The following is a 144,179-nucleotide window of genomic DNA, read 5'->3' as shown; positions in this document are numbered from 1 at the left end:
AAGCAGAAATTATGGTGTTTGACAATGTGGAGAAAGACAACGCTGATTCGTATTATTCCGAGGTTACGTTTGTGTCATTAAAAGAACTGAATGTATTTCAAAGTACTTCTGTCAGTCATTTATAAAAATTTCACAAAGTTTATCCCCACTGTTCAAAGAGAAATGTGTTTGTAAAAATTTGCACTGTCATGCCTTGCACTTTTGGGTGAACGGTAATGAATAATTCTGAAAAGAGAATCAAAAACTAATATGCTAAACAACAAGTTAAAAGAAGTAAGAATAAGAAGGCAAACTGCCGCGCAGAGATTTATTCCAGCTCATCATTTTTGCACCGCAACAAGAGCAGAATCAAGTTATCGGCTGCAAGGTAAGAATCGTTGTAGGGTCTAAATGAGTATTTTGACAGAATATTAGGAACCGTTTTCAACTAGTTAAAGTTCGTTTAAATTCAGCAGCTATGTAGCATACCAAGAACAAACCGTAAAAGTATTTGACATACCTCCTTTAATACTGTATGTATGTCTGTTTTAAGAGTAAAATTTGGCAAAGTATAATTTTACGGAAATATTTCTCCTACACTTTCACAGTAATATAATAACAATTCAAAATTTGGAAGGCTATTTGTAGAAACCTTACACGCAAGATCCCCTTTTCGTTCCTGAACCCTATGCTCGACACAAAAATCGCCTGACAATTTTTCGTCATAAAACAAGTGACTGCATCACAGTAGTTGTGTTCTTGGATGTTGACACTGTTGGCTTCAGATGGATCATCCATTCGTTCTCTTCCTGAAACTCTAACAAATCTCCTTCTGTGCAACTTTTTTTATTTATTTAGGTTACTGATCTGCAGAAATTTTCCTGTATTTTCTTTATGCTCTGTTTTAGGAAAAACTTCTCTTCTTTGAAGATTTCTCAGCCTTCTAAAAAGATTTTTAGCGAATTTACCAAGTAATTCTTACAGGCGATGAAGTAAGCACTTCTGTAGAACAAACCTAGTGGGTTCTGGTGCTGTAGCTCGGTTCTAAATCCATTTCAGCTACTATTAATTCATCTTTAAAAATTTTCAACTCATAAAATTAATTCCTGTAACTCTAAATCCACTGACTTTGTTTAAAATTACAAATGAACATTGCAAAGAATTCACAAACGTCAATATTAATGATGGACAAGAATTATTTTGCATTCAAAGACAAATTGCTTCGCTTTACTTGGCATTTGGTAGGCTCATCCAATTTCTCTCAGTAGGTTTCACTTCATATGATGCATGAAGCAAAAGATTCTGAATTGCAACGCGATTACTCTTGATATTCATCTTCATGTTACCACGGCGCTTTCACTGATGCATATCAACCCCAGCGTATGTCAACAGAAATTCCATTTCTTCCACTTGATTTCTTCCATATACCTTTCGGCCATTTTCCGATGTATTCAAAGTTCTTCGCTGGTAAACATCAACTCTGGTCCACGTGCGTCAGTGGCTGTATGCTCAGGTGCCAGGTTTAAAAGAACGGCTGAGAGTGCTATAGCTTCACAGACGCATACATACACAAAATGCTAATTTTTAACCAGGACACTGGATAATATTGTCGTAGAAACTAATTAAAATAGTTCCAGCCGCCCAGTCCCAGACGGTTTTTGGGAGGTTTCGCTTGAGAACAACTGAATAACTCAGACTTCTTCTCCCACGCCGCCAGTATCTTGGAATTTTTTGCTTAAAAGGACATAGTCCTCCAGTCTTCACCGTGCTGTCACAAACGGGGAATGAAAGGTGTAAAAACAGATCTATGGGCAATCGCCTAAGACGATCGAAAGTCATATGGTCGAAATAAACCTAAGAAAGAGAAAGAGAGAGAAAGAGGAGAAGAAGAAGAAGAAGAAGAAGAAGAAGAAGAAAACGAAGCACCACGAAGGAATCACCCTAATGGGATGAAAAGCGCTAGATGCGATGTACATTTCCAGACAGACAAATGATTACATTATCGGAAAAAATAGATGATTTATTGAAGAGAAAGAAATTAAGAAAGTGAGGAAGTCAAAAAGTGTTGATCCGTCTATAGCCTTTACGTCTACATCTACATCTACGTGATTACTCTGCTATTCACAATAAAGTGCCTGGTAGAGGGTTCAATGAACCAACTTCATGCATACAGTAATCGGCTTGTTATTGCTTGATAGAGTGGTTACATGTCCTGTAAGTAGGCTGTTTAGGTTTTTTTATTGGTAACGCCACATAGCGCTCTGTATGAAAAATCAATGGCTGTGCTGTGTGCAGTCAGTGGCTGGTTGGCATTGTTGTAATACTCGCCATTGTAGTGTTGGGCAGCTGGGTGTTAACAGCGCGTAGCGTTGCGCAGTTGGAGGTGAGCCGCCAGCAGTGGTGGATGTGGGGAGAGAGATGGCGGAGTTTTGAAATTTGTAAGACTGGATGTCATGAACTGATATATATATTATGACTATTAAGGTAAATACATTGTTTGTTCTCTATTAAAATCTTTCATTCGCTAACTATGCCTATCAGCAGATAGTGCCTTCCGTAGTTTGAATCTTTTATGTAGCTGGCAGTAGTGGCGCTCGCTCTATTGCAGTAGTTCGAGTAACGAAGGTTTTTGGTGAGGTAAGTGATTTGTGAAAGGTATAGGTTAATGTTAGTCAGGGCCATTCTTTCGTAGGGATTTTTAAAAGTCATATTGCGTTGCGCTAAATAATATTGTGTGTCAGTTTAAGCACAGTCTTGTACAATTTTTCTAAGGGGACGTTTCAGTCCTCCTTAGGGATTTCGTGCCAAAGTTTGTCCAGCTGGGGCGTAGATCATCAAAATCTCGATATGGATGGATGGCTCTGCTCATAATGCTCCGAACGTTCTCAGATGGGGAGAGATCCAGTAACTTTGTTGGCCAAGGAAGAGTCTGGAAAGCAGGACGATAAGCAGTAGGAAGTGTTGCCGTGTGCGGACGAACATTATCTTGTTGCAATGTTAGCTCAGGATGGTTTGGCATGAAGGACAACAAAATGGGTAGCTGAGTATTGTCGACGTACCGCCCATGACAACCAGAGTGGTCCTACAGTGAAAAGAAACGGCACCCAGGACCACCACTCCCGGTTGTCGTGCTGTAAGGTAGGTGACAGTCAGGTTGGTACCCATGCGCTGTCCATTCCGTCTCCAGACAGGTCTTCGTTGATCGTCGGGGCTCAGTTCGGAGCGGGACCCATCACTGAAGACAATTCTGCTCCATATGGTGTGATCCCAGGTTGAAAATGCGTCTCGGGAAGCTGTGAAGAGCGGTGAGACCAACGCGTTGTTGACTTTCTTCATTTCTGAAGCTCGTTCTCTTGCACATGTCATCCATTTTCACTCAATCCTAATTACTTGTTTGTCTGTGCATGTACGTCACATCCTCTTATTTACGCCCTATTCGAGTAATTCCTTCAGGCGCATCCTGTGTTTTGTCTTGGAGTGTATTAGTTGAAGAAATTGAATTTTTGCGCCACCACGTTCGAAATCAAATGTGTCATTATCATCTCTTGCCAGCGTCGGAATATATAGGTTTCCTGAATGGCTGGAATGGCGGTTCTAAATCACGAGAAGAGGCGAATGTTGAATAGTCTTGATAAATACTAAAAAGCATGCCTGAGCCATTTTGTGAATATTTTGGTTTGCATTCACCCACATGAATAACAAGCAGCTGCGGTCCACAGAAGAGCTGACCTAAGCAACTAGCATTTTGTGTTCTTCCTTGTAAATGACATAATGGGAGGCAGAAAAATCCCACTTCCATTCATGCAAGTGATCAAAACAAAGAGCGACTCCCCTCTCTTCTGAGCTGGTCGATAAATCTGAGGAACTTTTGACTGAAGTATACGGATGTCAATCTCGTATACGCCGAAAGTTCTTTCTGAAATGGCTCTGATCACTTTGCGACTTCACTTCTGACGTCATCAGTCGCCTAGAACGTAGAACTAATTAAACCTAACTAACCCAAGGACATCACACACATCCATGCCCGAGGCTGGATTCGAACCTTGCGGCCGTAGCGGTCGCTCGGTTCCAGACTGTAGCGCCTAGAACCGCACGGCCACTCCGGTCGGCAAAGTTCTTTCTGAGTCAGAAACATTTTTTCCCATCTTTTCTTCTTAATTACTGAAGAGGGCCTTTCGCGATCTTTTGTGAAGCCAAGCGTCCTATGGTATGAGGTAGTTGCAGGATTCTAGTAGGTTTTTGGAGAATAATTCGAAAATATCTTAAGCTATTTGGCATTGCAGGCTTTCTCGGTGAAATTCGATGATAAAATCTTTTCACGTTATCAGCAGAGTCAACCGTTTTCCTCCGGTAACCTTTTGACAAGTGAAGCGTTTTTCTGCGGCAACGTTTCCACAAGTTTCCTACTAGTCATCTTCAGGCGAAGTCACTTCATTTCTATGCCACAGCATCTTAAACGGGCGAATTAGATGTAACTGGTCGTCCCAAAGTTGTATGAGGCATATTTTGTAATTCTGAAGCATGTAAGTGCCCCATTTTTTTCTCCTCACATCAGCAATTGCTTGACTTGATTTCAATATATCCCTTTGCTTCCTTTATCGAATCATAATTTATCAATAAATAAACAAATGAGCAAATAAAAATAAACTTGCAGAGGGACACAGTTTTCAAAAGTTGAAATATTTAAACGAATCTTTTAGTTCATTTTTATAATGACTGCTAATATTGCCTTGGGATCCTCTTATGGCATATTTGTGTTCTCATCATCTTTGAAATTCAACCTATCGTGCTCCCAAAACAACGAAATTCAACCTTAAAGAGTGTACTTTAAAAATATTTTCAATATGTTTTTACTGATACAACATGTCAGAATACTAAAATAAGTAAGTTACCTTATATCCTTTCAAACCCCACAGACTACTGAAATCAGTGGTCTCGGTTATCTTATCCTTGTACTTAGTTTCTGTTAACATACTCTACGGCGCAGCACTATAATGAGCGTGTAACACGATATGGCATACTATATCTCAACCTTACATTAGTGTAGCTCTCTTTGCACATCAGCTGCAGGCTGCAGACGATGCCACAACATTAGCCCACGTGGAAACTTCACCAGGCGGCAGCTCTTGTGTCGCTAACAACCAAGATCACATTCCCACGCCGCGGCTGTCGATCGCATTAAACTCAAAGAACAAACATAAAATTCCTGGTCCATTTAAACTCAGAATCTAATAATTGTTCATCGAAACACTCGTGTCTGTAAGTTGGGAAATAAAGTTACAGAGCATAAATGTGCTATGTGATCCAGCAAAAGACGGACTTTAGCGGTATTTACCCTTTTCATGAACGGGAACGACCTACTTTCTTTCCCAGCAACTCTTGAATATTCACTGTTCGAAAGACTCTCGATAAACATGAACTTCGAAAAAGACTGATTTCGCCGTGTGTTGAGTGTCAGATATCAATAGAAAGTCTGTCAGACCCCGACTCCTTGTTTACTTCTACCAGTCTTGTTTTTCGATACCATGGCTGTTAATTTCAGTTTTGTACTTCTCTTGTGTGTTCTCCGTTTCTTATTACTAAGCATTCGGCGATATTTCAAAAGCTAATCTTTCTTTTTTCCTGACGACAGCAACTTACAAACTGCCTGTAGCAGATTTCTGTAAGTGAGCTGCTAACGCATTGTTAAGTTACACAGACTACGTGGGAAGCACAGTAACCCTCCTGTAATTTTTTGTAATACTGTGTGTTTTAGAAGGAAAATTAAATATTTAGGAGGTGATAAGAAGGAAAAATGTGGATAAAATATTCCATGTAACATGCATCCGATTGTTATTGGTTGTAAGGATACAGTTGTTACAATGTAAGCCAAACAGCTACCAGAAGAACGTGTTAAGCAGAGACAAATGATGAAGTTCAAAGTTGATTTTCAGATTTCAATGCACTTTCGAATTCTCTTGACAACACCACGTGCAGCTCTTCTACGATCGTTCAAAAAAATGGTTCAAATGGCTGTAAGCACTATGGGACTTGAGATATGAGGTCGTCAGTCCTCTAGGCTTAGAACTACCTAAATCTAACTAACCTAAGGACATCACACACATCCATGCCCGAGGCAGGATTCGAACCTGCGACCGTAGCAGCAGCGCGGTTCCGGACTGAAGCACCTAGAACCGCTAGGTCACCGCGGCCGGCGTCTGCAGTCGTCTTGGCCTTCTTTTATAAGTGCAAACACCATTCGTAATCTCAACTACCAAGTCGTCTTTTGTGTTTATTTCTTCCCTGTAGGGAGCGCCTTTCAACCATCCCCACAAGCAAAAATCTAAACAGGTAATATCAGTCAATATTGATTTTCCATCTTGAGCTTACTGCAGTTTAATTAAGGAGAATTACACCAGACACCATTCGCTTTTATTTGTAAAGCATCTTCCGTGGTTATTATGGAAATTGCATACATAGTTTTCTACATTTGTGGTTGTTTTTGTTTAGAAGTACCGTTTTGTTTATGAAGGTGGAGTGCAAGATACTTACGAGGTTTCTTTACATATTCTCCGAATCACCTCTTCTTCCCTCCTTGTTACCAGCGGTTGACGTCGAAAGACTTCCTTTCACATATGCACTTGGCAGTGTTTGCCATTCTGCAATATTTGAGAAAACTGCCAAGTACATATCTGAAAGGAAGTCTTTCGCCGTCAACCGCTGCTAACAAGGAGGGAAGAAACAGCGGTTTAGAGAGTATTTAAAGAAACACGGTAAGTAAGCTACTCTCCAACTTCATAAAGAAAATGCTGTTTTTAATCTAAAGCGACCAAAAATGTACAAAATTATGTATCCAATTTGCAAATGAACCACGGAAGGTGCTTTATAATAAAAGCGGAACGTATCTGGTGTAATTCTCTGTAATTACATTGCAGTAAGTTCAAGACGAAAAACCAATGATAACTAATTGTAATAGCTGTTGCGAAAGACGGCCATGCAGACAGATGTATTAAAGGGTTAAGGTTCGGTGACATTGGTTGCCGAGAAACGTGACCATTTCTGCCTCTCCATCTTCCGGGGAAAGTTAGTCTGGATGGCATAACCAAAGGAACCTCTTCTAGCATGCTCGGCATTTGTAAATATGTGCGCCATGCTTGAACGATATAGTAGAAATGGCCATGAAATCACTATCGCGAGCACAGCTGAAAAATTCAGTTGTGTAAACTCAAGCAAAACTTCAAGGAGTGAACTTCTAAATAAAAACTGAGCCAGCTGCGGGTACGGACAGCGCTTGGGGGTTCCACAAAAACTTAATTATGGATACAGACAGTTCATCCATTCCGAGAACCTAGGATTTCGACGACCGTTGCCTGTTATCGGCATTGATACTGGCAAAATATCGGTCCCAGGGATTCCAAGACTTTTGAGAACATTTTAATTTCAAGTTCGAAGTCGGATAACAAATGACAAAAGAAATGCGTTTTTCCATGTGATATAATTAGAAATTGACAGTTTTTATTATTCTTTTCCTTTACGTGCTCTGTGAAACCTTTCTTCTTGTCAGATTTAGTCATTCTACCTCAGGGGAAGTAGCCAATAGATTTTAATGAGTGAGTTTGCGAGTGTCAAAATATGTACATAAATGGCCGTATTTTTGAGTGCATTGACTCAGAAACTTAACTTTTTAGACCACCAAAAGTCTGTAGACCTCAGTTATGTCCATAAATTTCAACTTGATTCGTCTACCCGTTCCTGAGAAAAAGGGCTTTTAACAGACGGACGGGCAGAAAGACAGTCTAATAACAAATGACAAAACATTTTGTCGTCTGATAAAAATAGAAATTAACAGTTTTCGGATTTTTTCCCCTTCGATTTTAGTGCAAAATTTTGCTTCTTGGCAAATTTAATGACCCTCGGTTAACGGGAAGTAGCCCGTATATTTTTATGAGTGAGTTCACAAGCATCAAAATATATTACACAAATGGTCGTATCTCTTGATTGCAGAAACTTAGAAGCTTCACTTTTCTATCGCCAAGGACCGAAGGCCTTAATATGTGACATAAATTACAGTTTGATAGCCCAACCCGTTCTTGAGAACATGGGCCTTGACCAGTTGGACAGACATGCAGGCAGACCGACGGTCCGTTTTTACCAACTGAAGTGTTGAACCCTCATGTGTCGATAAATACATCCATAGCAACGTGAGTACCAGCACGTGATGTGTAAACTATTCTCTGTAGTCAGCTGTACATCTCTGTAACAAAACAAAAAACTTGAACACATGTTGTATGGGATGTTTTATTCGAATTAGTCTATTCTACTAACACTTAAAATATTTACACCGTGCATATTTCAGTCTCAGCGATGTTAAGTGTGCTTCCGGGGGCAGATTGCTTATCAAATGGTTGAAATGGCTCTGAGCACTATGCGACTTAACTTCTGAGGTCACCAGTCGCCTAGAACTTAGAACTAATTAAACCTAACTAACCTAAGGACATCACACACATCAATGCCCGAGGCAGGATTCGAACCTGCGACCGTAGCGGTCGCTCGGCTGCTGACTGTGGCGCCTAGAACCGCACGGCTACCCAGACAGATTGCTTATCACTGCTCGCACAGTCACTTCAGGTATAAATGTCCTAACAACATTTCCCAGCAACTCTCAGCCAGTTGTACTAGTGGTATTAATGGAAATTCAAATCTCGTCCACTGAAAACGGGTGGGGATAATTCTCACTCCTCTGCGAGAAGTAAATAACTTATCGGAAATTCGGTAACCCACACCTGCTCCATTGTTTAACATTACTCAGCATTGAAATATCACACTAATAATAGTAGTTACTATTCACGGGTGGACTGCACATTATCTACTGCGTGAAACAACACAAAACCCTGCAAATGTAGAATTAATCTTTATGCGAAATTCACTGACAGTGTCTGCGCGTTGCAAAGGTTGTAACACGATATACTTGAAAAGCGATTACTGAAAAAAGTGGGCGTGTAGCACCAAGGAAAATAGCTGAAACTGGATGAAATAAATAACTCCTGCAGTTTTAAAGACAGACAATAATAATTTCTCTCACGTAAATTTATGAATGCACCAGAAATGGAATCACTTCACAATTTGAAAGGTAGTTGAGTGAGACAATTATTACTTTGCCATGCCAATTTAGGGGCGATATGCCATTTTCAGGCGACTACCCTTGTTATGTAACGACACTAGCTGTTCCGTTCTTGGTACTTACCTGCAATTAATGTACTGCTTCGAGACTTACATATATAAAAATACCCTAATTTGCATGCTACTGCAAACATAATAACTAATGTTCTATTCCTCTTTTGTCCGCATTCGGAGATGAAGCGCGAAATGCTTGAATGTAAGCAAAATGCGTAGACCCTGAAATCGACTGCGGCACGTGAATAAATGATAATATTCTTCATCACAGCCGAAGCTTCATGCATTTACTTTATAAGCAGTACTATTCTTTACAAGCAAAGATTATTCATCAACCAAAGACGTCACACACTTCGTAACAAGCACAATGCTCAACTGCTTCTTGTTTAGTATATAGTATGCGTGTTATGTGCCACAAGACTCAGAGAGAGAGGAGACTTCATACAAACGCAAACAAACTTATTACTTGACGGCTGAAATATGTCTTCAGTTTTTTAAATCGTTTTCAAGAGAGGGGCAGAAACAGTTTCCAGGGACTTTGGGAATGTATTTACACGTTTGTTCATGATGACAATGAAGATATGGTTAACCTAGTGTTGATATTGTTAATATGCTGTCTCACTGAACAACAGTCATGGAATTAACAAGATCCTTTACGTGTAAAATAACAGCCCGCTTACTTTTAACATATAAACCACCAGAGCGACATTCTGCACTCACACATGCATAAACAATTGACGACTAATTGCGGAACAGTCGTGAAAACTGATGGTAAGGGTGAGAAACTCAAGGAAAGAGCTCTGTTTAGTGCAAATCAGGCAGCTGAAGAATACTATAGAATGAGGATAGATGCTGTATAGTCGAAAATAGATTCAGCAGACGTGACTAATCAAGTAAACTGTTTAAGAAGATCACATAGCTCTCAAGAATTCATTAAAATTATTATCACGCGTTTTCTATTTTTTTTCTTTCTTTTATGTGAGTGCTATCCTTTGAGTGAGCAAACCGTTGTTATAGTCTGGAGTAGAGACAGCCAGACCAGCTATCAACAAGTATCAATCCAGAGCTCTGGATTTGCGCAGTGCAAATGTCTTGCCACTTTGAGCCTTTGTAGGTGCAAAATAGAGTGCCGACTTTGTTGTTGATCGTCTCATTTGCTGATTCCTGACCGAACTACATGCACTAACCACCCGGCGCTGACGCAGAAGAGTCAAAATTAAACGGAAGCCATTTATCTTCCCAGAATAACATCAAAGCTTGCTGTTGAGCTGAGTCCAAATTATAAAGTCACGCTAAGCTCAAAGGTGAGCCGCCAAGACGCGCTCCTCGCACGGCCCATCACTATAGGCCAGACACCAGAGACTACAGCCGTGACGCGTTCTGTTAACTGCCTTGTCGCGACCGGCGGCCGAAACACCCACAGAGCACACTCGGTAATCAAATTGCTTCGTGCAACCATAATCTCTCAAGAAGAAAAAGTACGGGTGACGGCTTTTTGGCGTTTCAATGGCAAACATTCCTAGTTTCGATCAGAGACTGACGTTGTGGATCGAGAGATGCGAGTAGCAATGTTCCGGATACAGATTCACTGTCAGAGAGGTCACAGTTCGTAGTAATTGATGGAAAGTCATCGAGTAAAACGGATGTGATTTCTGGCGTTCCTCAAGGTAGTGTTATAGCTCCCTTGCTGTTCCTTATCTGTATAAACGACTTAGAAGACAATATGAGCAGCCGCCTCAGATTGTTTACAGATGATACTGCCGTTTGTCTACTAGTAAAGTCATCGGAAGATCAAAACAAATTGCAAAATGAGTTAGAAAAGATACCAGTTTGGTGCAAAAGGAATCCGTTAAACTTCAGTTACATGACAAATAAGTTAAATCTAAAGGCCGTAAATTCAACTAAATACCTAGGAATTACAATTACGAACAACTTAAATCGGAAGGAATGCATAGGAAATGTTGTGGGTAAGCCTAACCAAAGACTGCGTTTTATTGGCAGGACACTTAGAAAATGTAACAGATGTACTAAAGAGACTGCCTACACTAACTTGTCTGTCCTCTTTTAGAATACTGCTGCGTGGTTTGGGATCCTTACCACGTAGGACTGACGGAGTACATCGACAAACTTCAAAGAAGGGGAGCACGTTTAGTATTACCGCGTAATACGGGAGAGAGTGTCACTGAAATGATACAGGATTTGGGGTGGACATCATTAAAACAAAAGCGTTTTCCGTTGCGGCAGAATCTTCTCACGAAATTTCGATCACCAATTTTCTCCTCGGAATGCGAAAATATTTTATTGACGCCAAGCTACATGTGGGAAACGATCATCAGATCAAAACAAGAGAAATCAGAGCCCGCATAGAAAGATAAAGGTGTTCAGTTTTTCCGCTCGCTGTACGAGATTGGAACAACAGAGCATTACAGTGAAGGTGGTTCAATGAACCCTCTGCCAGGAACTTAAATGTGATCTGCAGAATATCCATTAGATGTAGATGGAGATGTAAAACAATTAACGTTTCTTAAAGTTAGAAATCGCGACGAATCAGTAATAGACATTCGTTAGTAAATGCTTAATTTCTGGGCCTATTTTTTCTTTTTGTCTAAATACGTCAGTGTTAGGAATGTGAATGTGATTAATTTACTATTTATTTTGGCACAGACCAGAAAATGAACTGTGGTTGTAGTGAGGTATCGAAAATTTTCCTTTGTTATATTCGTGAAAACATGTTTGATCTTATGAAACAGTCGTACAAAGAAATACGCATAATCTACAAATGTACAAATACAATATCCAAACTGAAAAATGTGATTCTCGGCAGTTTCTGTACGTTGGGGGGAGCTGCTTCGCGTGGCTACTACGCGGTTTTGTAAACGTCCCCATGGCAACGTATCTTCTTCGCTCTGTAGACGACTATTGTTTTCGGCTACAGCCGTTTGTGCTTCGCATATGAAAGCCGTCAGAAGCGTTACCATTTGTCAAGGATTTCCATAAGTTGACTCGACTGTACGAGCGTCTCTAGTAGTAAACAATAAAAGTTGTATTAAAACTTCATGCATGATGCGGCATTTCTTTCACCTATACCAGTGTTTATGACGTCGTATCTTTTGAACGACGTGCCGCACAATGAAATATTTGTGTAGGGTACATTCAGCGGTAAATGTGGATGCTGTCAGCGGAATACGTTGTGAATAGAATTAGTAGCAGTGAAGTAATACATTTGAACGTCATGCATGACGCGGCAGTTTTCCATGCATCTCAGTGTTTATGACACCATATTTACCAATCTGTCTTGAACAAAGATATAATTTTGCGGGTACATTCAACGGCGTTGTGGATACTGTGTGCAAAATGTGTTGCGAATAGAGTTAGTAGAAAGAAGCAATAAATTTAAACGTCATGCACTATCTGACAGTCTTCATGCATCTCAGTGTCCATCACATCATATCTCTTGAACTACATGTGGTACCATTGACGTTAGCGGCACACATGAATACTGACTGCGAAATTTATTGCGAATATAGTAAGTAGTACAGATGTAATACATTTAAACTTCATGCGCGAGGGGAGAACTTTTTCATGCAGCTCATTGTTTATGATGTCATATCTCCTGAACTGTGATAGGTAGGTGGTTTTTACCCACACAGTGATTGTTTCATGACAGTGAAGGATATGTGTACCAAGTTTGGTAGAAATCGGTCCAGCAGTTTAGGAGGAGCTGTGGAATACACACACAAACAGACACACATACACATACATACATACACACACACACACACACACACACACACACACACACACACACACACACACACACATCTATTTTTATAGTATGTGTGGATTCCGTGAGCTACTTGTATGGTGTATTACGATATTGTGGAACCAACCAATTTTCACGTCCGGTTACTAGTTAGTATTAATTGCGTGTTACGTTGATCATTTACAAATACTTTCATGTAACGGAAAAAAATGTTAATTTTCAATGGCACTAACAATTATGGAGTTGGTTTACAGTGTTCTGGCTACAGATTATGCCATCAAACAGAAGAAATTTCGCAGAAGGAGCTTCTTTAACTCACTTTCAAAATTAACTTTGCCATCTGTCACGCAGCTTAGATCATTAGATAAGTGATTAAAAAGTTTTGGCAGCAACGTTATTCGTCCCTTATGAGCAAGATCCAATTTCAATTAAAGAAAAGACGGGCAATTTTTCTGTTGATTGTGTAACGAAGAAATTCCAGCATGCAGTTATTATACATATTTACTGAGAAACTGGTTTCAAAACATTATAGCTCATTTCTAAACGTAAAAAAAGTCATTTTTGATTATACAAGTAGTGTAAAGACGCTAAGTCAGTGCAGTGTCCCATCAACGAGCAGGAAAACAACAAGAGTGCCAGTGAAAAAAGGCAAAGGATGCCGCTATTGTTTTCATGCTTATCGATAGGACATTGCTCTGACTTGGCTTCTTTACGTTCCTTGCACAATCACAAAAGAATTTTTTTCGTTTAAATATTAACTTCCTTTTTTTGCGATTTCTTGTGACGGGTTGATGCGATCCGCCACGATTTTTTCCTCTTGTAGCAATCTCTTCACCTCTAACAAATACCTACACTCAACATCCTCAGCTACCCCTACGATTTTTATCCTCTGCGCATTCTTCTTGTTTTGTGGAAGTCACTCCCTAATGTCTCAATATATGTCGTAATCCTTTTTGTCTTTTTTTTTTCATTTACATATTCCTTTCGTCGGCGATTTTGTCGACATCGCTTTCATTTCATATCTTATCAATACACTTAAATTCCAGTATCATACTGCACCATCACATATGAAACGCTTTGGCTCTCTTCTTTTTGCAGTTGCCCTACAGCTTGTGTTTGTCAACCATACAATACTGTGCTCCAGGCACACATTCTCAAAAATGTATTTCTCAAATTAAGACCTACGTATGATACTGGTAGACTTCTTTTAGCAGGAATGCTTTCCTTGTCCAGGCTAGTCTGCATTTTTCGTCCTCATACATTCGTTTGCAATGTTTTACTACCGAGTTAAAAGCTTTCGAACCAGTTTGCAAAATAAACACGTCTGTTAACTGCATGGTGGGATTTCCAGTCCTTATACAACGAAGATCGCGGCTCCGAGTACTTGAACTGTTGTGTCATTGTCACCAATGGTTAAACACAAAGTGAGGTACTGGGCAGACGAGGAACGCAAGAATACTGGCTAAATATTCCAATTAGATGATGGTAAAATCATGCTGTCCTTTTTTACTTTGTTATTTACTATTTTATCCATCCTCAGCAACTGTAGTTGTACAAATCTAAAGAATCAGTAACGAACTCCGTAAAAAAAAAAATTATTTCGTGCACTTAGTGTCCTTCTTCAGAATTCTGTCGCATTATTTGCGAGTGCCAACAATAAGATACATACAGCAAAACATCGATGTCATGTGCCATGATGTCTGCACTTGTTTTGCTTCTTTATACCACCTTTGTACAGACACTATGAATCACGTGACCATGGCATTTTGCTATTTGCATCATATTGTTGATACTCGCAAATAATGCGACCTCCTGAAACCAATTATGAAAGAAAATATCTTTTATGCAGCTGGTTCCTAACAGTTTCGATTTATTGTTATTTATGTAACAATATGACAATAGAATGATAATGTATGAAATGAAATATGTTAATACTTGTGTGTCGCCCTGGAAGTGTACCTTGTTGTCCCGCGTGCAACAGTATGTCCGATGTTTGTTATGCGTTAGAGAGCACATTTCAGCTAAACACTTTCACTGCGTGTTGATAATACACAGAGCTGTCATCAAGGCAGAAAATCCTTTATAGGTATTTAGGCTATAGCATTTCAACGTTTTTCTATGAATACCAACAATTCAGTTAACAAGCCGTGGTCAACACAATGATTACAGTGTCACTTAGTACTGCCAATAGTACTATCGGATGGTTGTCATTTTTAACGTATTCGACTACGTTCTTCAGGGGCATCAGGCAGCCTACTCCATCTTTTTTATTATTTTTTAAATTATTTTTCACCCCCGTGTACTGTGTTGGAGTACATTTTGTGAAATATGGGGAGAGTGTCACTGGATTGACACAGGACTCGGGCTAGACATCATTAAAACAAAGGTGTTTTTCGTTTCGATGGAATCTTCTCACGAAATTCCAGTCACTAACTTTCTCCTCCGAATGCGATAATATTTTGTTGACGCCGACCTACATAGGGAGAAAGGATCACAACGATAAAATAAGGGAAATCAAACCTCGTATGGAAATATTTCAATAATAGAGAATTCTGAAGGTGTGTTCGATGAACCTTCTGCCAGCCACTTAAATATGATTTGCAGAGTATCCATGTAGATGTAGTACACTGTCAAAGTCTTTCCTATTGCCAAGGAAGCAGGTAAAAACAGAAGCACAGAACTCCCGCGATTTCTCGATTATTAGTCATATGCAGAGAATCTGTTCACGAGTTCCTTTTCCTTCAACAAAATCCGCTTATTTTGTGGATATGTGAAGTAGAATTTAAGGCTCCAAACGACGATTTAATAAGTACAGCAGAATTTTGCTTCTGCAGGACATAAGAGCAATAATACGGAAGTTTGATCAGTTCTCGACTGACCATTTCTTATGTAGGGGGATGGAGAGAGATTTCTATCAGTCTTGTGACCACTCCCAAGATTGGTATATATTCCTACAAAATGACTGCGGCGTGTCAAGACTTTACTGATTCATTTGTTTGAAAATTAAAGATGCGATTCTTGTTCTTTGTGACCTTAACGCCATACGCAAATCTCTGTCCTTCAAAAAAAAAAAAAAAAAAAAAAAAAAAAAAAAAAAAAAAAAAAAAAATACATTGTCAGTGTATGCTTTGTTTTATTGTAAAATTCTACTTATGAAAGTGGTTTGACAGGTCTGGTGTATTTCCAGGAAAGAAAGGAACATTTTTGTTGCGTCTTCATGGTTATTCCCAGGATCGTATAAAGAATTTCAGCACTGTGAAGCTTACAGCTCATTGCTAACAGTCGTCTGAACTGGTCAGTGTATCGACAGTGACTGGAAATATACAATCGTGGTGCCATTAAGCATTTACATTTGAAAGGTTGGACTGCCGTACAAATCAAAACAATCTCTTTCACCAGGATAATGCACCACCCCACATATCTGCGATAACAAAGGCAAAAGTGCATGGATTGGGCTTTGAATTGGTTCCTCATCCATCCTGTCCACCAGTGTTAGCTCCAAGATACTGCTTTCTGCTCACTAACTTGAAACTTTGCCTTGCTGGGAAGAAACTCTCATCAACTGAAGTGATACCGGTACTTCTAGTCAACGAGGATTTGCCGAGTTTGGCGTAATCTATTTTTCCGATGGAATGAAAATGTTGGAGTATAGCTGGACCAAGTGTATATCCTCAGGGGAGACAATGTCGAGAAGTAAGTTTTTTACGAAACAAATATTTCTTCTTGCTTTTTTACTAGACTTACCAAACGACGACCATTCAGAAGAGGCTTCGTGCATCTCGAAGAGGTTTATAGTTGAAATTCGAAGAATGTATTTTGCGGGAAGAGTGGGGCAACATATTACTTCTTCCTTCATACGTCTCCTGAAATGACCACGATAAGAAAATAAGAGAACTCGCAGCTCATACAGCACTTTACCGAGAGTCATTTTCCTATACGCCGTTCGCGCCTGGAAGAGGGAAAGGGAGAAAATCCTGGTACCAAATTACCCTCCTCATCACATCGCAATTTTTATTACATCGTATAGATGTAGATGTTAATATACAGTATTTTTGTCGTTGTAGCTGTGGCTGTAACAGAAATCCGTTTCATCATGCTAATTTGCATTTGTTGCGTAGTATTAATAATCGATTGCTCTAATTTTTCCGAAAATACTGGGACTTTACTACTGAATAAACAACAGCGTGCTCAGTTTACAGTAAACTAATTATCCGATTTCGGTTTTTATGTTGTGACTCAAATCCACACAAATAAATTTTAGACGTTTAGTCTGACTAGATGTATAAGTTGGATATTTTTTCTGGTATTTATCATTCTCTAAAGCCAACATTACACTACTACAGTATAAATGCATACCTCCAAAAAGACATTTTGTATTAATATAACTTTTGGATTTTCCGTAAGGATGTGTTGTAATCGTTTGCACGATCACTCAAATTTATTGTTAGCATATCTGCAATTCTCATTTTGAGCACATTACACTCGTATTTTAGCTGTAATTACTCCACCAAAATCATATCTGCAATTCTCAATTTGAGCACATTACACTCGTATTTTAGCCGTAATTACTCCACCAAAATGAATATATATATATATATATATATATATATATATATATATATATATATGCTGGTCTGAATGAAAGCAGATGTATGAGAAATTACACATTTAGCAGGTGTTTGTGTTTCCTACTTCAACATTTGGCTAGTGACAACCGTACATAGAAAGTTTAATGCCTATATATATATATATATATATATATATATATATATATATATAGAGAGAGAGAGAGAGAGAGAGAGAGAGAGAGAGAGAGAGACAGGCATTAAACTTTCTATATACGGTTGTCACTAGCCAAATGTTGAAGTAGGAAACACAAACACCTGCTAAGTGTGTAATTTCTCATACATCTGCTTTCTTTCAGACCAGCATCTAGACCGCGAATAATTAAATAATTCTATTGAGTCGTTTTTGCACAACAGTACACATTATTATTACAATAACAGAGCACTTCAGTTTATAGCGAGCAGATAAAACTGAAGGCGCTCCATACACAAGCGACGGCTCGCAGCGATCGGTAGTTCATTGCTCGGAATTCCCATGGAGTCTGATGAATCGCATCCGCTGTGTGACAATATGGCTGCATGGATACGATTCTTTTGTCTATGTATTAAGTGTGGTTATCCAGAATTAGTTCCGTTTCGCTTCGCTTTGCACACGTTAAGTAATAATCTCACGTTAGAATTAGTATTTACTTAGGGAGCATGAACCACTCTTGGCAGTATAGTTGACGCTGCGGTAGCCATTTATGTTAAGATGTAATACAAATATAGAAACAATGACGCCCTCAGATTTTTCAGTGATTACCATTTTGAAGCTTGTGCTACAGAAGCAGAGTTGACAGAAAGTTCAAAGCAATACACGCGACTCCATGTGAAGAATTTGAGTTATTTATGAAATAACCATACTCGTTATAAAAGCTTTTTCTTCTAAATAGAATGACTTTTATTAAGTGACGCTTAAATTGAAATGTTTAGGGCAAATCTATTCTACAGCTACACCCATAGTCCGTAGATATTTCAAATAATGCAACTCTTCCTCATACATTTTATGTAAGATTTATAAAAGTCTGCATTGCTGCTATTGACAACATTTCTACAGACAAGTCGAGACCGCAGAACGTTTGTGTAAATACCTGCAATTAAACTACAAGACTAGAGAATGAGAAAAGCATAGAATTCCAAATGAATTGTATCAGCGCACTGTAAACATGTGCACAATGCACTTTTTTTAATGCACTGTGTAAAATCGTTTCAACAGAACTTCAACAAATTTCAATTCCCACTTTTTGTTTATTTGTTCGCAAGTATACGTGGAAGTACGGAGATTATCTGCGACGGCTGCTTATACAGCAATTGATTTTGCATAGCACAACTTCTCTGCACAGTGCTGTCCGTAGTACTTGTTGAAATCGCTTCGCAAATAGCTCGTGTGTGGCGGGGTCGAAGTAAGCGACCAATCGCAGGCGATATCGCTGGTTATGTCGCCAGCGATCCGTGAGGCCCTTATGCTTCATCAATCTATGTTCCGAGGGCTCAGGAGTGTTGTCTCTGTTAATTCGTCTGATAATCAACAGATGGCACGACCTCTGCGCTAGTCAAGTTCAGTAGCTCCCGTGCTTGGTCGACAGAGTCAGTATCATGAAGGAATTATCATATGCCCTGATTATCTTACTAAAACATAGGTATATAAAAATGCCCTAGAAGTTAACGTGTTCCATTATTGAATGGGAATTGTAACAAGGGTCAGTGCGGAATACCGCAGGTTAACTACGCTACTTTTGCTACATTCTAAAATGGCCGTTACAAGTTCTAATACATTCTTTCTACTTAGTGACAGTGCGCAGTATTTACGACCTTGTACTAATATTCGAGAATAGCGATATCCAAGTTATTTCCGATGAATATCAGAATTTTCCCTCAAATATGAGTGGCTTATTCGCTGCCCCATTCTTGTTCAGTAGACCAAGGGCTACGTCTTTCACCACTTCCATATCGATGGGAAATTGAACTGTCGATCTTACTCATGTTTCCTCAGCTGGTCTCCACATAGGATCATGAATTTACTCCTTTTTTTCTTTTTTTCAGTGCTTCAGTTCTGGGGATAGTGAAGTGAATCTGTTATGGACTCATCGTGTTTGTCATCAGATGACACTGGCGCCGCTCTGTGCGGTCTCTTAGTGACCTTGTAGTGTCCTCGTCCTGTAAACAGCAATTACCCAACCTGTGATTTATTTAAGCGATTTATGGACGTAACCCTAACACAAACATATAACGTATCATTACAATATTTAATGACACAGTGAGTGTTTGTACTACATGTGACGAGTTACCGTAACTAAATTTTAATGATCTGACGATGACTGCGTGAGCAATCGAAACCGGTCGTCATTTTATACATGTGAGATCAAAACAAACAAAATTTTAAATGTAACAAATTCCGTTTTTATACACTTTTCTTTGGTCACTATGTGTGTGTCTAACATTATAAGAGCATTTGTACACCGAACAGCAAATAGAAAAAACAAAACAAAAAAGAAACAAAATCTGATCAAAAAGTAAGAGTTATTTACATGAAAATAATTGTCAAATTTCCTTATTTCTACCGCCTTAAACATCTGCTTGTGATGTGAGAGAGACTCCTACAAATGAGAGTACTTTTTTATGTCTCGGCCTCTGTAAACGAGACCACTTCACTTCCTTTATACAGGGTGATTTAGTTAGTGTTACAGTTCCAAAACGCTATAAAAAAAGAACCACTGCTGATAATGAATTCAAATTTGAACGGAATATTGTCGAAAAAGAGGGAAACGTAATGGAAACAAAAAAGGTAAAAGTTTTGTGGCTAGATGGCGCTGTAAGCGGTAGCTTATGCAAAATGAAAGAAACGGGGTACGCCGCTGAGTTCGCCCCTGAGATGCTTGGCATAACTGTTTCGGAGCAGGATCCCTCGGCGCTAGTAAAGTTCTTTTGCGAGAACGGTGACTGCGCCAGTAGCACCTTTGGAGAAGTTCCGGACACTCAAGGGTCTGAGAAAAAGACGTTGATCCTATGTCTGCCAAGGATCTGGAAAAAAATTATTACTAAATTCGAAAAGGCGGGTTCTTTTGAAATGCAATGTGGTAGAGGAATGAAAACAACTGATCCGTCGTCAGTAGAAGATACGGCCACAGCATTGCAGGAGGGGTCGAACCGTGGTCTGAATTGCACAAACTATGGAGCCCGTGCTACGTATGTTCAGGAGTTGCTTCATGCTCACCTGCCCGTAAGACAAACGTTTGCTCCGAATTTCTTGCTCGTTTGGAACTGAGCAATGAGTAGACATGAAACATTCTGTGAATAGATGAAGTCCATTTCCAGCTCCAAGGATATGTCAAAACACAGAATGGCAGCAAAGGGTCAACGGAAAAACCTCTCGCATATAAACCGGTACTGCTTCGCTCTGCAAAACTAATTGTAATGTGCGGGGCGATGGAATCGTTTATCGCAGGGCGATATTTTTTCGAGGAGACTTTTTCGAATCTCTTGCGCACAAACGTCGTTCGAGCCCTTCAGCACCATGTATATGTAGGTATGACCATTTTTATGTATGCTGGATCACCTCTGCACGTTGCACAGCCTATGAAGCAGATACTGCAGAGGCATTTCGGAAACGCCGTCGTTTCCCTACAGGCTGGCTGTCTAGATCACCTGATATTCATCCATGTGACTTCCGACTGTGACGCTTCCTGAAATAACCTGTGTTCAGTGCACCGATTACAAGTATAGCTGAACTGAAGCCATACATTTTGCAATGGCTTCTGAACGTGACCCCTGAGACACTCTGATCTGCGGTTTACCATGCTCGATTTCAGCTATGGCAGAAAACGGTGTACAGCATACTCAAAATGCCTTGTGCCAGTCTCGCGACATTTAAAAGCTGATATTGCTTTTTATGTGTATTTTCGTCTGACGACAATTAAAAGCAGATTTTGCCCATACGATGCGGTAAGACCCTGCTGTAGTGGATGAACTTACGTAAAAGTACCACATTTTTGAATGTCGACTTGTGCAGTCATGCACATTGACATTACGGATGGTTTTATGTGCATCTTAACAATACAGTCATCGGATTGCGATTGATCTGTCATTTGCAGCCGAACCATTTACGTTATACCGAGCGAGGTGATGCAAACTAGACTCGCATTCGGGAGGACGACAGTTCAAACCCTGTCCAGACATCCTGATTTAGGTTTTCCGTGATTTCTCTAAATCGCTTCAAGCAAATGTTGGGATGGTTCCTTTGGAAGGACACGACCGATTTCCTTCCCCATCCTTCCCTAATCCGATGGGACTTATGACCTCGCTGTTTCGTCCCCTCCTCCATATCAACCAACCAACCAATTTACGTTACGAAGCTTGCAGTGCCATCTAGTAGGAAAATTTTTGTTAGTCTGTTTTCTCGTTTTGTACCTCTGATAATATTCCGTTCGAATTTGACGTCATTTTTAACAGAGATTCTGTATTTTCTATACCCTTTTAAAACGGGAACTCAATTATAAACGCCCCGTAGGTAAGAGAGAAACTTCTACAAAATGCTAGGAAGCATATAAACGCCCAGTAGATAAGAGAGACACTTCTACAAAATGCTAGGAAGCACTAATTCTATCTACACAGTTAAATTTTTCCGGAGTGTTACATACAGATATGTCCATTTTTGTACATGTAGAAATTTAGATATATCGTAAATATCCGGGAATGTGGAATCTTTTATTATTTGTAGATACTATAGGAAACGCAATACATTGTGTATGTATTTACGCTTCGATAAACGTTGTTGTTCTGGATGTTCCCGACACTTCAGCAAAGAAACATGAATTGATTTACAAGCGTCGATCGCTGAAGAGCAGATACGTTGAATTCTCAGGATGTCCAGACGAAATAAACCGTCCGTCCAAAAAGTGCCGAGACTGGTTTTATTCCTGGCTTATAAAAAACGCATTAAGTACTGTGGCAGCCTGAACTAACAACCGTAAACAACAGACGTGAATTCGAGCAGTCATTTGTAAGCAGGCACTGATAAGCAGTGGACATGCAGCCGTAGTGTGTCAACGTTGGTGTCACAAACTGCGCTGCAGCAACATCTCTAAATCAAGTATACGAAACATTCTGCAGCATGTTTTCCGTGAGAGAGAAGCGTGAGTAAAGTTTGTCACGGACATCTTGACTCACAAACGAAAACAGTGACGCTTGGACGCCTGCCGCGATTTGACTGAAATGCTCAATACCAACCTACCACAAAATGAAAAGTGCAGAAAGTCCCATGAAGGATTTACGCTTTGGCTACACATCCCTCATTCAAGCCAGTGTGACGCACTAGTTGAGCAACATCTGTAAGATGTGCATTCTGTGCATTGTACTCATGTGAAGAAAGACCATATAGAACACTTAAAACTTCCAGATCACCTTCTTAACTTTTCTCTGTTTCTATTAATCCGTTTAGAAACTTTTTGGATTAACAGGATAATAAGAGTCCTTTCATTAGGTAAAAAACAGCACTTTTAAGTGCTATTGGTGAACATTACCTAAAATATACTTTTACCTCCTTTCATCGCATCTCTGAGAATCAATTAAAAGTCGGATAATATTTTTTCCACCATTAATTTCTGTATGAGCTCAAGCCGAGCATAAGTAATTGCAGTCACCCTCGTAATTAGTTTCTTTTATTAGGATCTTGATAGATAATTCGATATACCCCTTAACAGAGCAAGGAATAAGAAAGTCATATTTTATTCAAATAACAGTATTTTTGGTCTGGTGTAACGTAGCCTAACCGGATTGTTACTCCAGTCACGTGTCCTCTATGTGCCCCTCAGACAATGCAGAACCTTCACGTAATGTATTCATAGGACTGAGTTACTTTTCTTCTGTTCATGTGACTGTTTCTTTTACAGTACTCTAATGAGAAGCTACTGATTCTGAATGTGTATGTTGGTCGAATTATTGGTTGTGTTCACTTAACTTGTTCATCCGATTGTACTTGGGCAGTCACTTTTCAAACCCTTCAAGGATCCGTAACGCCAGGTCTCTAGTGGAATGTACCGTAGCAGACAGCCTTCTGATTAATAGTGAAATTATGCCAACTGCAGACACGATGGCTTCGCCGACAAGCAGACAGCTGAGAAATTGACTATTGTTTGCGACTACATGCGACATGTTGGCGCCTTTCGAAGGTTGACGGTTTGCTGTTTAAGTAGGAAATTATGCCCTCACCAGTCTCAGCAGCGCCGAAGGTGTTTACAATAACTGTGAGAACTTACGTGGTTTGGTTAAGATGCTTTCAAAAATAATGCGAGTGGTAGGGGAAAATGAGAGCATTTGATCATGTCTCATGGCTTAACATTGATGCAAGGGCTCTCACTGGCCAGTAACACGGGCAGCGAATATTTCTGTGGTTCATAAAACAAGAGAAGGGGAGTGATATGGAAAACTTTCTCTCTTCCGATAGGTCAACAAATAAGCCCGAGTCCTGGTTAGCTGATGCGGGTTTTTGGCGGAATTATTTTCAGTGAGAGGCCAGAGACGAAACGAATGGAGGACTTTCGGTTTCGGAGAGCAACTGGAGGGAACATTCGTATTCGAAGATTGATGGAGAGCAGTTGGCGTTCGTTCAAAATCCACCGCGGCAGCCAGAATGGTGAGTTCTCGCTGTGGTGTTAGGATTTAACTGGGATCAGCATTTTATAAAGCTTAGGAACCTGGCGACCAAATTGGAGTCGTTTCGAAGCCATAGTCATAATTCTTAATTTTTTTATTTCAGTTCATTCGCGATTCGGGACTCATCGTTTTTACAATCAGTCCTGAGTTACCATGACTTGCTCGTTAACTTGCATGGTGAACGTATTAATTCTGATGCATGTCTAACCTCTTCTGTGCTCCATTATTTCTTGCCACATCATTCAAAGTCGATTCAGTCGCTATGTTTGGAAGTAACGTCTTTTTTTTTCTGTGTTTCCCAGTATCTTGCAGACTCACCATAAGCGTATTACTTGTAACTGGGATCGAAGGCGTTTACCGTGTATAGTTTCTCCCATGCGTGAGGTATCTGTAAAATAATTGTGTAGTACTCGAAGTCTTCTTAATATCATTTCGGTTCTTAGATTCCCCACGTCACTTGACTACAAATTAACCAAAGCCATCAGCCGTAGTTACGTGGTGCAAATCTTCTTGTAAATAACAGATACTATCCGATCAACCTAAAGGCCACATGATTATTTTGTATTAATCATTGATTCTGAGGTATACTGCGACCCTTGTGTTAAATCATAGTAGTAACAAACAGCTACACATAGTTAGTTCCTCCCCACAAAGCAAAAGATAGGTTTCATTAAGCTCACCATATCAAGATATCATTCGCTATTAATATACTTTCATTTAGCTCATCCTACCAGAATATTATTCGTTATTAATAGCGTACTTTCAGTAATAACAATTCTTCTCTGTGTGGTACATTTTAAACGTGGAATAAACCACAGTCCAAAGTCGCATAGCCTGCACCAATATCGCGGTTTGCTTTTCATTATCTCATAGCTCATTATTACAAAGTTCCAACAAACAGATCACCATCATCTCATCATCATCATCATCATCATCATCATCATCATAATATCCATTTCAAGGAGACTGGAATTGACTTTTCCATTTCTTCTTTTCTCTTGAAGTATGGATTTGTATATTAATTTAGGTTTTCTTTCAACTGACATCCTTGGAATGTGTTCATTCCATTTCTTTCTATATTGCTCTATTTTCTAAAATGTGCTTTTGACGCCCAGGTCATTTCATATTTCCCCACCCTTTATCCGTTAAATAAGCTTGTAAGCAGCTAGTGGTTTTACGATCTCATCTCTGATGATTCAATCCTGCTAGGTTCACTGAATGTTAGATTCAAATTTTCTGACCTATCCATTACGGCTGGTACTGCCATTACATTATAAAATTTTAGTTCTGTGTTTTTTTAAAGGAAAATACGACCTATAGTACTGTTGAAATTTCTGCAATTTGTATCCTTGATCACTGGACGCAATATATGAGATATCATAGTCAAAGTACTTAAAAGAATTTATTTCCTCTAGCGGTTTATCATCAGTCATTATTTTGCCTCTAAACTGCTTCTTAGCAAGGAGTGCCATTATCTTAAGTTTTATCTTTAGCTATTGTCATACTATAAGCATTTGCTACCTAGTGCAAGGACCAAATTGCTCTCTGTAATTTATCTTCCGAGTCCGCTAAGATTATTTGATGACATGCAAACAGGAATGTATTTACGATTTTCTGCTAAGCTTATAATGGTGCAATACTTTATTCTGCCATGTCCATGATAAAGGAAATCATTGTCTCATTCCTTGAGAGATGGTTCTCGCAAACTGACGTCCTTTTTGTACTTTGATTTCTTTTATGTATACACATACTCTGAGTTACACTTATTAGATGCTGAGATATACCATTCTTATCTAAAATTTCCCGTAATTTAACTCTGTTAAATTTATCAACAGCTTTCTCCTAGTGGATGATGGCTGTGTGTATGGGATAACTGTGTTCTTTGTTTTTCAATAATTTGGCAGACTGGAAAAATGCTGTCTAATAAAGATCTTCCCATCCAAAACCCTTTTGTTCTTACGTAAGAACGGTTTCCCTAAGTTTCTTAATCTTTCTTATTATTTTTGTATACATCTTGTATCCGATATTCAAAAGAACACTAGCGAAGAATGTGTTCTTTACACTTTCGTTGCTTTGACTGACTTGGCATAACGAGAGTGGTTTCACCTAACAGCTGAAATCCAGAAACAAGTGTCCCCTTACCATCTAAACATAGGTTTTATGGAACTACTGCTCAGCACAGAACAACAAGAATCTGCTTATGGTTTCCTATCGTACATCTCTGCACCTACCTACTTTAGTGCCCTGCAAACCATTCCCCTTTTTCTTCTTTGTCTTCTTCTATTTCTTCTTTTTACTTATCCTGCTCCGCCCCCTCTCATCCCCTTTTGTGTTGCTATTCTTCATTTTTTGTCATTTTAATCCCTCTTACGACATACTACTGTTTCTGGAAATTGAAGCCCCTAGAAGGAGACATGGGATTATAATAAAAATTGTTCCACACATTAGGGACGCCACAATACGCAAATGATTAGAATTGCAGAAAGTTACCTGCAGTCTTACCGTGAGAAATCAGTCTGATTTGAAACTGAAACGTGCTCAAACCAAAGCCTCCAGACGTAGCGGCATGGAACAAAGAAGGGTTATATAATTTGCTAAAGACAACACTGCTGTAGGTTTTGCAGGAGCGTCGACAAGCATCAACAGTGCCTGCAGAAGGGCCGGAATGAATAAATAGCAGATCGACCGCATCCCAGATATGTTCGATGGGCGACATGTCAGGCTAACGTGCAAACCCAGGGGTGCTGTGGCATATTTCGTTCTTCGAAGCATTCTAACACATTCTTCGCCACATCTGGCCAGGGAACTGTACTGCTGAAATATGGCTAGTGGAGCTGCCTCAGGAGAGGGCTGTACAACTTCCCTGATGTAGCGGTTGCTGTTCGGATCTCCCTCAGTGCGTAGGAAGCGTAAGCGCATCTTACGAACCATGGCGCCCTAACCATCACACTTGGCGTTTGTCAGCTATACCGCTCAACAACGCAGTCTGCTCAATTGTGTTCACCATGGTAGCGTCAAACAAGTACGCGGCCATCAATGTACGACAGTTTGAAGCGAGACTCGTCCGTAAATACTACATTTTGTCGTACAATACGCCAGTGATAGCGTTCACGCGCCCATGGCAGTCTGAAGCTTTGCTGGTTCCACGTCAACGGAATCCAACGCAATGGCATGTGTGCGTCATCGGCAGATGTCGAACAATCACCGTGTGCCTCTTGCTCTCTCTTACAGCTAATATCTCGTACCTTCGTTCCTAGTGCTGCTGTCTCTTCTCATTGTCCCTATCTCCCTCTTCCTCGTTGTCGTTCTCATAAACACTGTCTCCCATTATCATTGGATCCCACCCACTTCCACTTTTTCTTTTTCGTTATTCATCCCACCATGGCACTGTCTCTTTCACTCTTTTCATAGCACTGTTCTGTCACTGTCAACCATGTTCCAGTGCTACTGTGTCTCTCCCTTTCTCTCACACTGCCGTTGTGTCCTTCGCTCTTTCTATAATACCACACAGTCTACTATCTTCCAGTATTTATTACTTCTCCATCTCTTTGCCAGTGCCACTGTCTTCTGCTCTCTCAGCATAAAAAGCTCGAAAACGTTCGCAAAATTCTTAGAGATGCTGAAAAAGGTAGAATGAGACAGCTGGCGCCCCACTTTTCAGAATTTTTTTGAATAAAGAGGAGTATACTCGAACGTTTTGTGTTGCGATAGGAGCATTTTTCCGCTGATTCCCTTCTTTTTCCTGCTGCAACAGGGCACGTAACCCACATGAAAAGAAATGTATTGGTCAATAAAATTTAGACAGTTTACTTATGTGCTACTGAAATAACGCAAAAGTAATTTTACACCTTAGAACGGATCTTACGTGCAACAAAAAAAAAAAAAAAAAAAAAAAAAAAAATACATGTGCTTCAGTACTATAGCATGGGGTTTCCAGATGATAACGGAGATACTTTACAGCATATTTCTCCGTGGTATATCACTTCATAAATTATATTTTTGCCTCACACCTGATTTTACGCGCGTATATTACGTGCACAAGTAGTGTAACTTCGACCAACTGTATCTCGGAAGACATTAAAGATGTAGATAGAATTTTGTTTTTCTCAAAATCGGGATCATAGGAATATATAGCAAAAATTTCTGTTATTTGCTGTGCACAGCTGTTTTGGGATTCACGGCTTGGTATTGGTACCCAAAAAAACAATTTTTGGCTGTTCTAGTTAATGGATAAAGATTTTTGAAAAAGCGGACAGTTCTAGATAAATGGATAGAGAATATACTGTGAAAATTTGAACAATTTTCTGCGTTTTTTGTTATTTAAATTTAGCCTCATACCGGATTTTACGCGCGTATTTTACGTGTACAATTAGAGTAGCTTCGGCCGTCCCTATCTCGGAAGCGGCTAGAAATAAAAACAAAATTTTCAATGTTATTCGAGATCGAAACCTTAGGAATATATCGTAAAAATTTCAGCTGTTTGCTGTGCATAGAAGTCTCGGAGCCGGCCGAAGTGGCCGTGCGGTTCTAGGCGCTGCAGTCTGGAACCGCGAGACCGCTATGATCGCAGGTTCGAATCCTGCCTCGGGCATGGATGTGTGTGATGTCCTTAGGTTAGTTAGGTTTAACTAGTTCTAAGTTCTAGGGGATAATGACCTCAAAAGTTGAGTCCCATAGTGCTCAGAGCCATTGGAACCATTTTTTTTTTTAAGTCTCGGAATCCGCAGCTGGGTTTTGGAACCCAAAAAAAGTTTTTGGGCTGTTTCTCGCTAACGGTTGAATATTTTTGAAAACGAGAAGATGGCTCTTCTAGATAAATGCCTAGAGAATATATCACTGAAATTTCAGCAATTTGCTGCGGTTATTTATTGCTTACGTTTCGCCTCATATCGGATTTTACGTGTAGAAGTAGGGCAACTTTGAACCTGTGTATCTTGGAAATGGATATGAAAGGAAGATTCAAGGTTGTTCGAGATCGGCATCTTAGGAATATACTGTAAAACTTGTCAACCATTTGCTGTACACAGCCGTTTTGGAATCCACGTCTGTGTTTTGTTCCGCTGGTGACGACAAAAATTAATTAAAAATCCTTTTCTCGGGTTTTCTCAAGGAACTAATGGTGCCCCCACAATTCCCATCGAGTCTACCGTAGATCTCATCAAATGCGATAAGAAACAACTGATTCTTCCCATTTGCCTAAGCAAGAGCAAGTGTGAAATATTCATACGCTGATCGTTACTGTAGGGCAGTGACAGTAAGGTGATCCTTCTCTTTGGTACACAAATGGTCTCTAGACCAAGGACTATCTAAAGCACTATCTCTTTATTACCAACAGCATCCGAGTTACGAGCACCGGGAAATCCTGTTTTATGCGCGCCGTTTTGGAAAATATTAAGTAGGCGTGCTGTCGCATGCATACCGGTAAGATGATGTACAGTAGTGTGAAGATGAAGCCGCCAACAGTGAGCGCTTCATAGATGGATACCGCCTGAAAGACACTGAAGGCACTGGACCTGCCTAGGTCATTTATTTTTATTTGTTTATTCTTCATAGTTGCAGCCTATTATCTGAAAGTTAAACTAAGTCATACAAATGACATTTCTTTGCATAGTTACAAATTTATGTAGCAGCTATTTATTTCTGATACTTCTTTAAATACTACAAGTACCTCTACTATTACAAAACTACAACGAAACCCTTAACCATTTACTAAAATATTAATACTGCTATAAGCCCTACAGAATTTGTTCATTTATTTTGTTGCATCTAACTTGTGGGTGGTTGTTTCTTTTACTGGGTCAGCCCTACTACTGCCGCTCTCATTAGCCATTGTCTGCTGGATTCTTTGGGCGTCGGGCAGCATGTCAGAAGCATTTCTACTGTAGCAACCAATTTCATCCATCACATTTACGTCTTAAATTCCACGCTTCCATGATGACTTTCACAAAAGTATTGTCGATTGTGGAAAAACTATTTCATTCGATGGTCGCCGAACTCAGTTATCTTGTCTTGATTTGCAGAGTATGTTGTTTAGCGTGGATGGCAGCATGTTCAGTTATGGCTGAATGCCTCGTAAAGCTTTCCTTGGCAGCCGCAGTACTGTCCAAGATGCGCCAGGTCGACTCGCCCCTTAGTGCTGCTTTGAGATCCAACATCCTTAATACCTGACGTCCATTAGCCGCCGCGCCTTCATAGGGCACGCAGTCACATGTTGTGTGTTCTGGTGTGCCCACACGGCGGCGGGGGCAGCTGTCATTCACCTGTCTCTTAATTTTGTATAGGAACGTAGCATACGGGTCATGGTCAGTCAGGCAATGTATCAGTCCACTCGACGGGGTAATAAATCTCACTTTTAACATCTCCCTGATGTTAGGGAGAAATTCATATTTTCTTGTCCCTGTGCCTGAAGTGTCCCACTCATTTTGCCACAGCTGTAATGTGCAGCCTCTTATTACCTTTTTCGATTAGGCCTCAGTTCCAAGCACCCGTCGTATTTCCATTTCCATTTGATAGCTTTTCTTGACTTAGTAGAAGGCTCGCCTTAAGTTCAATGGGTATATTCCTAGAATCACAAAGTGTCTTCAGGGGCAGTGCAGTAGGCGCCCGTTAGTCTTCGTAGCACTCCTCGTTGAGCTCCTCTCACCAATCTGCGACCTATGAGCCCAAACGCTCGCACCATATCCTACGACAAATGCTAATGTACAGGGTGATTATAATTAAACTTTGAAAACGCTGTACAAATAACACCACTGGTCATAATGACTTCAAATTGCAACGGAATATTATCGGTGAAGGGGGAAAACGTATGGCAGTAGAAAAATAAATAGTTAGAAAATGTATCAATAGGTTGCGTTGTAAGCATCATAATTTAATAGTGGTCGACTACAAGTGACAAATGAATCATATAACACTCAGTGTGCATGGATGTAGAGGTGTCAAACCGTTCGTTACGTAAGCCCATACACCACGGCAAGGTCGTTCAAAAATGGTTCAAATGGCTCTGAGCACTATGGGACTCAACTGCTGTGGTCATTAGTCCCCTAGAACTTAGAACTACTTAAACCTAACTAACCTAAGGACATCACACACATCCATGCCCGAGGCAGGATTCGAACCTGCGACCGTAGCAGTCGCACGGTTCCGGACTGCGCGCCTAGAACAGCGAGACCAACGCGGCCGGCGGCAAGGCCGTATCATATGGGTTGGAAAAATTGGTTTTTAATTGTCCCGAGGTCAAAAACCGCATAAAAAGGATCACTGACATCGTATTTGAATCGTCCTGAAGCCAAAAACCACATAAAAGCATCAAACAAAATCAAACCGGATTATTAATTTCCCATGTGACTGGCGCAAAACATGTTCAATATGCTATCCACCGTTTTCTGCAACAAGCTGAAATCGAGAAACAGCATTTTCCACAAATGATCTAAGTGTTTCCGGGGTCACGCTCAGGATGTGTTGCGCAATGCGTTCCTTCAGTACAGCTAAGTTTTCAATTGGAACACTGAAAACAGCCACAAGTCACACGGACTAACACCAGATGATCGGGAGAGCCAGCCTGTAGGGAAATGGCGGCTGATAATTCTAGCATTTCAGAAATGGCGCTTTAGCAGATGCTTAACTAGATTTGCAGTGTGCGGAGATGCGCCATCTTGCATACAAATGAACCCATCCCCATGTCCACGCTGTTGGAGAGCTGGAATGACGTGGTTGCGCAAAAGACACTCGTAGCGTTTACCAGTTACGGTACAGGTAACATGACCGGAAGCACCCGTCTCTTCGAGAAAGATGGCCCTATTATAAATAATGCCATAAGTCCGCACCACACAGTGACCTTTTGACGATGAAGTTGTACTGGTTGATTTGCCTGTGGATTTTCCGTTGCCCATATTCGACAATTCTGCGTGTTGACATATCCTGTCAGATGGAAGTGGGCTTCGTCTGTCCACAAAATCTTCCACGGCCAGTCATTGTCCACCTCCATGCGAGCAAGGAATTCTAAAGGAAAGGCCTCTCTTGCTGGCAGGTCAACAGGAAGCAACGCGTGCACTTGGGTAATTTTGAATCGATAGCAAAGAAGGATGGTTGGTTGGTTTGTGGGGGTTAAAGGGACTAGACTGCTACGGTCATCGGTCCCGAAGGATGTTTCGTAGGATTTTACGCTCCGTGCTCACCAGTATGTCCAATGTTCGGACAGTTCTCTGTGCATCACGCGTTTGCACACCGCAACTCGTCTCCTCCTGCATTGCTGTAGCCACTGCTTCCACTGACGTCGAATCAATTCGTTTCCTGCCTCTTCCAGGTTTCACACCAAAAGAACCCGTCTTTTCGAATTTCCGAACCATTTTCTCCAGACCCACGGCAGTCATCGGACCAACACTTTTTTTCAAACCCTTCAGTGTCCGGAACATCTGCACAGCGACGTGTGCCCAGTCATCATTCTTGTAATACAGCAGAGTGCGGTCCTGCATTGAGACAGTCATGGCACACGTATTCGTCGTAAGCATGTACAAACTGAGTTCTGTGTGGACAACACTAACGCAAGAAACTGGTACCTCGATACCCTAGACGATCTGCTGCAAGAGCTCAACTTATTATTTTTATCATATCTGTTGCAGCAAAATCAAAATTTGAGGAACGTTCCTCTTTCATAATCACTATGCACAATCTGCCTTTTTTTGCCGCAGCAAAACTCTTTATAAATTTCAAGAAAGACTTGTGCTGAATGTAACAAAATATCATTACTTAAACTGACTTAAGTTAGTAAAATGTTAATGACACATAAATATTTATGTTAGTATTTTTCCAGTATTATGCCTCATCCGTAACTAGCAGTAGGTCCACCATGGCAGACTGTGCCGGATTTTGAGGCTAAGTTCAAAAATATGTGTTGTGTATTGACTGACTTTTTCGTATTCACTCAAGCCAAGCACTTCTTCTACCACTACCCATTTAACTATATTGTCTTTGGATTTGCCAGCTTTATTTCTCATTGTGTTTAGTATGCTACAAGTAGCCCTACTACATCGATGGTATGGAGTAATTCAGTCACTTTTTAACCCTCTCGCTCGCATAGCTCATAGTAGTTCTCCGTTAGCCCATGCGACCTTTTTCTGTTGTGGGCCCCTCTTCATAGCACTATTCTGCCTTACGTCCTTCAAACACTTAGTAATTCCACATTTATACATGTTTTTCTTCCGCTGTGAGGAAACATCTGTCCAACTGCATGTATTTAAGTAAAAACAGCGGCGTCAAATTCCTTTATATAGGGCTATCGAGCGCACCTGAGAAACTAGTGAGTTGTCTGACAGCGAAGAGCAACACCTTACCTCCACACTATTATTGCGCTTGCCCCAAGTGAAGAACAGAGGAAGTTGCGCATTAAACTGTTTCTGCTTCAAACACTCACATCGATATTTTAAAATCTGAAGGGATTATCGAGGGTGATACCAAAGTAGAGTGGTGAGTTCTTGTTTTGTAATGTGGAATCACTTCATGTGGTTGTCACCATATTTACAGCTTGTCTATTTCAAATGTGGAATTCCATCATATGTGATCTCGATGGGTTGAAGATCAACTAATTTTTTGTAATAAATCGTTGGCACTTGGCAAAGGTATCTTCCTGATTTTTTTCTACATCATCATGTTTCTCAAACTGTACCTATTTAACAGGATCGTCAGCATAAAAGAATTGGCCTTTAGGGATGAGCTTGGCAATTACTGAGTATATAGAACACCAAAAATCGTTAGGCAGGGTGGTATGAAATATATCTTATTCTACATTTTACCTAAGCATCAAACGGAACGCATGTTACATTTAAAGTAAACTATGAAAGGCATATAATTAACGAAAGGAGGAAAAGCCGTGCACCCGGCATGTTTATACCAACTTCAGTGGGTCGTGCGCATGACATGTGTTTTCGTTTACGTATTCTGACACATACAGCACCATCTATTGATCAATTTTCACACTATTTTTTTTCTTATCTCATACATTTCCCTCCTTCTCCGGTAATATTCAGTTGCAATTTGACGTCATTCTGACGAGTGGCGTTATTTCCACAGCGCTTTGAAAGTTTAACTACCGGGTGATCAAAAAGTCAGAATAAATTGGAAAACTTAATAAACCTCGGAATCATGTAGACAGAGAGGTAAAAATTGACACACATGCTTGGAATGACTTAGGGTTTATTAGACAAAAAAAAGTTCGCAAAATGTCCGACAGATGGCGCTGGACAGTAAAACGTCAGTAACTGCTACTGTGAAAGGTGAGAGGTACGCCGATATGTTACAGAATCGCATCATCCCCAGCCTGGCTGATATAGACCTGCTGGAAGGTACGATGTTTATGCAGGATGGCGCTCCACGCCATAATGCTAGACGCGTGAAAAATCTCTTGCGCTCGTCGTTTGGTGATGATCGTGTACTCAGCCGCCACTTTCGTCATGCTTGGCCTCCCAGGTCCCCAGACCTCAGTCCGTGCGATTATTGGCTTTGGGGTTACCTGAAGTCGCAAGTGTATCGCGATCGACCGACATCTCTAGGGATGCCGAAAGACAAACATCCGACGCCAATGCCTCACCATAACTCCGGACATGCTGTTCACAACATCATTCCTCGACTAGAGCTATCGTTGAAGAACGGCGGTGGACATATTGAGCATTTCCTGTAAAGAACATCATCTTTGCTGTGTCTTACTTTGTTATGCTAATTATTGCTATTCTGATCAGATGAAGCACCGTCTGTCGGACATTTTTTGAACTTTTGTATTTTTTTTTTTTTTTGGTTCTAATAAAACCCCATGTCATTCCAAGCATGTGTGTCAATTTGTACCTCTTTATCTACATTATTCTGTGACTTGCTCAGTTTTCAAATTTATACTGACTTTTTGATCACCCGGTATAATCACCCTGTAGTTTGGCGGTTAGCCTAATCGCTTTCAAGGGAAGCCGGAACATCACATTTGCAGTGCTTATAAACTTGTTCATCACATTTGTACTACCTCGCCTGCTTGCTCTGTACGGTGTGGCCAGGTCACACCCCACAGACGGCTGAATGAGGCAGACGGCCGCCGAAGGCCAGCCCCGCGTCGTGAGCGCGGAGACGCGGGCTGCGGGCATTCCTGTCCGCGCTCCGGAATGCAGCCGCTGCGTTCACACGCTTCTTGCGGGCCCGCGCCGCAGCCGCAGCAGCAGCCGCCATTATTCACGGGGATCGCCATTGGTCACGACGCGGCCGCATCGCACTCCGCCCCGCGGACGCCGAACAAAGCGGCCAAACGGAAACTCCCAAAAAACAAACAAATGGACAAATAACCGCGGCGGCCCCTCCCACGCAGCGCGGGACACTGCCGCCGCCGCACCGACGCTGCCGCACTCCGTACCGGGCTCGGCAATCCGCCCCCCGCTGCTGCTGCCGCTCCGAGGAACACCCCCAGGCCTCCGTGTAGCGCACCGGGCGGTTCCTGGCAACTAGCTGCATAGCTGCAGTTTCGGGGCTGGCTCCGATCGGCTGCAACCGTGCACCGCTCGGGGTGGCAGTTTTTGGGTGCGGTAAAATCTCAAGTTTTAATATGGTTCCAATAGGACGAATCAAACGAGACAATGAAAGCTTTTTGTAAATGAGGAAGTGCGAGAATAAGTTGTAAATACAAATCATTCATAAAATCTAGTGTCTTACTGGAAATTGTCTAGGGCAGTGGTTCCAACAGGTGGTCCGCGAGCTATGCCAGTTGGGTCCGCAAGGTGATACTAGAATAAAAAAATATATTAAATATACTTCGTATGATAATTTTTTGGTTTTGTCGCTCGATATTTTTTCAATAATGAATATGTCAATGTTTTTTCTAAGTACCAAAAATAGTAAACATGTAAAAAAACTCTTAATTTGGCTTTTTTAGTACTTGATATGGCAAGATACCAAGTTAGGGGAAGCTATTGACGATGTTGACTGGAATATTCTCTTTCAAATTCTAAAGGTGGTAGGGGTAAAATACAGGAAGCGAAAGGCTATTTACAATTTGTACAGAAACCAGATGTCAGTTATAAGAGTCGAGGGGTATGAAAGGGAAGCAGTGGTTGGGAAGGGAGTGAGACAGGGTTGTAGCCTCTCCCCGATGCTATTCAATCTGTATATTGAGCAAGCAGTAAAGGAAACAAAAGAAAAATTCGGAGTAGGTATTAAAATCCGTGAAGAAGAAACAAAAATTTGAGGTTCGCCGATGACACTGTAATTCTATCAGAGACAGCAAAGGACTTGGAAGAGCAGTTGAACGGAATGGATAGTGTCCTGAAAGGAGGATATAAGATGAACATCAACAAAAGCAAAACGAGGATAATGGAATGTAGTCGAATTAAGTCTGGTGATGCTGAGGGAATTAGATTAGGAAATCAGACACTTAAAGTAGTAAAGGAGTTTTGCTATTTGGGGAGCAAAATAACTGATGATGGTCGAAGTAGAGAGAATATAAAATGTAGACTGGCAATGGCAAGAAAAGCGTTTCTGAAGAAGAGAAATTTGTTAACATCGGTTATAGATTTGAATGTCAGGAAGTCGTTTCTGAAAGTATTTGTATGGAGTGTATCCATGTATGGAAGTGAAACATGGACGATAAATAGTTTGGACAAGAAGAGAATAGTAGCTTTCGAAATGTGGTGCTACAGAAGAATAGAGGAGATTAGATGGGTAAATCACATAACTAATGAGGAGGTACTGAATGGAATTGGGGAGAAGAGGAGTTTGTGGCACTACTTGACAAGAAGAAGAGACCGGTTCGTAGGACACGTTCTGAGGCATCAGGGGATCACAAATTTAGCATTGGGGGGCAGCGTGGAGGGTAAAAATCGTAGAGGGAGACCAAGAGATGAATACAGTAAGCAGATTCAGTAGGATGTAGGTTGCTGTAAGTACTGGGAGATGAAGAAGGCTGCACAGGTTAGAGTAGCATCGGGAGCTGCATCAAACCAGTCTCAGGACAGGAGACCACCACAACAACAACAACAACAACAACAGCAACCAATCATGCTCGATAATGGGGTCCTTGTGAAAATATTGTTGGGAACCCCTGGTCTAGGGTATTGTGAAACACAGCACAAAGTAAAAGCTGGAGTTGATAAGCTTGGCTGCGTCTCTCGAAATAGCAAAGAACTGCAACTCACAGTTGTGGCAACTCTTTTTCTACCATGCACTTACACATGCTTGAAATACACCTACATCAACTTGAAAGCCTCTACAGAATAGGGATGGGGAAAATCGACCGGTTGAAACCGACTTCGGTATTTTAATTCTGAATAACCGGTATTTTTTTTAATATTGGTTTGGTCTCGGTTACATCTTTGTTCTTTAAAAAAATCTAATAACCGAGTAATAAAATCGAAATATCAATTAGTCATATCAGCAATGTCAATATTATTCGTTCTTAAACAAGTCTCTTTTAAAAAAAGGAGTAATTTTTATTCGTAAAATTTACATTTGTTTGAAATATTACGGTAATATAGAAAATGAAAAAAGCTATCAGTGCTATTTTAATAGCAATGCTGACAGAAACGAGCAGCAAGCACATGGCATGAGAACTCATACAGCATTGCTGAGACAATAATGTCTCTCTTACCGTTTGTCGTGACGTAAGGTACGCGTTGGCGTCCAGTGTGCAAGACTCGCCCCCAGCATGGTATATACGGTAGTTTCTCGCAGTCGTCACCGGACATCCGTTGCATTGCTGATTGGCACCATCCATAGTCTGGAAATATTTTTTCGAAGTGATCTAGTGATGAAGTACAATACTTTACTTGCTTTGAAATATTAAAGATTTGTCTGCCATTCCTATAAAATAATAAAACAGGAAGGAAATTGTGGTAAAGTAATAATTTAAAAACTTAGCAAATATTTCACAGTTTACGATAAAAATAGGAAGTAGCTGATCTGCTGTCTGTGTCTACGTAATACGCCTTTATCTGCCTGGAGACGTTGACAACAGACAAATTGACGTGAAAAATACAGTCCTCCAGTCTCAGTTTTCACCCTGTAGCGCTGACTATCAGTTATGCTCAAATAGTGGTATCATCCCCGATTAGAACATGATTTTAGCAGAGTTTAAAATAATTAGAATCAGAGGAGAATACTGGCGATTTTTTTGTAGTATTCAACCACTTATCAGTTTTCGAGAAAAGCAGCGAACGATGTACGGACTAAGTTTTCTTTTATTTGCCTATTGAATGTAATATTTCGATTCTGTGAATCTTGAGCCTGAGTTTGTCAAAGAAGTTTAGTCTCTATTCGATTTCTACGCATATTATATGAAATAATAGGAATCAAAAATAGAAAGTCAATTATTTCAGGAATCGATCATTTTGAGAGGTTTTAACAGTCAGGTTAAACTGGCGTGGGAAAAAATCTATATAACCGAAAACCAGTTACTTCAGCGATAACCGCCATCCCTCCTACAAAAGAGAGAAACTTCATAATAACAAAATAAAGAAAAATGTCAGCATATGCTGGCCTAACAATACCTTAAACACCTACATGTCCTATATCGCTGAGAAAAAGACTTTGTAATAAAAAGAGAACAACTAAGCACAGCCCGTCACATGCCATAGTCTTTTGAAAGCAGACGTTTTGATTAAGGGGCGTTTACCCATGGAAAGACGTACGGAACTCTCCTTCCTTCTCCCACCTCTCCCAGTGCCGTGACCTTTGGATCTGCCATTAATACCATTCACATTGTTGTTGTTGTTTTTCTTCTTCTTCTTCTTCTTCTTCTTCTTCTTCTTCTCACAGTCCTCTACATTAATTTTTTCTGTTTTCTCTGTAACTTCTTTTAAGTTTTCCTCGTTCCCTTTTTTTCTCGGTCTTCATGCCATAATCAGTAGATATTAATATTTGAAATTATATGGAAAAAACCTGTCAAATCTTATTTTGGAACTGAAACAACTAAAACGCCTGAAGTGTTTATCCAATTTGATCTTGTTTCATATTGTTTGCAATCCAACAACTTTATTTTGCATGTAACTGTTACTTTTCGCTACAATGAATGAAAGTACTTTCAAAACTGCTCGTTTTGAGTCAAAAATCATGGTCGTGGCATGTCAGAAAGCACGCGTTCTCGATGTTCGACCACAACCGTTGTTCCACTACATAGGCACCGGCGATTCCTACACTTTTTTTGCAACAGATTCAACATTTAAATGTAAGTCACTTGCTGTCCTCTTACCTTCCACTTTGTACAGCAGAAGTGGCATTGACAGTGCCGACAATGGAGTACTGAGCTTTGCTGTTTGCTACAAGTCTCGCAGGGCATGTTTCCCTCTGCTCGGGAAACGAGAAATGGTGAACAAATTTTAGTTATGTACTCTGCCAGTGACATAAATCAATTCTTACTGCGTAATTAATTTTGGAGTTATGACTCAAAGTGTATTAGACTAACGTTTTACTTCTATTTCACTGACTGATGAACCATATCTGGCAACGTCTTAAAGACGTATTGACCTCAAAAAGATGAGTCAGTAAGTGGAGCATGTGAAAATTAGACGTCATAGAAGACTGAAATGGTGAAAATGGTTGACTGTGTCCCAAAATGCAAGGATGGGGCAGGTCAGGGCAGGGGGGGGGGGGGGGGGGGGGACAAAACATCTGCACCTAAGGACTTGAAAGTTGCACAAGTCATATCAACGGAAATGTGTACTGTGTGGACGCAATCCGCTGGCTTATAGACCCATATGACTGACATCAGTTTACACTAACATTTTGGAACCTTGTATATCGTATTCGAACATTACGAAATACTTGGAAGGAAACAGTCTATTGACATATATGCAGCAGAAATTCAGAAAATATCGTTCTAGTGAAATACAACTGACACTTTTTTCACACTAAGTAATGAGTGCTACCGACAGCGGATCTCAAGTTGATCCCATATTTCTAGGTTTCCAGAAGGCTTTTGAATCCGTTCCTCACAAGTGTCTTCCAATCAGATTGCCTGCCTATAGAGTATCATTTCAGTTGGGCGACTGGCTTAGTGGTTTCCTGGTTTCCTGTCGGAAAGGTTAAGGTCGTAATAATTGGCGGGGAGTCACGGAGTGAAAAAAGTAATATCTAGGATTCTGTAAGGAAGTGTTATAGACCCTCTGCTGTTCCTAATCGCTATAAACGATTTAGGAGACGATCTGAGCAGCTCTCTTAGATGGTGTACTGTCCTTTACCTTCTAGTAAACTTCTCGAAAGATCGATACGAATTACAAAATAATTTACAGACGGTATCAGCATGGTAAAAAAAGTGGCATTTGATCGTGAACAATAAAAAAAAATTATGTTACTCGTTAAACTTGATTACTCTTTAAAACAAACAAATTTAAAGGTTATCACGTCAACTATATACGTATGGGTTATTGTTACGAACAACTTAAATAGGAATCATCAGGCAGAAAATGTTGTGGGGAAGGCAAATCAAAGACAGTGTTCTGCTTATAGAAGATTTCAAAGATGCAACAAACCTACAAAGTGGCAGCTCGTTTTGAATCTTCGAAGCATAGGGGAGTGTCAGAGATGCCAAAAGCAAATAAGCTCGCATTCATTAAAACAAAGGTTTCGGCGAGATCTTTTCAAGGAATTTCTGTCATTAGCTTTCTCCTTCGAATGCGAAATTATTTTGCTGAATCTCACCTATGTGGTGAGAAACGACCAACAAGCTGCAGTAAGAGAAATCGGAGGTCACAGGGGAATATTTAGGTGTTAACTCTTCCCACGAGCTATTAGTGAGTTGAACTGTAGAGAAATAGTCTCAAAGTCGTTCTGTGAGCTGTCTGCCAAGTAAGAGGTGCAGTTGAGCTGTTTAGCAGACCCCTAGGATGCTAAGAATCCTATCCCTGGTGACATACAGACAAGGATGCCTCCTATAAATCATGCAAATTTAAGAGAAACAGTGTTGCTCAATGGATAAAATGTTATTAAATGAGAATTACTAGGGACGCCCAAATTAAACATAAAAAGTAGGGATGTCACATCTCACACGGATATATTAATGAAGGGACTCATCAACCTACAAAGATAAACTAGAGATCACTATGACAATTTGGTTCATTAACATACGACATCAAACAAAATGGTTTACCCACTGAATCAAGTATATAACATTTAATAAGCGCACAAGAGATTGCAAGTACGAACTACAGTCTTGGCACACGTGGGTGGACACATTAAAGCACAATATCGAACCATATTACAGATACGGCTAATGTCTACCAAAGAGGTAAGTCGTTTGAAGAAAGATCCCCGGAAAAGAAAGAATAAAAACCAATACTTTTCACCAAAGGGCACATGGCTGTGAAAATGAGATGAAAGCCTCATGCAAAATAACTAGCTCAGCGTCCCCCTCGTTTTCTGATTGATATAATGCGGCCCACCACGAATTCCTCTTCTTCGCTAACCTCTTTGTCCCGAAGTAGCACTTGCACCCTATGTGCTCACTAAGTCAGAGAATGTATTCCAATGCCTGTCTACCTCTACAGCTTTTATCTTCCATGTCTCCCTACAGTACCATGGAAAATATTGCCTGACGTATTGATACAGGTCCTATCATCCTTTTCCTTCTCCTTGTCAATGTTTCCAAAATATTTCTTTCCTCGTCGATTCTGGCGAAAACCTTCTCATTCTCTACCTTAGCAGTCCACCTAACTTTCAATATTCTCCTGTAGAAGTGCAACTCAAACTCTTGATTGTCTATTATATCGGTTTTCCCACTCTTCATGATGCACTACCATACAATTGTGTTCCAAATGTGCATTCTCAGAAATTTCTTCCTCAAATTAAAGCCTATGTTTGATTTCAGTAAACTTCTCTTGGCCAGGAATGCCTCTTTTGTCTGTGGTACTCTGCTTTTTATGTCCTTCTTACTATAGCTTACTGCCCTACTTCTCAGAATTTCGAAACATCTTTTATCATTTTACATTGTCAAAAGCTTTTTCTAGGTAGACAAATTTAATAGTACATCTTGATTATTCTTTAGCGTTGGTTCCACTATCAAAAGCAATTTTAGGTCTTCCTCTCTAGTGCCTTTATCTATATTAAAGCCAAACTGATCACTATCTAATAGAGCTTCAATTTTCTTTCCCATTCTTTTACATTCTTGTCAGCAGGTTGGACGCACGACCTGTGAAACTGGTTGTCCAATAGTTCTACATTTATCTTTCCTTGCTATCATCGGATTTAAGTGGATGATATTTTTCTGAATGTGTTCAAATGGCTCAAATGGCTCTGAGCACTATGGGACTTAACATCTGAGGTCATTAGTCACCTAGAACTTAGAACTACTTAAACCTAACTAACCTAAGGACATCACACACATCCATGCCCGAGGCAGGATTCGAACCTGCGCCCGTAGCCATCGCACGGTTCCGGACTGAAGCGCCTAGAACCGCTCGGCCACCGCGGCCGGCTTTGTCTTCAAAATAACATTTTAAGCACCTTATACTAGTGCCTGTAATGGGCTACTGCAGCTTGATTATGACTACTTCAAACATTTGATATAATTCCCACTTTGTTCTACATGGTATCCTCATCCCACTAGTCAGCCACCCAGGCTGCCTTTTGCTGCGAGTACCCTGTTTAGAACGTTCTAATGGAAAGGAACTCTCAAAGAGCATGAGAAATGTGGTAAGGAAACCGTTATATTTGTCATGTGTTATCGCCACTATAAACATCCTGCCACTCTTGTACCGCCGGCCGCGGTGGCCGTGCGGTTCTGGCGCTGCAGTCCGGAACCGCGGGGCTGCTACGGTCGCAGGTTCGAATCCTGCCTCGGGCATGGGTGTGTGTGATGTCCTTAGGTTAGTTAGGTTTAAGTAGTTCTAAGTTTTAGGGGACTTATGACCTAAGATGTCGAGTCCCACAGTGCTCAGAGCCATTTGAACCACTCTTGTACATTGACGAGGTTTAAAAAATTCTCTATTGCTGTTGGATTAACTTCCCTACATAGTTTGTAATTATATGTGACATTTCTTTGCGTACAAAAGCCTTTTAGTGATAAAATCAGTGCATAATTGTCTGAAAGGCCATTCACCGTTTTACTAACAGAGCGCCCACCTACAACCTCGTAATCAGATTTTATAGGGTTAATACTCTTTTTTGGAAAGAGTACGTTACAGTAATCAGCATTTAAATAAAGCTGCCGTTCACTGCACCAAGTAGAAAGTACGTCAGTGTCTCTCCGTATTTGCTTCCAGTCGTCCAACGGCGGTCCTTTCTTGTAAACAGTAGCATTATCAGCGAACAGTCTTAGTGTTATGATGATTTTGGAGAACGAAAATCTCCTGTATAAAAATCGACATGGATACCGCAAACAGAGATCTTGCGGAACTCAACCCGTTCTGTTCCTCCACGAGATCCATAGTGCTGTAGAGAACCGCGCTCAGGTTGATGCCGTGTTCCTGAATTTCACGTAGGTATTTGGCACCTTCCCGCGCTGACATTTAGCGAAAAAAATATGAATTTACTGAATATCAGACCAGATTTGCCTCTGGATTCAAGACGTTCCTGAAGATAGACCTTCCGGAGTACCTTAATGAAGTGTGGCAGGATCTTTACTGTTTACAATGAATATAAATGAACTATTAGAAAGCGTCAGATGCTCTTTAAGGATGTTAGCACATGTTGCAGTTGTCTATAATAAAGGAGCAACGCCAGAATACAATATTGATTTCGAGAATGACGTGCAGAGGACTGATGAATGGTGCAGGTTCTTACAGTTGATCATGAATGTAAATAAATGCAACATACTGCGCGTACATAGGAAAAGCAATACACTACTGTACAACTACACTATTGATGACAAATTGCACTGCTAACGACAAATACAATAAAACATCTAGGAGTAGATGGCGAGCCGCGCGGAGTGGCCGTGCGGTTTGAGGCGTCATGTCAAGGACTGCGCGGCCCTCCCGCCGGAGGGTCGAAACCTCCCTCGGGCATGGGTGTGTGTGTGTTGTTCTTAGCATAAGTTAGTGTAAGTAGTGTGTAAATCCAGGGACCGATGATCTAAGCAGTTTGGTCCCTTAAGAATTCACACACATTTGAACATTTGAGTAGCTGGCGAGAGCGACCTCAAATTAACTGACCACATTAAAGAAATAGTAGGGAACGTGGCACCCAGACTGAGACAGGAAATGTAACTTACGCACCAAAGAAGTGCCTTACGACGCGCCTGCTCGGCCAATTATTTAGTAATGTACGTTAGTCTGGCACTCTTCCCAGGTAGCACTAATAGAAGACAAAGAAAAGATCCCATGCAGAGCGACGCGTTTCGTCAGGAGGTGGTTTAGCTAGCACGACAGTGTTACGGAGATTCTCAACAAATTGAAGTGAGAACGCTATGAGGCAGGCGTTGTGGATCACAGGGAAATCTGCTATTGAAATTTCGAGAACTTACTTTCCGGGAAGAGTCGGTCAACATAATACCTTTTCCCAACGACATCTCGCGAAATGACCACGGCGAGAAAATTCGAGAAATTAGAGTCAATACAGCGGCATACCAACAGTCATTCTTCCCACGCGCCATTCAGAGTCGGACCAGGGAAGGGCGTGTGTGTTAATGGTACCAACAGTGCCCTCCGCCACACACCGTCAGGTGGCTTGCGGAGTACTGATGTAGATTTAGATGTATATATTGTGATGCTGATGGTATCTGATAGGGGAACTTTCATTTTTCCCTGCGCCACACCCGATGGCAATTTAGTTTCTGTGAAACATTAGGTGTCCAGTACAACGTACTAGGATTCTATTAGACAACTATTCCTCCAGCCAGTCGGATATTTGCGAAGATGGTATGGTGGTATCTTGGATAGTAGCCCACAACTTGTTATGGTGTGACACGCCTTACGAAAATCTAGGGAGACAGAATCTACGTGTTTACCTAGATCTATGGTTTGCACTAAGCAACTTGTTCTCTTATAAATGCCTTATTTCAAAGAAACCAAGTAGCTGCTTCAATTCTTTTCTCCATGCAGCATCAGATACATACTGCAAATAAGGTGTCTAAATAACAAAAGCTGGTCACATTAGAATATCTTCATAATACCAGAAGGCAAAGCAGTTGTGAACCTTAGCCACGAAGTAAAATATTCGTTTCTTTGTGTTCCATGTGTTGTGCATTTAGCAGCCAGCGCCTGCCACCCAGGCCACCCGCCACACAGAGCACGGGCAATAAGAAGCAGGTCTGCGCAGTGACGACAGCTGCCGACGACAGGTTGCTTTATGGCATGCCACGCACAGGTGCAACTAGCCTAGGACAGGACAGGGTCCCACGGTGACAGTCGTTCCTTGGCGTTACAGTGAAATAAAGGAAGAAAGATATAAAAAGAAACTATTGAAGTGGAAACGGAGCACACTGATTTAGGAAATTCTTGAAAAACCTCATCCAGATGGCCAGACGGGCATTTAAACCAACGTCTTCCCAAATTCAAGTCCAGAGTGTTGTTACCGCTGTATGTATTTGCAACAAAAATATTTATTTCCAGCAACATGATAAGAAATATTTGAACTATTTGGCAGTGAGCAGTTTCAACGAAGGGTATTCAGCAATTCTGAAGACCATGACAACAATGGACGTCACCCTGGGACTCTATTCGATGCAGTTCGCCAAGCATTCGGACCACCGGATTCAAGCGGCCGAAAACCCCTTGCGACTGGCCGTACGAGCGGCTCTGGAGCAGCGCAGAATGGCCCAGATCGAGCAGAATGCCCTCTATGAGGAAGAGGAAGGACTAGTTTATGGACCCGGAATAGCAGATTGAACGTAAGGTGCGTAATATTGCATTTATATGTAGTCCAAACTTCAAACGCGTTTTGCTCGAAATGAGTTTTTTTAACGCGCTGTATGGCAACTTCAGATCTAATGAACCGATTGGTATGATTCTTTCTTTCCGACGAAGTTAACTAAATCGTCTAGGAGTTGGACCACTTTTATTCCTATCCATCAACTATAAATATTTTTACTTGGCCAACAAAGAAGAAAAATCGATTGAAAATCCCTATTTTTTTAATGGCCGCCATTTTGTTCTCTATGCTCCAAATAACTTAAGCGAGATACAACTCCTAAAGAATCTGATATACTTCGCTAACGTCAACTCAATTTTGATTTCAGACTAGCTGGCTGTCCTGTGACATACCGTGCGTGGAGGTCTACATCGAAATTTTGTTTCGTTCCGAAGGCACTCCCAACTTTTCTCTTGAACATTTCCGGTCGAAAAAGTTCCAGTTTGTAAAGGAAATATCAATAAACATTTTGACCAAATTTGATATTGATATCTATAACACATCCCGAGAAAAAGATTCTAAAAGAACATGCCTTTTCGGTCCAAAGATGTTATACCTCCCCTTAATGGACAGAAGAAACCGGTTCCAAAACAAATTTTTAAAGCTTCATGTCTTTTTTTCCCCGAGTGTTACACGTCATGTGTAGATCAACTGACACGACTGCTAAACATAGAAGTTTATTTTCCGTAAAGGAACTTCCTGATACAGAGATGTTCGAAATGCTGATTGAATTACTTGGTAAATCGCGAGCGTCTGACGGGGTTCGACAGGAGTGGCCCATTGTAGGCATTATTGTTGCCGAGATTGCCAGCGAAATATTACTCGTGTAAGGGGCACCCAAAGAACTCGTCGTCAACGGGAATACTTGATGTGCCAGACCAAAGTGAACATAAGGACTCGTGGGTGATGTACAAATGATGCTTACAGCCATAAACTACTTATTATCGAAATGAAACATAGCATGAAGCAATAAAGGCTATAGAGTCAGACCTATTGCGCACATTATCTTTTGACCGCTATTGTTGGCAGAGACAGAAATCAAAATATTAGTAGCTCGAAACTCAGACAACTCTACCGATTTAGTGTTAGTGTTAAATAGATGTAAAGACAAGCATACAAGCTGCATTGGCACAAGATCATAAGAGTCTTATTTCATTATACCTCAGCACAGACAACAGTTTCAAATTACATTTCACTCCGTTGTTATTAACAGCTTTCAAGGTTCCTATAATTTAAATGTCGAATTATTTTTCTAGTTAAAAAGGTATGAAAACCCTCTGTAATTCGTTATAATTGTTTAAAGAATGTATTACTTGTTATGATTCACGTATGAGAAACGTATGTTTAAAGAAATTGCGAATTCCCCCCCCCCCCCCTCCTACACTCACCCACGCTATTAAACAGAATGAGAAATGATGGCAATTAGTTATCTATCTCTCCCTCTTGGAACCGCACCTGTTAAAATGTATGCAAAGTAGTTAATAATTGCTAATTTTCGACACAGTAATGGATTAAGCAATGGGAGTAATCACATAGTTGATTTAATTATGTAAGGGATGGCTAGCTGAGAAATGAAACTGAAAGATATTGTAAATCCTTGAGTTTGTTAGCACAAGCTGCTTTAATTAAATACGTTGTCAAGTAATTCGCTAAATTACTCCGGATGTAAAAACAATAGTATTAAACATAGTGAAGTGACATGGTTGGCAAAGTACAGGAATGGAAGCACGTGATGGTGACTTCATCTACATTTACATCTACATGGATACTCTGCAAATCACATTTAAGTGCCTGGTAGAGGGTTCATTGAACCACCTTCACCATTCTCTATTATTCCAATCTCGTATAGCGCGCGGAAAGAGTGAACACCTATATCTTTCCGTCCGAGCTCTGATTTCCCTTATTTTATCATGGAGATCGTTCCGCCCTATGTAAGTCGGTGTCAACAAAATATTTTCGCATTCGGTGGATAAAGTTGGTGATTGGAATTTCGTGAGAAGATTCCGTCGCAACGAAAAACGCCTTTCTTTTAATGATTTCCAGCCCAAATCCTGTATCATTTCTGTGACACTCTCTCCCATATTTCGCGATAATACAAAACGTGCTGCCTTTCTTTGAACTTTTTCGATGTACGCCGTCAGTCCTATCTGTTAAGGATCCCACACCGCACAGCAGGATTCTAAAATAGGACGGGCAAGCGTAGTGTAGGCAGTCTCCTTAGTAGGTCTGTTACATTTTCTAAGTGTTCTGCCAATAAAACGCAGCCTTTGGTTAGCCTTCCCCACAATATTTTCTATGTATTCTTTCCAATTTAAGTTGTTCGTAATTGTAATACCTAGGTATTTAGTTGAATTTACGGCTTTTATATTAGACTGATTTATCGTGTAACCGAAGTTTAACGAGTTCCTTTTAGCAATCATATGGATGACCTCACACTTTTCGTTATTTAGGGTCAACTTCCACTTTTCGCACAGTTCAGATATTTTTCTAAATCTTTTTGCAGTTTGTTTTATACTTCTGATGCCTTTATTAGTCGATAAACGACAGCGTCATTTGCAAACAACCGAAGACGGCTGCTCAGATTGTCTCCCAAATCTGGTTTCCCCCTTCAAGCTAGACGAGTTTCGTTCTTTGTAGTTTTTTCGTTTGATGTTTATTTCGATAGATATTTGGCCCTGTCACTATCAATGGACCACACTGTATAGTTTGTGCATTCCAGTAATTGAGAATCTCGACAATTTTCTCGTGTTATCGACAGTGATACTGGCAAGATATCGGTCCCAATAATTACTAGACTTTCGGGAATGTTTTAACTTCAAGTTTGAAGTCGGATGACAAATTTTAAAAAGGCGTGTTTTTGTTGTGATACAATTAAAAATTAAGTTTTTCTTTACTTGTACTGTGAGACTTTGCTTCTTGCCAAATTACACGATTCTCCATCGACAGGAAGTCCCTTTAGATTTTAAGGAGTGAGTTTGCATCTGTCAAAATCTGTGACATAAATGGTCATATCTTTCGATTGCACTCACTGTCAATTTTTTACATCAACAAAGGACTATAGACCTATGAATTTGACATAAATTTCCACTTGACTATGTACTCGTTCTTGAGAAAAAGGGTTTTCAACTGTCGGACAAACAGGCAGGCAGATAGACAGACGGAGAACTGAGTGGTCCTATAAGGGTTCCGTTTTTACCAGTTGAGATACGGAGCCGAAAATAAGCAGCCGCCACAGTACGCCCACGACTGGAGGAAAACTGGGCCAGACCCAATCAAGTGTACTAAAACCTCTCTTCCAGGGACTTGCGCCTAAAAGTTTTATATCACGGTACTCCAGCCTGTGCCGGTGTAAGCTGTCGCCAGCAAACCGGCTGGTAAAGAGTTTGCAGGAAGATCGATAGTAGGCGCAAACAAACCGCCTATCAGGAGAGAGGCCAAATAGTGACTCGCAAGCAACGTGCCGCCAACGCCCTCTCGACTGCTAGTATTTAGATCGCCGCCGCGGACTGACAGACTCAGTCAAGTCAGTCCTCCAGTGAGTCAACGAGTCAAGGCACCAGTCGCAGGCCAGTGGGAGTCGCAGTCGCAGTTAGCTCAGCCTCTAGCTCAGATTCAGCCAGTACCTATCGAAAAGAGTAGTGTACATAGCGGGACTTATACTTCACCAACAGTGGGGCTAACGAGGACTATTATAGTAGAACTTGTACCACATGGACTAGCTTAAGATAAGTAACTTCTTGTTAATAAAAAAACTCTGTTAATACATGCGTGCAGTTGTGTCATAGAGAGAGGATACTGGCCTTGCCTCCCATGGTATAAGCCTACAGTGACAAAGAGATGACACAAAACGGCGAATCCAGATGACTTACTTTTGGTGACTTTTTTGTATCGTTTCTGGCGAGGGAACATAAAATAGAAAAAGAATAATTCTAACAATAATAATCTAACTGTCTAACAGGTGGCCAAAGCGTGTGACCGTCGTTTCCAGGGAGTGACCATATCTTTTAGAAAGCTTTCGAGATCGGTATCTACCCTAGAAAGTTTTCTTAAGAATGGCTTGAAAACTGGCTGTATAATTTACCAAATTCTCCTTCCACAAAGGAAAATTGTCGCAGACGTCCTTGGCAGAAAAATGTTACAAAGTGCGCCTGGCCGACAATGTCTCTCTAAGAAGGGAGCAGAGCACGTCGGCCGGATATCTCCAGCATTCATCCTCCACTACAAGCACCTGTAGCAGATACTTTCCATGCCTACTGAACCAGTGGGGGTTGGGACGTTTCTTGCGTTGAACTGTAGCTGGTGCAGGACATAGAAACCGTCTTAGCCCAAACCCACCACATGCCACGGACTAACCACAAGTGGGAAGAAAATGAAGAAATGACCTATACAATCAGCTGCAATTCGAAATATACATTCGTACATGCTGTATCCCTGATTTTGACTGCATTTAATCGAAATGCAGCTAATCTGACTCTAATTTGCATATAGAAATGTGACTAGTTTGCGTAAAGACATATCGTGGCATGAAAATAGACGAGGCCGCCTGCTTCAACGGTTTTCAAGAGTGTGGCGATACAGTTGACCTGAGAGAACATTATCTGTACCATCTGAAACTTCAGAAGAAAATGGATAATGTACAATATTCTGATTTTGCTGTTGTAGTAAAATTTATAACATACAAGCTTCTCCAACACAAGCTGCTTAATACAAGCAGTGATGATATACAGTCATGATGATTCGACTATAAATTCGAATTACATTGAACATAACAATTTCCGTATCCGTTATTTTTATATGCCTCTGAGAATTTACACTATGCGTCCGCAGAAAATGTGCACTCGATTAAACGCCTGTGTTTCGTGTGTGCGGCGAATTAACAGAAATCGTGTGTTTGTCGATGACTTACCTTCTGGCTCCTATCGTTGCTCCGTGATTTTCCTCCATTTCACGGTGTCCTTTAGACCTTGCTGACCGGGGACGGACACATTCAGGTCGCTTCCAACCGTCTCGTCTCAAACTGATGCTCAGCAACGGTGTGGGCTGCTGCAGACACCATTCTATTGTTGCGAGCTGCTCCATGTCACGATATGCTGTTTACTCCAAGAGGATACACTGAAAATTTTGTCGGTCACTTCTTTTGTCCTCCTTAAATTACGGAGTCACCTGCGTCTTTCTATAGTCGCTTGGGACCTTGCGCTGGGCGAGATATTTGCAGTGAATGCGAACTACGTGAAGAACCAATGCCGAAAAGTAAAGTCTGTAAAACCGAATTGGGATTTCATTTAGACTTGGTGGCTTACTTGTTTACAGCTCTTTCAGCTGACTTTAAACTCCAAGGATGGCTATTTCTATGTTCTTCATACGGTAGTCTGTAATGCGGTCAAACTATGGTATGTCTGTGCAACCCACCGGTCTGGCAGGCGATACCATCAATAAGAGAATGGCGCTGCGTATCGTCACCTGATTGCTTAAGTAGAGAGGGAGTGCAACAGAAATGTTGAGAACTCTTAACTGGCAGAACTCCAAGCAAGAAGTCGCACATCTCGCAAAAACGAACCCAGAAGACTATAAGACCCGTCTTTCAGCGCAAAAGCCATTGATATTCTTCAGCCACCTACCGATCCATCCGGTGGAAATCATGCAGGTAAAATTAGGCGAACAACATCCCTCACAGAGTACAGTCAGTCATTCTCCCCAGGCGCCATCTGTGCATGGAACAAGAACAGACGTTAACGTGTGGTACAATAAACAGTATCCTCTGACATTCACTTTACAGTGATCGGTGGGATGTGGATGAAAGTGTGGATAGAACCGAATAAGACGAAAACGCACAAAATATTTATTTCCCTAAAAGTAGTGGACCGATTTGCATACACAACGATGGAGAAAAACTCATTTAAGGAAGACAAGAACTTACGTCACTAAGCATATAAGTTCCACTAGCACTTTAAATTTTTACCTGGGTATTGATACCTCTGTACTTCTTAGAAACTATCTGACAATTCCCCTTATGTCTTGAAAATCTGTATAAGATATTTTTTTCATTTTCGTGAGATTGTTCTGTACCCTGATTATTCAGCTGTTAACGTTTCTATTTTGAATATCATACATACAGACTCCAATAAGGAAAATGTTGATTTTACATCCAATTAAAATTTAGCTCTGGTAATACGCAGTATTTCTCATGCTAAGTTATAAAGGTGGTTTCTAAAACACTTTTACAGACTTTGGAGACAGGTTCCCTACATCGAAACAAGGAAAAAAGTGCATACAAACACATGGTTGAAAATCTTTCTTTTTCAAGTTATTAATGAAAGCTCACAGTTTAGGTGATAGAGATCATCAACGTATGAACTCATAATAATTGCCTCCTCTTGCTTCTAAACACGCATGCACTCGTCGAATCATGGACAGTCACACCCATTCAAACACTCCTTGACGGTTTAGAATGATTTTCCAGGTTCCCATGACATGTCGATAAGGAGCTTTTGCATCCAGGTAGTCTGCTGCATAGACCAATTGGAGACAGAAGAACACTTCGGGAGTCACAAGAGAGGATAATTCTCGGACAGTTATTAACCTGTCAGACAAAGTCTTGACTGTAGATGAAGTTTCAGCACTTGCTAAGGGTGGAAATTTTGCAGTGACGCTCCGAATAATTCCCACGGAAGACATTGTGGCTAATGTTGAGGCAGGTATCCGTCAGTTTTCACAGCAGTCCGCTGATGTTATAAGAACGGAAACAGCGAGAATTCTGCGCACATGTAAGCCACCTATTGTAATAAATCACAGGCACGAAGGAAGGCACTGAGGGACATCAACTCAGATGAAAACATCGTCGTGCTTTCTGCAGATAACGCTACTGTTGTAATGAAGACTAAAGATTATCAGGAAAAAGTCATGTACATTTTGGATCACAAAACAATTACAAACAACTTTAGAAGGATCCGACATCGAAGATTTTAAAAACGACCAATCAATTGGTGAAAGCTTCTTCCCTCTCCTCAGTCGACAAGAAGCAACTCTTTAAATCAGGAGCTTACTCGCGCAGACTCTATGAGTTACCTAAGGTCCATAAACCGCTGGTACCTTTGAGACTTACAGTCAGCGCAATAGGGTCTCCCCCCATGAATTAGCCTGACACCTGGCCTCGCTGCTGAAACCTCATGTTGATGGAACTGACAGTCGTGTTAAAAATTCATATCACTTCATCGATATTATTAAGGAAATTAGTGTGGGCCGTAATGTTATTCTGGTCAGTTTTGATGTGGTGTCGTTGTTTTCCATTATCCCGGTGAACGAAGCGATCACATGTATAGCGGCCATTGTTCCTAGCGATATTTTGGCCATATTCAGACATTGAATTACAACAACTTATTTTCAATATAATAATCTTGTTTATGAACAGATTGACGGGGTGGCTGTGGGAGGTCCTCTTAGTCCAGTTGTGGCTAACTTGTTCATGGAGAACTTTGAACAACGGGAGGTGCAAACAACTAGAAAAAGACCAGCCAGATGGTATCGTTATGTAGACAATACATTTGTCATATGGACCCATGGGGAAGAGGAACTGGATACCTTCCTGTTACAACTGAATACAATTAATCCAAGAATTCAATTCACTATGGAAAAGGAAATCAATTGTCACCTGAACTTCCTAGATGTGACTTTAATCAAACGAGAGGACGGATCACTGGGTCAACGTTTTCAGAAAAGACACACACACTGATTGTTATCTGCAGAAAGATTCTAACCACCATCAAAGACATAAAATAGGGGTGATTAAAACACTAATAGACAGGGCGCATAAAATATGTGAATCAGCTCACTTAGATGATGAGATTGAACACCCTACAGTGACCTTCAAGAAGAATGGGTATTCCAGCAGAGAGATCGATCGCGGACTACGGCCTAGACTGGCAACAAGGACGGACGAGGATCAACACCAACCCAAGGGGGAAGTGTTCTTACCATTTACTAGTAAGGTCACTGATCGCATTGCAAAAATTTTAAGCAATTACGATGTGGAAACTGTTTTCAGATCCACCACGAAAATAAAAGAATATTAAGATCCGCAAAAGATAAACGACATCCTCTAACAACACCAGGTGTCTATAAAATTCAGTGCAGTTGTGGAAAGGTCTATACAGGGTGTTACAAAAAGGTACGGCTAAACTTTTAGGAAACATTCCTCACACACAAAGAAAGAAAATATGTTATGTGGACATGTGTCCGGAAACGCTTACTTTCCATGTTAGAGCTCATTTTATTACTTCTCTTCAAATCACATTAATCATGGAATGGAAACAAACAGCAACAGAACGTACCAGCGTGACTTGAAACACTTCGTTACAGGAAATGTTCGAAATGTCCTCCGTTAGCGAGGATACATGCATCCACCCTCCGTCGCATGGAATCCCTGATGCGCTGATGCAGCCCTGGAGAATGGCGTAATGTATCACAGCCTTCCACAATATGAGCACGAAGAGTCTCTACATTTGGTACCGGGGTTGCATAGACTAGAGCTTTCAAATGCCCCCATGAATGAAAGTCAAGAGGGTTGAGGTCAGGAGAGTGTGGAGGCCATGGAATTGGTCCGCATCTACCAATCCATCGGTCACCAAATCTGTTGTTAAGAGGAGTACGAACACTTCGACTGAAATGTGCAGGAGCTCCATCGTGCATGAACCACATGTTGTGTCGTACTTGTAAAGGCACATGTTCTAGCAGCACAGGTAGAGTACCCCGTATGAAATCATTATAACGTGCTCCACTGAGCGTAGGTGGAAGAACATTGGGCCAAATCAAGACATCACCAACAATGCCTGCCCGAACGTTCACAGAAAATCTGTGTTGATGACGTGATTACACAATTGCGTGCGTATTCTCGTCAGCCGACACATGTTGATTGTGAAAATTTACAATTTGATCCCGTTGGAATGAAGCCTCATCCGTAACGAGAACATTTGCACTGAAATGAGGATTGACACATTGTTGGATCAACCATTTGCAGAAGTGTACCCGTGTAGGGCAATCAGCTGCTGATAGTGCCTGCACACGCTGTACATGGTACGGAAACAACTGGTTCTCCCGTAGCACTCTCCATACAGAGACGTGGTCAACGTTACCTTGTACAGCAGCAACTCCTCTGACGCTGACATTAGGGTTATCGTCAACTGCACGAAGAATTGCCTCGTCCATTGCAGGTGTCCTCGTCGTTCTAGGTCTTCTCCAGTCGCGAGTCATAGGCTGGAATGATCTGTGCTCCCTAAGACGCCGATCACTTGCTTCGAACGTCTTCCTGTCGGGACACCTTCGTTCTGGAAATCTGTCTCGATACAAACGTACCGCACCACGGCTATTACCCCGTGCTAATCCACACATCAAATGGGCATCTGCCAACTCCTCATTTGTAAACATTGCACTGACTGCAAAATCACGTTCGTGATGAACACTAACCTGTTGATGCTACATACTGATGTGGATGATGCTAGTACTGTAGAGCAATGAGTCTCATGTCAACACCAGCACCGCAGTCAACGTTACCTTCCTTCAATTGCGCCAACTGGCAGTGAATCGAGGAAGTACAGTTCATACTGAAGGAACTAAAATGAGCTGTAACATGGAAATTAAGCGTTTCCGGACACATGTCCACATAACATCTTTTCTTTATTTGTGTGTGAGGAATGTTTCCTGAAAGTTTGGACGTACCTTTTTGTAACACCCTGTATAGGTACAACAAAAAGAAACGTCAACACCCGTCTGGATTAACGTAAAAGGACGCCTCGGACATATTGATAAATCAGCTGTAGCGGATCATGTGTTTCAGGAAGTTGATCATGAAATAAAGTTTAGTGAGCTGACCGTCATAGCAAAGACGTCGCATTATTATGCGCGAATGCACAGAGAGGCTATTGAGATTGCCAAACACTGCAATAATTTTAATAGAAAATATGAAGGCATTAAGCTGAATAAGATATGGATGTCAACATTGCAGCAACAGCGTGACAATCGATCAATTTAATTGAGAAAGTTGGCAATATCAGAGATGATAGCACAGCCGACGTCACGTGATTAACAGCGGCGCCTTTTGGATGGCTTATATATGTGGCGCTCACTCGCGCTCTCCCAAAACCCAGCCGATCATTGTAGGCAAAACCACCCCTTCCTTCCGCCTCCTCTATTTCTATCTAACAATCTATGACCGTCCTATCGTCCTCACCCCCACACTTAAGTACCTTGGCGTCACCCTCGACCGTCGCGTCTCCTGGACCCCCCATCTCCAGACAATCCAAGCCAAGGCACGCTCCCGACTCCGTCTCCTCCAGCTCCTTTCCGTCTGTACGTGGGGCCTGGACCCCTCCACCATACTCCACACCTATAAATCCCTCATCCGCCCTGTCCTTTGCTACGCCCATCCAGCCTGGATCCCTGCCCCCACTACCTTTTATGAATCCCTTCAGATCCTTGAACGCCATGCTCTCCACCTCGCCTAACGCATCCATCTCCACTCCTCCACGCGGATCTTGTATGACCTCATTCCATTTCGCACCTCCTCCTTTTCCTTGAAAGGATACAGATCCTGTACACCTCCTGTAAACTAGATCCTCCTCACCCGCTTGTCTCACCCACCCTCTCCCACCCCCGCCCGCTGCCGCGCCTGTATTCCCACGTCCCACCCGGTCTCCATCTTTCCACCCTCCTTACCCTCTCCCAAGGTGGCTTCTGTCAGCTACCCCTCCCAGATGATGTCCTCCTCCCTTCCATCTACCCCTCCTATCAACTTTGATCCTCCCCTCCCACTTCCTGTGTCTTTTCCTTTAGGCACCCTCCCTCCCTCTCTCTCCTTTCCCCCCCCCCCATCCCCCTTCCTCCACCCCTCTTCCCCCAGGCCTCCCCTCCTGCTTCCTCTGTTCCCCCTATCTCCCCTGCCCATGGCATCTCTGCTCTCCCCTCTCCCTCTCCCCCCCCCCCCTCCTCCTCTCTTGGCAGGTCCCTGGACTCGTACACGCTCAGTGAACATTCGGGTGCCAGAGATCAGGGTCTCATGTGTGTGCCTTCGTTTTGTGTTTAGTGTTCTTTCACCGTCACGCCACCACTGTTCACCTGTGCCGTCGCAGTCGTCCGTGTTTTGGGCGCCGTGTCAACTGGTGTTAGAGTGAACGCCTCCATGTTTATTGTTTTTGGTGTCTACAGTTTTTGCCCGCCGTTTTTATTGTATTATCTGTGCCATCTATATGTCAAATTTATTGTACCACTCGCGGCTGAAGAGGAGCATAATATGCTGCTGACAGCCCGCTTTTGTATAGGGTGATTAAAATAATAACAAAGGGATAAAATTACGCTCTCGTTGCAGTTCGTCGCTTGTCCTCGGCGGATGCCTTCCGCAGTCGAAGGCGAAACGTCAGGGAGAGTTTTATTTATGGACCACGGCATCTCAGCCCGGAAGTATTAAGTGATGACAACACCTGCCGTAAAAGCCTTCATTATATGATCTGGTATAATAGTTTAAGTATAGGTTAAGCCTAGATTGTTGACGTAGCGTTTATTCTGTAAGATCACCTGATAGTGGTCTGAGGCTCTAAACGTGCAGCTACCTATGTTTAAAATGCACGTAACTTAAAATAAAGCTTCATTTGCAACTAGTATCAGAATTGTACGAAGTTTAATGGTTCATAGTAAGCAAAATCAGAAATTACTGAACGCGCTGCCGCACGCTTTCGTTAGTTAATACCACTACGTCTTTATTTGAACGCCGAATACCGAGAGCCTTTATAACTCAAAGTTCGATTATATGCAAACGGCTTGGGATATTGAAGCAGTCTTTTCACAGACGCCGTCCTTCGTTTATGTCTTATAATACTTCATTCCTTCGGGTACCGTTGCACTTTCTACCGAAAATTACTTGTTTACTTTCTTTACGCACATACATTACATTGACGTGACAAAAGTCGTGGTATACCTGAAGAAGAGAATAGCTTCAAGAAGAGGATACCTTCAAGAAAGGAATAGGAGCTTTTGAACTGTGGTGCTACAGAAGAATGTTGAAGTTTAGATGGGTAGATCACATAACTAATGAGGAGGTATTGAATAGAATTGGGGAGAAGAGGAGTTTGTGGCACAACTTGACTAGAAGAAGGGATCGGTTGGTAGGACATGTTCTGATGCATCAAGGGATCACCAATTTAGTATTGGAGGGCAGTTTGGAGGGTAAAAATCGTAGAGAGAGATCAAGAGATGTATAGACCAAGCAGATCCAGAAGGATGTAGGATGCAGTAGGTACTGGGAGATGAAACAGCTTGAACAGGATAGAGTCACATGGAGAGCTGCATCAAACCAGTCTCAGGACTGAAGACCACAACAACAACCTTGTACGGTCGTGTCTGACCTCCTTGTGCCCGGCGTAGTGCAGCAGCTCGACGTGGCATAGACTCAACAAGTCGTTGGACGTCTCCTGCGAAAAAATTGAGCCATGCTGCCATCACAGCCGTAACTAAGAAATTTCTACCAGTGCAAGATGTTGTGGACGAACTGACTTCTCGATGTCACACAAATATGCGATGGTAACGTCGGGCGCCCAGGATGGCCAAATCAATAGCTCTAAATGTCCAGAATATTCTTCAAACCACTCGCAAAGAACTGTGGCCCAGTGACATGGCATCTTTGTTTGAGAACCTGAAGTCCATGAATGGCTGCTAGTGATCTCCAAGTCGTCGAACAAATCAATTTCCAGTCAATGATCGCTTCAGTCTGACCAGAGGACACAGTCCACTCCATGTAAACACAGGCCACACCATTATGGAGCCACCACCAACTTGCACCCTGCCTTGTAGATAACTGTCGTCGATTGTTCCGTGGGGTCCGCGCTACACTCGAACCCTACCATGAGCTTTTACCAACTGAAACCGGGCCTCATGTGACTAGGCCACGATTCTCCAATCGACTAGCGCCCATCCGATAAGGTCATGACCCCAGGAGAGGGGCAGCAGGCGATGTCGTGCTGTTAGCAAAGGCGCTCGCGTCGGTCGTTACTGCCATAGCCCATTAACATCAAATTTCGCAGCACTGTCCTAACGGACACGTCCGTCGTACGTTCCACGTTGATTTCTGCAGTTATTTCACGCAGCGTTTCTTGTCTGTCAGCACTGAATGCTCTACTGAATTGCCTCTGCTCTCGGTCGTTGAGCGAATGCGTTGTCTGTGGTGAAACATAGTACTTGAAACTTGGTATTCTCGGTACATTGCTCACACCGTGGATCTTAGAGTATTGAATTCTCTAACGAGTTTCGAAATGTAATGTCCAATGTGTCTAGCTACAACCACCATTCCGCGTTCAGAGTCTGTTAATCCCTGTCGTGAGGCCATAATCCCGTCGTAAATCTTTCCACATGAATCATCTGGATACAAATGACAGCTTTGCCAATTTGCAGCACTTTTCTACCTCGTGTACGCCATACTACCGCTATCTGTGTATGAGCATATCGCTATCTTATGACTTCCGTTACCTTAGTGTGTAACTGTGTTGCTGCGTTTGTGGATCTGGACCTCGTAACACTGAAGCGAAATATCATATACTGTAGTGAATGAATTTAGGCGAATCGGTAAAAAATTCTGTTAACTTACATTCTTTTGCTTCGTCCAGTTATTGGTTCAAAATGGTTAAAATGGCTCGGAGCACTATGGGACTTAACATCTGAGGTCATCAGTCCCCTAGACTTAGAACTACTTAAACCTAACTAACCTAAGGACATCACACACATCCATGCCCGAGCCAGGCATCCATGCCTGCGACCGTAGCAGACGCGCGGTTCCGGACTGAAGCACCTAGAACCGCCCGGTCACAACGGTCGGCTCGTCCAGTTATTCATATTCTTAATATAGAAGTTCTCAACTACTCAGTACTGCGTCGAACTTCCTTCTACCCTGACTTCTAAACCATAGATAGAAAGATTCTGTTTTTACATTGCCTTCACATGTCCTCTTCTCCCTCCTTTGATGACAAATGAAAGTGAGGCAGCAACAGAGATATAATTGCTCATGTAGGCTCCTAATCGGCAACGGAATAAGTGAACACGAATACAGAGAGAGAGAGAGAGAGAGAGAGAGAGAGAGAGAGAGAGAGAGAGGGAGGGAGGGAGAGAGAGAAAACATTACTGTAAATCCGAAACCAAATGGATCAATTTACCTCTTAGCCGGTAGAAGAATAACGTTACAATATTAGCAAATTTGATGCTAGTGCAGAGAAAAATGAAGCCTTCCATTCTGTCACGAAAACAAGATTTTATTGCGTTTATTTAAATGATTTGACGCTGTTACTGTCTGGGTGACTGGGCTTCACAGTAGGTAGTTAGACATGTCCAATTAAAAATCTTTGAATCCTGGAAGGTAACGTCCACGAATTAGCCACACTTTTGTCTCGCTTTCGCAGTTGTGGTTACAAACGCAGAGTTCTTCTAATAAAGCACAAGTAGCACGAAAATTATGTACCCCGGGAAGCGCGAAAACGTTGTAAATTTACGTAATGCGGCACCTAAGTGGATACTGTCGTCATAGGGTCGCGCCATGTCCTTGTTGTAGTTGGCGGCAGCTTTATTTGTAAATTATCATGGACGGTCACGCAGTTTAAGGAAAATGAAATGCCGAGTTTTTTCGACACTGTCTTCAGCGTCTTCACGATAAAAAGCCACCAGCTGCACTGCGGTACTTCATCTCACACTGCACTCAGTTCGTACGTTAGTATGCCAGCATAGCATGATGACGTTCACTATTCTATAAATAATGGTGACTCTGTTGTATGTTCAATGTATAGAGCAACAAGTCCACTAATACAATTTTTAGAAAGTCATGCAACTGAACTGACTACAGCTGATTAGTTCCGGAGGACGCCAACCGATTGCAGCTTAGCTCGAGGTTAAGGGTAACAGACAGTTATTGTGAGATCAAAAGTCAGCTGAAATCGATTTTCTGGAACCTAATCACCAGCGGTCCGCCCACGGTAGCAGGGTTAGCTGTCTCTGCATTAAAAAAAAAACTGAGCTAATCGATCAACAACGAACTTAAACGGATGTCTTACTACGTCCGCCCCGAGCAGATGAAACGAACGAAAGCGAACAAAAATGAGATTAAAAAGAAAAAAAAGGGAAGCTGAGTGGTCATTTCATTTCACATTTTACATCACCAGAGGGCGACTGCACATACTTCCGTCTTTTTACGGCTCGTATGCTAACCAAGGGTTCTGGATGTGCACTGTTGCACTGCATCCTTAAATAAGGGTCAATTAATTAAGTGACCAACCTATGGAACAGTCAGTAAATACCATGAAAAAATCACCTAAATGAATATTAAAATATTTAAATATAGGAAATAAGGAATTATTTTTAATATAGTAGTATAGCCTAACGACAGGATTATATTTCACTCTTGATTTATTTAGATCAAACACAAGTCACTTTTAATAGCGGTCTTGCAAAGGATTTTATTATACACAGTGAAATAACTGAAATATTGAACAACTGACCTAGAAGACCAGGCTCAATATTAGCAGGCCGTGACTACCGTTACCGCCAAAGACCGTTAAACTCATCAAATTTCCTATGTTAAACAGGTTCGTCGAAGTCTATATGCAATAACCATTTCACCATATCAAAGTTGAGTCACTGTTGTCTGTAATTGCTCTCACTATTCAAATCTTCTCAAAATCCCAAACTCATAACCTGGAAAAATGAATAAGTCACGGACAGATGCACACGGAATTATTCCTATGACCGAGCACACTTCAACACGTGGGACTCTCGGGCCGCTCCGTCTTACCCAGTCTTCTTGGAACGTGAAATACCTCGGATCTCGCCTATTTATCAATTACTATAGTCGCGTTAGCCTTTAAGCTCTAGACCAACATTTGAACAAGCAAATTTTTAACATATATTCATTTTAAACATATAGGATATATCTCTACAATTCGTTTCATACTGATACTACTTTTTTTTAGATTTATAAGTAGCTAAAATTATGTTTTAGTTAAATACAGTACGCTGCAAATGTGAACTGCTATCAAGTTCATGTATTTACTCATCATTGCGCTGTGAAACCACTCTACGCAAACAACCATCTTACAACATTATATTATCAAAACACCTTATTAAATGTCCATGGAAAACTGAGATAATAGGACACTCGTTCATGCTCGCGATAATCTTTTGGGTATCTGTGGAGAACTCTTTGTTTTCGTACCGTATTTGTAGGCATTAACTAATTTATTTCCCGTGCAAGGTGGCAGACAGTCAAGGGATATTTTAGGGAACTGGTTTAAAAAAATTAATTTCAAAGTCCGCAGTGACATCTTTACAAGTTTTCTCCCAGAGCAACTTCAGCTGTACCTACGTGACACATGTTGTCTGCCTTTCAGAAACGAGGCAGATCTGTCCAATTGAAGCTGCAGGCAGGAGACGCTTTGAGCCCCCTGCTGAAATTGCTACCGAATTCACGCCATCGGTTTTAGCCAATAGCGTGCGTGGGATACAGGTGGCGTGTGTGGACGCTGGAGGGTTCTGCAGTGCAGAAGACAGTCGTCTCGCCCTCTTGTTATCCGGACCTCTACTGGTAGAGATGTCTTTCCCGGGAGGCAGAGCCTCTTGCTCTGCGTCCCATCACCTGTCACCGACGTAACTTAACATGAAACGCTCCCCCTTCCCTGTCCACGTACACTGGTGTCTCAAACTACTGCGAAATCCCATGGTAAAAAAGGGACGAATTAAGGAATTCACTGCTCGATACGAGGGCCCCTTCCCTCTACTGCGCTTCACCTCCCCGGCTAGTGCAGAAATTCAGCTACCTGATCGTACTACAATAGTACACTTCGATCAGCTGAAGCCATATCATGGCTCAGCTGTGCCGTTTCAAGCAGCACCGCCTGCTTCTACCCTTAAAGTCGCTCCGACGGGTAGAGGAGTCACCACAACAAAGCAAAATGCAACAACCTTTTTCCCTCGTTTTTGCCCATGTACATTCCAACAGTTTAGATGCTTTTTAAACAATTGCATAAACATAGTTCTTCATAGCTCATATCACCATCTTTCCATCTGTGAGTTGTAAGCACACTATATTTTCAGTTTTTTTTACTGTTTGTATGAAGAATTCCACTCCTAAATGCTTATCACTCTTATAATATTTGGTGCCTAAATATGGTACTGATTTTATTGAACTCGTCTCTTTATAACTATTTCAACGCTGTCTTCAGAGTTTCAGTAGTTTGTATGGAAGAGTATTTGCGTTTGTGGTGGATATCTGAAAGCTTGATTTTGAAACAGTCAGGATCCCGCCATAATGCTTACTGTCCGCAGCCAAGCTACTGGGGAGATTTCCAGACGGCTTCCGCTCTTCACCACACGGCTTCTCCTGATTTTTGCAGCGACTAGGGTCTCACCCCAGTGCTTCTGTGAGTACGTTATTTAGTCGCCTGGCATCAAACCCTTAGCTATATCACGCTGAAACAAGCCTCCACTTCTTTGATTAATTTATATACGTGGAGCGTTCAATAAGTAATGCTGCATTTTTTTCCAGTTGAAAAATGCGGAATTTGCTGTAGGCCCTTGTGATACATTCCCACTATGCCCCCTATAGTTCAACGAAGGTCCGATAAGAGGAGGCGCTATACGTAGCCTTCAAAATGGCGTCTATAACGTAAATGTGTTGCAAATAGAGAGTTTTCATTGAGTTTCCGATTTTACTTTGGCAGAAAAGCAGAGCATCGTAGAAATTCACAGGCGCTCGCGGAATGTCCCGGGCGACCTGGCAGTGGACAAAAGCACGGTGCGTCGTTGGGTGAGGCGTCTGTCATCATCGCAACAAGGTCGCGCAAAACCTGTTCGATCTCCCGCGTGTCGACCGGCCACACACGGCTATAAGCTCCTGCAATGTTGGAGCGTGCAGACCCATTAGAGATGATCGATAAATAACAATAAAACACCTTGCTGCACAAGTTGACGTCTCTGTTGGTAGTGCTAACACACTCGTCCACCAGTTGGGCTACTCAAAGGTGTGTTGCTGCTGTTTAAGTGCGAAACAGTCAATCACTTATTTTTCAGTTATTTTTAAATGAATGACATTTTTTGTCACGTAATCAAGAGAGCGATCACCTGCTTATAACTCAAATTGCATTTCGTAATAATTTACAAAGTGAAGTCTTTAAATAATCTCATGTGGTAGGATAAGCAAAACCGAAGTTTCAAAGTAAAGTTCTGATCTCAAGGCCGCAAAAGTTTTCTTTCCTCTTTTTTAACGAAAATGATAACCATATTTAACAGAAAATTTTTACCTTTTCTTATTTGATTATTTTCTGAAAAATGAGTGCAGCGTATTGAACAGTTCACTAAATGTCTTTCAAAATTAAGCCACGAGCAAAAGTATCAAGACGTCTAATAATGGACAATAATACGGGGTGTGCGTTTATGACGTCTTGAACTCTGCTGAGGACACTTTCAATTACGTGTCTGGATGTCTATGGGGTAGCGACAGCCCATTCTTCCTCAACAGCCGAGTGTTGGACGCTGGGGTCTCATCTCACAGATATTCCACTGGGCTCAGGTCGGACTCTCCGCAGGCCTGTCCATCTCAGTAACGTTAATGCTAATGTCATGCGATTTTTTTACAACCACCCTACGTAATGTTCGTCGACCCCTGTTCGTCAGTATGTGAAGTCTGCCTCGTCTTGGTTTAGCTGCGGTTATTTCTTCGCGTCTCCACTTCACAATCACCCACTTTTACATGGGGCTCCCAAAACCAAATTACGTAAACCGATTTCCCGACACCGCTTCTGGAGCCGCGCGGGACTAGCCGCGCGGTCTCAGGCGCCTTGCCACGGTTCGCGAAGCTCCCCCCTCGGGCATGGGGGTGTTTGTTGTCCTTAGCATAAGTTAGTTTAAGTTAGATTAAGTAGTGTGTAAGCCTAGGGACCGATGACTTCAGCTGTTTGGTCCCATAGGAACTTACCACCACAACCGCCACCACCGCTTCTGGAAGGTCATGTAAACACCTCAAAATCTATTTTGGAAATCCGCTTCTAGTGGCCGGTTTTGCAATTCAACTATCATTTTTCGCTCCCATGTGCACGCACCCGGTTTTGAAATGTGTTTGGGTTGTCAATTTACGTCTTGTTCTCAGAGTACTCGGTTAATATGTACTTGTTGTGCAGTGAAGGAGAAGCAGAAATATTAGACTGAGCATGAAGCTGTTTTTGTAATATTTAAGTGAAGAGAAATAACGATAGTGTTGACCTAATCAGAAACTGGATCAGCTGTTTCCCAGACGCCGTATTCAACTAGGCTAGCAAATCCGCTTTTTTTTTTCATACTTCACCATGTAAACAGGACAGCGAAGAACGGTTTCCGAAATTCGTTTTCGTCTGTAGGAAGATGTGTCGCATGCAAACATAGTCGATGACGTCACTAATAGTCGACTTCGGCAGTTTTAGACCGGTTGGAATAACCCTGATGGATCTGTTACCCAGGTGACATCTAGTGACTAGTCTACGTTAGAAATCTTAAGCTTCCCTGACCGACCGATTCTGTTGTTTGTGCTTCTCTACTTAGAATAGGTTACTTCCCGCTTCCTTTTATACTTGCGGGTCCACATCTCGTGACATCTAGCCGTTAGTTCCACTTTGTACAGGCGTATCCGGATATTTTTGATCACACAGTGTGTTACAAGAAACAAATTTTCCAATAATCATTTAACTTAGAATTATTCTAAACCATGGTGCAGTACTTCCATATTCCAGATGGCGCAACGTCGGATGGAGAGCACCATGAAATTCCACAACCAGAAGCGAAAATAACTGAGCAGCTGTTTTCTTTATGAAAAGAAAATAGTCAATTAGTGACTGGATACCTTTAAGCTACGGCTCACTTTAAAGTAGTAGGCCCGGATTTTACACGTTGACAATTGTGCGTTACAGCAGTGCTGAAAGTTGTACAATATTCGCAAATGAAGTCCCGGTTTTAGGCAGGTCTGTTTCCAGACCGAAATACAGCACATTGTCTTTTAAAACAATATTCACAGCAAAGCAGGAGTACTATTCACTGTTATTAAAAAATAAAAATAAAAAAGCTGTGTCTGGCTTATTCTATCGCATGTCTTACTACTATCGTCTGGTAATCGTAAGCATGGGTAGCGACAGAGCGACAGATATAGGAGAAATTTGTATGTATCACGTCTGACAAGAGCAAGACAGAGAATAATGTGTAGAGAAAAATAAATACAATTAGAAATGAGCAATATGAACAATGTACGTCAACAAGAATACAGCCTACACCACTTTTTGATGTCCTGTTACATTGTAGAACACCTATTTTGAGACACCTTCTATACAGCGAGTTTGACGTACGATGTTTTCCTCTGCGAGTTACAAAATAAAAAGTCACAGAAATACTTATTTAGGTACCTAAAGATGGCGAAGTTTACTGTCTCTGTGGAATTATGGACGTAGTATATTTAGTTATTTTCCACGGAGTTACGTCAATGAACAACATTTCCTTTACGACAGAACACTATTTTTATCTGTAATGCAGCTGATGTGTCTAAGTCAACAAGTTACAAAACAATTTAAACCCAATTTCCGTCTATTTTAGTTTGGGACCCAGTATTATTCAAATCGTTGGATGCAACATGCTGTTCATAATGGGCTGTGTTCGGTCGGGTGTTTTCACTGCAGAATGTTCAAGCTAGGTGTTGAAACGAGCGTCCATTTTCTTGAATGAACAGCTCAGTGCACCTTCTAAACAATTTTCGAACGAGACATGACGTTGTTGGTGTCACGGTACGACTAGCTGATGACGAAAATATGTTTTGGGCACGTGATAGCAAGGTCGTTAGTGCTCATACTAAAATTTAATGAGATTAGTGTTTATAATGCAAAAAACAAACAATTATACTTCAGCTATAACTAAAAAACTATGAAAAACCTAAAAAGTGCAAAAGTGCACACACATACACACACACACACAACAGAGAGAGAGAGAGAGAGAGAGAGAGAGAGAGAGAGAGAGAGAGAGAGAGAGAGAGAGAGAAAGAGAGAGAGAGAAGTATGGGAACCACGTATTGTGTCTCAGTCCTACAACCTGTAACAAAATATGAAAATGCAGTGGAAAGGATTAAATTAGCATAGCAGATATCTGTGGGTAGTTGATCATTGAAATAAAAAGGATGAATCAGCCACTCTGCTGCACAATGAAATCTCTAATCTAAAAGCTTATGCTTGGGTTCAGAAGCCAGAGAAAATTTTAAAAGCTACACCATACTCATCTCATCAGCAGCTAAAAGAGGGGGCAAGTCCTCACCAAAATTTCGTTTCGTTCTTTCATCAGAACGTAGGCATACAGTTATTTGTACGCCACAAGCATCACACTCCGTTGAGTCCTCTAGAGGAAGTATGAAGTCATGCTTAAAGAACAGTTTCCTACTCGGAAGGTGTTGTTCTCAATGGAGAGGCGTCTAAAGACGTTAAAGTAACCTCTGGCGTGCCACAGGGAGTGTTATGGGACCATTGCTTTTCACAATATATATAAATGACCCAGTAGATAGTGCGGCTTTTCGCGGATGATGCTGTAGTATACAGAGAAGTTGCAGCATTAGAAAATTGTAGCGAAATGCAGGAAGATCTGCAGCGGACAGGCACTTGGTGCAGGGAGTAGCAACTGACCCTTAACACAGACAAATGTAATGTATTGCGAATACATAGAAAGAAGGATCCTTTATTATATGATTATACGATAGCGGAACAAACACTGGCAGCAGTTGCTTCTGTAAAATATCTGGGAGTATGCGTGCGGAACGATTTGAAGTGGAATGACCATATAAAATTAATTGTTGGTAAGGCGGGTGCCAGGTTGAGATTCATTAGGAGAGTCCATAGAAAATGTAGTCCATCAAAAGAGGAGGTGGCTTACAGAACACTGGTTCGACCTATACTTGAGTATTGCTCATCAGTGTGGGATCCGTACCAGGTCGGATTGACGGAGGAGATAGAGAAGATCCAAAGAAGAGCGGCCCGTTTCGTCACAGGGTTATTTGGTAAGCGTGATAGCGTTACGGAGATGTTTAGCAAACTCGAGTGGCAGACTGTGCAAGAGAGGCGCTGTGCTTCGCAGTTAGCTTGCCGTCCAGGTTTCGAGAGGGTGCGTTTCTGGGTGAGGTATTGTTTCCCCCTACTTATACCTCCCGAGGAAATCATGAATGAAAATTCAGAGAGATTCGAGCACGGACAGAGGCTTTCCGGCAGTCGTTCTTTCCGCGAAGCATACGCGACTGGAACAGGACAGGGAGGTAATGACAGTGGCACGTAAAGTGTCCTCCGCCACGCACCGTTGGGTGGCTTGCGGAGTGTAAATGTAGATGTAGATGTTGAAGGGGAGTCAGGATCACTTTATCCCGTCGGAGTGACTGAGCATATCCGGTATTGAGGGTTCGGTGACATAAAACGAATTCTTTAGATATCTATGTAAAAAGATATGTACTGGTGTAGAATCAGACGACCGTGCGCATCATCCCTGAGGACCACCGTCCAAATCACCTTCCAGGAAATCTGTTAATCGGCTCTTGCACAACATCGCGCACAGAATGCGCTGGGTGACCACTGTGCTGCATCCATATAGGGTCACCAATATCTAGACTTACATTCGAAGAAGAGCACTTAAAATAGCGTCGACAGAAACGCGATACATCTCACCTGACAGAGAAACAGCGGAGTAGTGTGAACCGATGATTTCATTCATCTCTAAGGCTTCCAAACCACACATTAATAGACCACTTCCTTTGACGACCGACATGACCTACTCACCTATGATTTTCTGTAGCTGCACCTTAACGTGGATTCATCAGACAAAATAGTCGTAACTCTTTGTAAGGCGTCGAGAGTGAAGTTAATCGCCGAATATTCGCTGAAAGTAACTCGCCGATTAAAATCGTTCCCACACAGCTCCCGCATCAGCGGCATGTGGCACGGGTGAAACGAGTGATCGTGTACTGTTCGCCACACATATGTAAGGTTGATACCAGTGACTACATAAGTTTTTCAAAAACTAGCAGGTCCGTCTCTTTGTATTGTTTACTAAACCAAAACTTTCGTATCCTCACTTCTTGCTGGTCTTCGTCTGTTATTACCACTGCTTTTCTGTGCATTCTGACGTGCCTCGTCCGCGGCAGTGTAAGGACGCATTCTATTATCTAACTGAACACGACTTCAAGCAGTGCATCGAGGAACATTGTCGCACCGTGGCATCTCATTCGCAGGTCGTTTGGAAATTGTCCTGGGCTGCGCATTCAGGAAAATAGACATTCGTTTGAACACCTCATTTAAATAAACATTCTGGCACTAGAACATCCATCTGAGCTCAGGCAGTTACGTACAAGATTTTTTTTTCCTTTATTGGTATTGTAAACCTGTTTACAGGCAGGCCTGCAGCAGCATACTACGCCGCTCTTCGGCCGCAGAGATACATACAAGACAGAAATGATGACAATGTGAGATAAATAGATGGTGGACATATAAACGGAGACAAACACTTTTTAAAATACATAGAGCCCTTCACAGGTGTAGAGTCCAAGATAAAAGTTGTTCAGACGCTTGGACACAGACATAGACGAAAAATAGTCACACGTGAACGTAGGTGCACAATACGAACAACACTGAACCACTTAATCAAAAAACGACGGCACACACAGAAACACGAGGCGTCGATCTCCGGCGCGCGAATGTTCACTGAGCGTATGTGAGTCCGGGGACCTGCCAAGGGAGGGGGAGGAGGAAGGGGAGTGGGACAGGGAGAGGGAAGGGCATATGCCATGGGCAAGGGAGATAGGGGGAGGAGAGGAAAAAAGGGGTGAGCCCGGGGGAAGAGGGGTGGAGAAAGGGGTCGGGGAAAAGGAAAGAGAAGGGAGGGAGGGTGCCAAGAGGAGAGGACACAGGAGTGGGGGTGGGGAGGATCAAAGTTGATAGGAGGAGTAGATGGAGGGGAGGAGGACATCATCAGGGAGGGGGAGCTGGCGGAAGCCACCTTGGGAGAGGGTAAGGAGGGTGGAGAGATGGAGACCGGGTGGGACGTGGGAATACAGGTGCGGCAGCGGGCAGGAGTGGGAGAGAATGAGCGAGACAAGCAGGTGAGGTGGGTCGAGTTTGCGGAAGGTGTACAGAATCCGTATCCTTTCAAGGAAAAGGAGGAGGGGGTGGGGGATAGGAATGAGATTGTACAGGATCCGCGTGGGGGAGGGGAGACGGATGCGATAGGCGAGGTGGAGAGCATGGCGTTCAAGGATTTGAAGGGATTTATAAAAGGTAGTGGGGGGCGGACATCCAGGCCGGATGGGCATAGCAAAGAATAGGGCAGATGAGGGATTTATAGGTGTGGAGGATGGTAGAGGGGTCCAGACCCCACGTACGGCCCGAAAGGAGCTTGAGGAGATGGAGTCGGGAGTGTGCATTGGCTTGGATTGTCCAGAGATGGGGGTCCAGTAGAGGCGACGGTCTAGGGTGACGCCAAGGTACTTGAGGGTGGGAGTGAGGGCGATAGGACGGCCATAGACGGTGAGATAGAAATCAAGGAGGTGGAAGGAAGGGGTGGTTTTGCCTACAATGATCGCCTGGGTTTTTGAGGTATTGACCTTGAGCAACCACGGGTTGCACCAAGTTGTGAATCGGTCAAGATGGGATTGGGGAAGATGTTGGGAGCGCTGCAGGGTGGGGGCAAGGGCAAGGAAGGCGGTGTCATCGGCAAACTGGAGAAGGTGGACGGGTGGTGACGGCGACGGCATGGCCGCCGTATGTAAAAGGTACAGAAGGGGAGATAGGACGGAGCCTTGGGGCACACCAGCGGAGGGAAAAAAGGTGTACGAATCTGTGTTATGGATGGTGACGTAGCAAGGACGGCGGGAGAGAAAGGAACCGATCAGACGGACGTAATTAATGGGAAGGGCAAAGGTTTCGAGCTTGAAGAGGAGACCGGAATGCCATACACAGTCATAAGCACGTTCGAGGTCCAGGGAGAGGAAGATTGCAGAGCGACGGGAATTAAGCTGTTCGGAAAGGAGATGAGTGAGGTGAAGGAGAAGGTCGTGGGAAGAGAAGGATGGCTGAAAGCCACACTGGGTAAAGGGAAGGAGGCGGTGCTGGCGGAGATGCTGGTGGAAGCGGCGGGTGAGGATAGATTCCAGGACCTTGCTGAAGACCGAGGTAAGGCTGATGGGACGGTAGGAGGAGACGGCTGACGGCGGTTTACCAGGTTTAAGGAACATCAGGATATGGGAGATTTTCCACAGGTCGGGGTAGTAACCGGAGGATAGGACTACGTTGTAGAGCCTGGCCAGGGTGGAGAGGAAAGAGACAGGACCTTCACGAAGGTGACGGTAGGTGACACGATCGTGACCAGGAGCGGTGTTGCGTTTCGTGCGGAGTGTAGCAATGAGATCCTGTGTAGTGATAGGGGCATTGAGTTCCATGTGTGCAGTGTTGTCCAAGTATTGGAAACCAGGTGCGAGTGGAGGGACAGAGGTGTCAGTTCAATTGCGGACATCCGGGAAGAGAGAGTAATCGAACTGGGGATCATCAGGGATGGAAAAGACATCGGAGAGGTAAGAGGCAAAGTGATTGGCCTTACTAAGGGTGTCAGAGAATGGGTGATCATCATGGAGAAGAGGATAGTAGGAGGAGGGTTTAGTTCTGGTAAGGCCACGGAAGGCTGACCAAAACTTGGACGAGTTTATAGGCAGGGTAGCATTTAAACAGGTGCATGTCTGTCGCTAGTCCCGGCGTTTCTTAGCCGCCAGCAAATTTCGAACGTGTCGCTGGAGTCGCCGGCGGCGTCGGACTGTGTCGAGGTCACGCGTGTGGAGGAAGGCACGGTAGAGATGGCGGGATTCACGGAGGAGGAGGACAGCCTGTGGGGGTAAGGCAGGAAGGTAGGGGTGGATGGTGACAGTAGGGACGTGGGCCTCTACGGCCTCAGACAAGGCCTGCTGGAGAAAGGAGGCGGCATGGGTTACATCATCAGGGTAGTGGTAGGTGAAGGGGTGGCTATCGACCTGGGTAGAAAGGTTATCCCGGTAGGCATTCCAGTCTGCATGGGAATAATCATAGACATACTTTGGGGGAGGGTCATTACGAGGGTCAGGGCGGGGGCGACGACCGTCTGAAACGGTGAGGAGGACAGGGGGATGGTCGCTACCAATAGGCTCCAGGACATCCACCATTATGCGGCCAAGGAGGTTAGGGAGGAAGGATAACATCGGGAGTGGAGTTGGATTCGGGACGGGTTGCTGTGGGATGGGAATGACGTCGCCTTGACGGGAGGAGAGGAACCGATGCCACCCCTATAACTGGGCGGCGGAACGACTATGGATGTTGAGGTCGGCGGCGATCACGTAGGAGGAGAAGGTACGGTCAACGTGGGAGAGGAAATCGAAGGGAATAGGGGCGTTAGGGCGGACATAGATGGTGGCGCAGGTAACGGTAAGGCCGGGGAAGAAGAGACTAAGGATCAGGTGTTCGGTGGGGTCGGGAAGGAGAGGTTGGAGCCGAACAGGGATCCGGCGGTGGTGACCAATAGCAACTCCGCCACGCGCAATCGGGAGGGGATTATCAGAACGGTGAAGGAGGTATGGCGAAGTGTGGACGGTGTGGTGGGGTTGGAGGAAGGTTTCATTGAGGAGGAAAGCGTCCACGCGGTGGGTGGCAAGGGTGTGCAGGAAGAGGTTCTTGTTGGCGGGAAGGGAGCGGATGTTGTTGAAAAGGATACGGTGCTGTCGCGCCATGACAGGGATTTAGACAAGGGTGTCAAGGCGGGAGAAGGTGAAATGTGCCTGGTTGTTGGAGTAGGTGGCATACATTTTCAAGTGGAAAATGGAACGGGCGGCGAGGGAGACCTGTTGGAGGGTGTGAGGGCGCTGGAAAGGCTGGATGTTTTGTAGGACAATGGTGAGGAATTACGTACAAGATGATGCATCCACTCCTAAAACGTTAAACGCTTCTAGATCCCTAATTAAAATTGAGATAAATTTTATTTAAATTGATTTGTGCACAGCTTGCTTAAATGAATAAGCTACCTGATAGAAAGAGTGGCTAAGTGCGAGTAGAGTTCGCACACTCAACGTTCCGTACCAACTTAATTAGACAGGGTGGACCATTGATCGTGACCGGGCCAAATATCTCACGAAATAAGCGTTGAACGATAAAATTACAAAGAACGAAACTTGTCTAGCCTGAAGAGGGAAATGAGATGGCGCTATGGTTGGCCCGCTAGATGGCGCTGCCATAGGTCAAACGGACATAAAATAGGAACCCCCATTTTATATTACATATTCGTGTAGTACGTAAATAAATGTGAATGTTTTAGTTGGACCACTTTTTTCGCTTTGTGACAGATGGCGCTGTAATAGTCACAAAGATATGGCTCACAATTTTAGACGAACAGCTGGTAACAAGTAGGTTTTTTTAAATTAAAATACAGAACGTAGGTACGTTTGAACATTTCATTTCGGTTGTTCCAATATGAACATGTACCTTTGTGAACTTATCATTTCTGAGTAAGCATGCTGTTACAGCGTGGTTACCTGTAAATACCACATTAATGTAATAAATGCTCAAAATGATGTCCGCCAACCTCAATGCATTTGGCAATACGAGTAACGCCATTCCTCTCAACAGCGAGGAGTTCGCCTTCCGTAATGTTCGCACATGCAAAGACAATACGCTGACGCATGTTGTCAGGCGTTGTCGGTGGATCACGATAGCAAACATCCTTCAACTTTCCTCACAGAAAGAAATCCGGGGGCGTCAGATCCGGTGAACGTACGGGCCATGGTGATTCGACGACCAATCCACTTGTCATAAAATATGCTATTGAATACCGCTTCAACCGCAAGCGAGCTATGTGCCGGACATCCATCTTGTTGGAAGTACATCGCCATTCTGTCATGCAGTGAAACATCTTGTAGTAACATCGGTAGAACACTACGTAGGAAATCAGCATACATTGCACCATTTAGATTGCCATTGATAAAATGGGGGCCAATTATCCTTCCTCCCATAATGCCGCACCATAGATTAACCGCCCAAGGTCGCTGATGTTCCACTTGTCGCAGCCATCGTGGATTTTCCGTTGCTCAATAGTGTATACTATGCCGGTTTACGTTACCGCTGTTGGTGAACGACGCTTCGTCGCTAAATAGAACGCGTGCGAAAAATCTGTCATCGTCCCGTAATTTCTCTTGTCCCCCGTGGCACAAGTGTACACGACATTCAGAGTCGTCGCCATGCAATTCCTGGTGCATAGAAATATAATACAGGTGCAATCGATGTTGATGTAGCGTTCTCAACACCGACGTTTTTGAGATTCCCGATTCTCGAGCAATTTCTTTGTTACTGATGTGTGGATTAGCCGCGACAGCACCTAAAACACCTACTTGGGCACCATCATTTGTTGCAGGTCGTGGCTGAATACTTCCTGTTTCCTTAAATAACGTTACTATCCGGCGAACGGTCCGGACATTTGGATGATGTCGTCCAGGATACCGAGCAGCATACATAGCACACGCCCGTTGGGCATTTTGATCACAACAGCCATGCATCAACTCTATATCGACCTTTTCCGCAATTGGTAAACGGTTCATTTTAACACGGGTAATGTACCACGATGCAAATACCTTCCGCACTGGCGGAATGTTACGTGACACCACGTACTTATACGTTTGTCATTATTACAGCGCCATCTATCACAAAGCGAAAAAAGTGGTCCAACTAAAACATTCATATTTCTGTACGTACTAAAGGAATATGGGGGTTCCTGTTTAAGAAAAAACACTGTTAATATCCGTTTGATCTATGGCAGCGCCACCTAGCCGGCCAACAAAAGCGCCATCTGGTTTCCCCCTTCAAGCTAGACGAGTTTCGTTCTTTGTAGTTTTTTCGTTTGATGCTTATTTCGTGAGATATTTGCCCCGGCCACTATGTAAGACGTGTATATTTCTATTGTCTATTGTCAAATCACAATTTATGAAAGATGTTTATATTTTATTAATAGGATTAAGTAGGAATAATTAATATTTGTCGTGCTGGAAATAGTTGTGGTAGCAGGGAATGTCTGCACCAAAGTATTGTTGACAAGAGAGACAGCAAATTGATATAATTTTAAAAAGGGCGGGAGAGACCCCGTATGGATACATTTTAAGAAAAGCGCGGGAAAGACCACGCAATGATACATGTTGTAATGGTAGCAGGGATTGTCTGCACCAGAAAACATTGTTGGCAGGAGAGACCGCACTTTAGCGTTCGTAGGAAGTCAGTAGTAAGCGAGAAGTGAAGCGAGTCGGTAACAGGTCTGATTTGGTTAGGTTAGGTTAGTGGTGTTTAACGTCCCGTCGACAACGAGGTCATTAGAGACGGAGCACAAGCTCGGGTTAGGGAAGGAAATCGGCCGTGCCCTTTCAAAGGAACCATCCCGGCATTTGCCTGAAACGATTTAGGGAAATCACCGAAAACCTTAATCAGGATGGCCGGAGACGGAATTGAATCGTCGTCCTCCCGAATGCGAGTCCAGTGTGCTAACCACTACGCCACCTCGCTCGGTAACAGGTCTGAGGCGAGAGGTTGAGAGGAGCGGTGTGCCAGCCAGCCACTAGCTATGATTTACAAGGGATTATAAACGGATGTACAGAGACATCGGCTAACTATTATAATAAGAGGAACTAATATTATTGAATTAATTTTTTGAGAAACTCAAGACTACTGAGGGTATGTTTGCGCATTGGTAGTTGTAAGATTATTGTATAAAGTAAGTCCCATTTGAACGTCTGTAAAATCGTTTCATTCAGAATATAATTAACTTTTGCCGGAAACATTGCATTTATAATTTTAATACATCCCAAAAACGATCAACGTAAAACTTTGCAAAATTTTATTGTTGTCAAGAAAAAGTTTAACTATGAATTACGTAACTTCAGTCAAATTAAATAAAGAATAACGTCAGCTTTGCTATTAAAGAATAACGTCAGCTTTGGTAATAAAAACAGCCACTTATTATGACACCCCACCAGCAGTTTATAGAGTATAGAAAACTAGAGTAAGTATAATCATGTCGCAGTTCGATGTAGCAGTCAGATGGCGATCCAGTAACAGTAAAAAAAAGGTAAGGAACAGTTTTGGGTTATTGCAGATAACGACTGAGGGCCACGACGACGACACATTCTATGTTTCGTCGAAATAATTTTAATAAGCAGCAATTAAATTTGTATGCGAAGACTGAGAAAGAGAATAAATTTCAAAGGGAAGATTTCATTTGTTATTATTAAGCTAGAGATAGAAATCCGAAGGGAAGGTAGCGTGACAAAAGAGGTTTCAGCTATCAATGGACCACCCTGTATGTATGCATGGTTAATCCATCCCTGGAAACGAGGAACTCGTCGTTTTTTTCGTATTATCGATATCGATACTGGCAAGATAACGATCCTGGGTATTCCGTATCAGAATCTCTACAGGAGTTCCTGAGTCTAGCCCGGGCGTACTAGAGGAAGCGAGTAAGAAACTTCAGTTTATTACATAAGTAGAGAAAGAAGAGTAAATAAAATATTTTTCATTTAGTTACTAAAACTTGACTATCACTTTAATTTTATGCTGGTATACATTAGTATTTTTCTATAGTGTTTAGACGTTTGATGAATGCAGTGCAAGTTCTTACGACAAAAAGATGGTTTTTATGATGTAATTAGAGTTAAACAATTTTCAGATTTTCCTCCTTAACTTGTACAGTGAAACCTTGCTTCGTACCACATTTCATAATTCTATGTCCAAGGGGTGTACCCAATAGGATTTGTTTACCTACTTGGCGAGTATCAAAATGAACTAATATTAAAAAAAAAACAGATCTCCTTGAATGACTAGAGATAGGACGTTCATGTTCACAGAACATGTACCTTAGTATGTTCTGCAGAAAATCAGGCACGTAGGTTCAGCATGTGGCCTGTTACCTAACAGACAATGGGTCCACCAAGGACCCTGTTAGCTTGTACCATGTGGGGTGGCATCGACGCGTATAAGGCGCAAATGGTGTCCTGTGGTGTAGGCATCTACGCTGCATTCATCTGCTTCCAAAGTTCATATGCATGGGGTCACAGCCCTGCACCCGTCTTTTCACCACATCCCACACATTTTCGACTGGCGACAAGTCTGGTGATTCGGGGGGTCAGGGCAAAAGGCTCACATCCTGTGACGCCAAGAAGACATGTGTTCGTGCAGCAAAATGTGGTCGTGCATTGCCTTGCTGAAAAATGGCGTCTGCGGTATTGTGCGGAAAGGGTATGGCTATGGCTCGTAGGATGTTATTCACGTAGGTCACATTGGTCACAGGGCCCTGGACACACACCAACTGTGATTTGTGGTTGTATCCAATAGGTCCTCACACCATTGGGCCTCGAGGTGGCGATGAATGTCTTGTCCGAATGCAGTCAGTAGGATGCTGTTACCCCTGTCTGCGGCGAATCAAAATGCGTCTATCATTTTCAAACAAAGACAACCTGGAGTCATCCCCAGTGACGGCCTTCCACACTCCACTGCCTTCTAGCACGTTTCTGCACAGTCTTCAAAAGTAGGCGGAGAAGTGGACGACGAGCACGTAACGCAGGGCGTTAAAAAAATTGTTCAAATGGCTCTGAGCACTATGGGACTTAACTTCTGAGGCCATCAGTCCCCTAGAACTTAGAACTACTTAAACCTAACTAACCTAAGGACATCACACACATCCAGGCAGGATTCGAACCTGCGACCGTAGCGGCCGCGCGGTTCCAGACTGAAACGCCTAGAACCGCTCGGCCATCAGCGACAGTCTAACGCAGGGCGTAATAAACGGTCAGCGATTGTCATTCCTGATAGTGTACGATGTGTTACACTGTTTCGCAGTTGCGCAAGAGCCGAGGAGGACACAGATTTGTCCTGTAATGCCATTCGTATGAGGTGTCGATCTTCTCGGTGAATGATACGGGTGGTGCGGCCTGACCCATCTCGTCGTTTCCTGCAGCCTTCCGTGAACCATTCTGCACACACCCGTTACACTGCCAAGACACTTCGTCCTACACGAGCACCAATTTCCAGGATGTACTCATCACATTCTCACATTCCAGTTACGCGCCCTCTTTCAGACTCACTGATCTGCGGGTAAGGTTCGTGCATACGTCTGCAAGGCATCCTGCACTGTGCTGAAGTCACACCGATCCATTACCTTCCGTTCATAGTGACAATGAGAGCCTCAGGGAAATTTTACCAGTAGGTAGTGTTGCACCGTGATATCGATGTCACCTTGAAACTGAGGGCCGACATGGTTCACAACATGTTCTTCAGAACATACTAATGTATATGTCCTGTGAATATGAACATCCTGTCTCTAAGTGTTCGAAGCGTTCTATTTTTTTTCTGAATATGGGTGTACCAGCTGTTGTGGCCGAGCGGTCCTAGGCACTTCAGTCCGAAACCGCGCTGCTGCTACGGCCGCAGGTTCGAATCCTCCCTTAGGCATGGATGTGTGTGAAGTCCTTAGGTTAGTTTAGGTTAGTTAGGTTTAAGTAGTTCTAAATCTAGGGGACTGATGACCTCAGATGTTAAGTCCCATAGTGCTCAGAGCCATTTAAACCATTTTTGAATGTGGGTGTATGTGATACAAATGGCCGTATGATATGATTACACTGACGTAGAAGCTCAAATTTCTCACACCTCCAAGGGATTACAGACCTTAGAATGTGACATAAAGTTTAGCCTGAACATTTTTATGCAACGGCAGCAACTGTTGTTGTTTATATAAGAATATACAGCCTACAGTTGCAGGTTAACTTTATCGTTTACCTAGGTTTCAACGTTAGTAATAACGTCTTCCTCAGAACATAAATTATTATTTAAATGTTTCCCTAAAACAGGCCATGTCCTAAGTTAACTTCATAAAACTTGATACATAACCAAAAGGTTTTATCACTTTTATTATACCAACTTTAGAAATTCACTTTAAGCCCGTTGTATGGGCCTCGTCGTGTGACTAGAAATTCACTTTAAGCCCGTGTGACTAGACACACGACGAGGCCCATACAACGGGCATAAAGTGAATTTCTAAAGTTGGTATAATAAAAGTGATAAAACCTTTTGGTTATGTATCAAGTTTTATGAAGTTAACTTAGGACATGGCCTGTTTTAGGGAAACATTTAAATAATAATTTATGTTCTGAGGAAGACGTTATTACTAACGTTGAAACCTAGGTAAACGATAAAGTTAACCTGCAACTGTAGGCTGTATATTCTTATGTCAGCCTGAAACGTCTACCAGTTCCTGGGGAAAAGGGTTCTTACTAGTCGGAGAGTCAGACAGACGGACAACAGAGCGACCTTATAAGGCTTCGGTTTTTACGGACTGAGGTACGGAACTCTAAAAGGCAAACTTTTGGCTGTAATTATCTGGAACATCACTAAACAAACTATGTTCACAACTCTGCAAAAAAGCAACGCTTCTTAGCTAAGTATCCCTTTTGCTAATTATTTTGTAAGTTATAGTGAAAAACACCTTATCTGAAGCATGCTATGGATGCTCCATTGGACCGCCGTGCGTCATATAGTGTTTCTAAATATACAACAATTATCACCAGTGCATTCTCTGTGTTTCTACAACACGCAGTCACAACCCTCACGGAAATACATACAGGGTGTTACAAAAAGGTACGGCCAAAGGTTCAGGAAACATTCCTCAGACACAAAGAAAGAAAATATGCTATGTGGACCTCTGTCCGGAAACGCTTACTTTCCATGTTAGAGCCCATTTTACTACTTCACTTCAAATCACATTAATCATGGAATGGAAACACACAGAAACAGAACGTACCAGCGTGACTTCAAACACTTCGTTACAGGAAATGTTCAAAATGTCCTCCGTTAGCGAGGATACATGCATCCACCCTCCGTCGCATGGAATACCTGATGCTCTGATGCAGCCCTGGAGAATGGCGTATTGTATCACAGCCGTCCACAATATGAGCACAAAGAGTCTCTACATTTGGTACCGGGGTTGCGTAGACAAGAGCTTTCAAAAACGCGCATAAATGAAAGTCAAGAGGGTTGAGGTCAGCAGAGCCTGGAGGCCATGGAATTGGTCCGTCTCTACCAATCCATCGGTCACCGATCTGTTGTTGAGAAGCGTACGAACACTTCGACTGAAATGTGCAGGAGTTCCATCGTGCATGAACCAGATGTTGTGTCGTACTTGTAAAGGCACATGTTCTAGCATCACAGGTAGAGTATCCCGTATAAAATCATGATAACGTGCTCCATTGAGCGTAGGTGGAAGAACATGGGGCCCAATCAAGACATCACCAACGATGCCTGCCCAAACTTTCACAGAAAATATGTGTTGATGACGTGATTGCACAATTGCGTGCATATTCTCGTCAGCCCACACATGTTGATTGTGAAAATTTACAATTTGATCATGTTGGAATGAAGCCTCATCCGTAAAGAGAACATTAGCACTGAAATGACGATTGACACATTGTTGGATGAACCATTCGCAGAAGTGTACCCATGGAAGCCAATCAGCTGCTGATAGTGCCTGCACATGCTGTACATGGTACGTAAACAACTGGTTCTCCCGCAGCACTCTCCATACAGTGACGTGGTCAACGCTACCTTGTACAGCAGCAACTTCTGTAACGCTGACATTAGGGTTATCGTCCATTGCAGGTGTCCTCGTCGTTCTAGGTCTTCCCCAGCCGCGAGTCATAGGCTGGAATGTTCCGTGCTCCCTAAGACGCCGATCAATTGCTTCGAACGTCTTCCTGTCGGGACACCTTCGTTCTGGAAATCTATCTTGATACAAACGTACCGCGACTCGGCTATTGCCCCGTGCTAATCCATACATCAAATGGGCATCTACCAACTTCGCATTTGTAAACATTGCACTGACTGCAAAATCACGTTCGTGATGAACACTAACCTGTTGATACTACGTACTGATGTGCTTGATGCTAGCACTGTAGAGCAATGAGTCGCATGTCAACACAAGCACCGAAGTCAACATTACCTTCCTTCAATTGGGCCAACTGGCAGTGAATCGAGGAAGTACAGTACATACTGACGAAACTAAAATGAGCTCTATCATGGAAATTAAGCGTTTCCGGACACATGTCCACATAACATCTTTTCTTTCTTTTTGTGTGAGGGATGTTTCCTGAAAGTTTGGCCGTGCCTTTTTGTAACACTCTGTATATTTCTGGTCCCTAGACGAGTCCAAAACTGCCCGTCAGGCTACGTTTATGTTTCAGAAAGATAAATTGGTCGTGGAAAGAGGTAGATCGTCCGAGACATGCATGCCGACGTTCATGCACGAGAAACTGCACCACTACCGATACCCGGCACGTAATTGGCCGTAACCTGGTGACACAGCCAAGAAGATATGTCTTCAGCACGAGCCTCGTGTGTGTGTGTGTCTGTGTGTGTGTGTGTGTGTGTGTGTGTGTGTGTGTGTGTGTGTGTGTATGTGTGTGTGTGTGTCGGAGGCCTGGACTGACGAGCCGGAACTGGCGATTGGGCGGGACGCGGCATCTCACGGCTGGCCGCAGCGTCAGCGAGCCATGGAGAGCCCGTTGCCAGGCAACGCTAGCGGCCGCCGCCGCCGACTCCCGCTTAATGGACGGCCATCCTGACAGCGCACAAGACCCAGCCCTGACCACGGTAACGGACGGACGCTACCTGTTTTCTGCTGTCTGTAGGGCTGCGGTCACAGCGGCACCGACGCTGGTGGATCCAGCCGACGACCAGCATCGGCCGAAGACGGACGATCTTTTCAAATCACAGTCACAACGTGCGGTCACAATGCAGCCGCTCTCATCACCCAAACTTGCAGACTTTGGACGACACTCAGTGAAATACAGATCAGTTTGTTTTCTTTTCGTCGAATCGGCCGACGTTCGTACACACGTAATGTGGCCTTTGAGAAAATGATAAATTTAATCCAAGAGAAGATGAAAGATATCATAATTGGTACAGGGTGGCGCAGGGAAACGGGAAATTTCGAAATAACGTCATTTCCATGAATAAATTCATAAAACTAGTAATTTATTAACAAAAGTGAATGTATTTAGTAAGCCATTATTCAGTATGTCTTTACAATCAAAATGTACAAAACTGTCTCTTTACTTTTAAAGATGACATCTGAAAGATGTGCTCCCATTCGGCGTTCACACTCTAACAGCCTGTTATGAAAACTTTGGAATGCGCGGTGAAGCAAATCTTGGGGAATGGCAGTGATTTCGTTTTCAATGTTCTTCTTCAGTTCATGGATTGTTGCAGGACGTGTACGGTACACCTTGCCTTTAAGATAACCCCACAGGAAGAAGTCGCACACACTAAGATCGGGGATGTCACAGGCCATGCAAAGTCACCGTTACGTGAAATAATGCGTCTTCCAAACAATTGACGTACTGCTGCCATCGTTTGTGGAGCAGTGTGTGACGGGGCTCCGTCCTGCTGAAACCACATGTTTTCGACGTTAAGATTAAGCTCGTACAGTCTCATTTCAACATACCGAGCGGATGTTACTGTCACTGCACTACCATCCTCACGTTCAAAAAAAATAAGGGTCGATAACACCGTGACATGATACAGCACACCATATTGTGTCCTTGGCGCTTTGTAGTGGTCGCTGACGAAACTCACAATGATTGTCCTGTGCCCAATAACGAAAATTCTGTTTGTTCACGAATCCGTTCAGGTGGTAATACGCTTCGTCTGATATCCATAAGTTACCAAGGAAATTCGCGTCCTCGTTGATTTTAGCCAATATCTGGCTACTAAACTCGATACGTGACGCTGGGCCTCGTTCATGTAAGTGTTGCACAATCTGCAACTTATAGGGATGGAAGTCTAATTCGTGCAGTATTCTTTGTAAGCTTCGTCGCTTAATCCCTAGCGAAGATGCATGCTGTCGAACGGAGCGGCGAGGACTTCTCTCGATTGCAGCTCTAGCAGCTACAATATTCTCTGGGGTACGTACCGTTGGAATGCCACCTGGTGGCTTCTTTTTCAAGGCAGATCCCGTTTCTTCAAAATTACACACCCTCGTTGTAATCGCATGCGCAGATGAGACACGTCCATGACGTCCAAGCTGCTAATGCTGTCGGAATGTTCTCTGCGCGGCAGTCGCACTATCACCATTTTTGTAAGACGCTCTCACAGCTACTGCACGTTCCGCACCAGTCCAATTCTCAATGATTACTAAATGGCAATACGTTCACATCAATTGTGCAAAGTTTCGAACATCTGCCGGCGCTACAGTGCTGCCAACTGTAACGTTAAAAATTTCCCGTTCCCGTGCGCTACCCTATATATAGCTCGCAATCAATGGACTGAAGTCACAGCTTTATTGGAAACCACAAGTAGGCAATGTATCTGTGGGAAATGTGAGGCGTAAATTATAACCTCAAAAAATAATTTGTTCAACTGAGGAGGGTGGTGCGTCTTGTGCTTAAAGTTACTACACAGGATTTTTTTTTGGTGGTAGGTTGCTATTTTAGCTGTCCACGAATTGTTACTGCTGTTTACTGATGATTATATGCGAGTAGGTTCGTGATTCTGCTATAAGAAGTTTTTAACATATGTGAAGTACCTCTGTGCTTCTACTTTCCAACGCTTTATGTGTTCAAGAGTATTTTATTGTAAAAGTTATGCATGTCTGACACACATATGCCGAACGACAGTCACTCCAAGTTAACTGACATTTGTCTGTTTTGCTGGATATATTAAAAGGTTTGCACAGTGTTCGTAATCTCGCTTTTCAGCGTCAGCATGCGTCATCGCTAGTACGAAAACAACATTTTTCTCTTCATCTCATATATTCGTAAAACTCGTCTGGTTATTCCAGTAACTGAGAAAGGGATGTACGCCACCAGCCATGTTCTTTTCGGGAAAGATATAGCTCATCCACATACATTCGACACTTTTTCATAACAAAAGCTGCAATGCAGCACTCGCCTCCAAACACAAAGCCGTCGCGGCATCCATCACGTGCAAGGGGGTTAAAGCAGTTTCTGACCTTATTCACAAAATACGTTCTAACCTAACCTAACTTCCTTGATCCTGCCAAAAACTAAAGAAGGAGATCGGACGCTCTCTGATAAAGCTGTTGGCTGATGTTTTCTGGTGATCTCTGTTTACAGCGTCTTCCGACCACTGTCGGTGAATCTTTGAACGCAGCCTAATACTTCTGTGCTGTTTATTAAGCACTACAATATTTCTAGTAAGGAGTCTGATCGCTCACGCATCGGAATTTCTCAAGACAGAATTACAAACAGCCACCGCGTGCGTATAGCGTGAGTACATCACCGTTACATATTGTATAGAAAAATGAAAAAGGTAATTGGAGATTTGTTAGATGTTTATCATTCTTTGTTCTTATGGTCTTCAGTCCGAAGACTTATAGAATTCACAAAATACGTTCTAACCTAACCTAACTTCCTTGATCCTGCCAAAAACTAAAGAAGGAGATCGGACGCTCTCTGATAAAGCTGTTGGCTGATGTTTTCTGGTGATCTCTGTTTACAGCGTCTTCCGACCACTGTCGGTGAATCTTTGAACGCAGCCTAATACTTCTGTGCTGTTTATTAAGCACTACAATATTTCTAGTAAGGAGTCTGATCGCTCACGCATCGGAATTTCTCAAGACAGAATTACAAACAGCCACCGCGTGCGTATAGCGTGAGTACATCACCGTTACATGTTGTATAGAAAAATGAAAAAGGTAATTGGAGATTTGTTAGATGTTTATCATTCTTTGTTCTTATGGTCTTCAGTCCGAAGACTTATAGAATACAGCTCTTCATCCAAGTCCGAACTGTGCAGGACTCCTCTTCTTTGCACAAATACTGCAACCTGCTTCGATTTAAATCTGATTACTGTATTCAAGCTTTCGTCTTGCTCTAGAGTTATTACTTCCCCACACTTCCTTATACACTAAAGAGCAAAAGAAACTGGCACAACTGCCTAATATGGTGTAGGACCCCCGTGAAAATGCACGAGTACCGCAACACTACGTAGCATGGACTCTACTAATGTCTGAAGCAGTGCTACAGGGAACTGATACCATGAAACCTGCAGTGCTGTCCATACATCAGTAGGAGTACGAGGGGTTGGAGAGCTCTTCTGAACACCACGTTGCAAAGCATCTCAGATACTCTCAATAATGTTAATATCTGAGGAGTTCAGTGGCCATATGAAGTGTTTATATAAACTCAAAAGTGTGACTCTCGAGTCACACTGTAGCGATTCTGGATTGATGGGGTGTCGCATTGTCCTGCTGGAACTGCCGAAGTCCATCAGAATGCACAATGGACATGAATGGACGCAAGTGACCAAACAGGATGCTTACGTACGTGTCATCTGTCAGAGTCGTATTTAGACGTACCAGGGGGTCCCACATCACTCCAACAACACACGCCCCACACCATTACAGAGCCTTCATCAGCTTGAAAAGACCCCTGCTGATATATAAGGTCTATGGATTCATGAGGTTGTCTCCATACCCATACAAGTCCATCTGCTCGATACAATTTGAAACGACAATCGTCCGACCAGGCAACATGTTTCCAGTTATCAACAGTCCAATGTCAAAGTTGCCAGGCCCAGGCGAGGCGCAAAGCTTTGTGTCGTGCGGTCATCTATGGTACACGTGTGGGCCTTCGGCTCCGAAAGCCCATATCGATGATGTTTCGTTGAATGGTTCGCATGCTGACACTTGTTGATAGCCTAGCACTGAAATCTGCAGCAATTTGCAGAATGGTTGCACTTCTGTTACGTTGAACGATTCTCTTCAGTCGGCGATGGTTCCGTCCTTGCAGGATCTCTTTCCGGGAGCAGCGATGCAGGAGATTTCTGGTTTTACCGGATTCGTGATACTCACGGTAAACTCGTGAAATGGTCATTTGGGAAAATCCCCACTTCATCACTACCTCGGAGAAGTTGTGTCCCATAGTTCGTCCACTTACTATAACACCCCGTCCAAACTCCCTTAAATCTCGATAACCTGCCATTGTAGCAACACTTACCCACCTAATAACGGCGGCAGACACGTGGTGTCTTATATAGGCGTTGACAACCGCAGCGCCGTGTTCTGCCTGTTTACATATCTAAGTATTTGAATACGCATGCCTATACCAGTTTATTTAGCGATTCATACCTCATAATGTGTCCTATCAACATTTCACTTATTTGAGTCAAGCCATGTTAAAACTTCATTTTTCCTCATTTCGAGTCCTCGCTGACAGCCTGCGTAGCGTGACTGACTGCCATGTGGCGGACCGAGTTCGATTCCCTGTACTGCCAAAGATTCTTCCTCGGTGGCAGCACTGGAATGGGGTTCACTTAACCTCGTGGTGTCAGCTGAGTAGCTACTAGAGCGAGTAGCAGCGGCTCCAGGTCACAAAACTTAATAATGGCTGGAGGAGCGGTGTGGCGTGCTGACACCATGCCCCTTCACACCGCATGCAATGATGTCACTAGGATGACACTGCTGTCTGTCGGTACCGATGGGTCTGTCAACGCCCTTGGACGGAGTTAGCTTTATACAAACCTTCTCATTAGTTGTTCGATCTACTCATCTACTTTGCATGCAACATTCTTCTGTAGCGCCGCACTTTGAAAGCATCTATCCTATTCTTGTTTCAACCGCGTATCACCCACGCTCACTTCCATACGAGTCTATAGTCCTTGCAAATACCTTCAGAAACGAATTCCTGCACCCCAAATTTATGTTCGATACTAACAAAATCCACTTTTTCAGAGACACTTTTATTGTTATTACCAGTCTACATCTGACATTCTCTTTCCATCGACAGTTTCTGCCCAAATAGCAGATTTCAACTATTACTTTCCGTGTGTCATTTTCTAATGAAATTCTATTTGCATCACCTGATTTATTTCGATTACATTCCATGAACTCTCCAAATTTCTGATTGGTTTATTTTATTGCTTGCCCAACGTACAGATCGAATAACATCTGAGGTAGGCTACACTCACGTGTCATTGCCTTCTCAACCATTGCTTCACTTTCATACACCTCGGTTCTTATAGCTGCAGTCTGGATTCTGTACAAGTTTTACATACGTTTTAACTTGCTGCGTTTTATCCTTGCTACCCCCAGAATTTTAATCAGTGTTTTCCTGTCAACATTGTCTAAAGCTTTGTCTGACTCTACAAATACCATGAACATAGGTTTGCTTTCCTACATTCTATTTTCTAAGATAACTCGTAGGTCAGTACCGCGTCGGTGTTGCGCAATTTTCCAGAACACAAACCGACATTCGCCGAGGTCGACGTACCTATTTTTCCACTCTTCTGCACGTAATTCGTGCCAGTATATTCCAACCACTCCCTATTAAATTAATTGTTTGATAATATTCACACGTGTCAGCACCAGTCTTCTTTGTAACAAAAATTATTACACACCTTTTGGCGCTGAGAACTTGTCGTCTGTCTGAATTGTTTTGTTTACAGCATGAAATAGTTAGGTCGTAGATGTCAATAAGTCTGAGGGAGTGTCGTGTACTCGCAGGGACCTGTTTCCTATTAGGTCCTTCAGAACTCTTCCAAACTGTTCACGCAGTATCGCATCTCCTAACTCATCTTGATTAACTCGTACTTTCTTTTCGTTTTCTGTAATAGGCATATTGCCTTCAAGTTTGTTTCCCTTATTCAGAACCTCAATGAACTCTTTTTCCATCTTTCAGCATTCCTTTCTCTGCTTAGTAGAGACTTGCTGTCTGTTCTCTTAATATTCGTGCAGCTGCTTGTCTTTCCTCCAATGGTCTCTCTCATTTTCTTACATTTTGCATCCATCTTTTCCCTAGTCATGCACGCTTCCATAACCTTGCCTTTTTCTAGCCATTCCTGTTATGGCAGTTTGCGCTTCAAATCAATCTCGTTTTCAGACATCAGTTTGCTAACATAAGAGTTGTACAGAAGTGGAATTAAAATTCAAAGTGGAAGCATATCGATAACAAGATTCATTGCTGTTCTCTGTGAAAGTGAATAAGAAGTACAGGACCTATAGACTGGGACGAACAGTCTGCTGGGCACAGAATATGCGCTGAGAGTAAACCAGAGAAAGATGAAAGACTTAAGGAGCTCCAGAAATGAGACTAGCGGCGAACGTACTAATCAATTCTGCTATCTTGGAAGTGAAATACACGTTACGGAGGACGAAAGGAGGACATAAATAGTAACCAGCAAAGGCAAAGAAAGGATTTGTCGCCAAACCAAGTCTACCGATATCAAACTTCATCCTTATTTTGAGAATCAACGTGTGGCTGTAGCGTTGAACGGAACTGAATCGTGGAGTCTGTGAAAACCAGAAAAACCAGTGAATCGAAGTATCTGAGATGTGGTGTTACAGAGAGATGCTGAAAATTAAGCAGACTGATAATAAAAGGAACGACGAGTTTCTCCACAGAATCAATAAGGAAATGAATATGTGGAAAACACTGATGACAAGAACTGAGAGAACGGCAGAACAAGTTTTGGGGCAAGCATTATAGAGGATGAGAGAGACTGGCAAACACGTAACAAATCACTGAGGATGTTGGGCGTAAGTCGTATACTGAGCTGAATATATTGGCCACAGCAAGGAAAATTATGGCGGACTGCATCAAATCAGTCAGTACACCCAAGAAAATGCAGCAATGCACGGCGTCAAGGCTGTGTATCTGCTCAAGTACTAACTTACGATATGAACACTGAACTGACAAAAGTCGTCGATAGCGTTTCAGATAGTTCAAATGGCTCTAAGCACTATGGGACTTAACATCTGAGGTCGTCAGTCCCATAGATTTAGAACTACTTAAAGCTAACTAACCTAAGGACATCAGACTCATCCATTCCCGAGGCAGGATTCGAATCTGAGACCGTAACAGCAGCGCAGTTCCGGACAGAAGGGCCTATAGCCGCTCGGCCACAGTGGTCGGCTCGTGATAGCAGTCTGCACATGTACAGATGGCAGTTGTATCTCGTACACAAGGTATAAAAGGGCAGTCCATCGGCGAAGCTGTCATTTGGACTCAGATGATTCATGTGAAAAGATTTCCGACGAGATTATGGCCGTACGACAGAAATTAAAAGACTTTGAGCGCGGATTGATAGTTGGAGATAGACGTTTGTGACATTCCATTTCGGGAATCGTTAGAGAATTCAATATTCCAAGAACCAAAGCGTCAAGAGTGTGCTGAGAACGCCACATTTCAGGCATTGACTACACAGTGGCCGACGGCCTTCGATTGACGACCGAGAGCGGCGGCATTTGTGTAGGATTGTCACTTCCAACACACAAACAACATCGCGTGAAATAACACAGAAATCAACGTGGAACGTACGACGAATGTATCCGTTACGACAGTGTGGCGAAATTTGACGTTAATGGTCTATGGGAACAGACAACGACGCGCGTGTCTCTGCTTATAGGAGGACACCATATGCAGTACCTCTGCTGGGCTCGTGACCATATTCCTTGAACCGTAGACGACAGGAAAATCGTGGCCTTGTCAGATGAGTCACGATTTTAGGTCGTAAGAGTTGATGGCAGGGCAGAACCCACGAAGACATGGACCAAACTAGTCACTATGCAAGCAGGTGGTGGTTCCGTATGGTGTGTCCTGTGTTTACATGGAATGGACTGCGTCCTGTGGTCCAACTGAACCGATCATTGACAGGAAATGTTTATGTTCGCCTACTATGACACCATTTGCAGCAATTCAAAGATGGAATTTTTATGGATGACATTGTGCCATGTCACCGGGCCACAATTGTTCACAGTTGGTTTGAAGAACATCCTGGATAGTTCGCGCGAATGATTTGCCCACCCAGATTTCCCTACATGAATCCCATTGTTCATTTACGGGATGTAATCTGGCAGTCAGTTCGTGCACAAAATTTTGCACCGGCAGCACCTTCACAATTATGGACGGCTATAGAGGCTGCATGGCTCCGTATTTCTTCAGTGGACTTCCGGCGACTTTCTGAGTCAATTCCACGTGGAGTTGTTGCACTACGCCGAGCAAAAGGAGACCGGACACGATATTAAGAGAAATCCCATGAATTCTGTCGTCTCAGTGTAGACGCTATGTTGCTGGTTGTCAGAGCATTGACGTAGCATTACTCTAAGGAGTTCCTTGTGAAGCGCTACGTATAGCAGGTGTAACGCATTATGTGGTCATTGGAATAACAACTAGAACACGATGGAACGGGTCAAACGAACCTTTACATGGTGGCCGTCTCGTTATTCCCAATAATAGCCAGCATAAACCCGCAAAATTAGATAATCAACACGAACATCAGTACTTTAGAGCAGTTTTCTTGAGATACGAACCAAAGGATTGACGTGTGCAGCGTCATTCAAATGGCAAAGGACAGTACGGCCCAGGCTCTGTGCGAAATTTGTCGGTGTATTGCTGGTATAACTTTTCGTCCAGCATGTTTCAGGTCATCAGGGGTATTGCAACGATGGTTGAAACAGTACCCATTATGAACCTCCATAACAAATGTCACATATATTGAGGTCTGAGCTTCGTGGTGACCTGACCTGGCCACACCTCACCATATGTGCTATTCTTTATCTCATGGAGGTTCGTAGAGGGTATCGTTTCGCTACATCGATATGATACCACTGACGACCTGAAAGATTCTGAGGGATAAACTTTCACCCAATTTACACCAACGGTGCTCCGACAGTTGTCGCACAGAACCTGGCGGCGTTCTATCTTTTCCATATGAATTACGTTGCACAGACTAATCCTTTAGACAAGTAATGGTTCATATCTCAAGAAAACTCCACTAAAGTACTGCTGTTCATATTGTTTATTAAAGTTTAGGGATTCATGTTGCTTTTTAAAGGGGATAACTGGACTTAGTTAGTTACTTAGTTAGATATAGCCATTGTACAGTATTCCATACGAGTTGTGGTCACCCTATACATATTCGCACATACACTGAGAGACTCCACAAGAGAACATAAAAACAAGTCAAAACAGAGAGCACGTAATAAGAACAGTCCACTTGTTAAAACTTTATGTATTTACATGCTTCGGGCATAGCTCACAGTCAGTATTACAGATAAAAGGACGTAATACAGGGTGTCGTGTTATATGATTCCAAAATTAACACTGGTGCTCAACAACACCTTAAGACTGAAATTATATCACATGATACTCCGTATTCAGTTCTTTTATCAGAGATTTTTATGATGGGCTATACCCGAAACTCGTAAATAAATGAAATCTTGTCAACAGTGCATTCATGTTACTAAACGGTAAAACAACATGTTCAGTTTTCACATATCAAAATACACATTGTAGATGAAACTATACGATAGAGTTGACATACAATAACAAACGTATACATTTCGTGAGTCGCTTACAGATAGGAAAAGAAACATGCAATGAAAATAAACACAAATTTGAACTATGAATTCCCACTAGAAACGATAGAATTCTAACCACAAACCCAAATGCCTTTGAAAATGCCAGGTCGTTAATAGGGTCGTTATAGGTGGTGAGTGTGCATTGCTGATTTAGCAAGATTTAAGTTCTGCATTTCACTGAACATTAAGTAAAGGCCGGCCGCGGTGGCCGTGCGGTTCTGGCGCTGCAGTCCGGAACCGCGGGACTGCTACGGTCGCAGGTTCGAATCCTGCCTCGGGCATGGGTGTGTGTGATGTCCTTAGGTTAGTTAGGTTTAAGTAGTTCTAAGTTGTAGGGGACTTATGACCTAAGATGTTGAGTCCCATTGTGCTCAGAGCCATTTGAGCCATTAAGTAAAGGCAAAAGATCTCTCTTCACAGGCACTCTGCACCAGTATATCACTTTAATAACAAATGAATGGCGACGTTTTATTGAAAGAGGTGTTACTGCTTCATGTTCCTGTTTCCCATACTGGAAACGTGCAAACTTGTTGTTCAGCCACGTCGAACGTAAACATCTATTAATGAAAAATACTTAGACCTAGCCACTGCAACAGTATTTCATACGAGCTGTGAAATTGCACCCACTCATTGATGTTGTTGTTTTGGTTTTCACATCGAAAACTGGTTCGATGTAGCTCTGCATACTAGTCTAGAGCAAGCCTTCAAATCCATGCTTATTGCAACCCAAATCCACAGCAGCCTGCTTCATACATCCAAAGCTTCGGTCTCCGTCAACAATTTTTACTGCAAGCACGTCTTTCCACAAATTAAATAGAGGATTTCTTGATAGCTCAGGTTGTGCTCTTTCAATCGACCCCATCTTTTATTCAAGTTACGGCACACATTTCTTTCTCCCCAAATTTGATTCAATACCTCATTAGTTATTCTGTCTATCTATCTAACTTCCAACACTACGATTCAAAACCCTCAGTTCTCTTCTTGTCGGAACTAGCGCGTTTCACCTTGTGCAGGGCTATGTCTCATTTCTTAATCTACACTCACGTTGAGAAAAAACAGAACACCTTGAACGACTAGAGGTAGGACGTTCATATTGACAGGATATGTATATTAGTATACTTGCCGAAATGATTAGCTTTTGAACAATGTATATACAAACAATTTAGGAGGCAATGTGAGCAGCCGTCTTAGCTTGCCTGCAGATGATGCTGTAGTTTATTGTCTAGTAACCTCATCACAAGATAAAAACAAATGGCAGAAAGATTTGGAAAACATATCTGAATGGTAGTAAAATTGACCTAATTAATGAAAAGTGTTAAGTCATCCAAAATGAGTGCAAAAAAGAATACTTTAAACTTCGGTTACACTATAAAACAGTCCAACATAAAGGACGTAAATTCAACAAAATACCTAGGAATTACAAATACGAACAATTAAAATTGAGAAGAACACATATAAAATGTTGTGGGGATGGCAAAGCAAAGACTACGTTTTATTGGTGGGACACACAGAAAACGTAGCACATCTACTAAAGAGACTACCGACACTACGCCTGTCCGTCCTCTTTTGGAGTACTGCTGTGCGGTCTGGAATCCTTACCAGATATGATTAAACAAGTACATTGAGGAAGTTCAGAGAAGAGCTGCATGTTTTCTGTTATCGCGAAATAAGGGAGAGAGTTTCAAGGACATGATACAGGATTAGGACAAATGCGTTTCTCATTGCACCGGAATCTTCTCACGAAATTTCAATCACCAACTTTCTCCTCCGAATACGAAAATATTTTTTCGACGTCGACCTACGTATGGAGAAACGATAGTTATAATAAAATAAGGGAAATCAGAGCTCGCACGGAAAAGCATAGGTTTCCGTTTTTTCCGCGCGAGAGTGGAATAACAGAATTATTGTGAAGGTGGTTGGATGAACCCTCTGCGAGGCACTTAAATGTGATTTGTAGATTATCCATATAAATGTAGATGAATGTCGAACCGCGGATTCAAGGACAAAATCTATATCGTGAAGCAACGCCAACTACCGGTAAGACGTGCCTCTTGCCCTCATTATCGTTATAAAACAAAGGTAATGGATCGGTGTGACTTAAGCAGACGTGCAGGATGCCTCGCAGATGTATGCAAGAGGCTTACCGTTGAATCAGTCAGAATGTGAATCAACCATCATGGAAACTGGTGCTCTTGTGGGATGAAGAGTTTCGGCAGTATAATGGGTGTGTGTAGAATGGGTCACGGAAGGCCGTAGAAAGTGACGAGATGAGTCAGATCGCACCACCCACACCAGCCCCTGAGAAGAGGGTGGTAAAGGATACATTCGTCGTACGTCCCACATTGATATCTACGGTTATATAACACAATGTTGCTTCTCTGTTAGCACTTACACAAACGCCGCTGCTCTCGGCCGTTAAGGGAAGGCCGTCGGCCACTGCGTTGTCAGTGGTGGATGGTAATGCCTGATGTTCGGTATTCTTGACACTGTGGATATCGGAATATTGAATTCTACATGGAATGTCCCATGGATCTAGCTCCAACTATCATTCCGCGTTCAAAATATGTTAACGTTTCTCCGCATCGGGTACAAAGCCCAGGAAAAGAGCGTTTTATCAGGAATGCAGTTATAACTCACGAGAATACGTTAATTAAAACTGTAATATTTAACATACACTTAAGTACCTGTGATACGTTATTGAAGAGATAGACCACAGCTATTCTCGATTTTGGAAAAGATATTCGTAATTTTTTTTCAATAAAATAACAAAGTACAAAACTGACTCTAGAAAATTATTGTTTATCTTTAATATTGCATTAAGTATTATTTAAATCAAAAAACGTTCACCCAGTGGACACTACATGACACTGACGAAATTCCATCGTGGAGTGCGAGAGCGGTTGGTCGGTGCACTGAACGCCACCCTTTTCAACCTAGAATAAAATTTCAAAAACTGCTTTGAAACTGATGATATTGTGTAACGTAGGAGGTTTGGATAATTAAAAAATATTTTTTAACAAAATGGCGGAATTCTGAAATGAAAACGAATTTTTTCAACAGGTAAGTCGTTGTAAAAACGTGCACAAAAAATCTAACTTAAAATATATCGCTGAAAACTACCACAGTAAAAAAAACGCCGACTTGCAAGTTACAAAAAGGTGTAATGTAATTGCATGTATATTTCATGAGTTATAGCCTCTGACAACTTGAAAAATGTTTTGAAAACAAGAAATACAAGCATTTATAGTTTCAACTTGTGTTTTTTACTATTGAAGCTGAACAAACCTTTAATTGGCAATGCCAGCACCGTACAGTTGGCCGTTTTTTCACTGATGTTGAAATACTTTCATTTTAACGAAATTATATCGATTAACTGGCTTCCGCTTACCAATCGAAGCGTTTTCTGCTCGTCTGGGGTTAATTCTCGAACCTTTCTGTCCTTATAAATACGTTTGTTTGTCATTTTAAGGCACTCACGTTTTACTTCATATAGAAAACAAGCGAAATGACAAGCAATCACGAGACAAGCATGTGCTCTGAGACTGTTTACCACAATATTAAGGAGAGAAACCTTGCTGAGAACAGTATTTTACTTCACACTAATGCGTAGTACTATCCGGAACGAAAGGGACCCCTATTCCGTCAGTAACCATTATAATACTACACCGGATGCACCAAAGGAGGAAATCGTGGCTTTAACATGTTTTAACATTTACGGTGCTCTTTCTATGAGTGGATCTTGAAAATAGTCTCCCTAAGGAACATTTGAAGCCAATAAAATAGGCTAGAATGAAAAAAACATCTACCCTGGTCTATCCCCTTAAAAATGTTTTGAATCATAAAGACGATCACCTTTCATTGTCGTCGACAATCTTGTTCTTGCCACACTAAGATCAGTAAAAAGCAACATTAGGCGCCTCTACAGACATCCGAGGGTGTAAGGCTTGCAAATGTGCAATAAACAACTAATTGCACCATATAATTTAGGAGTGTTTATCACTGTTAATAATAATTAAATTCCCATCAATGTACCTGGTACCGGTAGCTTACAATAATAACAAAATTATTTAGAAAAGTGTTAAAAATAGTACAAGTTTAGTACGCAGAACATCAGTTTCAGTTCCGGAGAAACATAGGAACAGGCGGTGCAATACTGACAATATGCCTTATATTATAAATTAGATCGAAGAAAGGCAGATTAGTGGAAGCATGTGTCAGTGTTGACTGGAATACACTCTTTCAAATTGTGAAAGTAGGAGGGGTAAAATATAGGGAGCGGAACGTTATTCACAACTTCTACAGAAACCAGACTGTAGTTAGAAGAATCGAAGGACAAGGAAGTGAAGCAGTAGTTGAAAAGGAACTGTGACATGAATGCAACATGTCCCGATTTCATTCAAACTGGACAATGAGCAAGGTGTAAAGGAAACCAGAGAGAAATTTGGAAAGGGGACTTAAGCTCAGTGAGACGAAATAAATAAAAAAAACTGCGGTTTGCCGATGACATTGTGATTCTGTAAGAGAATGCAATGGAACTGTAAAAGTCGTTGAACCGACTGGATAGCGTCTTGAAAGTAAATTATACGATGAACATCTAGGAAAGTTAAAGAAGGCGAGCGTAAAGCAGTCGAATTATATCAGGCGATGCTGATGGAATTACACATATATTTAGGAAAAAAAAAAACAGAATATCTTGAACGTTTAGAGATAAGACGTTCATAAAAAAATGGCTCTGAGCACTATGGGACTCAACTGTTGTGGTCATCAGTCCCCTAGAACTAAGAACTACTTAAACCTAACTAACCTAAGAACATCACACACATCCATGCCCGAGGCAGGATTCGAACCTGCGACCGTAGCAGTAACGTGGTTTCGGACTGAGCGCCTTAACCGCGAGACCACCGCGGCCGGGCTTCCTGTCCCCAGTGACGTCGTTCCATACTCCATCGCCATCTAGCATGTCTAACATTCTGCGTGGTGTCTGTTTGTTCTATATCGTGTCTCCCTACCACTTTCGCCCAACGACGCTCTGAGCGTGTTTTTTAGGGAACTGACTAGTTTGAACCTGGGACCTGTTGCTGGTAAGGAGATGCCAGACCACACATGACATGTAGAATTCAGAAGAGTTCAGTGAGACTAGCGATGATTTAACCAAATACTTAATGATTTCAGCGTCAGCTCCACTGCGCTCCCTGTAAAAGAATCTTAATACTTACTAAATTTAGTGGAAGGGGTTCAAGGCGTTCCTATTTTTAGTTAGCTGGTAAAATAACGTCGAAAAAGCAGTTAAGTTTACCATTGGAAATTTTATTCAACTCACAAAACATTTTTTTATAAATTGCATTAATGATAAAAGGAAATGTTTTAATACAGGATGGTAAAAGCCAACTGTGTTCAACAAAAATGTGAACGAATATTCCCTGAATGGGTTTCCAAGTCCTACAATGGTTCGAAGGAAGACCTATGCCATATCACATCTAAAATCTAGGTTTAAATTAAGTTTCACAAAACAGAAAACTATCAAAATGGTCTATAGTGACCCTCAATTATCTTTAATTACTTATCTAACTTGTAAATTACAGTGGCTGATGTGGCTTCTCAATAACTATACAGCAGAAAATCATCGCGTTTCAGATTTTTACTTAAAGTGGCAAATTTGAACACCATGAGCTTTAATTGACGATTGACACTAGTATTACGCAAAAAGGGGTGTAACAGATGAGACTTCTGCAGTTCTGAGTGAAGCTTTATGCGCTGTTATGCAGCATCGCGTGCGTTCATTACCTTGTCGGTGTTCGTCAGGAGGCGGCGGCAGGCGCAGATCCGTCCAGCTCGCCCTCTCGGAAGCAATTCCCTCCTAACTTCTCCTTACTACAATTTACCGAAGTTGGTTTAAAAAAAACTATCTGGCTGTGTTTTCATCTGACCAGTCAGGGTCTCAATGTTAACCTTAAGCTCCGCCTACAAAAATTCTACGCTATCCAATGAGAAACGTTATACTTTTCGTGGTGGGGCAATGTTTTTAATGTTTGCAACGTAACAGAGACGCGAAAAAGTCTCACGCTAAAACTTGCGGGTGGTGTGGCCCTTTTTGTGTTATCGGAAGATCTATACTGTTCTTCAGGAGGGCTCTAGCTTTTAACATGGGCTGTGGGGTGGACCTAGCGGTTAGCTGACGACGTGGGTGTCCGTCCCTTATCGTAGGGCCTTTAGCTTAACACGGTTCTGCTCTCGGCTCCTGTTCTGGTATCTCCCCTCGGAACTGCGTCTGTCTCACGGTGGGCATTTAGCTATTCTTGTGTTAGTCTGTGGTATTCCATTTGCTCACTCGTTACTCGTATTCCTTTGGTTAATTTAATGTCACGATTTATTCGGAGCTATGTGACACACTACTGGATTTGCTTATTATGTCAGGGTTTTCATGGAATGTGTTGGATTTGCCTGAAACCTTACACATGTTTCTGCACATTCGACAAAGGTAGGCGGAGAAGTGGAAGATGTGCAGGTAACCCAAGCCATAATAAACGATGACAAACTTTCACCCCCGATACTGTACGATGTGTTACACTGTTCCATAGTTGCACCAAAGCCGAGGAGGACACAGATTTGTCCTGCAATGCCATTCGGATATGATGCTGAATGGCATTGCAGGGGTTTACATGAAATGGACTGGGTCCTCTGGTACAACTGAACCGATCATAGACTGGAAATGGTTATGTTCGCCTACTATGAGACAATTTGCAGCAATTCATCGATGGAATTTTTATGGATGACAATGTGCCATCTCACTGGGCCACATTTGTTCGCGATTGGTTTGAAGAATATTCTGGACAATTCGAGCGAATGATTTGACCACCCCTATTGCCCGACATCAATTCCATCAAACATTTATGTGATATGAAGGTCACTTCATAAACAAAAACCTGTATCAACAACACTTTCACAGTTATGGACGGCTATAGAGGCAGCAGGGCTCAATATTTCTGCAGGGGACTTCCAACGACATATTTAGTCCACGCCACGACAAGTTATCGCACTGCTCCGGGCAGAAGAAAATCCGACACTACATTAGGAGGTATCTCATTACTTCTGTCACTTGAGTGTAGAGCGGCCTCTGATATGAGACCTGCCAAGTTAGTTTAACGCAGAGCATGCAGGTGAGCTAGCCGCGGGTCGAACAAGTGCGACGAATTAACGACCGTTTGTCTGCTACACCGGAAGTGTGATTTTAGGTGGTGTTTCCTGCTCATTTATGCAAAATCTGGGCTGGTTCTCAGTCTCCGAATCAGACAATACGATAAACCAGAAGCTAAATTACCGAAACACCTAAAAAAATTTACATGTAATTCTCATACAGATGGCGCATAGTGCTTCCTTCTTTTAAGCTGACTACTGTGGCATCCACCCACAATAAATAAGACAAAAAAATAAATTTGCCAAATTAGTACAAACAGTGGAACCTATAGATGGAATAAACCCCTACGAAAGAGGGAAGTCTCGGCCACTGACACGCCTTTGGCTACAGAATATTGAATATATGTTACACGTAATTACAACGCATTTATCTGTTGTCATGTTATTGTTCTATTGACCTTCAGTCAGAAGGCTGGTTTGATACAGCTCTCCATGCTACACTATCCTGTGCTAGCCTCTTCATCTCCGAGTAACTACCGCAAACTACATCCTTCTGAATGTGCTTACTGTATTCATCTCTTCGTCTCCGTCTACGATTTTTACCGTCCACCCTTCCTTCCAGTGCTAAATTAGCGATCCCTTGAAGTCTGAAAAACTGTCCTGTCGCCCTATCCCTTCTTTTAGTCATGTTGTGCTACAAATTTTGAAACTTCTTAAGAAATTTTTTACTTAAACTGATAAAACTGAGAAGGTGTAATTTCTATGTTTTTACTTAAACGTCTGAATGCAGCTGTACCATCTTCTACTGCTGAATGATTTACTTGTTTCTATCATTTCAACACTGACATACAGAACTTTCGCTGACAAATACAAGTCAAACTTATCCTATTCATTTATTAACCATAATATTCAAACGCAACGCAATCTGACTGCAAATAATTGAAACAAAAGAATGGCCCTGAATGAAAAAAATACTAACATTAACCCATACACTTCATAAGTCACTTACCTCACAGAAAATCTTCATGACACGAACTACAGCAAATGCAGCAAGCAGCAACTACGTCAGCTAAATAAAAAGATTCTAACTACTGTAGGCTCTAACTACTAATAAGCATGTGGTTAGCAAAGGAAAGATTTTGTTGCATTGCAAACAATGTATTTAGCAGATTTTACATTATTCGTGTGACATCAAGTTCCAAAAGTTATATAGTCGTCAATAATTCCATTTTCCAAACATTAGCAGATAACATCAATCATCATTTTACAATCCATGTTCAACCAATATTAAATCTCCATGACGGACAAACGTCCAAATCGTCCACTCGCGCTAACACTTCTAACCTGCATCACTGCTAAAGCGGTCGGCACATGGACCGTGCTGTCGAACGTTAACGTTGTGTGTGCCAAGTTCAACGTGCTGCTGAACGCTCAGGAACGATGTCACTTGTGCATACGGTACGTCGGTCCCAACGTGGTATACGCGATCGCAACGCACTCCAGTGGCAGTTGAGGGATGTTTCTAGTTCGTAAATCACTCAACGGGCGTACGTAAAATTCCCACGTTAGGTCTATTAAAACGCACATTTGCTCCATCGTCCACGGAAAGGAAAATACCATGTCCAATCAATAAGGACACAAGTTTATAAAAGAAACATTACAAGCAGTGCGGTACAAATTTGGAATACTTCTCCGAATAAGATAAACATTATTTCATCATTCCCACATTTTAGTAAAACCCCAATGTCAGTATTACTTGATCACTGTTCCTATCCAGTAGCAGAATCTTTGCAGCATACGAATTACGAAGCGTAAAAGAAAAAGGAGCAAAATATCTTTATACAACTAGCGCAAGCTGTCCTGTAGATTAAGCCAATCAAACAAAGCCACCCCTCACAAACAGGTGGACTTATATTTAAATAACATCAAATATCTTAGCATATGTTCATATTAAACTAATAATAAAGTATCAGAACCTGAAAAAAACGCGAATGTTAGTAAAAAAAATTTTGGACGTGTTAAGACGCGATCCACCGCCCCCAGCAAAAACTATCTTTAGGAGGGCGACTCTACATATTACGCTTTTTTTTATTATCAGATTGACTTGGTATATTTCACGAGAATTCTGACAACTATAGTCAAATCATCATTTAATATTAGCTGCAAACAGAAAATCAACAAATTAGTTGAAACACAAATAAAACATTACTTCTGAAGGGGAAGACCAACCCGTTATCCCACCCGTATGAATTTTGGGTGTATATATATATACATGCAAAAGAGAAAAAAAATACGAAAAAATACAACAAGGGAGGGGACTCAAGCTCAGGGAAGAAACAGGAATCACAGGGGAACTTAACCAACACCTTGACGGTTAAACACAAGAAAAAGCATATTCGCAAAAGCGTTCGGTATTGTGGTAACCGCTGCCATTTCCAATGCGCAGTTGACAAGTAACGGTGAAAAACGCGGGGATCTGGGTCATTACCGCCTTCAATAACGTAGTGGACATAGTAACCCAAGAGCCAGACAATCGTGTTCGTTTTCGTCTGAGGAAAATAAGAGATGTCCGGATGTAAGAAGATGTCGTCTGGGAATGCGGTTTCAGGCCCTCTAGTAAGAAAAGCTAATTGACGGCGGACCCAGAGCCAATGATCCCGTCCACAAGCAACTAGCCTGTGAAGTAAGGTGTCAGTTTGATGACATTCCTCACACTGATCAGTCGGACGAAGGCCAATACGAAAAAGACGATCACCAGTAGGTATCAGACGGTAAATGACCTTATACCACGTTGAAACAATCTCCATCGGCAAAATGGGAAGACTAAGATGAGACCAGACCGTTTTCCATGACGTTGACGGGGAAGCAAGTTCAACAGAAGAAGGGAAACATGCTGTACCCCAACGGATTTGTAGCATGTTGGTAGTAATATGCGTCATAGAAAGTATATCAGCACCCAGAATACCGACAAGTACAAAGTATTCACGAATGTGCCGCAATTTAGGATTAATCCGTCCAACATCAACAGGAGGGGTCAGACTGGCCGGCCGGAGGCGGGGAAGTAAACGAGAGGTGACTGAATGCGGAGCCCGCGTACAGGTTAAAACATTGCGGCGGGCAAATAAGATGGACGTCTTCACTTTGATATCTGAAAGACCCAATCCTCCAAGCTTCCGTGGCCTGGCCACAACTTCATATCGGACACGGAAGACATGGCGGCGCCACAGAAATCGACTAGACAGCTGTTTCAGCCTGCGGGCCATCATCGCGGGAAGCGGGAAGACCTGCGCAACGTAGTATATTTTACTGAAGACATAGGTCTCTAAAACCCGTGCCTTGTGAAGGAGGCTAAGGGAACGGCGGTCATGTTCAAGGATCGCCCCGTGAACACGACTCGTAACCTCACGCCAATTTAGTGCCGCCATTTTGATCGGGTTACGATCCACTATGATCCCCAAGGTCTTATGGCGATCGACAACCGTCGCCCAAGGAATGACGACATGATCAAAGCCTCTCAACGGCAGGAACGTGCATTTGCGGTCATTAATGCGAGCACCAGCAAGGCCACAAAATGAATCCAAGGTATCCTTAAGCCGCGGTATGTCCTCGGCATGTCGTACTAAAACCATGACGTCATCGGCGTATGCACGGACTGCAAAAATTTCCCCCAATATATTCCAGCCACGTAATTGCATGGTGAGATGGCGAAGTAAGGTCTCTAAGGATAGAACAAAAAGTGACATGGATAAGGGGCTTCCCTGGGGTAACCCCCGTCTGATCGATATCCGGGGGGTAGGGTGACCGTTCACAATCACCGAGACACTGATACCGGTAAAAAGATTAGTTAAGACTTGTCGAGCATCATTATTAAAGCCGACAGCGGTGAGCACTCTCGATAAAAAATCATGGCTGACGCGATCGAGAAAAAGCAAAGCCCCTGGGATATTAGCGGCAGCCGCCACCGAGATTACATCGCGACATTCGAGAACGGAAGTCAGTATCGTGCGTCCAGGCACACAGCTTTGGTGGGCGGCAATAATGGTATCGAGCAGCTTAGAGAGACGGATATTAATTGCTCGAGCGACAAGTTTATAATCAAAGTTAAGGAGAGTAATAGGACGGAGGGAATCAATTGCAGGTCGACCTGTGGATTTCGGGAGGAGGACCATTCTGCCTTCCTGAAAAGGAGCAGGAAGTGAGACTCCCCGCATCACTTCATTTACCATTGACGTTAAGGTGTCGCCAATGAGCGGCCAAAATTGAACACAGAACTCCTTAGGAATACCATCTAATCCAGGCGACTTGCGGGACTGCGATCCTGCAACAACATCATATATGTCATCCTTCTGAAAGGGACGCAGAAAGGCGTCGTTTAATTGAGGAGTGACGACGCGAGGCAGCAAGGAGGTAAAGTCGTCAAGAGAGGTTTCCGCCGGGACATAAGTATCGTACAGATCAGTAAAATAGGTGTAAACGAAGTCAGAAATGTCACGGTGAGAGGTGAACACGCGGCCGTCAGCGGTTGTGAGGGAGGCAAGGCACCCACGTTTCCGGCGCGACCGTAAACGGACTAGATGGTAGAGTGACGTCAGTTCCTCTTGTAGAAGGGAACGTGGTTGAGACCTCGTCCGCAGGCCCTCCATTTGAATGCGTTTGAGCTGCAGCAATTTGGCTTTGATGCGCTGTATATCAGTAATCCATAGGGGAGCATGCGTAGCACTATCGTACAGTTGACGTAAGACAGAATAGTAAAATTCTTGCGTTCGTCGATCTTCTGCCACCTTCGCAGCCCCAAAACGCATGAGAGCCCTACGGATGTGTGGTTTTGCATACAGTGTCCACCATGCCACGATAGACGGGTACCGGTCCATAGTACGAGAACAACGAGTCCAAATGTCCTCCAGGACGATACCAAGGGAGGTATCTTGCAAATACGCGATATTGAGCATCCAAGGAGGACGAAACAATTTTACCGGTTGTCGCTCGTAATTAAACGTAACGGCTACAGCGCAATGATCAGTAAAACAGGCTGGTATCACATCAACAGCCAGAAGTTGCCCACACAAGGAATCTGAAAGGTAAAAGCGATCGAGGCGACTGCTAGACGTGGGAGTAAAGTAGGTATGTCGCACAAGTGTAGGATAGCGAGAAACCCACACGTCACGCAGGTGCAAGGAGCGCACAAGGTCGTCGAGTTCTTTACTGAAATTAAAATTAGGAGACTGATCTACCGGCCGTAGAACACAATTGAAGTCCCCACCTAAAATTATCTTTGTCGGGGATTTACGAAGCAGGTAAATGACTTCTTTATAGAAACTCGAACGTGCGGTAGTACAACCCGAACCAGAAGGGGCATAAAGAAGGAGTAAACTGAGATCATAAAACGTGCACCCGATCCCCCTTCCACTGTCGAGTACTTCGAAATTCATCAACGGAATGCCTTCTCTATAAAACAAGGCAGTGCCCGTAGAAAGTTCGGAAGAGACATTAAAAAACGTCGAGAACCCAGGAATGGAAAACTGGTCGAATAGGACTTCCTGTAAAAAAACATCTGCCCCAGACTGATAGATAAACTGTCGCAAAGCGGCGAGCCGAAGCTCAGAACATATTCTGTTAATATTCAGAGTAAGAAATGTATATGCTTGCATGGAACTTCAACCCAGAAAGTAGAACAAAGATCGGTGGAGAGCCGTCAGCTGACGGAGCAACATACAAGTAATCATACCAGAAACAAGCGCTGAACCACAGAGAGAAAAACTACGAAACAGAACCCTCATCTTCCCACTGCTTTTTCTTCGGCTGTGACGCGGCTCTCTCTGGCTGTTTACGGATTCGACTGCGGCTCCGCGGTGCCGACGCTGCAGCGTTCGGCTGCGTGGGAGCATCATGTAGACATTCCGTGTCAGATTGCGGGAGAGAGGCCTCTACATCACACTTGACCGCAGACATGGGTTCACGGTGGGACAGTTGGTGAATAACAACGGGATCCACTGGCTCTGGAGAATCAATCAGTTGTTTGATGGGAGGAGGCTGTGACCCAGAGGGGGCGACAGAAATTCCAGAAGGGGGATGCGAAACAGAGGCAATAGGAGAAGTGTCAGAGAGAACCGGAGAAGACACGCGGCAACCAGAAGCAGGTTCCGTCACGGGCGTCTCCGAAGAGGCTGCCGCGGCAGCAGGAACAACGTCAGATAAGGTGTCAGGGAGCTTCTGCAAAGGCGTGATAGCACCTGTGGCGTCCTCATCCACGATTTCCGACTGAGAAAGAGAGTCCTTTACCGGAGGCCCATCGGAAGGGCGAGCCAATAAGGAAGATTCATCAGCCGCATCATCCTGTGTTCGCCGACGCTTGTTGTGAGAAATCAGCGCGGGCACATCGGATTTAAGGGCAGCAACATCCCTACGCAAGGACAACGGGGGAAAATCACGGCCGTTGTCGGGCAACGGATCACTGCGTCCCTCAGTAACAGTGAGCGATTCAGTCCGAGATCCTTGCGGGAGAAGATCAGCTAAAGTCAATTTCTTACGCTGTTCGTATGTAGGTTTTAATACCACCACACGCCGCGGACAATTAGTACGGAAATGACCAGTTTCATTACAATAATAACATGTTCCTTCCTGGCCACTGTACGTGATATGGACCCTATAACCACATACCTGTAGGTGAGAAGGGATAGGTTTTTTGACCACCATTTCCACCGACCGAATACCACTATATACCTGTAAGCGGTGCTGAGCAGACCAGCGTTCCTTTCGAATATGGCGTACGTCCCCATAAGTAAGCAAAACGGACTTCAGAAAACAGTCGTCAACCTCGGGCGGAAGGTTAAATACCCGAACATTCGTATATATCACTTCTGCATTTGCCAAGAGAACCATACTAGTGGAACCATCACGGTGCGTAAAGGGTACCTGAGAACCATGACGAGAAAGTAGCCTATCAACCTGGAGCGGGTCAAGAAACTTGACAAAAAACACATATAATTCGCTGTCGAAATATGCGGTATGCACCTGATCAGTAGTGACCTTAACTGTATCGACTAACCAGTCATGTATCTCCAAAGAACCGGGCTGGACGTGACGCGTGGATTTGTCAAAGGTAAAACTGACTGTACCTGTACGCGGAACTTTCGTGGGAACCATGGTGGACATCACGGCGAGAGACGATGCCGCGACAGGAAGGGCCGCACGAACACCAAACACCAGCCGACAACCAGCGATGCGACGCGCACGGAGACCAACACGGCACTAAACTGACAGGAGGAAAACACGCTGCGCTACGGTAGAGGCGGAACTAAGAGCACAACCTAGTCGCCCGACGCGCGAAGCGAGAATTTAAACTAAACCAATAACGCGCTGCGCGAACGTAATAATATTGTGTTACCTTCTGTTAAAAACGTTAATCGTAGCTAATTATGTTACTAATTGAAATTTCATTATAACAAATTGTACCAAGAACAATGAGTTTTGGGTGGATCTTCAGTGTGTCGCTGCCTTCAAATAGCCTACTCTCATAATATGCAAGTTACAATAATTCTTTTGCCACGAATATGATGTTTCTCATTATTTTATTGGAACGAATCACACAACTAACAACGGGTTTTCCAGTGATTCTCAATTTGTTGGTGCTCAGAAACGGCATATATACGTATAGGCTTGAAATGAATGCCAATATGGCGCCTCACAACTCTGTACTGAAGGGAGACGACGTGCGTGTGACGTAGGTGGCAGTGTGCTGTCTCATTGGTCAACGCTCAGACGCACGCTCAGAATATCTGACATGCCAGATGTTGCTCTGCACGTTTGGAAAGACTCCAAAACGTGCTATTCCACGCTATGACGTCAGAAACTCGGCACGCTCAACGCTCAACGTTCGGATGCACGGTCCGTGTGCCGACGGCTTAACTATTAACTCTGAACTGCGAGTCCAATCTCCATCACTGCGAACTATTAACTCTCAACTGCGAGTCCGACCAGCCACAGAGCCTCTTAGCTAGGGCGCAGAGCGCTGGTAGAGATATTAATGCAGTCTTTAGCGCTGCCAACATAGAAACATGTAAACAGGCCACTTACAATTTTTTCTCCCTTCAGTTCCGTTGAGTACTTTCTCATTAGTTACGTGATCTGCGTGTCTAATCTTGAGCATATTACTGTAGCACCATATTTCAAAAGCTTCTATTCTCTTCTTGTCTAAACTGTTTATCGTCCATGTTTTACTTCCGTTCATCGCTACACTCCAGACAAATACCTTCAGAAAGAAACCTCCTAACACTCCAGTCTGTATTCGAAGAAATTCTTCGTCTGCAAAATGCATTTCTTGCCATTGTTAGTCTAAATTTTATATCTTCTCTACTTCGACCATCATCAGTTATTTTGCTGCCCAAATAGCGAAGCTCATATACTGATCTAAGTGTCTCGTTTCCTAATCTAATTCCCTCATGATCACCTGATTTAATCCCACTACGTTCTATTATCTTTGTTTTGCTTTCGTTGATGTTCATCTAACATCATCCTTTCAAGACACTGTCCATTCCGTTCAGTTGCTTTTGGAAGTTCCTTTTTGTGTATGGTAGAATTACAATGTCATGGGCAAACCTCAAAGCTTTTTATCTTCTCCATGAACTTTAATTCCTACACCAAATTTTTATGGTTCCCTTTACTGGATGCTAAGTATAGAGATTGAATAACATAACATTGAGGATAGGCTACAACACTGACACACTCCCTTCTGAACGACTGCGCTTCGCTTTCATGCCACCCCCCCCCTCCCCCCCCTCCCCCCACCCTCCGCCCCTCGGCTCTTATGGCTCTTATAATTGCAGTCTAGTTTCTGTACAATTTCTGCATAGGAATACGCTACATAGAAATATGGGTGATATACATTAGGTTCAAGAACCAAATAAGAACAATAAGAACAATAATAACAGAAGACCAAGAACGAAGTGCTCGGATCAAAATTGATGCAAGACAGGTATGCGGTTCTTCATCCCTACTGTACTATTCATACAGGAAGCAATGGCGGAAAGAAGAGGGAGATTCAGGAGTTGGATTAAAATTCAAGTTGAGAGGAATCAATTACATTCCCTGATGACATTGGTTTCCTCAGTGAAAGTGATGAAGAATTTCAGGACCCGTTGAATTTAATGATCTGTGGAGCACATACTAAGGACGGAGATTACTGAAGAAAGATGAAAGTAATGAGGGGTAGCAGAAATGAGATAAGAGATATGCTTAAGATCAGAATTGGGATCACGAAGTAGACGAAGTAAAGGAAGTCTGCTACCTTAGAAGCAACATCGCACAAGACGGACGAAGCAAGGAAAAGGCGACGAGGACATTTCTGGCCAAATCGGTCTAACATTACCCTTAATTTTAGGAATAAATTTCTGAGAATCTACGATGGAACACAGTAGAGGAGAGCCTCGTACCTTGGTACATTTTCAGACATTTAACTGAAGCCCGCTGTAAAACAGAACTTTAATATATTTTCACATTCCGTTTTTCAATGACGACTTCACTGTTTAAGTGCCCCAACCTTATCTGAAATTACGATAAATACTTTCTTGAGGGAAGTCATTGTCGTGAATAGGCTGTTTTTATTTTTGAAAGAACTTTATGTCACGCTCTTTTGCTATTAGATAATTTCATCCTCTTGGGCATTTTCAAGCTACCTCCGGCACAATGAAAACCTGTAATCAGGTGTCTTATGTTCCATACATCAGTGTGGAGGAAGCTCCATCTAACGGTACCTCTAATAACGTGATGGTAACGGACGCAACACAGATGTGAATACTGCATGCAAAATAGTAAAATGCAGCCCTTCTTCGGATTTTAATGTTGTTTACGCTGGCACAGCGACAAATACCCGGATAAGAGCTGTATTTTAGCATTTTACATTCGTAGTTCATACCTATATTGTGCCATTTACCACCACGTTCATAAGGAGCCGATATTAGAGATACGATAAGACACATGTAAAAAGATAAGATATAAGCTTACAGTTTTGTATTAAGCCGTAGATAATTTTAAATCACTCAAGGAAGTAAAACCAACTGATAGTCAAAATCAGAAGTAAAAATAAAAAAGCCTACGCAGGACAATGACTTCCCTTAAAACACACAAAACACATATATACAAAATTTTACTGATATTAAAACTACCCTCTAGAATTATGGTATTTCCAAATGTGAAAGCGAGTTCCAAGGTAAAACATTGTCATGTATTTAAAACGAGTATTCTGTTGAAATTCAAAAGCATTGGAGTTGATAAAATTTTGTTAATTCTGTATTTAATCATCTGTCTACTACATTACTATCTGACAATCAGTAACTGAGATTAAGTTCAGCAAAAGTTTTATCACAAACCAGTTACAAGTTAAATACATTTTGAAACTGAAGCTATGGAAACTAACAAAATTTCTGTTAGCAAGTCCAGTGAAAGACATGAAAGAAACTCAGTTTATTTGCAAATATCCTTTGCTCAATGGTAAAATACCTTCTTCTGCTTCAAGTTACAAGACTGCGCACGACCGGCGAAGTATGGTTTAACTTCACACGTGTCACTTAAATAGTTCTAAAAGTAGTGTACATAAGATTTTACTCGCCATAAAATTCTATAGCTGAAGAATTAGCAATATATTCTAAACAGCATAAATACATTGTACAGTACTTAAATGTGTAGTACATGATATATTTGCAAATGCTGCACAAAACACAACCTGACGTCTAACAGCAGCAACTCTAGAAAATTGCGGAAATTGCTTATTGCGAACTCTAGTCCGTATTGCTTCACCTGGCCAGCCGTCGTGACCGAGCGGTTCTAGGCGCTTAAGTTTGGAATCGCGTGACCTCGACCTCTCCGGTCGCATGTTCGAATCCTGCCTCGGGCGTAGATGTGTGTGTGAAGTCCTTAGGTTAGTTAGATTTAAGTAGTTCTAAGATCTAGGGCACTGATGACCTCAGATGTTAAGCCCCATGGTGCTCAGAGCCATTTGAAACATTTTTTTCGTCTGGTTCAAAAATCAGTCACTACATTGAAGTATAAATCAGAAAAAAAGATGTGTTCCTAGATACACTATCTTCTAAGTACGGCAGTCTCCCCTACAGTACGAAAGTGAATCATAGACTGTGGAGAAACAAAAAAAAAAGAAAATAGCAATGTCTGCTATTTTTTGGTACAGAAAGATGTTTCAAATAAAAATGGACTTATAACAGATGAAGTTCTTCACACAATCGACGAGGAAATCAACACATGAAAAGTATTGACCACGAAGAAATGGCAGGATAATAAGACATGTTCTAACGCATTAAGAATAACGGCCATGATATTTGAGGCAACTCTAGACGCTTAAAACTGTAGGGGAAGACAAAGAGCAGGACATACCCAACAAATGGTTCAAATGGCTCTGAGTACTATGGGACTTAACATCTGAGATCATCGGTCCCCTAGAACTTAGAACTACTTAAACCTAACTAACCTAAGGACTTCACACACATAAAAAATGGTTCAAATGGCTCTGAACACTATGGGACTTAACTGCTAAGGTCATCAGTCCCCTAGAACTTAGAACTACTTAAACCTAACTAACCTAAGGACTTCACACACATAAAAAATGGTTCAAATGGCTCTGAACACTATGGGACTTAACTGCTAAGGTCATCAGTCCCCTAGAACTTAGAACTACTTAAACCTAACTAACCTAAGGACATCACACACATCCATGCCCGAGGCAGGATTCGAACTTGCCACCGTAGCGGTCGCGCGGTTCCAGACTGTAGCACCTAGAACCGCTCGGCCACTCCGGCCGGCTCACACACGTCCATGACCGAGGTAGGATTCGAACCTGCGACCGTAGCAGTCGCGCGGTTCCGGACTGACGCGCCTAGAACCACTCGGCCACATCGGCCGGCACCCAACAAATAATTGAGGTCGTTGGACGAAGTGCTGCTCTGAGATGAAGAGGTTGTCACAGGGGAGGAATTCAAGCCACTCACAAGACATGACACAAAAACAGCTGTTTCCTGCACAAGCCCACAACCTATCTTTCCCCACAGAGCACTCGCTCTTCCTGTTCTATTCTCCCCTACACATTCCTCCTCATAGCCCTGGATTGGACTGCATGCTAACTACATTTATCCCATTTACAATATTTCTCAACCATCCAAATTTCTACATTCCACCTGTTCCCAAATATTACCCTTGTTGCTCCACTGATATCTCACACCCCACCCAACCAGAACCATCCAGTCTCTCCTTTTTCACATTTCCCTCTCCTAGAGCAGGTGTGTCCCAGTTATAGTACCGTGAAGTGCTTCATAGATTTATCTTAAATACTCTCTATGTTTGTGTGTCGCCATGGTTGGAGTATACAATGCGTGGCAAAATGGTGCCATACAAAACTGGTGCTGAGACAGCTATAGTGCATCACAGGCCTATTCCCAAAAATGATCCTCCTTGCTCCAATGATATCCCACACCCTTCATAACCAGAACCATTCAACCCCTCCTTTTCACATCTCCCTTTCCTAGAGCAGGTTGTGTGTGTTGTCCTTAGCATAAGTCAGTTTAAGTTAGATAAAGTGGTGTGTAAGCCTAGGGACCGATGTCCTCAGCAGTTTGGTCCCATAGAACTTACCACAAACTTCCAATTTTTTTTTTCCGAAACATGGCATCGCAGCTGATCAGCCAAACACGTCCGACTTCACCTACGACTACTCTTTCTCTGTATAAGGGCACTCTAGTAATTGTGAACTTGAGCAAAGCGCTCTCATTTTCAGATATTAAGTTGCATGGCATCATGCATGGAAAAGAAGAACGAAAATGATCTGGTGTGCCAGTGCACTATTTGTTGATCCCCTGACTTCAGGCCCATGTATCGATCGTAAAAAGTAGGCACCATTCGGAACACTTCGTGTCAACTATTGTCTGTTTCGGAGTGCTGTCATCCTCGTCGAACCCAAAGTGATGAGAATACAATTGCCTGACGAACTGGTGTGTTGTCTGAGTGACTGAATGATTCATCAATACCAGGAATTGTGCCTGCATTCGGTAATGCGTGTAAACATGAGACACGATCAAAAATGTTTCCTAAATGTTCTGATCGTCACTTTTCTTCCAATCACGGCATTTTATTAGAGCAGCCTTAATTTAATTTCATATTCCTTGCTACAAATATGAAAGGCGCTTGAAGCTGACAGTCTCTATAAGGCGCGCATTCGCGAATCTATGTTCCTTCCATTTGAAATTTATACTGTAGCAGCTGATCGATACGAGGCACGCACACCCGTGAGTTTTCAGCACTGGAAGACAAACAACAAAACATTCCGCCTGTCACATCCTCTAATCTCGTAGTGGCCACGATAGTTACCCTTCTGCCCTTGAAGTAAGAGGTCGATTTTACTGAACTCACAGTCGAATTCGCCACTGTAAGTTAAAATTAAGATCGTCTGAAAATGTCCCTATCTCTGTAAGTATTTTCGTTGGTTACCAAGCATCTTAAAAGCTGATGACGTTAGCCGACGCATTTGGATTCATTAAATCCATTCGCTGTTGCTAATACGGACAACCATCACCAGTAGAATGGAATGGTTCAGATGACTCTAAGCACTACGGGACTTAAAATGTGAGGTTATCAGTCCCCTAGACTTAGACCTACTTTAACCTAACTAACCTAAGGACATCACACACGTCCACGCCCGAGGCAGGATTCGAACCTGCGACCGTAGCAGCAGGGCGGTGCCCTACTGAAGTGCCTAGAACCGCTCGGTCCCAGCGGCCGGCTAAAATGAAATGACGATAGTGCAAATTGGTCCCGGACCCACATTCCCCGCTTATCACGAACGGTCCCCTTGCCATTTGGCTATCTGTACATGACTCAGGGCCCCGGTCAAACTTCCATATGTCTTCAACCACGCTTCAACTAAGCGTACTCGTCGTCCAAATATACAAATACATAATGGATGTACGAGTACAGTTAGAAGACGCATGGACAGCCGGAAGTTTACGTCTAGCCGTCAGCAGTGAACGGATAGGCAAATGGTATGGCGAGCGCTCGCTATAGGCGGAAAATGTGGGTTCGTGTCCCGGTCCGGGACCAATTTCCACTGTCGTCATTCCTTTATACCGTTGATGTTTGTCCACATTCGCAATAGCGAATACATTTAACACATTTCACAAGGGCAGTAGTCGCTGCAGTACCTCCTCTTTTGGACATGCATCGTAATTAAAGCACTGCAGTATCGTATTTTTTGATTTGGCTGTTAGTTGACAGATGCATATTATTACAAAATACGGTTGAGAATAGCGGGCCGCGTGAAGAATACATTCGGGTCGCATTGCCGTTTGATGACCACCGGTCTACACCATAAAGAAAAGGAGAGATCTTGTCTTCCTCTCCCGGCACGCGTTACTGATGCGGCTACGCTGGAGCTGAAACGAATCTTCATTTTCAGTCGCACTTGCCACAATCTGTTACAATGTGCGTGTTTGACGGCCTACAAATAAGAAGTTGTGGCTCAAGGGAAAAAAGGGAATCTTGGATTTGCTGGAGGAAACGGGGTAGGTGGGCTCTGTACGCAAGATGCCAATTCCAGGAATGTACTCCATAGTTTCGAGTATTTTTCAGATACGCTTGAGAGCAGACAACGAAGTGATTCCAAGATGTGCTCGCTAGGATCATCACGGATTCTTACAGCCCTTACATAACTGTAAATAAAATGCTGAGGGAACGTAAATGGGAATCTTTGGAAAAAGAGACACCATTCTCGCAAAATCTTCCTTGGTAAAGATAGAAAAGTAATACATGAGGTAGAGTACAGAACAGTTCATCTTTTTCCATCCTGCAGTGATCATGTGAATAAGAGGAGAGAGATTAGAGCACATACGGAAGCAAACATTTTCCCACTCGTAGAGGAATGGAATAGAAAAGGCAGTGGCTACAAACACTCGAAAATAAAATTTAGTTAGTCTTGCAGTGTATATCTGTAGACGTCGATCAATTGCTCTTACAGTACGATGCAGTTTGAAAAGCGAAACGTCGGTTTACGGGCTACACCACAAACAGTAGGGCTAGTTACAGAAGTTTGTAAGCCACCTACTGTTTTTTGTAATGATCTGAGTACATGAAAATATATATTCAGAAAAATGCCTTGAATATGTTCCCTTTACACAAAGCTTCGACCCGAGAAACAATTTTCAACCCTATCTGAGCACATTTCACAAACATATTCGGGAGTAGGGAGTGACTACTTTGCACAACAACAGAAATGGGGCATAAATGAATGTTTGAATGAAATTCAAGTTCACGGTTACTTCCATAAAATTTCACAACTGACTCAGAAAACTGATCATCCTTGTCGATAGATCACAAACAATGAGCATGTGCGACTCCGTTTGATATCCTAACACCTTTCCAAACAAAACGTGAAACTTAAAGATGTATAACATTAACACTGAATTTAACCTGATAAGCAGCAAGCTGCCTCTGAGTCTCCATACTTCCACTCACCTTCTAAGCTGCAAAGCGCACAAAGAACAGAAAAAATATTTCTGCTGACTGTGGTTTTGAAAAATGTTATGCCGTTTGCAGTTTTGCTGACAAACGTTCCCGCGGAAGGCAGAATTGTGACTAAAGTTCGTGCTTGAAATTAAGTGCAGATTGGAAAATTAATGCAAAAGTTGGTAGGCACTAACATTTCTTGATGTGAATTTCGTAAGTGTCGTGAGAATTAAAATAAATTGTAGAAGCTTTAGATTTATAATTATTAAGACACAATCCATAATTCTTAATACACGAAAAATAATAGTGTTCTGGCCGTGGACCCTGTGACGTGCAGGACATCCATGTAAGAAAGAGATGAACAAAGAAAAATTCTAGAGATGACAAAAAGTTCTACATTTCAATAAACGTGAGTGCGATGTGGTCAATGCGGTGCAGTAAGGATCAACACGTCAATCAGACAGCGAAGACTCGTTTTATACTTAAAACTACATTAACGTGGCTAAGAGTTGTGTAAAATGGTGTTTTGTGGTGTATAATTATGTGAGTCTAAGGCCGTATGGTAAAGTGAACTAACTACATGAGGATTTGCTATGCCGGTATCTAGAAAATATCATATGAATTATGTCATGTTTGTAATCGATTGTTACAGTCGTTGGATGCTGTGAACCTCAGGATCGTTGCTGCATCACTTTTGTATATGAAATGTACGAAACACCATCGTATGGAATGTACAACTGTTGTCAAACATTATTTAATTTCTTTGTATGTTGTGTTCGTTTCGTGAAGATGCAAATGGAGAATACTGTAGATTTACATAAGGAAAACTTCAATCTTCTGAAGAACCCAGTGAAAATATGAGTGTAAATCAGAAGAAAGACAATCAAAACAGGCAGAGTCAGAAAACAGATGTTCGATGTGGCGGAAATGAAAAGTGACAACTTCTTCAGCTCTAACACTTTAACGTCAGTTTTTAGAAACAAGAAAAAAGTTTATGGACTAACTGTAGTTTGAGTACCAAAAAAGAGGCCAAATTTAATACAGTTTTATGTATACTCGCAATGACTATGTATAATACTGTGACATGAGCCTCTCTAAACGAGTTAGAGTTCTGTCAGCTGAACTTCACAACATTGCCCTGAACCTCATGTATCCTAGAGGACAACCACTTAAGATTCCAAGGAAGGAAAACCTAGAGTTAATGCTGTGCTTTAACCCCTATTAACCACAGTTTTTACAAGAAGTTGCCAGCTGCTACATACCTAGCTGGAAATTCCAGTGAAGATGTGTTGTCCAGAGATGAATGAGATTTCCTAAAACTCAATTTCAGTTGTATAAGGCATTGTCTCTTAACAGCATATAACATTTTGCTTAAATCAGTGAAACAAGACTATTGTACAGGTAACGCCTGCGACGAGAGAATAAGTTGTTGAATTTTTATTGTAGTTGTTTGTAATGACCATGCATTCATGAGTTAGGTTTCTTGAAGAATCCAACAAAAAACATTTAACATATGTTAGGAATCTGTTGAATGTCATTTGCTTCTTGCAGTATATCAAATGATTTTTTTCCCCATCGTTGAACTTCACAGTTGAATTTCTCAAAACATGCAGTTTTACATTGGTTCACTCTTGCATAGGACGTTCCTGTTATCGTCACTTTTATTTCACTCATATTATTTTATTTATGCAATTTATATTCTTTTTGTGTTTATACGTTATGCAAAATGTCGAAATTTTTCACGAAAAAGGCATTGTTTCCTGAACTCAGGCATTTTTAATCATTATTCTACATTTTATAATTGCCATGATTACTCTTTATCTTCATCTTCTTTTTTCTACCTATTTTGACTGTAGATTTTTACTTGTCATGTTGATTTTATTTCCAACCTGTACTGAGTTTTACCGAATTGCCGTGGTATCCATCGCATTCTCTTGTTTTTTCCTTGAGTGATGAGCAAAGGAATTGTTTTGAGTTAGTCATTATTTCTTCCTTTCATTTGCTGTAATCGCTGGTAGCCTCAACAGGCTTAACAGCTTACTTCTTTAGAAAATCGCACTCTTCGTCAGTCAACCAGCCGTCGACGGTTTGTTAGATAATTCGTCACTTCTACAGAGAATTTACACTTACTGATTTTTAAATTCTATAGTCTCGTAAAGATGCATTTAAAATGTTGACAACACACGGTATTGGTAACGGCATGCATCTGTGTCATTTTACGCTGTCTGCTTACGATTCACTAACAACAAACACTACAGAGGTTTTGTTTTACTCCTCTGTTAATTATAAAATCTTTCAGAAGTACAGGATTTTACATTTCAAACAACGCTTAATTTCTTAAGACAGGCATCTACTTTGTCCCTTTAAGTTGTTTATTTAAGTGCTTATCGCTGTGTGAACAGTGTTTTTACACTGTAGTAGTTGCCGTTATTGAGTTCACTTTGGTTCGCCATCAGTAATAGACCACAATGATACTCATCTGTTGAACGTCATCTACTTCTCTCAGTACATCAAATTATTATTTTTTTCCCCCATGGTTGAACTTCACAGTTGAATATCTCAAAACATGCAATTTTACATTGGTTCACTCTTGCATAGGACTTTCCTGTTGTCGTCACTTTTATTTCACTCACATTGTTTTATTTTCGCAATTTATGTTATTTTTGTGTTTATACGTTGTCCAAAATGTCGATATTTTTCACGAAGAAGGCATTGTTTCCAAAACTCAGGCATTTTTAATCATTATTCTACATTTTATAATTGTCATGATTACTATTTATCTTCATCTTCTTTTTTTAACCTATTTTGACTGTAGATTTTTACTTGTCGTGCTTCAGTTCTAGGAACGCATTGCTGCTAACACACAATTTGTGACTATACGTAGTGTTTTATGCTCTGTCGTGTTCGGATGGTTCATAAACGACATAGTAACAAAGGACCGGAACTGACTAAAATATCACGACTGAATAATACAAACGGTGATAACTGGAATCATGTCTACTACTTCTGTGTGACTCGATCAGACACCGAATGACTGGAACACTGTAGGAAAAGAAAGAGCATTCGTCTCTCTGGTACAGTAAGTAACAGATGAATGAGAAGTGTAAACGAAGTAGTGCAGGCGACCTTTGTACAAGGTGGTATAGTTAAACTTTCGCTACTTGGGAGGGCACTCATAAAAAAATGAACAAAGTGAACGTAGAACAATGAAACTTTGTGGAAACATTTGAAAGGACATGCAGAAGAGAAATAACGACCAAACCATAGAAAGAAACACGTTTTAACTGTCACATGAGAGGAAAATTTGTTAACTGCGTAGCAGGTTTACGTTCCAAGCTGCAACTGATGATCATTTGGACGACAGTGTCTGCATCCACGACAGCCTGGAACCGCACTAGAGATTGCTCTACTGCTGCCCGAAGCAAAGATGGACGATGAAATGTTTAACTGTCGTGGCATAACTCGTGCACTGCTTGAAGATCGCGCATTCCGTCCATCATTCTCAGCAGTGATGACAGTAACTTCTTCAACCATTTGTGGCACAATTGACAGTCGGCCTCTCCCAAGAGCAATTCGCGAACCGCCACTTAATCCCAACTTCCGAATCATGTTCTTCAACCGCTGTGCGGAAAGAGATTCTCTGCATGTTCCTTTAAGGCGTCGATACTCCGGAAGAGAATCAGTACTATTGCTGTTTTTTTGTTTTTTTTAACAAATACAAAAAAAGAAACAGCTTCACGAGTAAAACTCTACTCTCCTTGGTCAGACTCATGTTGACTGTCTGCACATGTAACGCTCACTGAAGCTTCTGTTTCATTCCTAGGTCGCCGTACCAGTGCCGGCGTCTAACGGCAAGTCATGACACTAACACTATTAACAACGAAAATCGTGCAGTGCGCAGTCTGAACATCATTCCTAATAAGTTGGGTACCCATATGGTGAATAGTTTTCTATGTACACAGGCTCAGATAGCGAAAACATAATTGTAACCACCCTCTAGAATATAGATAAACACGGCCGCCCTAAAACATTCACCCTGCGCAAAACGTCAGCACATATGGTTCAGCAGACGAGTCGGGCTTCTCTTCCTACGCTAATATTTGAAAAATTAACCCAAGGGAGATACAAACCACCATTTGCGTTTCAAATTACATCCCAGAAAGACCAAAACCATAAATTCGAAGTGTCAGTAAGTCAGGAGTCATCGATTTAGAAGAATACCTACTGCCAATTATCTGTCCGTATCGGTGGCGCCAGGCATAAAAAATTATCCTGCAGCCGGAGTGGTACGGTTGTAGTACAAATGTCAACGTTTCAAGTCAATGACGAAAACTGTTTGTTGAGGTTTTTATAACACTACCCAACAGCCATTTTGAATCTGGAACGTGTTATAGCAATTAGTATGTAGTTTGTTGTGTAGGATCCGAATATAAGTTTGAAAAAGTTGTAGGACGTAAGTTTGAGTTTTAAAGGGATTTTGTTGTTTATTTTCAATATTTCAATGTTTACTGTTTTTTGTTTAGCTGTCATGTTCTTCATTTTTCTGTTCTTTCGCTACTGGGATGATAGATGATATCCGAATATTCATTATATAAGAAGTGTGTTAAAGAATCGGCAAACAAAAGACGAGCATCAGTGTCAAATTTTTCGAATACGAAAGCAGATCAAAGTTGGAAATAAGTTGTGAAATAATTTGGACTTCTATTGGCGTCATATATAAGAAACATACAAAATAGTGTTGAGTTCTAGAGTATTTCTCACTTCTTGTAATTCTTTTAACGTCCGCCAGAACTGTTTTTGATTCTGCTGTGGGTCTAGGAAATATGACGTAATAGAAAAAGCTGATTTTACCAGTGAATTCAGCACCACAAAATTATGTTTGTTCAGTCATGTACAAACCATATGCAGAAAAAAAGTTTAAATTTGTTGAGTGCTGATATCTTTTGAAAAGCGCCTAGTGGGTAATAAAAAAGTAAACGAAGTCATCTCGAGAGTATTCTAGAAGTCGAGTTATGAAATTGCACCGACCCCGGTGGCCGACCGGTTCTAGGCGCTTCAGTCCGGAACCGCGCGACTGCTACGGTCGCAGATTCGAATCCTGCCTCGGGCATGGATGTGTGTGATTTCCTTAGGTTAGTTAGGTTTAAGTAGTTCTAAGTTCTAGGGGACTGATGACCTCAGATGTTACGTCTCATAGTGCTCAGAGCCATTTTTTTTTATGAAACTGCAGTCTCGGGAAACGCAGACGTAAAGTAAGATCCAAGCGATTATTTCTTAAGGCCATTCGTTCCTTCAAATACAGCGCTCAGAGCTGGTGAACACTCGTATATTAAGACATTGCTTACGACTTTAATGTCAGTGCACTACAACATGTAAAGGTGGTAAACGAATTGACACATGTCGGTCTTCAAGATGACAAGTATGGTTTTAAGTCATGAAAAAAAGTCAACATGTCGCTAGGCGTCTCATCCTTATCGCTCAAGTCTTTTAAAGCGTAGACTGTAGACCTGGTGCCGTCATTGGTCATGAATATAGAGCAGTCAGTAGTGAAATAGTGTATAAAAATTAGACCTAGAAGTACCCTGCGTCTCGAAAAAGTATTAGTGGAATTTGTCAGTAGAAGAGAAAATGCAGACTAGTGTGCAAACTACCAGTTAACCAAGTCAAATTGTATCGCTTATGATCTCATCATCTCAAAGCCACCTTGTTCGGTAATGCTTCGCTGCGCGTTACTTACAATGTTAGCCTCGCCTTTCCAGCCGAGTTTTACAGCCTGACAACTATGCCGCCTGGCAAGTGAATCTCTCGCTCAGCGCCTAACTGGAGGCCGTGTATCTTAACGAACTGTGAACTACTTCAATCTCAGATTCACGCTCTCTATTAGCATGTACAATTTTTGTTTGTTTTCAATGCGCTTACTACTGGTCTTCTACTAAGCCACATACTTGAATTTACAGTGACATTACTCGTTGATTTCTTCTTGTTGGGCAGTAGAGTCTCCATGAGTCTCCATAAATTCATTGAAAGACAGAACCATTTCACTCAATCTGTTCAGTTGAAATAAACGCATTCATTCTCTAACATTTGATCTTTGAAAAGTGCAGCTACAGCATAAATACAACAACCAAAGTACTACAGTAGTCAGAATAACAAACTGTATACAAAACGTACTGGCATTCCACAAGTAAGTGTTATGGGCCCACTGGTGTTCCTGATCCATATAAACGACATAGGAGATAAAATTTGCACCCCTGTTCGATTGTTTGGAGATGATGCTGTCATTTATCGCTTGTAAAGTCATCATATGATCAAATCCAACTGCAGAATTATTTAGACAAGATATTTGTATCTTGCGAAAAGTGGCAAATGATTCCAAATAACGAAATGTGTGAAGTTACCAACATGAGAACCAAAAGAAATTCGCTAAACTTCGGGTACGCGGTAAATCAAACAAATCTAAAAGCTGTAAATTCAGCTAAATACTTAGGGACTACAGTTACGAATAACTTAAACTGCAACGATCATAAAGGTAATGTTGTGGGTAAAGCTAACCAAAGACTGCCATTTACTGGCAGAATGCTTAGAAAATGCAATAGGTCTATTAAGGAGACTGTCTGCACTACGCTTTGCGTCCTCTTCGAGAGCACTGCTGTGCGGTGTGGGATCCGCATCAGATGGGATTGACGGTGGACATCGAAAACGTCCAAAGAAGGGCAGCTCTTTTTGTATTACTGCGGATTAAGGGATAGAGTGCTGTGAAAATGATACGTTAGTTGAGGCGGTAATGACTAAAACAAAGGTGTTTTTCGTCGTGGAGGGATCTTCTCATGAAATTTCAATCATATACTTTCTCTTCAAAGTGTGAAAATATTTTGTGGGCGTGGAGAGAAATGATCATCACAACAAAACAAGAGAAATCTGAGCTCGCACTAAACGATTTAAGTGCTCGTTTCTTCCGCGCTCCGTTCGAGAGTGGAATGGTAAAGAAATAGCTTGAAGATGTTTCGTTGAACCCTCTGCAAGACACTTAATTGTGAATTGCTGAGTTATCATGTAGGTGTAGATGAACGCGATATTGTGAATACAGTGAGATACTATAATCTACCTATTGTGCAAGAAAAAAATAACATCCCAATTTAAATTCAAATATAACACTTTGATTTAAAGATGTCTAGAACTCAGAGCGTAAAACGAAGGTGTATGGGCATTGGTAAAGCATTGACTGTTAATAATGGGATCACATCCGCATTCACTTCGATATGTTTCTGTAGTTACTTTTAGCTGTGTTTGTAATTAGTGTTGTGTTTGTAATTACTTAGAATTTTGTACTTTTTATGTACTGTATTGTGTTTACTTATACGCATGTTTGAACGTATTCTGTTGTTGTTGTTGTTGGTGGTGGTGGTGATGGGATTGTAGTGATCTGTACGAAGAGTCGATTGATACAGCTCTCCACACTAGTCTATTCTTTTCAACTCTCTCCAGTTCCACATAATTACTTGCATCTGCGTCCATTTGAAATGGGCTATTGTAACCAAGACTTAGTCTCACTTTACAGTTCCAACTTCCGTCCATTACCAAACTGACTGTTGCTTAATGCCTTTAGATGGTGTCCTATCCATCGATCTCTTGTTGTAGTCAGGTTGTGTCATAAATTTCTTTTAACCTCATTTAGAGTTAGAACCTTTGTTGGTTGTTTGCCCGATCTATCCATCTGGTCTTCAGCATTCTTCTGTAGTATAATATTTCAAAAGCTTCTATTCTCTTTGAGTCTGAACTGTTTATCGCCCGCGTTTTACACTCGTACAATGCTACAGACAAATACGCTCAGTAAAAACATCATAAAATTTAAATTTGTGCTCGATATTAACAACTCCTCTTTTCCAGAAACGTTTTTCTCCCTAATGGCAGTCTGCATTTTACATCCTCTCTACGTCAACCATCAACATTTATACTGTAGCCCAAACAGCGGAATTCTTCTCCTACTTTAATGTATTATTTTCTAATCTAATTCCCTCAGCAGCACCAGATCTAATTGGACTACATTCCATTACCCTTGTTCAATTTTTTTATGTTCATCTCATAATCTGTTTTCAGCACACTACCCATTCCGTTCAGCTGCTCTTCTAAGTAATTTGGTGTCTAACAGAATTATAAAATCATCAGCAAACCTCGAAGTTTTTATTTCTTCTGCTGGAAATTTAATTTCCTTTGGAAATTTCTGCTTCCTTTTCTTGGATTCTTGCTCAGTGTAATTCTAAACTTAAATTTCGTTGTTATTTTAGACATGCAGTTATTATAAAAATGTGTTTTTACCCCTTATGAGTAATTATGTATGTAGTTCACTGTATTTATGTTTCCCTGTGTTCGGTACTGTTCCATTGTTATTGTTTCTGTTACTCAGGTTCTAACAGGTAAATGTAGATATTTCTGATGGTGATTGAGGACGGTTTACTGAACAACATTACATAATATTTACGTCATCTGTAAACTAATAACTATAGCTGTTACAAGCTGTATGTTTTTATGTTGAGTAGCACTTTCAAGTACATGTGGCAAGAGCAAGCCATTAATGGTTATTTTCGCCTGAGCAGCGGTTCAAGTGTTGGAAGTGTGGGTGTGTCGACACAACATGTCTTTACTGACAGGCACAGTCCATGTAGTGGTGCAGTTATGGCCAGATCAGTTTGGATTCCGTAGAAATATTGGAACACGTGAGGCAATACTGACACTACGACTTATCTTAGAAGCTAGATTAAGGAAGGGCAAACCTATGTTTCTAGCATTTGTAGACTTAGAAAAAGTTTTTGACAATGTTGACTGGAATACTCTCTTTCAAATTCTGAAGGTGGCAGGGGTAAAATACAGGGAGCGAAAGGCTATTTACAATTTGTACAGAAACCAGATGGCAGTTATAAGAGTCGAGGGGCATGAAAGGGAAGCAGTGGTTGGGAAGGGAGTGAGACAGAGTTGTAGCCTCTCCCCGATGTTATTCAATCTGTATATTGAGCAAGCAGTAAAGGAAACAAAACCAAAATTCGTAGTAGGTATTAAAATCCATGGAGAAGAAATAAAAACTTTGAGGTTCGCCGATGACATTGTAATTCTGTCAGAGACAGCAAAGGACTTGGAAGAGCAGTTGAACGGAATGGACAGTGCCTTGAAAGGAGGGTATAAGATGAACATCAACAAAAGCAAAACGAGGATAATGGAATGTAGCCGAATTAAGTGGCATGATGCTGAGGGAATTAGATTAGGAAATGCGACACTTAAAGTAGTAAAGGAGTTTTGCTGTTTGGGGAGAAAAATAACTGATGATGGTCGAAGTAGAGAGGATATAAAATGTAGACTGCCAATGGCAAGGAAAGCGTTTCTGAAGAAGAGAAATTTGTAAACATCGAGTATAGATTTAAGTGTCTGGAAGTGTTTCTGAAAGTATTTGTATGGAATGTAGCCATGTATGGAAGTGAAACGTGGACGATAAATAGTTTGGACAAGAAGAGAATAGAAGCTTTCGAAATGTGGTGCTACAGTAGAATGCTGAAGATTAGATGGATAGATCACATAACTAATGAGGAGGTATTGAATAGAACTGGCGAGAAGAGGATTTTGTGGCACAACTTGACTAGAAGAAGGGATAGGTTGGTAGGACATGTTCTGAAGCATCAAGGGATCACCTGTTTAGTATTGGAGGGCAGCGTGGAGGGTAAAAATCGTAGAGGGAGACCAAGGGATGAATACAACAAGCAGATTTAGAAGGATGTAGGTTGCGGTAGGTACTGGGAGATGAAGCAGCTTGCACAGGATAGAGTAGCATGGAGTGCTGCATCAGAGCATTCTCAGGACTGAAGACCACAACAACAAGTCTGTGGCGTGTTTGTGGCAAGACTGTGCGTACATATTAAGGAACCAACGTAAAAATAACTGCAGAATAGGTACATTTGTTAATGACCGGTAGACGAAACTGGTAGTGACGATTAGACTATTTATTCCAGTTAAAAAGTCTGTGTCAACATGATCTTTCCTTATGGATGTAAAAAATGGTTCAAATGTCTCTGAACAGTATGAGACTTAACTTCTCAGGTCATCAGTCCCCTAGAACTTAGAAGTACTTAAACCTAACTAACCTAAGGACATCACACACATCCATGCCCGAAGCAGGATTCGAACTGCAACCGTAGCGGTTGCGCGGTTCCAGAATGTAGCGCCTAGAACCGCTCAGCCACAACGGTCGGCCTTGTGGATGTACATCAGAGCTGGGGGATGGCTGAATTGATTACGTACGTAGATCAAATAAATGAGATACAATTAAAACGTAGGGTACCACATGCAGGTGGTTCGTTTGAGACGGTCAGCATTTGCTAGCCGACGTGAGACTACTTTGCAGCTGTGCGCTGCGCCGTCAGTGTTTGAGAGCGGCGGTGTCGCTACCGCAGCCCACGAGTGGGCAGCGGAGCCGGCTGATGCCTGCTGGCTGGGAACAGCGCGGCACGCTCTCCTTTTTCTCCCCTCCCCCTCCCCCTGTCCCTCTCCCCCACCCCCTCCCCCCTTCCTTTTCCTCCTGCCCTTCCTTCCAGCGGCCTCGGGGTTTTGTTTATTTTTTTCAGCCGCACGTTTTGGTGTGAAAAACCAAAGTGTGGAAGGAAGCGTCGAGCACACAATGAGGTCGGTGAGGCGTATCGCCTGTGAAGAGCAGACGAGTCCGTCGGTCTGTTGTCGGCGGCGGGACATCGAGAGGGGGGGAGGGGGGGGGGGGTTGTTCTGCTGCACGCAGTGGCCGCCAGCTCACCGTTCTGACCGCCGCCGCCACTCAATTCCTCCGCGTCATGGCCGGAAAGCGCAAGTGCCCGCAACCCATTTCCATACATGGGGCCTTCGTGTTACATTGTATACCCTCTGATCCAAATACACTTTATCTTCTCGTGATTTTCGATACATCACACAATCTCCAAACCTATCGTGGGTTTACAGAGGTCCTCCACATTTCTGAATGCCCTCCACTTTCTCCTATTCTCCAATAATTTCGACTCGTTCTCACTCTCTATTTTTCATGGTACAATCTTCCATGACTATTAACTTTTCATTCGATTTGTACCTGCTATACTGTTACTTGATTTCTTAATACATATTACCTACTTCATTGACACAAAAAATTTTGGTTTTTCATTTTGAAAAAACCGGTGAAACGGTTTGTGAAATGATTTGTCGAGAAGTAAGAAGTAAAACTGATTAGAGAAACATTTGACATATCTTTGAACGATGCTCGAAATCGTGTGCAGAAAATGTGGAGAAGTTAAATTTCAATGTTTAATTTACAGTCTTAAAGAATACAAGAGGATATTTGCCTTTTGATATACTATTGTTGTATATGGTTTCGAGCATTATTCAACGCCGTGTCAAATGTTACTCTAATTTATTTCATTTCTTAGGTTAAGACAATTTATTTCAAAAAACGTTTGACTTTTTCAATTTTTTGTTTAATTTTTGTTCTGAATTATCCTAATTACTTTCAATGAATTAAATATTTCTTTTGCAAAACTGGACCTCATGCTCGTCAATTCATTTGTTCATTTATCACCTTTTATTTGGCTCTGAAAATTCGGAGCAAAATCCATTGTGTGGTTATCCTTCACACCGCTAATTAATTATGTATTAATTTCACTGATTACTTACAAGCAAATAAATGTTTTTCTCAATAATTAGACCTCAAGTCGGTCAATTTGATATCCCATTTGTCCATTTCTTACTCTTCGCCTGGCAATAAAAATTCATACAAAAATATCCCCTTTAATTACTAATAATGTTTTTCTTAATTACCTTGTTTCATTTTAAATAATTAAATCTTTCTTTCCAAAACTAGATATTATGCTGATCAGTTTAATACCCCATTGTCCTTTTCCAACTCTTAGCTTGGCTGTGAAAATTGGCACAAAAATTTACTATGTAATTTCTAGGGAGTCTTTTTCGCTGGGCTGAAACATTTGACCAAAACATTATCCCTTTAATCTGCGTACAAATTATTTATTTTTCGACCTGTGGCCAAAACTATCCCTGAACATAGATCGAATAATAAATAATTTATACGAAACTAACAAATTTTTCGTTTAAAAAAATACAGTTCATCAAATTCGTGGAATCTGCGGAGCGCTATGCGCCTGAAATGTTCGCTCTCGTGAGTTGGAAATGCGATGTGATACTATATTTTCCCACGTGGTGCGTTTCTCGCGAACATGATGACTGACAAATTATAGCCCTCTCAGTGCCCAATGTACAAAATCTGTCCTCCACCTTAATACTAATCCACGAATGGAAATCAGTAACTTAGATTTGGCTAAAAATTTACTTAACTCTGCAGTATTTCGTGGCCATCGATCGTCGGAGGTAAAGTTCTCTGCATGACTGTTCATCAGATAGCTCTTCATATTTGACTTTTCGATCTCTGTTTTGTGACCTTCCTCAAGAGCTTCCCCAGTGGATGTACACCGTCGAAAGTGTCGTGTTTAATTATGACAGAATGTTTTGAGTACAATTCTTCAGACAGTCATTGATAGGCCATTGCCATTTGGTAGGTGCTGATAGATGGCAGCGAGAAAGACGGGAATGTTAGCAAAAATATTATTTTCATCATGCTGTCGGGACGCCTTTCTAATAAATGTAAATAATTCTCGTCACACACAACTAAAATGTGAAATTTTCGATAGTGGAGCCTTAGTAAGTTGTGGCCAGGATATAGATTTCAGTATCATGTTAACCACAGTCACAACAAAGTCCAGAAAGCAGCTGTAATTCGTAAGAACGAGTGTAATTGCAAAAGAGCTGACCGTAAGAGGCTTCCGCCTTCAAAACTTACCGTTATCAAAGTATTAACTACTTGTCACAGCGCGTTAGGAACATAAACAGCTATCAAATAATCACATCGGCCGTACCACAGTGATAATATTTATCATTTTTTTCACTATCAGGTTTCAGTACCTGCCCAACAGCGACGTCCTACTTACAGTCTGGGAGCGACTCCACTTCTTAGAAAAGTACTGGGCAGCATGTTTTTCTATGTGAACGTGACACTTTCGACAGTGTTCATCCACCCGGGGACAACGGAATAACCCTGAAGAACATCCTAGAAGAGCAGTCAAAACGCCGCGTTTGGAAAAGAGGTTGAAGAGCAACGGAAGGGACAGTGTCGAAATATTCTGTGACAATTCCTTTGGCGAATGCAGTCATTTCCTCAAACTTTCGAAAGGATGGGCCTCACATTCAAATAGAACTTTACACTGCTCTGTGGTCATCTAGTTATTTACCAGGTATTTACCCACGTTTTTCGCGACGTAGGTATTGGTCACATGTACTGCACGTAACTCCTCCCACCCACTCTCTTTTTCCATCTGCTCATTCCCCTTCTTTGATTCATCTCCTCCTCCAGTCTCATTCAGTCTAAATCCTCCTCCTCCTCTCTGTCCAATGCCTCATTCCCATTTTCTCTGAATGTCTCCTACTTCCCCCCCTCTCTCTCTCTCTAACACATCCTTCCCCAATCTATATCCATCTCCTCCTCCTCACTCTCTCATTATCCACCCCCTCTGCCTCCTCCTCCTCCTCTGTCTGCCCATCTCCTCGTCACTTCTCTCTGTCCATCCTTCCTCTTCCTATTTCTCTTTGTCTTTCTTCTCCTCCTCATCTTCTCATCTTCTTCTCCTCCTCTATTCATCTATACCCTGCTTCACCCTCTCTTTGCCCATTTTCTACTCTCTCTCACTCTCTTCTTGTCCTACTCCCCTCTCTCTACCCTTGTCCTCCTCACACTTCTGTCTGTCCAGCTCCTTCTTACACCTTGCTCTGTCTGTCCATCCCCTCCTCCCCCTCTCTGTCTATACATCCCCCCTCCCTCCTCTCTGTCTGTCTCCTCCTCCTCTACCCTTTCTCTGTCTGTCCATATCCTCCGCCTCCCTCTCTTTCTTCACCTCTTACGCAACAATTTGAAGTAGGTATGACACAAGTAGTGAGAACAGTAGAGACTACAGCAAAAACAAAAGACTAAAACACATTTTATATTTGTTCACGACATATAGATCAACAATAAACAATGACAACGTGATAGAAACACAAGTAATGAGACAAAGGGAAAGAAACTGGCGTAACTGGTAGAACATGACAGCGCTTGCTTTACTATTTAGCTATCGTTCTTTTTTTTTGTGCAAGCGAGAACATGTGTTACGTTTATGATAAGATGAGAGGTACGTGCACACTGAGAACTGTCGAAGTAGACATAGCCATAGTCCAAAGTGGGCAAGTAATTTGTCTGGCTTCAATCTTCCTAAATGGGAATATGAATCACTGGCATGGTCAGACAGACGTCTATGTAGATATTATGTACACAAGCGTTCATGGTTAGCTCTACTGTCGAGAGTTTTCACTAATCGTACCGTGTTGGTTGCTACAGACACACACAGTTCACTTATTCCCCTATGGAGTTCGATATCAATATCAACCACAACTGCAAATTAATTGTAGCGCTTATAGAAATAACAATAGGAACGTAAATAAAATGTCTTACAACTACCACAGCACAGAAAGAAGTGAAGTACCCAGCTAAAAATTTTAACTATTGCCTGGTTATTTAAACGGTCTAACATCCAACTGGAATAATTTTGCAGAGAAATTAAGATACGACGAACAATATTTTTCACTGACCAGAGGTATGTTATTTTTCTTTGTGGTAAGCTATACTCAATTCATCACAATTACAGCATACACAGTCTTAGGTACAACTGTGTAAACAGAAACATATGAAAGACGTGTGTGACGTATTGACGAATTCGATGACGTAATGAACTATTATGTATGTGATCCACGTAGAAATCAACACTAAAGTAAATTACATTTTTTTCCTTCCGGTCATGAATCGCTTTCCAAAGGAATACAGGCACATATAGAGATAATAATATGCCTGCAGTACTTACATAACCCCAGCATTTGTAGGGCGCACTTCGTAGCTGGGGGAAAGTTTATCTACATTATCCTGGATTTTCTTACCCGAAGGAAATCGAAAATCTTGCATGAGTGAGTACGTCCAATGCAAATAAATGACCAATGAAAAACTTGGGCCATATAATGTATATCTTTTTCTCCATTACAGTCGGTCTAGGGTGATCATTGGGCACCTCCACTGAGAAAACGAACACTGTGCTTGGTCTTGGCCTTGGAGAGCCATACAGTAAGTGCCTGTGTTATCGACATCACTACGGACAGTGAATTCAGTGAGAAAAGGTCCATCCAAATAAAACCGAACGACATTTCTTTAACGAAATCCCACATGTAAAGGGGTCATAACAAAATGAAAACTGACTCATTCGTGATAACACTGAAGGAACGTTAACATTATATTTATTTGTTCGGATAAAGGCAGTTGCTCAAGAAAAACGTATTATATCTTTGGCCATTCAATGATTTGTTCGTCAAGCAGCCCGTCCTACACACTTTGCTTTCTACAAACACAACTTACATAAACATCATCTGCTACTCATAACTGGTTTACCGCTGAATATACTTCCGTCATAACGAAGCTACAAGAAATTTTACGCGCTGCTTCAAATTTTTGCTAGATTCGCTTCTGTGCATAAGTGATTCACTTTTATCTAACTGGTCCTCTTCTTCTTCTTGTATTAGGCCTGATACTTCTTAATCTCTATACATGCTTTCCTTCAAACGTTTTCAATACCCTAAGACATTGCTCCTTAATCAGACTACCAACTGTTTAATCTTATCCATAAGGATCCAAATAATCGTGACTCTGGTAATTCAAATAAATGTTTGTTGTAAAGCGACTTCATTGATAAAGTAACCTTATTTAAATAGTACGCTACAGCGTTTCAGTTTCTGTGCTACTGTCTTCAGCTGCTCCTTTTCTTTTGGCGTCAACGTGTGGCTTTCTAAATGGCTTCTTGACTCTGGGATTAACTAAATGGAAGTTGCACTGCAAAAAAGAACACTAACTCCACAATTTCAGACAATGATATAATACTTTATTGTAACATCTCAACACTTAATTTAAGGACGTTACACAATATAATTACTATACGACAACTAACCAAAGATTATAATTCAGGTACAAACATACTATGGTAAAACTCCTCTCTATACTCAAAGATATAAACTTACAGAGGATCCTACGCTGTTACATATTACTCTTCCAAAGCTACGAATTTTTCATGAACGTTATAGATGCAAATCCGTTAACTACTTCCCAATTTTGGTTTATACATATCAAGAACTTATTTATATCGTAATATTTTTCGTGTATAATTTAACATCGATTCTGTCGATATCACGTTCAAAGAAGCATTTAAAAACAATCATGTTGAAATTTTAATATATGAATTACCTGCAGATGGATTCACAGGTTCTGAAATAGCGTGGCACATGCTTTAAACAAACTTCTTTTGTGACTGGAGGCGATTTTATACAATTGTATAAACGGTAACTGAAGATGACATTGTTACTGGAGTTTTTCCATGGACAATTACAAGATGACCCCATTTCTCGTTGTTGAATCGGATTCTTACACCACAGGCTACTGTGTCTCTTTCTCATTCTGGTTTGAATTTTTGTCACAGTAACATCTGACCTTAATTTACGCATTCCCGACGATTGTGAAACCGATACTTTTTAGGTCATTCCGCTGGATATTTAGCCTTTATAAGTCCTAGAGGTTTGATTGAAAGTTTGATTGATGTGCAACATGCTTCCGTAATATACGGTCAGAATGCCATTCTGAACAGTAATCATAACTGATTAACTGCCTTTAAATTTGAGTTCTGGAGTTGCCCATTAGTTTTATGTGATGTTGAGACAAAATGTATTGTTTCAGATTTAGATGTTGATCTCAGTAATATAGATAGTAATGTGCTGGGGAAAGATGAGTAACCAATCCTTCGTTTACAGCTTACAGACTGATACCGAAGTCTAGTAAAACGTAGTATGTTTAGTTTTTCATACATACTTGTGATAACGTTTATATTCTCGTCTTAAAACGATGGTACCGCAAGGGGGATGAATTTGGTGCTTCAGGGAAGATATGAAGCAGTCATAGAAAGCCCATAGTCTGATGATTAGAATACTGTTAGTCGGTAGCTCCTATGATATAATAAAGCTGCTTTACTTTCTTCCCATGGTTTCATTTTTTGATAACTCTGTTCCTACATGAAAGACTTTTTTAGTCGGAAAGTTTGCTTTTCGAACCATGTGTAGTGTTAATACAAAAACCTCAAGTAAGTAATTTTTTAACAAATTACGTATTCTTATACTGAAATTACGGTGCGTCTGCCCTCCAGTGAGATTTGTTCCTGAGAGCACGCACATGTATGAGGGGAACAACTACACATATTAAGATGACACTAAACGGAAATCTATCTGTACGTAGCGAACATGTTCTTGCCGACTGTTCCTCCTGGTGGGTAAATTCACAGCACACATTTTTAGCTGGCTTCTGCAATGACTGACTCAAATTACCGACAAAACCATCAGATAAAGACTTTTATTTTTTTCTGCTGCGAGCCCAAGATCTACTTCAACGCGTAGACTGTTATTATAATCTACTCAAAGGAGTCCACGTTACGAAACACTGGAGACAAAAAAATAAAAAAATAAAAAAACAAGAAATCTTGAAATTTTAATCGCTCTTCCGAGTCCTCAAACACAGGCCTAAAGCCTTATTTCGATATAGATTTTTAGCACCTTTTTCATTGTGATTTAGTAGACTGATTTAATTTTACTTTACATGGCAACAAATATACTACCTTATTTTCAAGTGTTTGGAGAAAGTGGAACATCATGAAGAATTTTTGTAAATTTTACTTTCAGTTTTCGGACATGCCGTTTAAACTGACAAGTTATCCAGTTTTAAGTGGAAAACTGGGGAATTAAAATGTTTCAGGCGATACAGCGGTGGAAGTCCTCTCTGAAAATAGGGACTCAAACGTAAGTGAAAATTCGATATTTCTCCTAAGCGAAATGATGACACATGTGGTCGTATGAGGAGGAAGGGAAGGCAAATTAATTTCATATTCCCCCTAGCTGTCCTTAATCATGTTATAAAAGTTTTCGTCATAAATATCACACAGAGGGACAATATTTACAGTTCGCTACTCACCTGCCTCAGGTATTTTCATGATTCATTTATGTATATAACACGCACCAAAGTACTTTTCTTGGACGTTTCTATTGTGCGATACTACATTTTCATGTTTACATTCAGCTTTAGTTTGTTATTTTTGGCAACGAAGGTTCCTCCCCGGAATTAGAAGTGACCAAACCAACCACAGAGCTTGGTTACCATATCGCTGTAATGAAATGCATTGAATAGGCTTAGAGGACCAATGTTGCCAACGATGAACGTAGAATCGGAAGAATGCTATACTTCACTCAGTTACTGCAATCAAATTTTTGGGGTTGGATGGGGACACAGTCACAACCGTGCCCAGAGAAGGTATTAATTAACTCATTTTAAACAATAAAATTTGTTAGTTCTACTGCTGAAACAATACCTCATCCACATTAATCCAGCAACTTATCATTTAACTCTATTTGTAGTCCGATTGCAGAACGTACTGTAAATGCAAAAATAATGACCTACCTGCAACAAAATATCCTTCTCCATGTCAGCCGACACAGATTGCAGAAACGTATCACACGACATACCGAAATCGCATGCTTCCCCGCACTGTATCATAACTGCCATGGGTGGAAGGAAGCAGTGTATTTGAAAAAGCTCTAACTTCTGTACCACAACGACACTCCTGGAAAAAAAAAAACATCTGTATGACACATCTGTCCACATTTGTAAATGGAACTGAGTATATCTTGATACGTTGCAGACAGAACATAATCTAGCATCCAAAGATACACAAGTACTTCCAGTGGATTTCACTCAAGTACATACACACGCGACTGTTCATTTAAACATTAACGCACTAATCACCAGTATTAGTTGTAGTCTCAGCGTCAAAGAATATACCGCAGTTATTATGGCTCATGCGTTAACGGATGAACTTGTAATAATATCAAATAGTATCTTACCAAATTAGCAGCTTGGCGAAGGCATTGATAACATTTGAAGTTGCACTCATCACGAATGTATTAGTAGGTTAAGCGAATAATGTGGTGAAACTAATGGTAGGCTTCAGCTTATTGCGAAGGTAATGCAAAACGGCGGTGTGAATACAAAAGAGGTAACAAACCAAATATTTTATCTGTCTATAATAATACATTGATCAAATTTGTGTTATCCATAACTTTGATTGTGTGCCAAGAAAGTCCCTGCCCTGAACCATGGACCCCGCAGTTGGTGGGGAGGCTTGCGTGCCTCAGAAATACGCATAGCCTTAACGTAGGTGCCACCACAATGAAGGGGTATCTGTTGAGAGGCCAGACAAACGTGTGGTTCATAAAAAGGGACAGCAGCCTTTTCAATAGTTGCAGGGGCAACAGTGTGGATGATTGACTGATCTGGCCTTGTAACACTAACCAAAACGGCCTTGCTGTGCTGGTTCTGCGAACGGCTGAAAGCAAGGGGAAACTACAGTCGTAATTTTTCCCGAAGCCATGCAGCTTTACTGTATGGTTAAATGGTGATGGCATCCTCTAGGGTAAAATATTCCGGAGGTAAAATTGTCCCCCATTCGGATCGCTGGGCGGGGACTACTCAGGAGAACGTCATTTATCAGGAGAAACACAACTGGCGTTCTAAGGATCGGAGCGTGAATGTCCGATCCCTTAATCGGGCAGGTGGGTAAGAAAATTTAAAAGGAGAAATGGTTAGGATGAAGTTAGATATAGTGGAATTAGTGAAGTTTGGTGGCAGGAGGAACAGAACTTCTGGTCATGTGAATACAGGGTTAGAAATACAAAATCAAATATGGGTAATGCAGGAGTAGCTTTAATAATGAATAAAAATTGAAATGTGGATAAGCTTCTATGGACAGCGTAACCAAGATAGACACAAAGCCTACACCCACCAAAGTAGCACAAATTTATATGCCAAATAGCTCAGCAGAGGATGAGATTGAGGAAATGCATGATGAGATAAAAGAAATTTTTCAGACAGTTAAGGGAGACGAAAATTTAATTGTGATAGGGGACTGGAATTCGATAGCAGTAAAAGGTAGAGAAGGAAAAGTAGTAGGTGAATATGGACTGGGAGAAAGGACTGAAAGAAGAAGCCGACTGGTAGCATTTTGCATAGAGCATTTAATCATAGCTAACACTTGGTTTAAGAATCATGAAATAAGCATGGATATGTGGAAGGGACCTAGAGACACCAGAAGATTTAAATTGTAAGACATTTCCAAGAGCAGATATGGACAATTCATTGGTTACGAACTGCAGATTAAAACTGAAGAAACATAAAAAACCAAGGAATTTAAGGTGATGAGAGCTGATAAACTGGAGAATTTTAGAGGGAGCATTAGGGAACGATTTACAAAAACAGGGGAAAGGAATACCGTAGAAGAAGGATGGGGAGCTTTAAGACATGAAATAGTGAAGACAAGGATCAAGTAGGTAAAAATACCTAAACCCTTGGGTAACACAAGATATATTGACTTTAATCGATGAAAGGAGAAAATACAATAATGCAATAAATGAAGCAGATGAAGCACATGAAAGGGAATACAAACGTCTAAAAAATTAGTCCGACTGGAAGTGCGAAACGGGTAAACAGGAATGGCTAGAGAACAAATGTAAGAATTCAGAAGTTTATACCACTAGGTGTAAGATAGATACTGCCTACAGGAAAATTAAAGAGACCTTCGGGCAAAAGAAAAACACTTGTAAGAATATCAAGAGCTCAGGTGGAAAACCAGTCCTAAGCGAAGAAGAGAAAGTGGAAAGGTGGAGAAGTGGAGAGAGAATATAGAGAGTCTGTACAAGGGTGATGTACTTGAGGGCAATATTATGGAAATGGAAGAGGACGTAGATGAATATGAGAAGGGAGATATGATACTGCGCAAAGAATCTGACAAAGTACTGAAAGACTTAAGTCGAAACAAGGTCCCGGGAGCAGACAACATATCATGGAGCTACTGAGAGCCTTGGGAGAGCCAGCCATGAAAAAACTCTTCCATCTGCTAAGCAAGATGTATGAGACAGCAGAAATAGTATCAGACTTCAAGAAAAATATAATAATCTTAATTCCAAAGAAAGCAGGTATAAAAATTACCGAACTATCAGTATACTAAGTCACGGCTGCAAAATACTAATGCAAATCCTTTACAGAAGAATAGAGAAACTGGTAGATGCTGACGTCGGGGAGCATCAGTTTGGATTCTGGAGAAATGTTGGAACACGTTAGGCAATACTGATACTACCACTTCTCATAGAAGACAGATTAAGAATAGGTAAACCTACGTTTATAGCATTTGTAGTCTTAGAGAAAGATTTTGACAATGTTGACTTGAATACTCTCTTTCAAATTCTAAAGGTGGCGGGGGTAAAATACAGAAAGCGAAAGGCTATTTTCAATAGGTATGGAAACCGGAGTGGTTGAGAAGGGAGTAAGACAAGGTTGTAGCCTATCCCCGATGTTATTCAATGTGTATATTGAGCAAGCAGTAAAGGGAACAAAAGAAAAATTCGGAATAGGAATTAAAATCCATGGCGAAGAAATAAAAAATTTGAGGTTCGTCAATGACATTGTAATTCTGTCAAAGACAGCAAAGGACCTAGAGCAACTGAACGGAATGGACAATGTCTTGAAAAGAGGATACAAGCAAAACAAGGTTAATGGAATGTAGTCGAAATAAATCACGTGATGCTGAGAGAATTAGATTAGAAAACGAGACAGTTAAAGCAGTAGATGTATTTTGCTATTTGGGAAGCAAAATAACTAATGATGGTCGAAATAGGGAGGATATACACTCTTGAAAATTGAAATAAGAACACCGTGAATTCATTGTCCCAGGAAACTTTATTGACACATTCCTGGGGTCAGATACATCACATGATCACACTGACAGAACCAGAGGCACATAGACACAGGCAACAGAGCATGCACAATGTCGGCACTAGTACAGTGTATATCCACCTTTCGCAGCAATGCAGGCTGCTTTTCTCCCATGGACACGATCGTAGAGATGCTGGATGTAGTCCTGTGGAACGCCTTGTCATGCCATTTCCACCTGGCGTCTCAGTTGGACCAGCGTTCGTGCTGGACGTGCAGACCGCGTGAGACGACGCTTTATCCAGTCCCAAACATGCTCAACGGGGGACAGATCCGGAGATCTTGCTGGCCAGGGTAGTTGACTTACACCTTCTAGAGCACGTTTGGTGCCACGGGATACATGCGGACGGTTTGTATATACCGTGCACTATTCAGTGTCCCCTCGACGATCACCAGAGGTGTACGGCCAGTGTAGGAGATCGCTCCCCACACCATGATGCCGGGTGTTGGCCCTGTGTGCCTCGCTCGTATGCAGTCCTGATTGTGGCGCTCACCTGCACGGCGCCAAACACGCATACGACCATCATTGGCACCAAGGCAGAAGCGACTCTCATCGCTGAAGACGACACGTCTCCATTCGTCCCTCCATTCACGCCTGTCGCGACACCACTGGAGGCGGGCTGCACGATGTTGGGGCGTGAGCGGAAGACGGCCTAACGGTGTGCGGGACCGTAGCCCAGCTTCATGGAGACGGTTGCGAATGGTCCTCGCCGATACCCCAGGAGCAACAGTGTCCCTAATTTGCTGGGAAGTGGCGGTGCGGTCCCCTACGGCACTGCGTAGGATCCTACGGTCTTGGCGTGCATCCGTGCGTCGCTGCGGTCCGGTCCCAGGTCGACGGGCACGTGCACCTTCCGCCGATCACTGGCGACAACATCGATGTACTGTGGAGACCTCACGCCCCACGTGTTGAGCAATTCGGTGGTACGTCCACCCGGCCTCCCGCATGCCCACTATACGCCCTCGCTCAAAGTCCGTCAACTGCACATACGGTTCACGTCCACGCTGTCGCGGCATGCTACCAGTGTTAAAGACTGCGATGGAGCTCCGTATGCCACGGCAAACTGGCTGACACTGACGGCGGCGGTGCACAAATGCTGCGCAGCTAGCGCCATTCGACGGCCAACACCGCGGTTCCTGCTGTGTCCGCTGTGCCGTGCGTGTGATCATTGCTTGTACAGCCCTCTCGCAGTGTCCGGAGCAAGTATGGTGGGTCTGACACACCGGTGTCAATGTGTTCTTTTTTCCATTTCCAGGAGTGTAGAATGTAGACTAGCAAAGGCGTTTCTGAAGAAGAGAAATTCGATAACATCGAGGGTAAATTTAAGTGTCATGAAGTCCTTTCTGAAAGTATTTATATGGAGAGTAGCCATCTATGAAAATGGAACATGGACCACAAATATTTTAGGCAAGAAGATAATAGAAACTTTTGAAATATGGTGCTTCAGAAGAATGCTCAAAATTAAATGGGTAAATCACGTAACTAATGTGGACGTACTGAACAGAATTGGAGAGATAGTAATTTTGTGGCACAACGTGACTAGAAGTAGGGATATGTAGGTTGGACACATTCTGAGCTGCAAATTATCATCATTTTGGTTCTGGAGGGAAGCTTGGAGGGTAAAAAGGCGTTTAGCAGAGGCCAAGAGATGAATACAGTAAGCAAATTCAGAAGGATGTAGGTTGCAGTAATTACTGGGAGATGAAGAGGCTTGCACAGGTTAGAGTAGCGTGGAGAGCTGCATGAAATCAGTCTTTGGAGTGAAAACCACAACACCAATAAAGCTAGAATGAGTGGTTGCAGATTTTTTTTACTGCCAGAAGTAAGAAACATGATTACCAAAAGTTATAGCTTCCTTATAAAGTTAGGCAACCTAGAGACGCATTGTGAGGGATAGATTCAGTCACCCACATGGGAAGGCTATCCTTCGTCACGCACAATGGCACCCTTAACGATATATGATCCTCCTCTCCATCCCTCCCCCTTCCGCAAGGAACACTTTTGTGGCAGTTTGCTGACCACATCAGTAAGGGGTAGTCGGTGAGAGGAATCGGAAGCGACATCACGTGGATGTCGACTCGTAAAGTGTTAACAATGCAGCCCGGTTGTGAATGGAACGATACATAACAATGTGGTGATCTATTTCATTTTATTGTTGTTGTTGTGGTCTTCAGTCCTGAGACTGGTTTGAGGCAGCTCTCCATGCTACTCTATCCTGTGCAAGCTTCTTCATCTCCCAGTACCTACTGCAACCTACATCCTTCTGAATCTGCTTAGTGTAGTCATCTCTTGGTCTCCCTCTGCGATTTTTACCCTCCACGCTGCCCTCCAATAATAAATTGCTGATCCCTTGTTGTCTCACAACATGTCCTACCAACCGATCCCTTCTTCTAGTCAAGTTGTGCCACAAACTTCTCTTCTCCCCAATTCTATTCAATATCTCCTAATTAGTTATGTGATCTACCCATCTAATCTTCAGCATTCTTCTGTAGCACCACATTTAGAAAGCTTCTATTCCCTTCTTGTCCAAACTATTTATCGTCCATAGTTCACTTCCATACATGGCTACACTCCATACAAATACTTTCAGAAATGACTTCCTGACACTTAAATCTATAGTCGACGCTAAAAAATTTCTCTTCTTCAGAAACGCTTTCCTTGCCATTGCCAGTCCACATTTTATATTCTCTCTACTTCGACAATCATCAGTTATTTTGCTCCCCAAATAGCAAAACTCATCTACTACTTTAAGTGTCACATTTCCTAATCTAATTCCCTCAGCATCAACCGACTTAATTCGACTACCTTCCATTATCCTCGTTTTCCTTTTGTTGGTGTTCATCTTATCCTCCTTTCAAGACGCTATCCATTCCGTTCAACTGCTCTTCCAAGTCCTTTGCTGTCTCTGAGAGTTACAATGTCATCGACGAACCTCAAAGTTTTTATTTCTTCTCCATGGACTTTAATACATACTCCGATTTTTTCTTTTGCTTGCTCAATATACAGATTGAATAACATCAGGGATAGACTATAGCCCTGTCTCACTCCCTTCCAAACCACTGCTTCCTCTTCATGCCCCTCAACTCTTATAACTGCCATTTGGTTTCTATACAAATTGTAAATAGCCTTTCGCTCCCTGTATTTTACCCCTGCCACCTTTAGAATTTGAAAGAGAGTGTTCCAGTCAACATTGTCAAAAGCTTTCTCTAAGTCTACAAATGCTAGAAACGTAGGTTTGCCCTTCCTTAATCTAGCTTCTAAGATAAGTCGTAGGGTCACTATTGCGTCACATGTTCCGATATTTGTACGGAATCCAAACCGATCTTCCCCGATGTCGGCTTCTACTAGTTTTTCCATTCGTCTGTAAATATTTTGCGTTAGTATTTTGCAGCTATGGCTTATTAAACTGGTAGTTCGGTAATTTTCACATCTGTCAACACCTGTTTTCTTTGGGATTGGAATTATTATATTATTCTTGAAGTCTAAGGGTATTTCGCCTGTCTCATACATCTTGCTCACCAGATGGTAGAGTTTTGTCAGGACTGGCTCTCCCAAGGCCGTCAGTAGTTCCAATGGAATGTTGTCTACTCCGGGGGCCTTGTTTCGACTCAGGTCTATCAGTGCTCTGTCAAACTATTCACGCAGTATCGTATCTCCCATTTCATCTTCATCTACATCCTCTTCCATTTCCATAATATTGTCCTCAAGTACATCGCCCTTGTATAGACCCTCTATATACTCCTTCCACCTTTCTGCTTTCCCTTCTTTGGTTAGAACTGGGTTTCCATCTGAGCTCTTAATATTCATACAAGTGGTCCTCTTTTCTCCAAAGGTCTCTTTAATTTTCCTGTAGGGAGTATCTATCTTACCGCTAGTGAGATAAGCCTCTACATCCTTACATTTGTCCTCTAGCCATCCCTGCTTAGCCATTTTGCACTTCCTGTTGATGTCATTTTTGAGACGTTTGTATTCCTTTTTGCCTACTACATTCACTGCATTTTTATATTTTCTCCTTTCATCAATTAAATTCAATACTTCTTCTGTTATCCAAGGATTTCTACTAGCCCTCGTCTTTTTACCTACTTGATCCTCTGCTGCCTTCACTGCTTCATCCCTCAAAGCTACCCATTCTTCTTCTATTGTATTTATTTCCCCCCCATTCCTGTCAATTGCTCCCTTATGCTCTCCTTGAAACTCCATATAACCTCTGGTTCTTTTAGTTTATCCAGGTCCCATCTCCTTAAATTCCCACCTTTTTGCAGTTTCTTCAGTTTTAATCTACAGGTCATAACCAACATATTGTGGTCAGAGTCCACATCTGCCCCTGGAAATGTCTTACAATTTAAAACCTGGTTCCTAAATCTCTGTCGTACCATTATATAATGTATCTGAAACCTGTCAGTATCTCCAGGCTTCTTCTATGTATACAGCCTTCTTTTATGATTCTTGAACCAAGTGTTACCTATGATTAGGTTGTGCTCTGTGCCAAATTCTACCAGGCGGCTTCCTCTTTCATTTCTTTGCCCCAGTCCATATTCACCTACTACGTTTCCTTCTCTCCCTTTTCCTGCTACCGAATTCCAGTCAACCAAGACTATTAAATTTTCGTCACCCTTCACTATCTGAATAATTTCTTTTATTTGATCATACATTTCTTCAATTTATTCGTCATCTGCAGAGCTAGTTGGCATATAAACTTGTACTACTGAAGTAGGTGTGGGCTTCGTATCTATCTTGGCCACAATAATGCGTTCACTATGTTGTTTGTAGTAGCTTACCAGTATTCCTATTTTCCTATTCATTATTAAACCTACTCCTGCATTACCCCTATTTGATTTTGTGTTTATAACCCTGTAGTCACGTGACCAGAAGTCTTGTTCCTCCTGCCACCGAACTTCACAAATTCCCACTATATCTAACTTTAACCTATCCATTTCCCTTTTTAAATTTTCTAACCTACCTGCCCGATTAAGGGATCTGACATTCCACGCTCCGACCCGTAGAACGCCAGTTTTCTTTCTCCTGATAACGACATCCTCTTGAGTAGTCCCCGCCCGGAGATCCGAATGGGGGACTATTTTACCTCCGCAATATTTTACCCAAGAGGACGCCATCATCATTTAATCATACAGTAAAGCTGCATGCCCTCGGGAAAAATTTCCCCTTGCTTTCAGTCGTTCGCAGTACCAGCACAGCAAGGCTGTTTTGGTTATTGTTACAAGACCATATCAGTCAATCATCCAGTCTTTTGCCCCTGCAACTACTGAAAAGGCTGCTGCCCCTCTTCAGGAACCACACGTTTGTCTGGCCTCTCAACAGATACCCCTCCGTTGTGGTTGCACCTACGGTACGGCTATCTGTATCGCTGAGGCACACAAGCCTCCCCACCAACGGCAAGGTCCATAGTTCATGGGGGGGGTGGTCTACATTTTATTATGAATGCTCTATTCATTAGGTACTTATTACAAAAACATCCAGAAGCTAAGAACTCCCATAGGACAGTTGCGGGGAGGGGGCAGGGGGGGGGGGGGTGTAGGGAGGTTTCAGCTGGCGGAGGGGGCCTATAAAGTATTTTTTAATATTCTGGAAGACGAATGGTGACTAGTAAGTGGCCAGAAAAAAGTTCTAGGCGCTTCCGTTCGGAACCGCGCTGCTGCTACGGTCGCATCTTCGAATCCTGCGTCGGGCATGAATGTGTGTGATATCCTTAGGTTAGTTAGGTTTAAGTACTTCTGAGTTCTAGGAGATTGATGACCTCAGATGTTAAGTCCCATAGTGGTTAGAAACATTTGAACCATTTTGAACAAAAAAGTTCCAATGCCCCCCCCCCCCCTGTTAAAAGCCGTTTAATGCAGTATTTTAAATCATTTTCTTGAAAGAAAAACACCTGGCTGCATTATGTTTTCCCCGTTCCCTGGGACCTGGGGGGGGGGGGGGGAGGTAAGGGAGACGCTCACAAACGTAAGTGACTTTATACGAGTATGAGTCTGAAATGATAAGGTCTGTACTGCATCTGAAACTAAGTAGAGTCGTTGCTCAGACAGAGCATCGTTCATACTTCCTCGTGGATTGATTGTACTCGTCGGAATGAGCAAAACAAATTTGTTAGACTTGGAACCTAATCTTAACTCTAAAACAACAAACGAAAAAAAAACAGCGCACCAGGAACGAATTATTCGAATCGAATGGAAGTCGGTAGATTCGATGTACATATACCGACGAGCAAATGATTACAATTTCAGAAGACTGGATGCTTCATTCAAGTGAAAGAGCTTCACAAACTGAGCAGATCAATTGCGCATTGGTTTACCTCTACGCAAGCAATTTTTCGACTTGGCATTGATTGAAGGAGTTGTTGAATGTCCTCCTGTGGGATATCGTACCAAATTGTGTTCAATTCGCACGTTAGACCGTCAGAATCCCAAACTGATTGAAGGAGCGGATGTGGTTGGACGGCCATGCCCATAACGCCCTAAACGTTCGCAACTGGGGAGAGATCCGGTGTCCTTCCTGTCAAGGTTTATCAAGCACGAAGACAGGCAGAAAAAACTCTCGCCGTGCACGGACGGGCATTGTCTTGCTGAAATGTAAACTCAGGGCAGCTTGCAATGAAGTGCAACAAAACGGAGCGTAGAATATCGGCGACATACGACTGTGCTGTAAGGGTGCAACGGATGACAACCGAAGGAGTCCTACTATGAGAAGAAATGGCACCCCAGATCATCTCTCCTGTTTGTCTGGCCTCGGCGCGAGCAACAGTCAAGTTGGTATCCCACCGCTGTCCTGGACATGTAATCTTTTTGACTGGAGTACAAATGTCTTCAGTGATTAGTGGCGCTTCGAACTAAACGCTGTTGACCAGCATAGGCGTCTCTGGAGACGCCCTGGATAGTGGTGGAATACCAGCCTGAAGTGTTGTCCACAATATGATCCAACAACCAGGAGTGATGGTATGGGGTGGCGTTTATTTACATAGCAGGACCGCTTTAGTTGTCATACGCGACATCCTTACAGCACTGTGCTACGGCGCAAAGCAAGCAAACCTGGTCTTACGTTTCAGTAAGATAATGCCCGCTCACACACGGCGAGATTTTCTACTGCTTATTTTCGTGCTTGTCAAACCCTACCTTGGCGAGCAAGGTCACTGGATCTCTCTCCAACTGAGAACGTTTGAAACACAATGGGCAGGGCCCTCCAACTGCCTTGGGATTTTGACGACATAACACCGGAACTGGACAGAATTCGGCACGATATCCCTCAGGAGGGCATCCAACAACTCTATTGGTCACTGCGAAGCCAAATAACTGTTCGCATAACGGCCACAGGTGGAGCAACGCGTTGTTGACTTGCTAAGTTTGTGAAGCTGTTACTCTTAAATGGAGAATCCAATTTTTCTGAAATTGTAGTTTTCTTTGTCTTAGTATGTATTTAATTTCAGGGCTCGAAGCATTAACAATGTTACCACCGCATTACTTTTATACGGCATTTGTGTGATGTAACTGGGAATACACTGTATCTTGCATGGACATACTCAACCGATGCGATGCTGAAGAACAAAGTGTTCTAAACATAGTGCATTTTATATTTCAAGATTTTTTTTAAATTACCGCTACCAGTCACAAACTTTGTCAACTATTGTATTACTCATTTATTTAGCTACATGTTTCGAGGATTAAACCTCGTCTTCACGCTAAAAGGCATTACGAAAACAACTTTACAAAAAGGACATACTGATATTACATAACCTTTTCGTAAATGCTGTGGTCATACTGTGGAAGAAGAGAAAACTTAGTAAGAGGCGATGTCACTTTGTAATCTGGACTGATGTTTGCACGATAACGTTGTGTAACGGTCACTCACTTTGTTCTTCTGGCGTGGCAGTCTCGTTGTGAACAGTGACCAAGAGAGCCACGGAAATGGATACACCGTAACACATCACAACGAGACTGCCACGCCAGAAGAACTAAGTGGCTCACCGTTACACAACATTATCGTCCAAACATCAGTTCAGCATACAAAGTGACATCGCCTCTTAAAGTTTTCTCTTCTTCTACAGGATGACCACAGCATTTACTAAAAGATTATGTAATATCAGTATGTCCTTATTGTAAAGTTGCTTTTGTAATGCCATTTAGCCTGAAGATG

Source organism: Schistocerca gregaria, chromosome 3 (genome assembly GCF_023897955.1).
Source record: "Schistocerca gregaria isolate iqSchGreg1 chromosome 3, iqSchGreg1.2, whole genome shotgun sequence".
In the NCBI taxonomy this organism is placed as follows: domain Eukaryota; kingdom Metazoa; phylum Arthropoda; class Insecta; order Orthoptera; family Acrididae; genus Schistocerca; species Schistocerca gregaria.
Note: the sequence above shows the minus strand (reverse complement) of the source record.